Source organism: Anser brachyrhynchus, assembly GCF_964034855.1.
Source record: "Anser brachyrhynchus genome assembly, chromosome: 2".
Taxonomy (NCBI): domain Eukaryota; kingdom Metazoa; phylum Chordata; class Aves; order Anseriformes; family Anatidae; genus Anser; species Anser brachyrhynchus.
Window position 1 is genome coordinate 77,463,646 of NC_137695.1, and position 144,179 is coordinate 77,607,824.

The window sequence follows — 144,179 nt, forward strand, 5'->3', positions numbered from 1 at the left end:
CTTATTGAATCAGAAAAGTAATTGAGTTTGGAAGAATGAAGGTTTGGAGTTGAATGTTATATATTTGCTTTTAATTTTTGTCATCCAGGCCTGCAACATCTTTTGCATCTTTTGTATCTCCTTCATCCAGGGTTTCCATCTGTCCTGGTTCCAGTTAGGACAGAGTTAAGTAGCTCATAGTAGCTGGTAGGGTGCTATGTTTTGGATTAGGATGAGAAGAGCGCTGATAACATGCTGATGTTTTAATTGTTGCAGAGCAGTGTTTACACCAGGCCAAGGACTTTTCGGCTTCTTGCTCTGTCCTGCCAGCGAGCAGGCTGGGGGTGCAGCAGGAGCTGGGAGGGGACAGACCCAGGACAGCTGACCCAAACTGGCCAAAGGGGTATTCCATACCATCTGGCGTCATGCTAAACAATATATAGGGGTGGCTGGCCGGGGTGGGGGGGCCGGCTGCTCGGGGATAGGCTGGGCATCGGTCAGCGGGTGGTGAGCAATTGCATTGTGCATCACTTGTTTTCTTACACATTATTATTGTTAATACTATTACCATTATCACTATTATTATTATTATTGTTATTATTATTTTCCTGTCTTAATAAACTGTCTTTATCTCAACTCACCGGCTTCACTTTCCCGTTTCTCTCCCCCCATCCCAGAGAGGGAGGGGGGAGGGTGAGCGAACGGCTGTGTGGTGTTTAGCTGCCAGCCGGGTTAAACCACAACAGTCTTTTTGGCGCCCAACGTGGGGCCCGAAGGGTTGAGATATCGACAAATCTGACCAGAGTGTGTTAAACTAAAATTGGTATAAGTATTGGACCTGCTTAATAGTTGCTAGTCACGATGTTGATTGCCTTAATCTCCAGTCTGCTGTACCTGTATTCCAAATTGAGTTTTATGGTGCGTTACTTTCTGTATGTGCTCCCTGTTGCACTGTTTATCCTTTCCGGGCCCTGGTTTAAGATTGTTATGGTACTGTGCGGTGTAACAATGGCTTATGAAATGATGAAATATCTGGTCACGACTTTAACCTGGTATTTGTACTCAGCACTGACGTCGACTCTATACTTTGGAACCCATATCTCGGAAACTATTAGCAATTACACCTATTGCCTGTTTTCGTTAGGGAGCCAATCTGTGAAGGGGACAGGGGAAGACATGTTTCCCTACCTGTTCACTCTCCCTTTCTCCTTCACCACCACCCTCTTATCCCCCGAGTTAGTTACGGAGGTTCTCCGAGATGTTGAATATCCTTGGGATACTCAGACCAGCCTGCTCTTGTTGTTATGTCTCCTGAATGCGCTTCAGATTTTGTGGAGGGTTAAACAACTACTTAGGAATCTCATCCGGAGATCTGTCTTGAGGCGGGATAGTTGCGAGTGGCAGGGAGTGTGGGAGGATATGGGCAGGTTTCTAGAGCAGTGGTCACCTCCAGTGTTTTGGACATTCACCCCTGAACAACTGCAAAATCCTAAAAAGCTGTCAGAATGCTTGAAAAAAAGGTGTCATGACTCTGGCAGTTCCAAAGTGACACAAATCACTGTAGCGTGCTGGGGTCTGGCTTGTGCCTATCGAGCTGCAATTGATGTTACTAGCAACCTAGCTCCAGCTCCTGCAGCCGCTCCAGCTGCAGCTCCTGCAGCCGCTCCAGTTCCAGCTCCTGCAGCTACTCCAGCTCCAGCTCCTGCAGCCGCTCCAGCTCCAGCTCCAGCTCCTGCAGCCGCTCCAGTTCCAGCTCCTGCAGCCACTCCAGCTGCAGCTCCTGCAGCCGCTCCAGTTCCAGCTCCTGCAGCTACTCCAGCTCCAGCTCCTGCAGCTACTCCAGCTCCAGCTCCTGCAGCCGCTCCAGTTCCAGCTCCTGCAGCCGCTCCAGCTCCTGCAGCCGCTCCAGTTCCAGCTCCTGCAGCTACTCCAGCTCCAGCTCCTGCAGCCGTTCCAGTTCCAGCTCCTGCAGCCGCTCCAGCTCCTGCAGCCGCTCCAGTTCCAGCTCCTGCAGCTACTCCAGCTCCAGCTCCTGCAGCCGCTCCAGCTCCTGCAGCCGCTCCAGCTCCAGCTCCTGCAGCCGTTCCGGCTCCTGCAGCCGCTCCAGCTCCTGCAGCCGCTCCAGCTCCAGCCCCTGCAGCCGCTCCAGCTCCTGCAGCTGCCCCAGCTCGTGCAGCTGCCCCAGCTCGTGCAGCTGCTCCCACTCCTGTGGCTGGGTCAGAGAAACGAGCTGTAGCAGTGCAAGTTGACCCCGCAGAGGGTATCCCAACCCCTGTGGCAGACCCTGTGTCTGGGTCAGAGAAACGAGCTGTAGCAGTGCAAGTTGCCCCTGTAGACAAGGTGAAAAAATGGTATAGAGGCTCAGGTCGTTTAAAACGCAGACAGTCTTCTGCTAAGTCTGGGCGAAGTGAAGACGAGGCTGGGCCATCAAAGGTGCAGGAGACTGAAGATGAGGATGAGGATGGCGAAAAATCAACAGTAACTACCCGGACTCCATACCAGCCATCAAAGGTGCAGGAGACTGAAGATGAGGATGAGGATGTCGGAAAATCAACAGTAACTACCCGGACTCTACACCGGCCATCAAAGGTGCAGAAGACTGAAGATGAGGATGAGGATGTCGAAAAATCAACAGTAATTACCCGGACTCTATACCAGCGTGAGCTACGAGATGTGCGAAAAGATTTTGGTCGCTGTATAGGCGAGCAGCTTGTCACCTGGCTGCTCCGGTGCTGGGACACGGGAGCCAATTATGTGGAATTGGAGGGCAAGGAAGCCAGGCGGCTGGGATCCCTTGCTAGGGACGCATGCATTGACAAAGCAATTGGAGATGGAGCACAATCTCGCAGCCTCTGGAGGCGTCTCCTGTCAGCTGTGAAGGAAAGGTATCTCTTCAAGGAAGAACTTGTATGTTTACCAAGCAAATGGACCACCATGGAGAAGGGAATTCAGTACCTGAGGGAATTGGCCGTACGGGAAGTAATTTATAAGGACCTAGATGACGCACAAACATCCGCAGATCCAGATGCAGTCCAGTGTACACCACCCATGTGGCGGAAGTTTGTACGGAGTGCCCCATCATCATATGCCAACTCATTGGCAATACTAACCTGGAAAACGGAGGAGAATCCCACAGTGAATGAAGTGACTAAAATACTCCGGCAGTACGAAGGAAATCTCTCCTCTTCCCTAAAGGCCTGTGTCTCAGCTGTGGAGAAACTCTCTGAAGAGGTCCACCAACTTAAAGAGAATTTATCTTCCCCTCCACCTGAACGAACCAGTGTCCACCAGCTAAAAGAGAATGCTTTAGAGAAACTTTCTGAAAAGATCCACCAACTTGAAGAAAGATTATCTTCCCCTTCATCTGAACGAACCAGTGTCCACCAGCTAAAAGAGAATGTTTTGGAGAAACTTTCTGAAAAGATCCACCAACTTGAAGAAAGATTATCTTCCCCTTCACCTGAACGAACCAGTGTCCACCAGCTAAAAGAGAATGCTTTGGAGAAACTTTCTGAAAAGATCCACCAACTTGAAGAAAGATTATCTTCCCCTTCACCTGAACGAACTAGTGTCCACCAGCTAAAAGAGAATACCTTGGAGAAACTTTCTGAAGAGATCCACCAACTTAAAGAGAGTTTATTTTCCTCCCCACCTGTACAAACCAGTGTCTCAGCTATTAGGGGTAAACGTTCATCTATGCAAGGAAGACAATATGGTGGGCACACACACCGCGCCACCCTGTGGTTTTACCTACGTGACCATGGAGAGGACATGAGAAAATGGGATGGAAAATCTACTGCGACCCTAGAGGCACGGGTACGTGAATTGCAAAGGAAAACAATTGGGAAAAAGGAGTTCTCTGAAAGGTTTGCTGCTCCAACTTCCAGCAGGCAGTCCTTTAAACACAGAAATGAAGATTCTGACCAGGACTAGAGGGGCCCTGCCTCCAGCCAGGGGGAGGAAAGGGACAATCGAGTTTATTGGACTGTGTGGATTCGATGGCCTGGCACGTCAGACGCACAGAAGTATAAGGCTTTGGTAGACACCGGTGCACAATGTACTCTAATGCCATCAAGCTATAAAGGGCCAGAGCCCATCTGTATTTATGGTGTGACGGGGGGATCCCAGCAGTTAACTGTATTGGAGGCTGAAGTGAGTCTAACCGGTAATGAGTGGCAAAAGCACCGTATTGTGACTGGCCCAGATGCTCCGTGCATCCTTGGCATAGACTATCTTAGAAGAGGATATTTCAAGGACCCAAAAGGGTTCCGCTGGGCTTTTGGCATAGCTGCTTTGGAGACAGAGGACATTAAACAGTTGTCTACCTTGCCTGGTCTCTCAGAGGACCCTTCTGTTGTGGGGTTGCTGAGGGTTGAAGAACAGCAAGTGCCGATCGCTACCACAACTGTGCACCGGCGGCAATATCGCACCAACCGAGACTCCCTGAGTCCCATCCATAAGCTAATTCGTCAACTGGAGAGCCAAGGAGTGATCAGCAAGACTCATTCACCTTTTAATAGTCCCATATGGCCAGTGCGAAAGTCTAATGGTGAGTGGAGACTAACAGTGGACTATCGTGGCCTGAACGAAGTCACGCCACCACTGAGTGCTGCAGTGCCGGACATGCTAGAACTCCAGTATGAACTGGAATCAAAGGCAGCCAAGTGGTATGCCACAATTGATATCGCTAATGCATTTTTCTCCATCCCTCTAGCAGCACAGTGCAGGCCACAGTTTGCTTTCACTTGGAGGGGAGTCCAATATACTTGGAATCGGCTGCCCCAGGGGTGGAAACACAGCCCTACCATTTGCCATGGACTGATCCAGTCTGCGCTGGAGCAGGGGGAAGCTCCTGAACACCTGCAGTACATCGATGACATCATTGTGTGGGGTGACACTGCAGAAGAAGTTTTCGAGAAAGGGAAGAAAATAGTCCAAATCCTTCTGAAGGCCGGTTTTGCCATAAAACAGAATAAAGTTAAAGGACCTGCACGAGAGATCCAGTTTTTAGGAATAAAATGGCAAGATGGACGCCGTCAAATCCCAATGGATGTGATCAACAAAATAACAGCTATGTCTCCACCAACTAGCAAAAAAGAAACACAAACTTTCCTAGGTGTCGTGGGGTTTTGGAGAATGCATATTCCAAATTACAGTCTGATTGTAAATCCGCTCTACCAAGTAACCCGTAAGAAGAATGCTTTTGAATGGGGCCCTGAGCAACGACAAGCCTTTGAACAAATTAAGCAGGAAATAGTTCATGCAGTAGCCCTCGGGCCAGTCCGAACAGGACCAGATGTAAAGAATGTGCTCTACACCGCAGCCGGAGAGAATGGTCCCACCTGGAGCCTCTGGCAGAAAGAACCTGGGGAAACTCGAGGTCGACCCCTGGGGTTTTGGAGTCGGGGATACAGAGGATCTGAAGCCCGCTATACTCCAACTGAAAAGGAGATATTGGCAGCATATGAAGGAGTTCGATCTGCTTCGGAAGTGGTCGGTACTGAAGCGCAGCTCCTCCTGGCACCCCGACTGCCGGTACTAGGCTGGATGTTCAAAGGAAGGGTCCCCTCTACGCATCATGCAACTGATGCTACATGGAGCAAGTGGGTTGCACTGATTACTCAGCGGGCTCGAATAGGAAACCCCAGTCGCCCAGGAATCTTGGAGGTGATTATGGACTGGCCAGAAGGCAAATACTTTGGGATATCACCAGAGGAGGAGGTGGTTCGTGCTGAAGAAGCCCCCCTGTACAACAAGCTACCGGAAAATGAGAAGAAATATGCCTTGTTCACTGACGGGTCCTGTCGTATTGTGGGAAAGCATCGGAGATGGAAAGCTGCTGTATGGAGTCCTACACGACGAGTTGCAGAAGCTGCTGAGGGAGAAGGTGAATCGAGTCAGTTTGCAGAAGTAAAAGCCATTCAGCTGGCTTTAGATATTGCTGAACGAGAAAAGTGGCCAGTTCTCTATCTCTATACTGATTCATGGATGGTAGCAAATGCCCTGTGGGGGTGGTTACAGCAATGGAAGCAGAACAACTGGCAGCGCAGGGGCAAGCCCATCTGGGCTGCGGCATTGTGGCAAGATATTGCTGCCCGGGTAGAGAACCTGGTTGTAAAGGTACGCCATGTAGATGCTCATGTGCCCAAGAATCGGGCTACTGAAGAACACCAAAACAACCAGCAGGTGGATCAGGCTGCTAAGATTGAAGTGGCTCAGGTGGACCTGGACTGGCAACATAAAGGTGAATTATTTATAGCCCGATGGGCCCATGACACCTCAGGCCATCAAGGTAGAGATGCAACCTACAGATGGGCTCGTGATCGAGGGGTGGACCTGACCATGGACACTATAGCACAGGTTATTCATGACTGTGAAACATGTGCTGCAATCAAGCAAGCCAAACGGTCAAAACCTCTTTGGTATGGAGGACGATGGCTGAAATATAAATATGGAGAGGCCTGGCAGATTGATTACATCACACTCCCTCAAACCCGCAACGGCAAGCGCCACGTACTTACAATGGTGGAAGCAACCACCGGATGGCTGGAAACATATCCTGTGCCCCATGCCACCGCCCGGAACACTATCCTGGGCCTTGAAAAGCAAGTCTTATGGCGACATGGCACCCCAGAGAGAATTGAGTCAGACAACGGGACTCATTTCCGAAACAACCTTATAGACACTTGGGCCAAAGAACATGGTATTGAGTGGGTGTATCACATCCCCTATCATGCACCAGCCTCTGGAAAAGTTGAACGATACAATGGACTGTTGAAGACTACACTGAAAGCAATGGGTGCTGGGACATTCAAAAATTGGGATACACATTTGGCAAAGGCCACCTGGTTAGTCAATACCAGGGGATCTGCCAACCGAGCTGGACCTGCCCAATCAAACCTGTTACGCACTGTAGAAGGGGATAAAGTTCCTGTAGTGCACGTAAGAAACATGCTGGGTAAAACAGTCTGGGCTACTCCTGCCTCAGGAAAAGGCAAACCCATTCGTGGAATTGCTTTTGCTCAGGGACCTGGATGCACTTGGTGGGTAATGCAAAAGAATGGGGAGGTCCGGTGTGTACCTCAAGGGGATTTGATACTGGGTGAGAATAGCCCATGAGTTGAATTGTAGTATGTTAATTATTATATAATAATGTATGTCATCACTACCATGATTGCTATATATCATAGATGAAAATGGTGATTAATTAGAATGTATTGGACAGAGTGTAACCTGAGCATGACATAAATGGTATGGAATAAGGGGTGGATATCTGTCCTGGTTCCAGTTAGGACAGAGTTAAGTAGCTCATAGTAGCTGGTAGGGTGCTATGTTTTGGATTAGGATGAGAAGAGCGCTGATAACATGCTGATGTTTTAATTGTTGCAGAGCAGTGTTTACACCAGGCCAAGGACTTTTCGGCTTCTTGCTCTGTCCTGCCAGCGAGCAGGCTGGGGGTGCAGCAGGAGCTGGGAGGGGACAGACCCAGGACAGCTGACCCAAACTGGCCAAAGGGGTATTCCATACCATCTGACGTCATGCTAAACAATATATAGGGGTGGCTGGCCGGGGTGGGGGGGCCGGCTGCTCGGGAATAGGCTGGGCATCGGTCAGCGGGTGGTGAGCAATTGCATTGTGCATCACTTGTTTTCTTACACATTATTATTGTTAATACTATTACCATTATCACTATTATTATTATTATTGTTATTATTATTTTCCTGTCTTAATAAACTGTCTTTATCTCAACTCACCGGCTTCACTTTCCCGTTTCTCTCCCCCCATCCCAGAGAGGGAGGGGGGAGGGTGAGCGAACGGCTGTGTGGTGTTTAGCTGCCAGCCGGGTTAAACCACAACACCATCTTTGGCAGGATAGCCATGACATGGCAGGCATTGAGTAGTGGTCAATGGTTCTATGTCCTGCTGGAGACTGGTGATGAGTGGTGTCCCTCAGGGTTCTGTCTTGGTACTGGTGCTTTTCAATATTGTTGTGGTTTAACCCGGCTGGCAGCTAAACACCACAGCCGTTCGCTCACCCTCCCCCCTCCCTCTCTGGGATGGGGGAGAGAAACGGGAAAGTGAAGCCGGTGAGTTGAGATAAAGACAGTTTATTAAGACAGGAATATAATAATAACAATAATAATAATAATAGTGATAATGATAATAGTATTAATAATAATAATGTGTAAGAAAACAAGTGATGCACAACGCAATTGCTCACCACACGCTGACCGATGCCCAGCCTATCCCCGAGCAGCCGGCCCCCCACCCCGGCCAGCCACCCCTATATATTGTTTAGCATGACGTCAGATGGTATGGAATACCCCTTTGGCCAGTTTGGGTCAGCTGTCCTGGGTCTGTCCCCTCCCAGCTCCTGCTGCACCCCCAGCCTGCTCGCTGGCAGGACAGAGCGAGAAGCCGAAAAGTCCTTGGCCTGGTGTAAACACTGCTCTGCAACAATTAAAACATCAGCATGTTATCAGCGCTCTTCTCATCCTAATCCAAAACATAGCACCCTACCAGCTACTATGAGGGAAAATTAACTCTGTCCTAACTGGAACCAGGACATCAATGGCATAGACGATGGGATTGAGTGCACCCTCAGCAAGTTTGCAGATGACACCAAGCTGAGTGGTGTGGTTCATACCAATGAAGGAAGAGATGCCATCCAAAGGACCTGGACAGGCTGGAGAAGTGGGCCAGTGTGAACTGCATGAGGTTCAACAAGTCCAAGTTCCAGGTATTGCACCTGGCTCAGGGCAATCCCAGACAGGAGTACAGACTGGGGAAATAATTCATTGAGAGCAGCCCTGTGGAGGACTTGGGGGTTCTGGCAAGATGAAAGGCTAAACATAAGCCAGCAGTACAAGCTTGCAACCAGAAGGCTAACATTATCCTGGGCTGCATCAAAAGAGTTGTGACCAGCAGGTCGAGGGACGTGATCGTCCACCTCTACTCTGCCCTCTTGAGGTCCCACCTGGAGTACTATGTCCAGGTTTGGGGCCCCCAGCACAAGAAAGGTGTGGATCTGTTAGAGTTAGTCTAAAGGAGGGCCACAAAAATGAGTAGAGGGCTGGAGCACCTCTCCTATGAAGAAAGGCTAAGAGAGCTGGGGGTGTTCAGCCTAGAGAAGAAAAGACTCTGGGGAGACCTCACTGCAGCCTTTCAGTACTTAAATGGGTCTTATAAAAAAAAAGGAGAAGAACACTTTACTTGGGTAGATAATGATAGGACAAGGGGGGATGGTCTTAAACTAAAAGAGGATAGATTTAGATTAGACATTAGGAGGAAATTCTTCACTGTAAGGGTAGTGAGGTACTGGAACAGACTGCCCAGATATGTTGTGGATGCCCCATCCCTGGAGGTGTTTAAGGCCAGACTGGATGGGGCCTTGGCCAACCTGATCTAGTTGGTGGCATCCCTGCCTATGGCAGAGCGGTTAGAGTTACTTAATCTTTAAGGTCCCTTCCAACCCGAGCCATTCTATGTTTCTATTACTTTCCTGTAATCCAACACCTGGATGCTTCAATGGCTTGAAAAAAGTTGTATGTTATACTTTAAAGAACTGCATATTGTACAAGACCCACAGGATAAATTGCTATTTAATTATATAGTAAAATATATTTAGAATATGTATGTATTACACATGAAGTGTGTACTGTGCAACTTTGTTGCAAACTGATTTCTCTCTTAATTTCAAACCAGCTGCTTCAAAACTCCACTCTTCTGCCTCCATGTGTGTGCTAATGGTCCTGTACTACAAAATTCGGGCAGCGTGTTGCCCTACTGGGTGAAAAGTGAGGTAAGAAGATTGTTCTTGATGATCCTGGTGGGTCCCATCAAGCGTGGGACGTCATTCTACCATTCTCTCATAAACTGACTTATGGACATAAGTTAAAAGTGAGTTGAAATGAGAAAAGTGCTAACTGCCAGATCTCCCTAAATGTAGTTATAGGGCATGTCAGCACGTATACATTATGAAAAATTGCCTTACAAAGATACTCAACATTTGCAGTTTATAAGTGAGACCTTCTATTAAACAATTTAAAAATAATTTTCCATTTGGACTTAAAAAGCTTATATTATATGGTGGCATTGGAGATTTTCTAGTCTTTCATGGTCCTAATGAAGGCATCCATAAACCTAAAACACATGTAAATTGTGTCAGATTACATCAATTCTTCATACATCTGTTAGTATTAATGATGCAATGCACAACTTATTTTTATTTAATTTTTAAAGGAACTTTCAGAAAACCAAGATAAAGAAGGCCACTAATATGAGGGGTTTTTTTCCTCTAACAAATTATAGTGTTTGATTTGTCATGGTACTGTGCAATGATTTTTGTGTTGGGAAGTACACCATCAAGTCATGGACTGGAAGAAAAATGCAGTGGCTGAAATCTGGCCCTCACTGGTAGTGCTGTGCAAAAAATTGTAAAACACAGCAGGGCTGGCTATGCACCAGTGACAACAAATACTGTGGCACTATCAGACAGCATGCCTGAAATCTTTCAGCCATGGCACAGAGGAAAGGACACTGCCATTACTTTGGAAAAGATCAAACTTCCCCATTGGTCAGAAAGCTGAAGATGGCAGCATATGTGTTAGCAAGCGGGGAAGATCTTAACTCCATTTGGCTCTTGCTCCAGATTCTTTGTATAGTGCTGTGCTGCCTGGTGTCCATTCTGTATCCTAATCTGAGCATTAGCTGAAGCAGACAGAGCCCTTCACTTGCACAGGGGATTGTGTTGAAGAGCCTCTTCACGCCTTGTTTTCTCTCTGCATCACTGCTGAGTGATGGACAGGCTTTTTCTTAAAGATTTGTCATTAAATTACCAATCTGACACTTCTGAGGGAAAAGCAATCTTTTTTTTTTTTTTTTTCAGCAATCAAAATATAATATCTCGTCAAGAGATCAAATGGAAAGGCATGGAAGGAGTCCTTTATAATAAAAAAATAACTCTGAAGGAGTGGCGGCCAGCTGATGTTGGGTACTACAACCTGGTATTCTTCCACTATCTGCCCCTTCTATCCTACTGTCATCTGTTTTAAATTAAAGATTAATTTTTGGGTTAAAACTACTTCTCTGCCAAATCTGGACATGTTGCTGTAGTTTTTAGGGAATGTCTCCTTTTCACTTTGTACCTGGAATTAATGGCCTCTTTAATTCTCCTTTCTTGAAGAAGCAATCTCTGAAAAGCACCTCAACTGCTCTTACAGCTAGCTTGGACATCACTCAGAAACACATGCTTGTCCAAAGCACAACCTTAATTTGGAAAGAATGCACAACTCTAGGTATCCCATGGAACATCATCTTCTTTTAAGATGTCTGAAGTTCTTGGAGCAGTAAAAGCTCTATTAAAAACAAAATTTCTCATCAGAAGCAGTGAGAGTACATAAACTAAAGCCTCCTAAATAGCAACCTATCCTTCTCAAGGCAGTGTAGCATGTGAAGAGAAAGCAGGCTTCTGCTCCTGTCTCCACTACTGTCCTGCTGGGTGTCCTTGGGGAAACTGGTGCACAAATAAGTGCTTCTCCTACCTGTAAAATGGTGGTAATGATACTGACCTTCTTTGTAAAAAGCTTTAAAAACTAGGGATGAAAAGCATTATATAAGAAGTAAGTATTATTATCGTTGCTCCTAGCAACTAGCAGCCTGCTTCCTGACAGCCATAAGAGCAATTCTCAAGTGCCAAAAATCCCAGCCCTAATTTCCTTCTCCCCATTTTTACTCATGAAACTCTACCTTTCACCTCTTCTTCCAGTAGTAAGTGCCAGATATGTACTTATGTGGTACAGTGTCTGGGATGGTCCTTCTACCTCTTGGTGCTGGAAGGGAGGGAGGGCTGCAAGGACCCTGGACTGTATTTTTAAAATATATATATATTTTTTGATTCCGTACTGCTCCAAAGATATCCTTGCACTACTCTAAAAGATAATAAACTGTTGCTAACTGTGGTCTAAATGTCTGTCAGTAACTCCAAAAGTAAATTGAAGGACAGAACTACAAGCAGTGAATAAAGTTATACTCATTTTACTTCCACAAAAAAAATAAAAAATAAAAAAAATTCTGTTTGTGCAGGCTTCCTTTGTACAGCTTGTCATTCCCCTGTGAGAAGTGAAGGGAGAAATGCTTGGCACACTGACTCTAAAAGCAAATGCTTTTTAAAATTATAGAGTTCATTCCAAACTTGATGAAGGTATATTAATATGTGTTATGACAGAAGCTGTGTCAAATTCCATAGTAAAATGAGCAAAATCAGGAATATGCTCATATTTTAAATCATGGAACTGCAATGAAAATGTATTTCTTGCTAAACAGTGCACACTAGCAAGAGGAATAAAACCACTGAAGTTGTGACAAGACACTATCACTTCTTGGGCTTTTAGTGGTGATCTGAAATTTTTTAAAAGGTATTCTAATGAATTTTTCTGGAATGGGTGAAGGTGTTGCAGAGTGCTTTGCTTTGAATGGGGATGGCAGGGGGTGGGGAGTAAAAGCAAAGAATGTTCCTGGATGTCCTCTCTTTCAGAGTTCCCTGTGACAGCCAGTGGGCTGATTACACATTCACTTTCTCTGCAGAAATAACATCAACATGATTTCTTTGGAAAGCAAGAGGAATGATATTCACAGCCCTCTTTCTGCATTTCTCTTTATGTGAGGTCTTAACAAAAATGCAAAATCACAAATTTGGAAGTGTTTTTTTAAGTAAAATTCAGGCCAGATCCCTCCAAGTTTGAATTATGATTCATGAGCTGGAGCTGAACTGATGTGTAAAATACACCTTCTAAGAGCAGGCTACTGTAAAATCAGATTATTTTATGTATTTTGGTGTGAAAATAGTTTAACGTGTCTTGTATTCTGTCATGAGTTTATTCTCTGTGATGAGCACCACAGTTTGAGTAGAAGTGGCACTTACTGTATATTGGCTAACCCTACAAATTATAGATTCACTTTTATACATACATATATATTATACACCTACACATATAGATATACGCGGACAGTCGTGTATACGACGAAACATCCATGTTACATTCTCTGAATTTATTTCTTCCCCATACATCTTCCAACAGCAGAGGCAAAAATGTTTGACTTCCCCATTCTGCTTTTCTTTCTTTCTTTCTTTCTTTCTTTCTCTTTCTTTTTCTTTCTTTCTTTCTTTCTTTCTTTCTTTCTTTCTTTCTTTCTTTCTTTCTTTCTTTCTTTCTTTCTTTCTTTCTTTCTTTCTTTCTTTCTTTCTTTCTCTCTTTCTTTTCTTTCTTTCTTTCTTTCTTTCTTTCTTTCTTTCTTTCTTTCTTTCTTTCTTTCTTTCTTTCTTTCTTTCTTTTTCTTTCTTTCTTTCTTTCCTCTTTCTCTTTCCTTCCTTCCTTCCTTCCTTCCTTCTTTCCTTCTTTCTTTTTCTTTCTTTCTTTCTTTCTTTCTTTCTTTCTTTCTTTCTTTCTTTTCTTTCTTTCTTTCTTTCTTTCCTCTCTTTCACTCTTTCTTTCTCTCTTTCTTTCTTTCTCTCTCTCTCTTTCCTTTCCTTTCCTTTCCTTTCCTTTCCTTTCCTTTCCTTTCCTTTCCTTTCCTTTCCTCTTCCTTTCCTTTCCTTTCCTTTCCTTTCCTTTCCTTTCCTTTCCTTTCCTTTCCTTTCCTTTCCTTTCCTTTCCTTTCCTTTCCTTTCCTTTCCTTTCCTTTCCTTTCCTTTCCTTTCCTTTCCTTTCCTTTCCTTTCCTTTCCTTTCCTTTCCTTTCCTTTCCTTTCCTTTCCTTTCCTTTCCTTTCCTTTCCTTTCCTTTCCTTTCCTTTCCTTTCCTTTCCTTTCCTTTCCTTTCCTTTCCTTTCCTTTCCTTTTCCTTTCCTTTCCTTTTCCTTTCCTTTCCTTTCCTTTCCTTTCCTTTCCTTTCCTTTCCTTTCCTTTCCTTTCCTTTCCTTTCCTTTCCTTTCCTTTCCTTTCCTTTCCTTTCCTTTCCTTTCCTTTCCTTTCCTTTCCTTTCCTTTCCTTTCCTTTCCTTTCCTTTCCTTTCCTTTCCTTTCCTTTCCTTTCCTTTCCTTTCCTTTCCTTTCCTTTCCTTTCCTTTCCTTTCCTTTCCTTTCCTTTCCTTTCCTTTTTCCTGAAACTACTCGAGTTCATCAACAAATTGCGTTCTAAAGCATTAATAATGCAATAATTCTCCAATATGCAATGACCCAAATGCTTGCCTGTTCTTTCTGTCTGCTTAGCACAAGTGAGGAGTGAACTGTTAAATGTGACTTTAAAATACAAGTTTCATTGTGAATTAGACCATTAGCTGTTGAAATGACTTCAGCAGAAAAGAATATGATAATGCCTTAAGCACCAATGCATAAGAAAACTACTAAAGACTGTACTAAAGACAGGTTTTAAATATGTTTTCTATGTGACTATTCTATTCTGAAAACAGCCATATCATGTAACAATTAGAAATTTTAGGCATAGTTATGTATGGTGGTAGTTACTGTTAGGTTGCTTAACCTGACCTAATGAGGAGTTTGTTTCGATATTTTGCTGAAAGGTGTGGAAAACCTCTGTGGAAAATCATCTCCACCATTCTTTATTTATTTATTTTTTTTTAATTTATATTTTACTGGTAAGGGAGTTTATCAGGATATTTTCAGAACTTGAAGAGAATGTTACAAAATTCAAAGTGAAAAGAAAATACGTAAATATTACAAAACAAGACTTTCATTGTATGTTCATCTTTTTTCATCTTTAAAGATGAAAAAAATAGATTTTTTTTTTTCTTGGAACATTCTTTCAGTTGGACTCATACTATTGAATATGGCTGTCACTCTGGTTCTACTTTATAACATGTACTCAAAAAGGCAAATAAATAAATAAAATAAAAAATAAAATAAAATAAAATAAAATAAAATAAAATAAAATAAAATAAAATAAAATAAAATAAAATAAAATAAAATAAAATAAAATAAAATAAAATAAAATAATAAACTCAGTGGATGTAAACAGTGGTACACAGCACAATGGAAATATTACAGTACTTTCCACTGTGAATTCGAATGCCTCTTTTGTGACATGTTGAGTATTTACTATGTTGTTTCAGATGTAAGAGGAAGAGAAGATCCATTAAAAAAAAAAATTATAAAAGAAAAAAATAGTTTCTGCAGCACATTTGAATAAGCCAAGACCACAAAATAACTACCAGTTAGGCACATCAGGTGATAAACTAGCCAGTTAGTCTTAGTCATTTTAAGAATGCTTGAAATTTTTAGCAATTTTGAGAAATGGCTTGTTTTGCTACATCAACTATGTGAAATTCTGTGCGCTGTAGATGTATGTAGGTCATCCTTTAAACATATAATGCTTTAAGTGGTACAGGGTTCTTGTGCTCAATCCTGAAATAATGGGAAAGCATTGGAAAGTACAAGTATTATTCCATTGCTGAAAACAAAGGCTAAAAAAATCTCTCTCTTTGCTTTAGTGGCAGTAACTCATAGGATGGAAAATCAGGAGTGAGAAAAGGAGGTGCTAGTGCTTTTATTATTATTATTATTATTATTATTATTATTATTATTATTATTATAGAATCATAGAAACACAAGGAAACACAAGGTTGGAAAGGACCTAAAGGACCTACAAGATCATCTAGTCCAACCATCCATGATCTTAGGTAATTTGTGCTTTTCTCAAAGTACCACAGTAGAACAACAAAACAATGACATTGAGGACATGCCTCTACCAGAGACATTTTTAATTCTCAATCATAGAATTATAGAATCTTCTGAGTTGGAAGGGACCCACAGGAATCATTGAGTCCAACTCTTGGCTTCACATATCATTGCCCAAACACCAAACCATATGTCTGAGAGTGTTGTCCAAATGCTTCTTCAACTCTGGTAGGTTTGGTTCCTTGACTACTTCCCATTTCCCTAGGCAACCTGTTCCAGTGCTCAGCCACCTTCTCAGTGAAGAACGTTTTCCTAACATCCAGCCTGAACCTCCCCTGTCACAGCTCCATACCATTCCTTCAGGTCCTTTTGCTGTCATCAGAGAGCAGAGCGCAGCACCTGCCCCTCCGCCACCCTCATGAGGAAGCTGTAAGTCACCATAAGGTCTACTCTCAGCCTCCTCTTTAGGCTGAACAAACCAAGCAACTTCAGCCACTCCTCATATATCTTGCCCTCTAGACCCTTCACCATCTTAATAGCTCTCCTTTGGGCACTCTCTAATAATTTTATGTCCTTTTTATACTGTGGTGCCCAGAACTGCACACAGTACTCGAGGTGAGGTTGCACCGGCGCAGAGCTGGTGCATCTGGGGAGAGATGCATTTTTATTTTCCTCTTTCCTGACATTCTACCTCACTATGTAATATTCACATTTCTGATGACAACTTACAAAATTACTAATAGATTTCCATTTAGTCCAATCTACTGTATTTGTCACTGGAGTTGAAGTTTGAGTTTACAACTTCTTTAAATCAAGGAAGTATTTCCTAAATTCTTGTTTTGATTTGATTTTTTTTTCCCAGTCATTTCTCTTCAGGGAAATAGTTGCTTTATTATACACCACCATCCTTCAATCCTATCATAAGGCAGTGCCTTAATTTTATTAAAATAACACTGATAAACTAATGAATTTCTGTGTACTTCCTCTTTGCCAGCAACATTAAACATATATTCTGAAAGTCTTTTGTTTTCATCTCCAAAAGACACAGAAAAGAAGTATACATTATTATACCATCAAGCTTTAAACTGTCTTGTTACTACATCACATCCATGTACATGGCTGCCACACAGCTGAAGGTTATTTTGACTTTTTTTTGTCATTAATATTATGTGCATTCAACTTAGCACTGCAGACTTGACATGCCGCTCACAATGAGCTGTCCAAGTGCTAGCTTGGATTCCGCTGTTCCCGTGACCTTAACCACCCCCAAAAGGGGTTCAGTGTCAAAAAACTTGAGATGCATCATTAGAACTAGCAGAGGAATGTGTTAGAGGGATACAATAAATAACAATAAAGAGATGTTTTTGAGAAGCTGTCTGAAAGCCAACATGATAGAGAGGAAAAAATAGAGAGGGAGGAAGGTGTTCCTACATCTGGCTGAAATAACCTTGTGTGTAACCTATTAACATTTTGGTAAGAAAATAGTGCCTCAGTAGTACACACTACATTCTCTTTTGGATAAAAGTGGTAAAAATGAGTACTGTAGTATCAACTACATAGATAAAATATAAATATTAAAGAATTTTTTAAGTCCTCTGTCCCAGACTCCAGCTCATCTTGGGTGGGATTATTTCTTTTGTCAAAGTTTGAGCATTTGTGGAATGCCAAATATTATTTCATGCTTTCAAATGTAAAAGGTACATGTTTACGAAAAAAATGTAGTTTTTCAAGTATTACAAATTATCCTAATGAACAAGTGCTATGTGTTTGCAATATTTTCCAGGGACTTCTGACAGAATTAATTTGAGAAGATATCTTAAGTCCTTTTATGAATAAAAAAATCTGAAAAATAACTAAGTAATTTGGGGAAAACCTTAAAAATTATTATTTTGTACATCTATATGCATATAGGTTCCCCTAAAAATGGATGGCAGTGCTATGTACATTATGCATCCTGTCTTGTTAATTTCTTTTATTATTTTTCATATTTTTTTAAAACATAAACTTCAAAACTCTCAGTTTGATCACAGGTGATCCAGGTAAGTTCCTCCTATCCTGTGTTGGAAAGAAAAATGTTCATAACATGAAAGCTGAGACAGGGAATAGATTTGAAACGTAAATGCCTACTAGATCATTGTAATTAACATTTTAAAATATGTGCAAGTGTAGATACTTCATTGAAGGAAGAGAACATTATCAAATTTAATAAAATATTAGATAGATTTTGTTTTTATTAAATGGCTTGCTTTGATTTAGAAAGAAGCTATTAAAGACAGAAGTCTGATTTGCCTAATTGCCTCAAAACCCCCAAATAATTTTGGAATACAATAGACTTCCTCTGAATATTGATGTTTGGTTAATTATTCAAAATTTTTAAAAAGTTTCTTTTAAAATGGTTTTCATGTCTACCAGAATAAACCTTCATGGTTCCTTAAATCCTCAAGTCTATATCAGCTAAATCCAGTCACGGATCACCCATTCAAACAAGGTAGTTGTGGAGCAGTTTAACAACAAAACTATATTCTTATGCCATATAGTAATACACATTGCAAGTCAGATGGCATTTATTTATAATCACATTTTCAAAATAATTTCTCTTTTTTTTTTCTACACTGCATTCCCATTACAGAGCACTCTCTCCATATTGTTCTTGCATGGTACATTTCAAGCACTAATCCATTATAAGAAGATTCATCCAAAAATCAAGTATTGCACAAAAATTTCCTAGTGTTCAGAAAGATTGGACAACTTGTATTTAACAAAGTACATGAGTAAATAGTATTTTTATAAATACTAATTTATTTAATAAAAATACAAAAATATAAATATACATATATAAAAATATCATGATGAGTCAACACACAGACATTCTTTAACTCAATAAATATGGCAGTAATATTAATCTTTTCTGAAGTATAATTTTGAGATTATATTACAGTGTGGGTGCACAATGTCCCAGATAGTCAGAAAGGTAAAGCAAAGCACTTAAAATAATAATAATAATAAAAAAAAATCTATCTCATTATTAAAGGCACAAAAAGCCTTTTATTGTGTTTTCATTGTAAATGAAAACCTTTCCTCAGAGGTTTCTAGGCAGACAGGGTGAATTATAGGTTTAAAAAAAAAATCTAAATCACTCATATTCATTTATGTTGACTTATTACTTAAGCAAACCCTTACTAAGACAACACCTATTTTTTGGAAAAAAAAAAAAAATCCCAAGTAAGAGAGAGTAGGCCACTTTATCTAGTAACATAGACATGAATTCCACTAACACTTATCAGGTCACAGATTACTTTCTCAGTCTCAGTCACTGTCCTCTCCACCATACATGTCTGCTAGTTTTTTAAACCGAGGTCCCCAGTCACTGAGGTAATCATAGTCTTGGTTGCCATCTGTGGTAAGTGATTCCAGGCTGCTGAGTGAATTTGCTATGGAATCATTTCCTTCATAAGCATACGTTGCTAGTGAATCATAAGGAGGGGCAGCTGGATCTGAATCATTTTCCTTTAGCCTTCGATGAATAAAATCTTGCACATCAATGTTTTCCCAAAGAGGTGTAGTCCGTCTTATCTGAAATATAGTTTCTGGGATGACATCTCTTCTCATCTTACTTTCCTCCCTCGCTTCTGGATTTCTGAGTGTGCCAATGTCAAAAGCTTGGGTGTCTTCTTCCCCACCCCCTTCATCATTGTAGGTCACAATGTTGTCCCGAACATCATCCTTTGAGATGATCAAAGGTTCTTTCTTCCTCTGTCTCTTGAGGGCTGCAAACAAGACAACTAACACTAAAAAGAAACAAAGGGTGAATGAACAAATGCAGAGTTAGAAATGAAATAAATGAGCTATATTTTGCATTGTCTGTTGTTCTTGGAATGCTTCAAGACTGGTATTTTTAGTAAATAGGTACAAAAGCTATCTCTAAGTTGAAGTTAATAAGGAAAAATATTAATGTTTTATAGCAGCCAAAAATATTTTCTTACATATCTTCTAAGCAAAAGTAATTCACCCTCTTGAAAGCTGGTGATTTAGGTATTCCTAAGTGTCTAATTCACTATTGAAAATGGGATCTACAGGTTCTTCTGAAAATAAGAACCCGAAAACCTTCAGCTATCAATATTATTGACAAAACTGTTTTTGGCTTCAGTGACTGCAGGAATTGAAATCCAGTCTCTGTTACTGTTTCTTCTTAAAAGCATGATCCCCCCTAATTTAAGAAATGATAGTTGAACAACTCTTCCTTTTGGAGAGATAAGGATTGACACTAAGCTGAACCTTTACAGAGGGAGATGAAAAACTAAAGTTAAGCTTTACAAATACATTCTGCTGCTTAAATGCTATTAATTTCAGTAGGAATTCAATGCTTAAATGCATTTAAAAATTTGACCCTTGTCCCAGTATCTGGAGTAAATAGGAGAGGCCAACAAGATCATCTGTCAATGAGGCATAACATTGGATGCCAAGCCACACTTAAAGGCATTAGAGCAGTGTTGAGCACTTGTGTTGAGCCTTAGGAGCAAAGTTTTTTACTCTAAATTATTTGAGTGCTGGTGAATAAAAAGAATGGACATAGTGAGGGTAGAGAGGGGAAAAAAGATCTTCCACATGTCATGGTACAATGCTGTGAAGGTAAAGGCTGTTCTGTTTGTGATTCTGTATGTGTACAAGAGCCATTCTTTTCAAGTTTTTTAGGGTTAGACAAGTAATAGTCCACTTGTAAATTTACTAACTTCATATAAAAGAAAAGGGCAGCTGTGAGGGCAGATCACTAAAATGTTATTATGAAGAAATGTCTCACAGCTGGGTACTTAATGTCTCTCTCCTGTTCTGGACATAGTGACAGTAGTATACTCTCCTAGAATATGTCTTGCTGAACAGCAATTAAATAAAACACCGAGAGCCACACAAATTTTAAACTCAAAATTTTGTTTAGCCACATTTCATTTATGTTACTGTGGCTTCAGCTATATGTTTAAGTAGAGCAGGGTCTTTGACCCTGGGGCCATGAGACACAGAGTATTCACACTTGTTTTGCACAGCACTGCTCCGTGAGGCTGTTCTGAGTCTCATGTGGTATTCTTATGGTCCTAAGGAAAAATTATGATTTTTTTTTGTTTGCTTGTTTTTAGTTGCTTTAGTTACTTTACTAAAGCACTGCAGCCCATTAGAATGATATTTTCATAGTGAGAGAGCAAGTGTATGTGTTTCATGGTACATATTTCATACTCTGTGTTTTGGCATGGGAAGAGGCTTTGAAGATTCAGAGCCCACTGACAAGAACTGTGCAAAGTGGACAGCCAGATCTGACAGAGCTTGAATCATACTGCCTCCTGGGAGTGGTGGCCTGCAAGTTGTCCTGTTCATTCACACTATGCTTGGGCAATGTCCTGGGGAACCAAAGCTGGCTTAGGCTGAAACCAGAACAGCAGTGGTGCTCAAACCTGAGCAGTACGGACAATCAGCTTGTCAGAGCTCAGGTACTCTCCCTTCCATATAGCCACAGCCCCTGTGGCCCTCTGAATATTTGCTGGAGGTAGCCAGAATCCAGTTGATCTTGCTAGTAATCTAGCTGATAGAAAATATGTGTTCCTTAGAGTTATATAAACTGACAGCTGTACAGGTGTCACTTTCCCTTTAGCGAGCTGTGTTGGCCAAGATGGGTGGGAAGAGAAGGAGGTCTGTCACAGAGTTTGACTGGAAAGTGGAGAAGATAGCCCCTTTAAGGAGGCACTTCTCTGGTAAGCAAAACATACAAGTTGCAGTTTTTATGCTTTTAAGACCAGGTTATGAGCTAGCATTTATTCTAGTTCCTTCACATATCCCCTCATTTTTCTAATGTTTCAGCTCTACAACCACCCATCTAACTTCTGTGCTTGAACTTTATTTAATCATCTGTACTCCTTACCACTTGCAAGCAATTGAATGGTCCTCTTCTACGCTTTTGAGCTAAATATTTCCTAAGTATAAAAACTACAAATCATTCATGATTAAATAGTTGGTATGATTGATTTTTTTTTTTTTTTTAAATCATGGAGAAAAATATCACTCAGTTTCAGGAATATGATTTTAAAAGTCCGGGGTTTAAATGAAGATGTATTTATAATGTAAAATATGAGTATCTAAAATTAAACCTAAATTTTCAAGTTTATTTCACCATTTCACCTAAATAACACTGATAGCCCCCCCCCTTTTTTTTTGCACATTCCTATGAATAGAAATGACAACCGCCCACAGTAATCTCTTTCCCACTCTCCCAGTTCCTCACCCGTCTTAGAAAACAGTTCTTACAAAAGAAAAAAAGTATTGTATTAGGTATGAAATATTGCTCTACAGGGTCATGTGAATAAGGGGTGAAGAATGCCAGAGGTCTAGAATCAACAACCCCTTTGCCTCATCAGTCAAACAACTCATGACAGTTACATACCCAGCAGGATGATGATGCAGAGGAAAATGGCAACCAGTGCGCCTGTGCTGAGGCCAGCAGAGAGGAGCAGGGCCTCTGCATTACAGGACTGCATGTTTCCTCGACTGTCACAGGCACATACACGTATGGTCAGCGTGCCAGTGCTGCTCTGGATTGGGTAGTCATTGTCAAATATTATGACCGGCAGGAGATAGGTACTTGTCTTACTACGGCTATATCCATTTCTTCTAGTCATAATTCCTGCTGTGTTATCTAGAACGGAAATGCAGAATAAATGTTACAGGATGAATCTTTATGTGGTCTTGGGGTGGGGGACTGGCACTGGTCAACAGTTACCTTTGTTGTCTACAATGGAGAAGTTTGGATGAACAGCAAATTCTGGCACCAACTCGAAAAAAAATTTGTGTCCTCGAGGAGGCTCATCTTTGTCAACTGCACTCACAGTCTGTATCAGCTATAAAGAAAACAGCATTTCACGGTATGCTTTGTTGTTGTTGTTTGTTTTTTTAGAGATCTTGCTTGTTTTACATAAACTCTCTGCTTTACATGTCCAGTGAAAATCTGACAAATCTCTATAAGAAGACAAAAAGTGATGTCCTAAGCCAAACGTTCCCCACATAAACACAGGAGATTATCCAGTAAACAAATTGTTGTTTTGTTGTTTAAACACATAACAGAAAATGAAAAAAGGGCCAGTCTTCACTGTAAGACAGCCATCTGCTTTGATTTGTATGCAGTACCTTGCAGTGGTACAGAAACAATTGCCCTTCTGAATTAGCCATAAACCTCCTGTGGCCTCATATAGCAATGACACAGAGTAGTGTGTAAATCAGTTGTTAAGTGGGTCTAATTCCCAGTCCACCTCATCTGCTCCTGGCGATAAACTGGAGTACTGCACTGGCAGGATGCTCAGCTCTCCTGAGGTAATAAAGTGAGATGTTTTACTTCCTCCTAAATTGAAACCTCTGTCTGTAGAGCTTTACAGCTGTAAACAAGAGCACTCAAGCCCTGCTGGGAGGGAGTGGAAATAGCCCAAGCACAGGGTCAGAGTAAAAAGGACTGAAAAATAGGGCCTCAGCAGTGATTTCAGATTGCATAGGTTCTCCTGTTGCATAAAATTATGTATATGTATGTACATATGCATGTATATGTGTATATACACTAGCAATTTGACTTTTTTTTTTTTTTTTTCTACCTAGCTGCTGCTGGAGGCTAAGGAACACAGCTGCAGAACTGGAGAAGGAAAAGCTACGTGGGAAAGTGACTGGTTGTGAAATGACTTGCAGCATTTAGAACCATGTGGGGCTGTGTGAGCAGTAGTAATCCAGTGAGCCATAAGAGTGACTGCTGTTCCCGTGGTACTCCCCAGCGGGTACGGCATTGGTGAGTCACCCATACTCCACCTTGGCTTTTGAGGTTATGTTTCATTTCAGAAGATGTCATCAGAAGATGACAAATCTTGGTGGTGTGAGAATGAGAATAAGCTTCATCTGAGTATGTTGCAACTCAGCATGGCTGAGTTTCTACCTAAATTTAGGACCTAAATTTAGAGACAGAAAGAGCTTAGCAGTCAGACTTGTTTCTTTTAAAACTGTGAGGGAGCCAATGCCTACCTTGAGGTTTTCAAGTGTTTCCAGTGCGTAGGGTGTCTAATATCCTAGACATCAAAGCCACTTGTTATCAAAGACTTACTTCATGGCTTGTTTTTCTGATATTTCTAGGAAGAATACAGCACGAGCTCTTCAAGAAATACAGTAATTGACAAGTAACACTGATACAATTTTTAAGTCTTGTGGCAATCAAGTAAGGAATGGCTTTTTCTCATGTACAGCTCTGAACATCAGCTTGAGTGGGACTTAAGGATACAATGAAATTTTGGGGAATATTTAACATCTCTCAGGATGGAACACTATTAGACAAATAACTATAGGGCTACTAAAAATACTAATGTGACATTCAGAAACCAGAAATCTGCTGCTGTTAATGCTGTGCCATACAATGATTATTAAGCCTATTTTTCTAGATAACCCTGGGGTATTTTTTTTACATGTAATAATGTTAAGCTTTTATTTAAAATCAACAATAGTTGAGAAGGCCTGTTTGGCTCATCCTCTTCCTAGGTTGTTCTAAAACAACCACAACAGGTGGTTTGTGTTTTGTTTTGTTTTGTTTTATTTTGGAGGTGATTTTTTTTTGTTTGGTTTGGTTTGTTCATTTGAATTTTTGTTTGTTTGTTTGTTTTGTATTTATTTTTGTATTTTTTGTATTTTGTATTTTTGTATTTATTTTTATTTTTGTGGTATATTCCTGAATATCCTATCATCAGAAAAGAACTGGAAAGGGAATTTGCAAACATCAGCCTTGTATAAGAAGAGACTATGCTGAAGGCAGAATTATGCAGTTTCTCTAAGCATGATTAAAATAATTATTACATATTCAGGTCTCTTCACTTTTAAAACATTTGATGACCATTACACTTCACATTAGTTTTTTGGGTTTGTTTTTAATTTTCACTGTTTCTCATGATTAGCCAAATCCCTGTTTATGGCAATTCTCTGATTCTGTTAACTTTTCAATGTTCCATTTCTCTTCTCTTTGCCACAATCTGCTTCTGAGAGTGACCATATAGTGTAAGACCAAGATGGTGCTTAATTTTAGTTTTGCATTGCTTTAGTGTAAATGTAACAGTACAGCAAAACATCCTTCTGATAGAAGTAAAATACCAAATTGAAATGAGAATTTTTCTCTCACACATTTTTGCAAGTTTGAAAGACAGAAGAAAAGTAAAAGTGCAAGAGAGTAGAGTGAGAATTAGAATATGTGGCTATATTTGTGCAATTACTTGCTGAAAAAGTCAAGGAGAAAATATTCTGATATTACAGCAAACAGAAATTGCAGTTGAGTATTTTGGGGCTTTTTGAGATGTAATCAGTGGGATGTTTGTAGGATCTGGATTTGATTTCCTTCAAGTGAAAATGACATGGAGGAGGACAATTGTGCCAGGCATAGAGGAACCTAATTACATTGAAAACTTATTGTTGAGCATAAGGCTGAAGGAGGAAGAAAAACAAACAAACAAACAAACAAACAAAAAAAACTTATTACCTGATCAAACTACTGGCTGCATAAATTGAGAACCAGCTGTTCTTCCACCAGGAAAGACAGGAGAATAAAAGAACAATGTGAAAGGATGATTGCAGGTGAATTTTTGATTTTTTTCCAAATGATGAATAGGTGAAAGGATATTAGAAATGTTATCTAATTAAGTTTTTGCTTTTTTTTCAGCTATACAACTGTAAATAAAAGAGACTGATGTTAATGATAATCACTGCAGAAATGAAAGAGATGTGACTACTAATATTTTGCATTAAAACAGTTTTTGGGGAAAAAAAAAAGTACTGTTTTATGTGCGTTTTGTAATTTCATATTGGAAATGTATTCTTCCATTTTGAAGCATTTATGGACATTAAGCTATGACCACTCTTCTCCAAGAGCTCAGAGAAAGATCTCTGACATCGTAAGATTTATGAGGGAAGTGTTATTTCAAGAAAATCACTTTAATTCAAATATGAGTCAGGCACATCAGGCTTAGAGGAGAAAAATAGTATTCCCATTTTCTTTTTTCTTCCATAGTTTCCCACGACAATGATTACAATTTGGAAACTATAGCATTGCTGCCATTATTTAGAGGGCTGTGTGTGCATGTGCACTTTTATGCACTTAAACAAACAGTCTTATACTCTCCAGTGAATCCCTGTGGGTAAATTTAAGTTGTTAGTGGTCACTTGTCTTTGAGCGTACTGAAATTTTAAACTTAGTTATTGACCTAAAGTGTTCTCTTTTATACTCAGAACAAAGTGGTTTTGGTAGCTTGGCAACATATAATGAGTTCTGAGGTATTCCCACTGGAAGAAATTTTTGGAAATTTCTTTCATGATGAGGCCAGATATTTTTAGAGGATATGGGTCTATCTCCCATTAAAATTGTTTTTTTCAAATGTGGCAATTGTTTGGTTACACTACTGCATTTATTTATTTATTATTTTTTTCCTCCAGAATACTGTGTTTCTAAGGCCATGACTTACACAACAGTCAGAACTGTTATTGCGGTTTATGTTCAGGCTATTTTATCTCTATTCATATTAATCTCTGGGAAAAAAAATGTTCAGAAATGAATAGATTGCCTTATAACACCTACATATAGCTGCTACATCCACAGAAATAGCCTGCTGTCTAGTTTTCTTCGTGCTTTTTAAAGACAGAATGTGGGTAAAACCTAGGTGGGGACATTCTGATATAGTAAGGGTCCCTGTGCACTTCAGAGCTGTTCCTGATGCTGCATTTTTGGACACAGAGCTGCACAAGTAGGAGTTTTGGGTCATGGACTCAGCCTTGGGACTGTCTCTAAATGGAATACAGGCAAACGTTAAGCTAGCAGTGCATTTTTAATGGTATAGAGCACCAGCTAGTCACCTTTTAGGTGAGGTTCTCAGCATTTGCTGGCTTGGCATGTCATCCATATGAAACGCAGTCACATCTTGGCTCCAGGGTGCACCTTTTAACAATGCATCAACAGTCTTCAGATATTATTAAAAGGTTCATTGAAGAATGTTAAACAAGGTGAGGTGGACAGGAATATACTTTCAGGTTAAAAACTTCTACCGGTATAAGAATATTTGAAATAATTTTAATGTCTACAATACAATCTGCTACTTCTTTTCAAAACAGCAACATATTGTTGACAGCTGTTGTATTTTAAAACTTTTTTTTTTTCTAAAATTCATTTTTTTTTAAATTTAGTTTAAATAAAACAATGAAAAATAATGTCCCTTTCAGAGGATTTTAAATATGCTCTCCTTTTTAGAAAGTGCTTTTCTGAAGTTTAAAACAATCCAATTTTCATATAGCATGGAATTTGTACCTCCAGTGTCAGAGAAGCAAGACCACCGGAGATTGACAGTGAGAGAGAGACTTCACAGTAATGGCTGCAGATTTTTTTTCTATTTTTTGTATGGGATTACAGACCTGCAGAGGAACTGGCCTTGAATGTTTGGGCATTTGCACATTATATTACATTCTTAGTTAAAACTACATATTGAACAACACAGATAAATTTTTCAAGTGCCATTTCAAATGCCGTTTTTCTACTTTCTGCTGCTTCTAAAATAAGACTTGAAAATATTTCTAAAATATTTCCAGACACTTGAAGCAGGAATGTTTGAGACATTTTGCTGTTTGTTTTTGTTTGTGGCTTTTTTTTTTTTTTTTGTGAAGTGGCTTAGGAGAGAACAGAACAAATCCTGGATCTTGGAGCACTGCCTTTGTCATTTCTTGAAATGTATTAAAATTCTTTTGTGCAACAAATATTTCTCAATGTTTGATCTGACCACATTATCTGCAATAAACTGTGAAAAAAAGCATATGGTAAGAGACACTGATTTTGATAGTAATCAGAAAGTAATAGTTCACAGACACTGTGGGGAAATGAGGGTTGAACAACTCTGTGTTTCTCTTGTCCTTTCTTTCTCTTGCCCCTTTTCCTGCCTGTGCAATCTAGTAAGGCCAACCAAACTAATTTTAATTTTAATATTACTAGCACAACACAGTGATAAGTGGGTGGGATAAAGATCTTGCAGAAGATTTGGAAACAGCTACTTTTCTCTAGGAGTGAATAATAGTACTGTTCAAGTATCCCCAAGGGAAGTGTTTCAAAATCAGTGCAGTTGTAAATGGATGTCCTTATTTTCATTGTTGTGCCTGAGCAATCTCATGTGTTCAGGCAGGGTTCTAGGCTGTGCATCCATGTGGTGTTGGCTACAGAGAGAAGCCTCAGGAACATGTGGGTAAGCTTGAATAGACTTTTGATCCTGATCTTTTATGTCTTCAGAATTTTTTTAAAATACTTGCCACTTGACAAACCTTCGTGTTTGGTAATGCAAAAGATTTTGGTTTTCAGGCCTTGGCTCTGGGCCACAAATGTGTCGACAGTTTTAAAGCGGGACTGAATTCTTATCAGAAATCAGAAAATTCTCCCTTGAACTCCATTTCTTATTTTAAAGCAAGACAGACTTCTGGGTCTCACTAGATCAAGCCAATAAGTGCTTACCTGGAGAAGTCAGGTAGAATGTACAAACTAGTGACCGCTAATTAGCAGCAGCATCCACGCTAAAAATGTGATCTCTGTCTGCCCTGTCTGAAAAAGGGAGGATGGCATAGAGGGGAATGAAATGAAAAATCTGCCACCTTTCTGAAAGAGAAAACAAACTCTGTGTTCTGATGCTTGAGAGCCCCTGTATGGTAGGAAAGAATATAACATCAATGCAAAATAGCAACCCAGGTTGTTTTATTAAATATTATTATTGGTGGATGTTGAATGGTTGTTACTAAAATGTTCAGCTGAATCAGTCTCCTTTTCAAGTAAATCTTCCTGGTTTCCATGGAGAGGATTCATCCTCTAATCCAGCTAAAAAGACACAATTAATTCCTGTGACAAGGGCATGAGAGAACTTGTACCAGAGCCTTCCTCACAGCAGTCCCTGGGGCTCTAGCACACCATCAGAGGATTAGGGATTTCTAAATTTTTCAAGGGAAAACTGCATCATACTCTTCTTCAACCTGTGCATCAGCCGTTGGGACTCAGTGGTAAATCTGTTCCAGACTAATGAATGCAATTGTTTATGCATCTGTAGTGACAAAGTTTCTCCTTATTTGTTGTTTGGAGACAAAACAGTGTCAGGGAAGGAGGAAAGACTCTGTAGGGTTTTCTTTCCTCTGACCCTCCTCAGGCTATCTGAAAACACAACAAATGGAGCCTCTAATATCTGCTGATGTAGAGAATGAGTAATGCCAATAAACAGTAGCGAGCAATATTTGATCATTCTGACTGCTTTGTGATGCAAATGTGATTTAAAGACCGCTGTAATTAATAGTTGGGCTAGATTAAAAAAAAATCTTTTAAAAATTAACTAAATACATTTATCTTCTCAATCTGTCTCTTTTCTTACTGGCACCAGATGAAATACTGCTGTGATGTGTCAAGAAGCAATAATGCTTCTAATAAGACAGCTGTTTTAGATGATCTTTTAAATAAAGTGGAGTAGTACTAAATGAATACAAGCTTCAATATTTTTATTGTATTATAGAGGGGGCTGTTAAACATGAGCAATTTAGGCTACCTCGAACTTAGCATCCATAGCTAAAATGTTCAAGTTTGCATCTCTGTATTCATTGTTATTTTAGACACCAAAATAAAAGTAATTTCATTTACATTTTTTTTTTTTCTGAAACACTGTCAGCTACATCTAAATGTCCAAATATGGACTCAGATGCCTGTCTTGAGGAATCTCATTGTTGAGAAATAGAAGAAAGATCTAGGTAGAATCATAGAATATCCCAAGTTGAAAGGGACCCATAAGGATCGTGGAGTCCAACTCCTGGCTTGCTCGTTCTAGATTTCTCATTCCTCTGTGGCTACACTTCATGTCTTTCTAGTATATGCAGATTTTTCCAGTTAAGGAAAATAACTTCTGGAATTGTATTAATACACTAGATGGAAGGGAAAACTAAACAATAACATGCTTACCTAATGCTTCTTTGTCATTTACATCTTTAGAAAGGCACGGAATTCACCAGAAAGGTAAATGAAGCTTTATACATAATAGGGTATTTCATCAAGTATGCCGGCTGGGGTAAGAAAACTGACAAGAGATATGCCTGGATTGAACTTGGTTCAAATATATGACTAAATCTGTGTTTGCTGAATGAAAATATTAATTAATTATTAATTTCATTGAAATATTATTTTTTATGCTCTGGAAGATTTATTTGTATTATGCAATTAAAGAACAAGACTCACTTTTCTATTAACCATTATACAGAGATTTTAAGATTTCTTTGTCTCAATTTCATCTAGTGCAAAGAGATTTTGTTGCACAGAGAATTCAGGTCATGTGCCTGCTGTTCAAAACCAATGGCTTGAATTATCTGAGGCTTGAACTGTATTCTTATATGACAATTTATGTCATTGGTTAAGACACCGTGTTCTGATCATAAGCCTCAGTTTTTTTTGAAAGATGCACCTTGTTCGTTTTTCTGATAATTCCCTCCACTGTTTTAATTTAATTCATCACTGCCTTTGATATGGATATTTTTCTATATACATGATTTGCATCAAAAATAGTAGGACTTTCTTGAAAAAGAATTAAATAATGGTCAGTTACTTCAAAGCCTATTGATTAATGATTCTATTACACTCAAACTATCCCCTGTCTTTATAGCCCACTTACCTAACTTACAGTATTAGGTGCAATGAATGAAAAACTAGTAGACTGAATGCAAATTCCAGTAATTCACACTGTCCCCCCTCTCTCTCTCTCATTTTTTTTTTTTAATTTTCTTTTTCTTCCCCATCTGTTAAACCTGTAGTAAAACATAATTTGCATTGCAACAGGTAAACTGCATATCCTTGCCCCTCCTAGAGTTCTGCAAGACCTGAGATTCCAGACCAATGCTAGGTACCATTTATGCTACTTTCATGCAGCCACTGTGGCTATGTTAAATGCAACACTGAATAGAGACCAAAGTAAAACATCAGCATGTTTTCTGATATATATCTATATCCCTGGGCCCTATAAAGCCTTTGAGTGGTCACTGTGCTCTAAAAACACAAGTATAGACTTAGGCTGAGATTAAAGTTCTGTCCTGGCCTCTCTGATATATCAAGAACAGACTCAGGTGTGTGCTAGGGAGAGTAATGCTATCAAATGTTTTCCTCCTCTCAAAAATGAAGAAGAGTTAAACTTAGGCCCATGCTAGAAAGACAATTTTGAGGTATACAATCAGCTCTTAAATCCAGTTCCTTGGTAAGTACTTTCAGAATTAAAAATCAGCCAAAAATATGTCCTCCTTCACATTTAAAACTGAAAAGATGACAGGCATTAACATAAATATATGTTGGTTTTAGTGGCAGCAATAATAAGAGATTCCTATGTTTCATTGAGTTCTGCTAGTCAGTCTCCTTTCTCTGTTCCCAGTTATTTCATTTTTTTTTCTTAAATCTTATCATCCTTTTAGATTATTACAGGATTGCTGAGATAGTTTAGAAAATGATATACATGATTTTTGCCAAAATTCAGTTCAATTCCAAATTGAATTTAACTTACAATAGAAACAGATAAATTATCCTTTATTTTTGTGATGATCTTTTTCTTCCACATGTGCTTTACTGGAACATAATAAAATATTTTTCCTGCATTTTTTTACCTGAAGGTGTGGCTACATCAACTAAGGCTTTGAAAAAAATTCCAGAAGGAAATGGAATTATCAGACAGTATAAAGTTTTTTTGTCACATTATGCATAAGTGGGTCTGAAAAGTATTCTCTAATATTAGAGATGAAAACACACCCTAAATAAATTTATTTTATGTTATATTATATTTATTATTATATTGTTTTAGGGTAAAATTCTGCACCTTTTATCTTCTAAAACCTTTTCTGAATCAATTAGTATTTTCTCTGGAATCAGGGAATAAAGATGTTGAGTTGTTTTGCAATTATTGAAATAAAGAAACTCTGAAGTCTTCATGATGGTATTCCAGGATAGTTTGATTAAAATTCTCGGTTAACATAAATATGTGTTTACCTGTCCTGCTTTTGCATTTTCACAAACGAATGTTTCATAGTATTTGGCAAATTCTGGTGCATGATCATTTATGTCTAAAATCCGGATGAAGACAGGTATCTGGCTACTTTGTTTAGGATTATCTGAAACAAGAAAATGATTTATAGTACAATGCAAAGTTTTCCACAACACACATTTTATGAAAAGACCTGAAATTATCATATATTTTTCAAATAGTCATTAGAAACACTCATTTATCTTAATAATATTAAAACAATTACCTTTAACTTTCTAATGGTGTATATTTTGTATGTTTAAAAGCCCTATCTATATTTGAAACACTTTGTTTTAGTATAGTACATTAATTTGAGATAATACAAACTCTACTTAAATTGATTTGCATTAAAAACAGGCCACAAAGTTATTACTGATGTTTGACTTATATTCCATACATAGTAGAGTAAATGATTCATTTAAAGAGCTTTTTCCTGAGGCAGAGCTGTCAAGAACATTTACTTGTTTGAACCAGTAAAGCAGTTAAAAAAAAAAAAAAAGTGGTGGTGTCATCCCTTCTTAAAATGTAGAGACAAAATTTGGATCTATGTAGATGTTAATATCAGTTCGTATTTGCAAACTTTATCTCTGAGGTCAGTCTATAGCTGTAGATGACTCATGCATTGCATGTATTGAAAATGGAGACCATATTTGACCAAACAATGAAAGAGCACTGTACGAGCAAAAGGTAACAGTCTTTCTGATAATAGGAGTATGATTTATCTTTCTATATTACCCTACCCCCAGACTGTTAAACACATAGGCTCCTAAGGAGACTCCTGTAGGGAGACTGAAGAAGGAGAGTAGGAAATAAGTTGTCTCCTAAACTCGGTGTTTCTTCCCTGATGCACATTTTTAGTTGACTGGAAGAAGGCGGCAGATGAGAAATCCAGATCTGACAGGGCCCAAGAGAACAGTAAAGAATCCCAGTGAAAAACATCGGGCCAGGGTTTGCTTCAGACCCAGAGCAGAAAGAATTTTCCTCTAGTCATCTTCAAATCAAACCATCTCCTCTGATAAGGAAGTTGAGATAAAACATACTTTCTTCCCCTGGTTACAGTGGTCGTTCTGAAAATGTGTTTTTTGTCCACCATGGACATTTTTTTTTTTTCCAGGGATTTTTCTTGCTCTAATGACTGAGGTAAGGTCTTTGGCACATTGCTCCTGCACCAAATTATTTGTTGGGAATTCTCAGGGAACAAGGTAACTTTTCTAATATCTACTGTTCATGGTTGAGTCTGAGAATTCCAAATTATCTTTTCACAAATGAGCAAAGATAATTCTAAAGGAGTAAGCTGTACTTTTAAAAGTGCATTTAAGGATACTCTGTCTACTGAAAATATTTGATGAAGGGCAAATCTAAATCAAAGATACTGTAAAATTCCAGTCTTATCTCAGTTCTTATGTTCTACTTAGATAAATGATCTCCAACTTACTGATTTCAGTTGCTATGACAGTGATGTTGTGCCAGGGAGTTTCTTCACGGTCAAGTGGTTTTGAGATGAATAAGGATCCATTTCCTGAATAGATGTTGAATATTCTATCGAGGTCAGTGTGTCGATCCACAGAATATCTGTCAAGATACAATACAACTAAGCACCTCTATCTACTGCTACAGTCTCCAGTTTGGCTTACAGCCACCTATAAACATTTTCTAAGTCGAACTGTGGTTAATCAACAATATTTTCTTAACAAGTAAACCTAAGCTTTCCTGTAGTTGAGGAGTGCAGTATGTTACAGAGAAACTGTTTTTTAAAGCCTAGTGGGCAGGAAGAAGGGCAAACTAATTACATTGGCAGATTGTTAGGTTGGTATTCAAAATTATATTTGAGCTTAGAATGTGAATGTTGAAATAACAATTGAAAATGAACATTCATAGATATGAATTTTGCAAATTCTGCAAATTAATTCTTGGAGAACTCGGCTATCAAAGGACACACATTTCAGATATAATTATCACTTTATAATGAGATACTTTTAATATGGCACAGGGACGATCAGGATGACCAGAAAAATCTTTGGATTTTCTTGTTAAAATAGAATTTCTTTAAAATCATATTTTGTAACACTTTCTTTTGCTCAATTCTTTCCTATCAATGAAAAAGTTGTCTATAGGTGTTTTTAAATTAGACTAATAATGGTCAACCACAATCAGGTTAAAATAAGATTTTATACTTAAATAATTTATAAATATTTCCTTTTCTTTTTTCTCCTCTCACACCTCTTATCCCAAACTCTATTGCTGCAGGTAATACCAAGCTTGTTCAGAAATGCAGAAATCATGTTTACTTAACAGTTGCATGTTGAACAAACAAATTTCAGTCTTATGTTTGTAACTGCAGATAATAATATCAGATGGTTAACAGTTAAAACAATTTCATAGCACTGAACGCTTACCTCTAATTGTTACAACTTTCTCAACATTATTTCTTATTTAATATAACATGTACACTAAGTAGTAAGCTATGAAACATGGCAGAGAGTGTTATGTCTACAGGGCTAGTAGGGTACAGGAAGGGTAGAAATACACCACTCTGAGCATCTTACATAAGTTTGCCATTGGAAACATCATATAAAAGCATAGTACTGTGAATCCAGTTTGGTGAAAGTATGTGAGAGACAAATAAAGCCCTACAAATGAAGCAGAGTCAGTGGAGGTGTGCAAAAGCAATGTGCCTATGAAGCTCAGGAAATGATACAGAGAGTGACTGAGCATAGTCATTGCAAAGAAGCTGACTTTATCTCAACACAAAGGGGACTTGAGAGTTGCATCTGTTTTAGATGTCAGCTATGTCAGCTGAGTGGATCAACTGACTCTATCAAGAACTGAGTGGATCAGCTGGAGTTAGAAATGTCTCACACTGAGTTCGTTAAGAGTGCAAATGTCTCCGCAGGTTAGCCAGACCACTGGGGGTGGTGATGGTGGGAGGAATATACATCTCAGCCCAAAAATAGGAAGGAACTAGGAAAATAATTTTGAAAAAAGCATTGGTTTCAAGGTGGCTTCAGTCCACATATTCCTTTCCAGCAACAGGGGAAGCTCAGCATTGTGACAGTGAGCACATTACCAAGACCAACAGTCTTGTGTTTTCAGTATGTTTTATGGAAGTCTGATAAATCAGAAATCCTGTGTAGCATCAAATGTCTTCAAATAAGTAAAATTGATATTAAATATTACACTCTCCATTATTGGTGTGGAATACCTAACAGAACCTGTTAAGAAAATTTTGGACTCTGACAAAGTGCTGGAACATGGTGACTGACCTTTCTTTTAACATGGTGCCTATAAGCTGTAGAAGCATACCCTGCACTGTTAACTGTTTGACATCACAAGCTCCCATAGATATTTATCTGATATTTTTCAGTGGCCCCTATAAGACTAATTACACAAATGCCTCCCTACTATATTGCAGTCTCATCACAGTTTGTGTAAGATTTAACCCACATTTAAAGCATTTTATAATGTTTAATGGCTTACTTTATTGTATTCTTTGTTACATCTGGATCTTGGGCTACAACCTGCCCAATAATGCTTCCTTCCTTTGCATCTTCATCTACTTCTATTAAATATGAGGGTCTGTTGAATACTGGAGGTTCATCTATGTCTTCCACAGAAATTTTGACTAGAGCTGTATCTTTGAATGGCCCCAGCTGAAGAAAACGAGGATCCAGGTGGGTGTTGGTTGCTTCCACTCGTAAGGTGTATAACATCTTGTTTTCAAAATCCAGCTGCTGGGGAGCAAATAATAATAATAATAAAGAAAATTGTGTCACTTTACAAGAAATGTGTCAGCTTTATTATGCTAAATTAAAAGTGTAAGAATTTTTCAGAGATAAATCTCTAAAATGTAATGCATCTTGGAGAAGATGGAGTGCATCTTGGAGAAGATGGAGTACTTCATGTTTGGTACCATGTATAAGCAAAACTACGAGTTTTATAGGACAGCAAGACAACTATGATTCCTCTGCCTACCAATTCTTCAGCTTCCTAGAAAACCAGGAGGAATCTATATATAGAAAAAACAGAAAGAGAGAAAGAAACAGAGAGGATGGATTGCTTCCACGAGTAGGAGTTGCTAATGCCCTTATTTTTCTCATACTTATGGCAGGAACAAAAACAGTTATCCCAGCACTTAAAGGCTCTCTGTACTATTTCCACTTTCCTCTCTCCTCCCACCCGCCATTACCATCCATCTTTGCATATTCTGCATCGGAAGCAACCCAGATGCTTTTCCATATTCCAGAGTGAAAAGAAAAACTGTGATGTCTGATTTCCAATCTATGTGACCTTTATATTATGCAGAACCATATATGAATGCGTATATGTATAGATATATATACATTGATATATGCACAAATACACGTACACACAGAAATACACATATGCATATAGATCTATATTATATATACATATATCAATTTATTGTTACTGATAAATTCAGTAAGAACAGAACTGAAAATAGCGTTCATAGTTTAACTGTCTGAACCATAAAAGCAACTAATAAATGTCAGAGTGTATTTTTCCTCATTTCTTTGCTCTTTAGATCTCATTGACATAATATGTAACAACTTGAAGTTTCACCAAGGTTGGACTTAAACCAAGACAGATTTAAGGTACTTGATGTACTTGACTGTCAGACAGATTACAGAGTGACAGTTTGAAGGTGTAAATTCATCAAAATTCAGGTGAGCCTCCAACCCTTGTGAGCAACACTCAGCTGACAAACCCCACAGTGAACTGAACCCCTCCAGGTTCTCACAGCCCTAATTCAAAAGTACTGTGTGTGAGAGTATATATATTGAACAGACAGCCACCACTGAAATATTACTTTATGTGAAGTGACATGCCAGTAAATTTCCCTTGAGACTTGAAAATAACAGATATCTGCTGAAGAAAGAGAACAAAACTAATGGAACAACTCTTTGGCAGACTTGACCCCTTGTGGGATCTACCCTTCCATCCCCTGGAAAAAGAAAAATAACCATAACATCTGGAGAGCTAAGTATATATAACAGAAAGAGAGAAAAAACAAACCTTTTTGACAGTTATAATCCCTTCCTGAGTGTCCTTGTCAGTGATGATATCAAACATGTCTGATCCATCCCCATTAGAGATGCTATACTCAATCTCTGCATTTTCACCCAGATCGGGGTCATTGGCTTTAATTCTGCCAAGAGGAGTCCCAGGTGGTGCAGACTCAGGAGAGCTGAACTGGTAGGTGCCTGGAAGAATGAAATCAAACATTTATTATTTTGAGAAACTTTGTTCTACTGAATAATAAACATTTAAATTTCACCAGGATTTTTTTTAAAGCGACTTGAAGTTTGAAGTACTTGAAGAAAAATGCTATTAGTCATCATACTCAACTTTAAAACAGGGTTTGGAGTTGATTGACAAACTGTCAGATTCAAGTGATTCTTCAAAGCTATTTAGTACTGTATTTTAATGCTTTCAACATTTTTTTCCCAACTATAAAGAACAGAGAAGCTCAGTAATACGGCAGCAATTTGAACATTGGTTACCTAAAGTTATATATATATATTTTTTCTCTCAGTCCTCTAGAAATGTTCCCAGATATTATATTTACAAACAGTATAAGATTTTTTTTTTCCCCCCTCAGGGTATAAGAGTTGTAAAAAACATCATGGATTGTGGCAGGAGACTAAAATAGAATAGTTCTTTTTTGTTGTTTGTTTGTTTGTTTTTAAATATATTCATTTTAGGTGTACTATCTAAAAGTAATTCATTCAGCCATTATTGGTAATACATACTAAAGAGTCATGGAAAAGAGCATTTGGATACACGTTCATGTTAATTGTTATAGTTAATTGAAATACAGATACTTTCAGATTTTCTTTAATTTACTCTGCAGATAGTTTTTGTGTACTTTCTATGGTTGACTTCATTTAATGTTTTTATAATCAGGTTTTGCTAGAAAGAATTCTGATTACTTAGATATTTTAATTTCGTCTGTGTGTATGATAAGTGAATTTATATGTATTTTCTGACAATATTTGTAATAAAATCTAATTATAAAGAAAAAATATTAATCAGATGATTTGCTTGACCAGTTAGAAATAGGCAATGAAGACCTTTCACCACTGGTAAGAAACAGATGTTTCTAGATCACTATTTTCAGTAATTTGTTAGCAAGTATATTAAAAACAACAACAACAAAAAAAATCTGATATTTTCAGCATTTTACATGCAACATTCCAGAACATAATGTTGGGGGGGGGGGGGGGGGGGTTGGAGGAGGAGAAGGGGAGGGAGGAATTGAGCTATTTTCTCATGTAAATAAATAAAAAGTAGTAGCTTTCGAAAAATAACATAAAAGTCTTGATCTAACAAAATTAGCTGTGGTCAAAATACACAAATCATATTTGAAGGTTGCAGTAAGAACCTGTATAAGTTGTATTGACCTATAAAACAGTACAGGCAAGTATAATTCTTGCAGTTAGCCTATTTCCTGTATTAACATGTGCTTTAAAATTGTTCTGAAGGTTTATTTTAACCACAAAGACTACAGCAGTCATCTGAGTGTTGAATGAGTCTCTATCTTCAAATGTACAGACTAAGTACAAAAGAGTGTCACTGGAACTATCCTATATTTATATAGATGTGTAACAAAATGGAAACTAAAGCTTGATGCTAAATTATATTTGTTGTTACAAATTTGAGGCTGTAAGTGAATGATCAACAGTAGACTCTTTGGCTGCAATCCATACAAACTAAAATGCATGTTATTCCCTTAAAACAAGCAGAAAAATGGATGAAAGTTAACATTCCTGGCAGCTAACCATCAGTTTGAAGGCTAACTCAAATTCGAGGTTTGGCTGGTGAGCCAGGAATACTGTAAGAACAGATTTAATCATGTTACTTATGTCTTCTTCCAGAATAAATAACTCCCTTGAGTGTTTTTGCTTCTGAAAGCATTCCTTATTTTTGTGGTGCTGTGTGAGTGTTACACATTTTTGGCATGTGATATGGCTAGTTTAATATGGAGTACAACTGAATTCCAAATATGTAAGATTTTCATTATGGTGCCATTTAAATTCAGCTTAGGTCCATGATTTTGAAATGTGCAGGATCTGTGCACCTTTCAGGAAACTGAACAAAACAGATCAGTTCCTTCTTACTGCAGTCCAAACAACATGTATTTCACAGTGCACTCTGCCGTTTTTCATTATTCTATCTACTCTAAGAAATCAGTCTTTAGTTCTTCAGTGCTTTGTCATTATCTCCTGTTGCCATTCACCCTCTGCTTTTGGCCACATTTTTACTTATTGGTGCCTCATGTAAGAAAAAAAAAAAAAAGGAAAATAATTGGTTTTGGAAGGAGCAAATTTCCAGAACTAGAAAATCATTTGAAGGTATGACCCTGTTCATAACTATCTGAGATGATATCAAAACCTCTAGACGTTTCTATATATTGATTTCCCTGGAAATGTTGAAACCACCCTTCTGAGAAGAAAGAAAATGAACGGGAAAGGTAATCAGCAAAATGAAAATTACACCACTGAATAGATACTACAGCAAGACATCCATTGCCAACTTATGTGTTTCAGTGATATTCTATGTAGAAAATACACTGAATATTCTAGGAAGCATCAAATTGTGTGAATTTCTCTATAATTATGTACCAGAACCAAGGCTTTGAAATTATCAGGACTCCCATAGACTTCAAGCTTCAGCTAATCTTGGAAGAAGAGTATCATAAGGAATAAAAGCTAAAGAGATTGAGAACTTATTTTGTAGCTCTTTACATCATTTTATTTTTTAATTTTATTTTATTTTATTTTATTCAGCAACAAAGCTTACAATATGCTACACTGCATTCTAGTTTAGGTTCAAGAATTCCTATTTTCCAAAATATTGTGGGCTGTATCATGCTATACAGGAGTATCCTCTCCTGAAGTAAGCAGAAAGTTAAGTTAAAAATCATGGTGTGCATTTCCCATGTAAAGGTGATTTTCTGCAAGTAAACTGAATATTAATTCAAATTCTTTATGAAGCCCATACTTTCCTTCCCCTCTCTTCTTAAAAAGATGAATATGTTATGTTGAATAGAGGTTAAAAAAGTTATATGCAGCTTCAAGAATCCTCTCTAACCCATCTGTCAGAGTTTTCTAATATTTAGAAAAAATCTGTTCTAGGTTGACCTGTTTATACTATTTTGAGTGTACTTATTGCCATGGCACTGAAGTGTTTTTCAAGTTCCTGCAACTCAAGGAGAGTGTTTTTTAAATCAGTCTTGTTTGTTCAGTCTTTGGTGAATCGGTAAAGAGAGCCAGTCAGATCTCTATTCAGTGCCAACAAGCAATTCAAATTTTACAACGTGGATATTTTTCAACAGTCTCTGAACTGAGGCTGTAAATTTCTTATATCTGTAGCCTGTCAAGCAGTTATCAGACACTGATTATAACAACATGGAACTGGATTTAAACCAGTGGCCCAGGATGAAAGGATATGTAGTATATTGTGAAGCTTTCTGTATCATGCTGCTTTCTTTTGTTTGCCAAATTTATTCTAGAGATATTTTTAAAAATCTTAATTGTGTCAAATACAGGCTAGATTACCAAAAGCAGTCATCAACAAGAATCCAATGTAGATTACAAATACCTGAACCAAATGTATAGATTTCCAGCAGAGCATGACACCTGAACAACTCTGCCTGTGCAAGGTGGTACATTAGAAAATTTGGTGACATATTTGCCTAAATATGTGGGACTACAAGTGTCTCCAAAAACTGAACCCTAGATTTTGTGATTAATTTTATCTAATGGCTTTCAAAACCCTGTAGTTAGCCTAAGCTATTGTTAGAGTTAATGTTCCTGTGAACAGATTATAAAGGGGAAGAAAATTTTTCTTTGCAAGAAATACTTCAACATTAAGAAAATGTAGGCAAAGATTCCTATTTGCCTTACCAATGCTGCAGCATAAATAGACACAACAGTGGGCCAGTATTTGTACAAAAGTAAATTAAATAAATAAGGAGAGAGAGAGAGAAGAAGAAGAAGAAAAGAAAAAAGAAAAAAGAAAAAAGAAAAGAAAAAGAGAGAGAGGAAAAAGAAAGATCCCAGATGGCAACAGTGAAACAGCTGATTGTAAAGAGTTTCTTTAGAGAGCAACAGAACTCTTAGATGCTCCATACTCTGGGGGAATCGAGGTGGGTTGTCATTGACGTCAGTCAGTGTGATGTTCACGGTGGTGGTCCCTGATAGTCCTCCCATCTGGCCTCCCATGTCTTTGGCCTGGATGACCACTTGATACTGTTCCCTGTTTTCTCTGCTCATGTCTGGTAGAGCAGTCTTGATTATGCCTTGGAGAAATGAGAAAAAGGAGACAGAGGGGAAGGAGAAAAAAACATGACATGAGTTATCTCTGAGTTTTTAGATGGATTTAAGTAAGATCCTGTGCAGATGGTAATCCATAGGAAGCAAAACAAGGTATACTGCAGTAAACTTTTCGATCTCTGACTGATTTAATGTGATTTTAAGAAAAAGAGAAAGAAATATTACAGAGATATTATTCACTGGTTTTAATGTGCTAAATCAAGGTAATTAGGTCCAATGACAAAAATATTAATAAGTTTGTTGAATTAATGATTTTTTTCAACTACGTTCCCAGCTATTATTTTAATGCAATATGAAAGCTCCATCCCCAGTGAGGTTTTGATACTACAGCACAAAGTTGAACTCTGTCATGTCCTGGATTCATTATTTCAGACTGTAATAGATCCACAGATTTTAATGCCCAGTGGGGGCGATGGTAGTCATTGAGGGCTATAGCTAATAAAGAATTGGACAAGACTGTAAAACTACTGCTGGAAAGTCTTTTCTGTGTGCCTGATCTCAAGAATTTCATAAAATATATTTTAATTGTCTCAGACTCATTCAGCACACAAAAAGCATAGGAACTCCCAAGAGCATGTGTTTTAGGGATACAGAGCACAAAAGATCTTTCCATTAAAGTAGACACGTGCAAGTTTTCTTTCAGAAAATAAATGAGGATTTTCTGTATTTAAAAAGGAAGTCATTTTGCAAGGTTGAAGTGATAAGAACTTTATCTGATGAAGCAAGAGAATTTAAATACAAAGGATACTTTTACAAGCTTGGCTTGATATGAAGATTGTCCTATGTTTATGATTACATTAAAATAAATAAATAAATACATAAATAAATAAATAATCTACAAAACTCCTACTCTTAGAGAAAGAGAGAAGCAAACACACACACACAAAACAAAACAAAATGACAAAAAAAAACTTCTCTAGTCTAGTAGTTATAGTATATATCTCTGATCTAGGATTACTAGGTTGTGATTACCATAACTTGGCCTGGTAATGTAACATAAAAAAAGCAAATTGGATAAAAATGAAAGATAATCCCAGAATCAAAGATGAGCTCCCAAGTATCCCCTGCCTTGCCACCCACTGCCCTTGGTTAGTGACCTATACTTGTCCTGTTTGTGCCTGGTAAAGTTAAAAAAGGGAGGAGAAAAAGAAATAAACTTTAATCCTAGGCAAAAGAGTTATGTTCTCTTTTAAAACTCTAGCCATATGACTCTTATTATCCTGCAGGTATAATGCCCTTGCTGTATTACAAAAAGAAATCTCAATGTATCTCAAAAGAAATATCAATGTATCTCAAAAGTAAATTAACTATCATCTGAGCATGCTCATTGGATTAGGAACTTCAGGGACTCTGGACATAATTGCACTTAAATTCTGGATTCTTAAACTGAATAGCTTTATTTTATTTTTTATTTATTTATTTGTATAATATGCAGAAACATTCTAATGCAATGCCTTGTAAGTGTTATGTGCGCTAGGATTAGGTATCTGTTGTTTCTGTTTTTGTTGTTTTGTTTTGGTGGATTTTTGTTTGTTTGTTTGTTTGTTTGTTGATTTGGGGTTTTATTGGGCCATAATTTTGAATTCACAATGTTCACACAAGTTTTTCTTCTTTATGTCTGACTCTGATTTTCTGTATAACAGTAAAAAGGGATTACATCCATGCTCTAAAGCTTTAATACATTATTATTATTATTATTATTATTATTATATTTTTTTTGCTTCAATTCTAATTGTTGAGTATAGGGATCTGTCACAAACATTTACAGATAATTCATTTACATTTGGGGATTATTATTATTATTATCATTATTTTCCTTCTTGTCTGGAATTGTCAAAATATATATACATATTTTTTAACAGATGTAGCTCCCAGAAATTAGAGTAAAATAAACTTTTACTACATGACTCATTAGACCCTTTCCAATATTCTGCACACTTTCTAAACCCTTATAGTGCACATCTGTCTTCCAGAAGTCTTTTTCATACCAAGCTAAGCAGTTCTGCAATAATATTCTTTTAACAGAAAAGGTATATTTTTACTGATTACAATTTCCATTTGTAAAAAACTTTATCTGCTTCATGCCAAGTTATGCGATGCCATAAGCCTGTTGCAATATTTGAATACAAGTGAAAAGTGTCTTTGTCCTTGTATCCCCTCTTTGTCATTGCAGAAAACAGAACAGACATGTTCACCTGTTTCTGGATCCACTGAAAAATATGGCTGTCCCTGGAGGATACTGTACACCACTTTGGCACTGTTTCCATAGTTGGCATCATCAGCATCTGTGGCTGTCACTTGAATAACAGATGTACCTAAACGGGTACCAAACAAGGAATCAGAGAATTCTAAGACACAAGACACATTTCTTAGAAATCATTCACAATGGTTTCTGTACTGGATTCAATAAAGAAACAAACAGTATCCACTGGACAAATCCAGTGTTATCTTCCCCAGGCAAACAGTAAAATAAAGTCACATCTTCCTTATGACTAAAACTAAAATTGTTATCACTTAAGCTCCATGCTTCATTTAAACATCAGGAAAGGGCACATGTCTTTGAAACCCATCACAGTATTCATTTTCTTTCTGTAACCAAACAGTTTTAAAGATTGTTTTTTGGTAATAACTTGACTTCAGCTGAAACAATGTTATAAGTACTACTATGATTTTTAAATTTGGCTTAATAAATTAGCCTCCTTTTCTGACTAGAAGACAACCTCCAAATATCTGATATCAGGCTGAAACAAATATTATTTCTCATGCTATTTTTAAAGATTTTTTTTTAAATAGTTAAATTTTGCAATAACACATGCTGTTTTATTTTTTCTCCCTTGAACAAAATTATCCTATTACTTGGCAAATCATTTTCATTAAACCATAACTACATTTTTTCAGCAAACTTTTATTCTGCATGAAAAAGTCTTACCCAGATCCTGTGATTGCAATCAGGAGAACAAAAGCTATATGAGATCAAGAGTACTGTGAGCAAATACACTGTGTGTAGTTTATGGCTTAGAAAAAAAAAAAAAAACTTTTGTAAATCCCTATATAACAATAGGTAAAAAATAATAATTAAATAATTCTTGTGTTTTAACCTGGAAGGCAGCTAAGTGCTACACAGTTGCTTACTCACTCTTTCCATGTGGGATGGCGAGAGAATCAAAAAGGTAAAATTGTGAGGACTCCTGGGTTGAGATAAAGACCGTTTACTAGGTAAAGCAAAAGCCGCACAGAAACAAAGCAAAACAATTAATTCATTCGCTACTTCCCATCAACAGGCAGGTGTTCAGCCATGTCCTGTCCAGGGAAGCAGGGCTCATCATGAATAATGTTTACTTGGGAACACAAATGCCATCATCCCGAAATTCCGCTGCTCCCCGTCTCTGCTTCCCCCTTTCTTCTTTAACCCAGCTTTTATTGCTCAGCATGACATCACATGGTGTGGGACATCCCTTTGGCCAGCCTGGGCCAGCTGTCCTTTCTGTGTCCCCTCCTAGCTCCTGGTGCACCCTCAGCCTCCTTTCTGGCAGGGCAGCATGAGAAGCTAAAAAGTCCTTGGCTCTGTGCAAACACTGATCTGCAACAACTAAAGCATCAGTGTGTTATCACCATTATTTTCATCAAAAATCCAAAATGCAACATTGTGTGAGCCTATACAAAGAAAATTAACTCTGTCCCAGCCAAAATCATAACAATAATATATAAGATATACATAAAAACTGTTCTAAATATTGTAAGCAATTTTCAAGGTTTCAGGATACATTTTGCTAACACAATCTAGATCTGAAGAATGTTTGTGTAATTTCAGGCAGTCCAACAGCTAGAAGTGTTGATGGCTGACGGCTCTTTACCATATTTTCCGATGTGTATTTTTGGTGTATCTCACTTTCCTTATGAGAAAAATGTATAGTGAACAAAGTCCTATCACAGTGATATCACTTCCTTTTTTTTTTTTTTTTTTTTTTTTTTTTTTTAAATTCACCATTAGTCTCTCTAGATTGAAGTTCACCCAGTTAACTTGCAATCAAGTAGTCTTGATTAAAAACTTGGAAGATGTTCAGTCACTTATGAGTAATGGAACTGAAGTGCACCATCTCTACCGTGGCCATACCATGTATAAGAGGGATTGGGGAAAGCAGAAATACAGAGCAACCATGTCTTGTTAGATCCATGTGTTTTATTAGAGTACATAAGAGTTTATATATAATTTTACCTATATATCAGTAACAGTTCCCTCTATTTTACTTTTTCTGAACAACATGAAAAGAGGGGAGGGATACTTCTTTCTATACAACAAATCAGCAGAATAAAGTTGTAAAAAAGGCTTTGTCACAATTCATCAAACTCTGAAGTTCATTTTTGCAATCAGCAATCTAGATTATTTTTGGCTGGTTAAACAGAAGTCATCTGTGCACCAAGGTGAGCTGTAAAGATAATCCTGAAGCAGCGAATATTTAGGAACAAACTTATCATTAAGGGTCCAGCAGAACTGTTGATCTGGATGCAAAATGAAGACTATTTGAGGAACATAAAATTCCTTAAGTTCTATCTGCTTCCCTCCCCTCTTCTACCCCCTCCACCCCCCCCCCCCAAAAAAAAAGCAAAAAAAAAAAAAAAATATCTCACGCCTACTCATGTTTAACAGGGGAAGGAGAGCCACTATAATTGCTGGCTTCGTAAAAATGTACAACTTATCAGTAGGATCTTATATTGTGTGTCACTGTAGTAACTAGAAGTTAAACTTATTGTTCTCGCCTGATTTAGGCACTGTTTCAGGACGGACACAGAAATTTAGTATGGTCATAAAAACTGAGTGAACATTAACTTTCTTTTCCCAGCTTCCTGTTTTGCTGAAAGACAGAATGCTGAATCCTGTTTTGAAAGTGATGTTTTCTTTCAATGAAGGCATTCCAGAGCTCCGGGAAGTCTTTGGGAAATTTCTGTCTTTGCCTCATTGTAATATATATCTGCGTTTCCAGACGCTCAAATGCCATATAATATGGTTGCTGAAGAAAACTGATAAGCTGCAACCCTATAGAAAACTTGGAGGTCATTACAAATAGTTCAAGTGGATCTGATATAGAATGAGACCTCATTACAGTTTGCAAAATATTGATGTTTTCCTTTATTTGTCCAATTCTGTAGAGTGGTAAAAAAATAGTGTTATAACAGCTGCCGCTTCCTAGTAAACTAATAGTGCAACTGGGAGAAATGAATAACAGAAGCATATCCACAGAAAAATTAGTGTCGGAATGCAGTTTGCTCTCTTCTCTGCCAACAGTATGCTGTGTCATAAAGGAAGATCTTCATGGACTGTAGGCAATTCTTGAACAGCTAAATTTCTCTCAGATTTTGGGGTCAGAAATTCAACCAGAAAAGGCAATGAACTGAAGCAACTCTGCACTATCTATGAATTAATTGGCAATGTTGTGAAAATATTTGTATATTTTTTAACTGAAATCAGTTATGGCCTATTCTCACCCCCACCTAAATGATACCCACAGAATGTGGATTATTTTTTTATGTCTAGATTACCTCACAAGAAGTCTTTTTGCACACATTTGTCAGAGGAAGTCAGCATGATTTAAAATACAAACCAGGCTGCTATGTTAGAAATTAGAAGTTTCCTGAGATACTTCCACAGCTGAGCATGCTTCCAACCTCGACCATTCTGTGATTCTGTGAAATTGATCCTAGGTGGTGGGGGAAGGTGTTTTAACCTTTTTTTTTTTTTTTTTTTTCACCTTCCTACTGTATTTTAATTGTTAATAAATTAAATTACTCTTCCCCAAGTAGAGTCTGTTTTGCCTATGATGGTAATTGGTAAATGATTTCTTCATTTTGACCCACAAATTTTCCATTTTACTTTTTCTCCTATCCTGTTGAAGAGGAGTAAAAGAGTAGCTGGGCAGGCTTTTGGCAGACAGCCAATGTCAGACCCACCACACTAGCAAACTAGTGTGAAAGATGCTAGAGAAAATGTGAGAATGACCAGAACAGCAGTCTAAGGAATAATACAAACACTTGTCTACAAAACAAAGTGAAATTCAAACCAATCCTACCTAGCATGCCTATCCTTTCTCAGGGTGGGAGATAACTCTGAGAGTTCTCAAAAGGCATGTCTTATTTTCTTTATTTTTTCTTTTTGTTTGGTTTTGTTTAGATGGATTCTCAATATTATTTCTTTTCCCCACACAGCTTCTATATAATTTTGCTGTCCTTGTATCTCAAAGATTCTCCGTATATCTGTATGCAATGAACAAGGAATAACAGTGTGTTGAAAGTGTTGAATTTTCCAAGCTTTATGAGCAATCTAGCATCAGTATAGGTTTGTTGTTGTTGTTGTTTTTTCTTTTGTTCTTTGCTTAGATGGATGTTTGAGTCTAGAAGCTTAAGCACTCTGTGAAGAACGGAATCCTAATGTAAGGGTGGAAAAAGGCAGAAAGATAATTTTGAGGGTAACAGGAGAAAATACAAATCTAGGTTAAATCTGTGTGAGTAGTGTCTTTTTGTGATTGTGTTCTTGCGTGCATGTGCCTGGTTTTATGTATGTGCATGTAAGAATGCGGAGTCCAAAAAGGAAATCTGAATTAGACAGAGCATCACTCCATATCTAGGACTGTGTGATTCAGTGTCAGAATAGAGTTCCACTAACACAGATTTCTAGAACTCATGAGGAGTGGGATAAAATGTTGAAAAAGCAGTTGAAATTAGAATGATTTTCTGAATTGCGCTTAAAATGCTTTGTGTCTATGTGTTCTTCAGCCCTTGAAAGAGTCTTTGGTATAAGCAGGTCTCCTAACATGACACCAGAGTGCTTTGCATAGCAGATGTAAATATACTGCAGAGGATTGCTGTAGAGCAAAAGAAGTCTTCTAGTAAAATGAGATAGGTATACATTTTGCTATTTTTTTCATGTGAAGTCTTAATTTTCAGCATGTATCTCATGCATGTCCCAGCTTTCAGTTTTGAGGAAAAAAATGCAATGTTTGGTTTAGACATTGGTCTTCTAATATGAAGTTTTCAAAAAGCCATTTAAAATGAAAAAAAAAAAAAGGAAAATGTTGAAACAGAATGTTTTTGACATTATCAGACAGTTTCCTTTCTATTTTTTCTCAAGTCAACTTCTATCAAAATTAAAATTATTAAAAAGTTCTGATTTTTTACAGTGAATATGTACTTTTTTTTCCCTAGCTCTGTTTAAAAGAAAGCTCTACTCAAAGCAGAAAGGCTGCTTCATTTTCAGAAATAGAAGACCAGCTGGAGTAAGTGGAGAGGAAGGAAGGACTTTGTCTCCCTAAAGGAGAAGCTCTTGTGCTTGCTTCCTGTTTTCAAGCAAAATGACAATCTGCTGTTCATCAAGTTTATTCATGGAGAGAAGAGTTTAGAAGAGGACTATTTTCACAAGCTGAAAAGATCTGGGAGAACTCTGGGAAAATTCTGGAGGCAAAACTAGAAATTTTGTTCTGTTAAAATCTTCAAGAAAATAAGCAGATGGACAACTTACTTAGACAGCATGGATCCAGGGATTCTTTTCATCTGGACATACTGCTGAAGACGAGTGAAATTTTAAGTGAGCTACAGAAATACTGAAACATATTAAACCACTTTTATTTTGAGAGCAAGTTATTCTCTCTGAATAGATTGAGTTCGTGCTTTGGCAAGGAACTGGAGAAATTATGAAATGCAAGTAGTCACCTAGGCCTACAAATTCTATGAACCCATAAAATTCACCAACAGGATCTCCTTAGCTCTCCAGTTGGAGTACATCACATCAGACTACTTTCTATATAAAGGGAAGGGCTAAACATTGAGACCTAACCCTTATGTTTGGCTGGAAGACAGTTCCTATCTAGAAAGCTGAAGAAATAAGGAACAAGTTCGCTTTTTTGTACATGACCCCAGTTTAGGAGATATTTTGCTAGACTGCTTTTTCTTTGATGAAGAGAAGGCCAAAAGGTTGGTAGCATAAAAGGTTTGTAAGACCAAGAGAAAGAGTATAAACAGAAGAGGAGCAAGTGTCAACAAATAAATAGATAAATGATCTCAATTTAGAAGAGTAATAACTGGGCATGACTGAGAAAAACAAACAACAACAAAAACCAATTTAGAACAAAGAAGGTACCTGTGGAACAGCTCTCAAAGGAACGGTAACATTACATGGGAAAAAATAACTTAAAATGTAGTTCAGTTGTATATACTGAGCAGAAATAAAGAACAGGAATGAATAATAGAGAAGGTGGAAGGGTGGCATGAAAGAGGAGATGCAGTATTACATAGATTTCATTTTACCCAGTTGATGATTTTTAATAGTCCAACAATATATGTAAGGTGAAATTTCATTACACTTGAAAATATGCGGTCTCCTATTTTTCTGTACAGTCTCTCATAATGGTTGATCTAGAAGTCAGCTGATGTGCTAGCTCCTGCGGGTGGGTACTGTATGTTTGTTTTAGCTGCATCTTGATCTCCCATCCAGAAATCATAAATTTTGCACCGCTGTGGTGAACATAAATGGGCACTGTAATCCCTGCTAGTGAGACTAGAAGTAATTTATGAGAGATGCAGAAAAGAGCAGGCTATGCTGAGAGGTATAGCTTTATTTCTCAGAACTCTTTTCCTCTTCCTTTTACTCCATTACAGTAAAAACTCATGGGCCTTACCATGCATTCCAGAAATATGAGATTCTATTTGTATGAAGCTTTACTCTGGAAACAGTCCCTTGTATTATATAAACAGGGAAATAATTCTCATCATTTCTTGTGTGTGTTCTGTTCTGATGTTTCAGGGTTTTGTTCTTTCGTTTTTTATGATAAAATGAATTCACATTTTAGATTGTGTTATCAGGACTTGCATTAAAGAAGTACATGTTAATGATTGCCTCACTGCATAGGAAGAAGTAATGTGGCTAAACTGCTCTGGCTAATCTATTTGAAATGCTTTGTGGGGTAGATGCTTTTGACAGTGAATACAATACATACACCATTGCAAAATAATATCTGATATTGAACTGGAAAAGAATGTCTAAAGCTGAACAAAGCCTCTAGCTGTTGCCCTCCTGCTGTTCAATACCTTGATAGAGTAACTTTAGTTTCCCTTTGGTAGTAATTGTGACTGTGAAGTGCATCAGATGCCCTGCACGAGAATTTGAAAAGCATTATGGACACAATAAGAAATGGAAAACAGTAAAAAGAATGAGAAGTAATTTGTAGTATTAGTGAGTGAACAAGACTGTGTCTGTTTACTCTTTGAGGAATCTTCTTTTTTCCCCATTACCATAAAAGAAACAAGAATACTGGTGTCATCAAATGGCAGACTCTTTCAAGTGTTAATGTTGACTACCTTTCACATTGCTTTTCTTAGACTAATGAGGTATAGTATAAAGTGATCTGTCATCCATAATAAATGAACTGCAGCTTAGAAGTCTTTTCCATTTTGTTCAACATGCTGTACATACTTACAATTAGAAAAAACATTTCTTTTAGGCAGAACAAGTATTTGCAGTCTATGTTTAAATAACAAAAATGACAACAACAAAAAACCAAAGCAACAGCAACAACAACAAAATATAAACTCAGTGTTATTGTTAAAATTTCTATTCAAAATAATGACGAAACTCACCAGTTGCATTCTTCTGGGTTCGGAGCTGCTATGCATATGGCAAGGTTTACAACTAGAATTAATTGCTAATGAAAGAAATATATTTAAAGTGTAACAAGTGATGCTGCCAGTCATAGTAATTCAAGCACAGGAACTCTACCACTTAAACATTTCTTGAAAGTCTGGTTCCTCTTTACGGTTAAGAACTGGAGATCTTGGCCCTTTTCTCCCACCTTAATTTTATTTATTTTTTCAGCTGTTCTTATGAGAAATTCAGGAAAAGTTTGCTTCCCCTTGATCCTGCTAGGAGAAGTAGTACCTCCTAAAGGCTAAAACATGTTATTTATTGATTAAAAATCCTGATTCATACACAGAAGCTCCAAGCAAGTTTTCAGGTATATTTATAATTTTTAATTTATAAAATAATGAAGTAATCGGAAAGATTCTGATTCTGAAGTAATCAGAAGAAAGTCAAAAAGTAAATTTAAAAGAAAAAAAACTCAATAATTGGCATTTTTTGGACTAAACTTTGAGTTTCCATTATATATTCCTGTACAGTTCTGTATTTTACCCTGTAGTATAGACAGGTTTGTGATGCTTTGGGAAGGAACAATTAAGCTTCCTGTACCTATGTTTCATTTGCTCCTTTATATTGAGCTTGGCTTTTGTATCTCTTTATTAGACTTTACAGAGTGTCTTCACTATGGATTTCTAAGTAGGGGACTAGAACCCTCCTCTCATGTGCAAACTCAAAATTCTTCTGTAATAGAAGTAAATAGCAATCTTAACAGAGTTTCTAGCTTTTGCCAGCTGCACAGACAAGTGTGATCAGAAACTGAGTGTTAATCTCTCTTATGACCATGAGAATGTAGTACATTATTATTCAGACAGCAGGCTGGCCTCAGATTTATTTGATTTTGGGTGTTTCTATCACCTGCGGGAACTTCTGGTTGGGTGGTGGTAAAGTCTGCCTCTTTAGTCATTAAGAAAGCTGTGGAAAATAACAATTTCCTGTGAAAATGTAGTAAATGAATAAGTTATTAAGAAACACAAATTTACATCAGTTTAATATGTGCTTCATGAAAGCATTTTGCTTCTATACTTTTTAGATACTGTGAATGTTGTCTGTAGAAATAATAAAAAAGAATAATTTGAAAAAGAAATAGAGGCTAAAGCAGAGATTTTAACTCTCAAGACTGTTATTATTTCTATATATTTTGTTTATCTTCAAAAGAGCTCAGTTGTCTGCCAAGCAACTGACATGCACAACTGTTCTGCTAAAGACTGCTGAGTTGTCAATTGATCATAAGTACATTGGTCAATGGTTGCAGGGATATGATCACAGTGAGTGATTTAAAACCTCATTGATTTGAAAAAAATCTTGTTGGAAAAGTTTAAAGGTACCGATTCTGAACTACTCGTTTTGGAAAGACTCATAGCCTGAGCTGGGCCTGAGCCTGAACTCTCCAAACTTTAAGATTCCAGAGTGTCTAGGTCTCAGTGAAAATTAGTTGGATATATGCTCTTAAATAGATGATTTATCTTCCTCAGCTACACGTGTTCCAGACACATGGTATCTTTTAAAATTGTATTCATGAACTCAGTTTTCATGTATTCATGAACTCAGTAATTCATGAATTAGTTTTCTGGACCATGAAATATAAGACTTTTTTTACCAGACCTCTCTCTTACTACCTTACTGCACTAAAGAGGTGGTTAATATTTAGATGTCTTTTTACACAATTGTCATTTATTTTGACTTTATGATGAAATAAGCCTATTTAATTAATTAATTAATTTATTTATTTATTTTACACCTCCAATATACTGTGTACATAGCCTTATTTATCATTTATCAATCATTTATCGTTTATTATTTGCCTTGGGGTAGAATGAAGCAACTGTTACTGCTACTGAGTTATCTTGCTGACAGGAATCTGATAGGAAACATTCTGCTACATGCAGGATATTCACACACATCTGTACATACTTTTGTGGACAGCACATTAGATTTGTTGTGTTTAAAAAATAATAATAATAATTAAAAAAACAGTTGTGAGCAATATCTGTTTTAAATATGCAAACATAACCTTTGTAACAAGTAAAATTGATACTTTCAGACAGCTTACTAACGCTCAATCTCAATTTCACAGTGTCAAATATATATGAGATTGTGGAAAAAAAAAAAGCAATTCTGGAAAGTATTTTGAGGCATCTGTTAAGATAGCAGATAATTAAGTTTGAGCAGCAGGATTACTGCCATTGTGAAACTTGTAGATGTGTTTTTCTAGATATTCAGAAAAATAAAGTAATTGAATGAGAAATGCTACGAGCTATCTTGTTCTATGTACTTAATAAATGACGAGCATCAGTGGGAACAATACAGAGTAATTTTCAGATAAGACTGTCCAGAATAAGCTTTTTCTTACCTTCAGTGTCTTAATTCTGTGAAGATTGACAGAAAATTTCCAAACTAACTATGTGATTGACAAGAAGGGAAAATGATGACTTATAGAATTCACGCTGAATCGTTAACTGAAGGAAGAAAAAAACTCACATAGTATCTGCCATTTTTATGATTTATCTTGTGTCACTAGAACCTTCTTTTCATCAACTTTCATGCCTATTTTCACAATTTAATTGAAAAAAAATCATATTTTATTTCTGCAATTAATATAAGCACATACATTATATATGTATGTATATATATATACATGGGCATGTTTTAAGTGAGAAATTACTGATTTAACAATATTTTAACTACCATGGGCAGACATTCTGAGTCCTTACATCTCTGTAGGAAACCATTTTCTAGCCTCTTTTAAGGAGAACAGTGGACTTCTTGAGGAGTCGTATTTCATTCTTGAGATTAGTACACTTAGGCTGATGTAATGCTGTAGCAAAATGATTTGTAGTAAAACTAGTCCTAATAATTCTGATTCATATGAGATAAAATCTTCAATTCCCAGTTGCTCTTCTAAAATTGAGGGTCAGTGGTGGAGAGGGATATATTATGAAATGAGGTACACAAGATAAATAAAGGGAATCTGGACCTTTGCTTTGTGACGGACTGATCTGTTTGATAAGACTGTTACATCTTTGGAAGACTGAACATCATGTTAAAACATCTTTATGTATATTGAGGTTTCGGCGATGCTTTGTTACTTGGATTAATATAATAATACAAACTATTGTTGTAATTTATTTTACAACCAAATACAATCCCTTGCATCTTATTTATACATTCTGGAAACACTTAATTGTTATAGAGAAATCTGGTGGGGAAAAAAAAAGCCCCCTGTCATTGTGTTTTACTTTCAAAATAAACATTTTACACTCAACTGCATAACATTAACAACTAAAAATGTATATTCAAGCATCCAGAAAGCTGCCTTTGCTTTTAAAAAGGACTGAAAGCTTCTATGTTCAGGAGATTAGATTAAGTGAGCATCCTAGATGTTTGCCCTTATGCTTTAACAAGACAGAAAATAATTAGTTACTTCTAAATACATTTTGTAAATTTGTTTTATTGCTACATATAACTAATTCTCAGGCAGATTTAACTTAGATCTAGTCATCTTCAATTAATGACTTAGATTTGTGTCCAGCCTGCTATAGATCTAACATCTGAGAAATCCCACTCTCAAAAATTTAAATGAAGATTTTTATTTTTTTTTCAGACAGATTTCATAAGTAGCTTAATTATACGGTATTAGGAAATAAGAAAGAACCCTGTGCATTAGCATGATATAAATGGAGACTTTAATGTTTTCACTTTAAACAGGAAGAAACCTACAGTTAGACAACAGATTACCTCCTCCATACTATAATAATAACAACTTGCTTATTTTAATGTTTGCCATGTTTTCATTTCAATAAATGATATAGCACACCTGTGTCTCTATTTGACATATTCCTTCTGATAGAAGCACAGGTGTTCCTGACATTAGTAATGTCAATTAGTCCCAGCAATTCCTGTCCTTAGCACCAGCAGTTCAGTTGCTGCAGGTTCCAATATGGTCATATAAATGTGAGAAAGGGCTCACTGCACCTGTTATACTGAAGCCTGTCTTGAAAGAAGCAAAATTATCTATACTTTCAACAGCCTGTATGGGAGTAGATTAGGTGCATGAAAGCTGACTTTATGCATAGGAACTCAGTATTTACTGTCACTCTGTAAACAGGTTGTGCATGCTTGTGAAGAGTAATCCATGTTTTTATCAAAGGATGTAAAAAGGGTGCATGGTTGTATCAAAAGGTATGTATACTGTCTGAAGAAACATTGCTGTTCCTTAATATTTTCAGAATATCATTGAGATTTCTACTTTTTAGATGTGAAGCCATGAAAGATGAAAGGGCCTTGGTTTAACATCCTATCTGAAGGACAGCATCTCTAGCAATGCAGAACATATCCCATTGTACTGCGCTGCAGTGTGAGCAAAAGTGCTGATGTAAAGAATTCAGACCCATTATGCTTTTCTTCAGAGATTAATGTGTTATAGCTGAAAAACTACTGAAATAAAAGGAAGTAAAATGGGCATATCAAATAACTTTTAGTTTAAGTATGATATGAGTTCTTTTAGTGCTAATTTCAAGCTCTAATCTAGAGAGGTCCAGACCCTTTTTTAAAATTATTTTTTAGGTACACAGATAATGGGAAATAATACAATGGTTTCAATAAAGTAGCCTGCTGAACAGTATTGCACTGAATCCTTTTGGAGAGAATTAAAGGGGAGCCACGTTTAACCTATCCCAGGCATGAAAATTCCTTGGCAAGAAGGCTGTCACTCCAAGAGTGCTGCAATGTAGTGTAATGGGCCTGGCTGGGATGGAGTTAACTTTCCCTGCAGCAGCCCATACAGTGCTGTGCTCTGCACTTGTAGCTAGAACAGCACTGGTATCACACCAGCATCGTGTCTACTGCTATAATGGCACTGCATCAGGACTCCATCTAACCCCCCCAGAGCCAGCAGGCTGAGGGTGGGCAAGAGGTGAGGAAGGAACATCACCAGGGCAGCTGACCTAAACCAACCAAAGGGGTATTCCATACCATATGATGTCACACTCAGCCATAAAAGGTGGAAAAAGGAAGAAGAATGGAGGGCTGGGCTTTCATGAAAATGTCTGTCCTCCTGAACAACAGCTACGTGTGTTGAGGCCCTGATTCAAGGATGTGGCCAAGCATTGCTTGTTGGTGGGAAGTATGGGAAGTAGAGAGTAATTTCTTTCCTCTGTACTTCCACACATCCTTTGCTTGTTTTTCTTTTTTTTTCTTTTTTCTTTTTTTTTCCCTTTTCCCCTTTCCATTTTCCCTTTAGATAAATTATTTAATTAATAATAATTTTCCCTTAATAATTATTTTTCCTTTAATTAAATTATCCTTATCTCAACCCATGAATTGTTTCTTTCCTTTTCTTCTTCCCCTCTTCTTCTGAGGAGAGGGAGTAAGAGAGCGGTTGTGGTGGAGTTCAGCTGCCTAGCAAGGTAAAATCACAGCAAGTAGATGAACATATAATCTTTCTCTGATTGATGGGAAACTGAGACATACAGAAATTAAAGTTTGTGATCACTTCAAAACTACATCTTCTAAGTTTAGGCCAGACAGTTTACAAAGCCTGAAACCCTATACAGTGCTTTAAAATCCATCTATCCAGCTAATTGCTGTATCTGATCTGCTGTCATATTATCTCTTCCTATGAGAAACAGAGTAGGCCAGAATGTCATGAAGGGCTAGCAGCTGCATGTTTATGGGAGCTCAGAGGAGGTCACAAAATTGGCAATGAGTTGGCAGTGGCTCAGTTCCCACAGGACAGAACTATGAAAAGTATTTACACCTTACTGTGTTTACAGCAACCACTAGGTACCTTTCTTTGCTGACAACAGTTCTACAAAAGCCCCACTTCTTCTAGCACCAAGAGTGAGTGATTACTCACACGGAGTTAACAGATGGCTCTGGTTTTCCAATTGAATTTGCTCAGAGTTGTGGTATCATAAGGAACAAAATTAAAAAAAAAAAAAAAAAAAAAAAAGCCTGTACAGAAGATCTAAGGATTTTTTAACTGAAGAAAAATGAATAGATCAAGTTAATTTTATCTACAGCTACCTATGAAAGAGTCTCTCCTGCCTTTTCCAGCTGTACTTTTCTTGCATGCTCCTGTCACTTTCTGAGCACCAGTTCTGGTACTCATCTGACCTCATGCGATCTGATCCAGGGAAAAAAACGAGCAAAACTCGTATTGAAATTGAATAATCCTTCTTTTTTTTTCCTGATGATTTAGCTCTTTACGTTTTTTTTTGGTTGTTGTTGTTTGTTTTGTTTTGTTTTTTGACAGTGGGTAAGGCATAAGACAACACAACTAGGAGCAGAGATACAGTAAAAGAGCTGCTCCTTTAGATTGTAGCTCAAGATCTGTTTATCTGTAATATGAAAATGTACATCTTAAGACTAAAATATTTGAATTCTTCAGGGGCAATAATTTGAATTTTATTTACGCTGATTTTTGTTCCTCATTTTTCTGAATGTGCAGTACTTCTCAGTTCTGCTTCTCAGTTCTTTCAAATGCAATATTAATATATTCTGTATAGACTTTAAAGGAACTATGACATTTCTGACAACTTATGAGGAATATCCTGAATTGTATAGACATAATTTATTTCAATATTCTCTTTACCTTTGTATATTTTTGCATATGTACATAATATATTGTCCTTTTCATCCTGATAGTTTATTGTAAGAAACTCTTATTTCATATTTTCACACTTATTTTGTTGAAAGGGATCATTTTTTTTCTTATAAAGACATGTATAAAAAATAATAAAGAAGATAAATTTTAAAGGGTTAAAAATAGTGCCTTTAAATAAAAGAACCCTGGATAGATTCTGACGATTACAGAGGTTTTGAAATTCTTTAGTTTTAGTGTTAAATGCGAACAGACATATAGAAGGTACACTAGCTGCAAGATTTCTACCATTGTGCTTAGTTTGTCTAAAGGAATTCTAATGCTGTATTTTAACTACAGAATGTAAAATGTGGACTTGTGGATAAAACATTTATTTGAAATATATCTTGCTTCTGAAGCTAACACAATAATTCATTTTCTAAACAGAGTATATGTTAAAAATTGCCATTCTGAAATCTTGCAGATTAGCAAAATATTATTAGTATGCTTGTGACAAAGTCAAGACAGTCATTCATAAACTTGTTTATACGCATCTGAAACTAGGGAAAATATGCAGACGAGAAAATATAATTATATCCTGCTGAAAAATGAAAGATGAGAACTGCCTCCATTTAGTCATCTATATACATCTGTAGATTAATACGTACTGATATAAGCAAATTCTAAAATAGAAAATTTGATGGCTAGTGTATTTCATTCAATTGGTTTTTTTTGTTGTTATTGTTTTTTTTTTAATATACCATAAAGTCTGCTTGATCTTGTAAGAGCTTCCAATATGAAATGAAAAACGTTTCTTTAGAAATGCATGTTTATGATTATGTGATACTGAAAAAATAATTTAACTAAAGTATATATCAGATTGTAGTCCTTTTGAAACCCATTAGTAGTTCTGGTATGTAATATTCTCAAGAGATACTACAGAAATAGAGAACAACAATACTGGAACTTCTAACACATCATTGTATAACTGATGTTGTACCATACATAGCACTATAATAAAAATGGCAGTAGGAATGCATATTACCCTCCGTGTTTTACTTCAATTTTATCTCTCCTTGTTTCTCTTTGCATGTATATATTATACATACATCTTTTATTTAGTATTGCTGTTAAATACATGGTATGTGTAACTTATATGTATGTGGTAATCCTGTGAGCTTGAGTCTAAAAAGGCCATATCTATATTTCATATATAATGTCCCTCTGTCAAACTTAGCTATCCAGCAATATACCAAAAGTTGTTTCATGGGAAAATTATCAATTTTAATTTTAATAATTTAAAACCATAGAATCATAGAATGGTTTGGTTTGGAATGGACCTTTAGAGAGAGATCATCTCATTCCATGGGCAGGGAGACCTCCCAGTAGACCAAGTTGCCCAAAGCTGCATCCAATCTGTCCTTGAATACTTCCAGGGATGGGGCATCCATAGATTCTCCATGCAACCTGTTCCAATGCCTCACCACTCTCATTGTGAAAAATTTCTTCCTAATATCTAATCTAAATCTACCTTCTTTTAGCTCAAAACCATTATTCCTTGCCCTATCAATACACTCCCTGATAAAGAGTCATTGTCTACCTATACATTATACAAACCTTATCATGTAGAAATTCTGAATGATGAGGTGCCTTATTTTTGGATTCATAATACTCAGAAAACAGCAGTGGAGTTAAGTATGAAGAAGTGAATATTAATCAAAATTAGGTATTATCCCTTGTCTTAATAGGATCAATTCAGAGATTAAAAATGTGTTATGAAATACTTATCAGGCAAGTTAAGGATGTTTAATGAGAAAAAAATAGTAAGCCTTACCTATTAAAATTAGCAAGGCATGTACAGGAGGGTGTAATAATATTGACCCAGGAGCCAAAAGAGATTGAACTCCATAGGACATCACATTGCTATCTTACCTCTTTAAAATTTCTTAAGAACTTCTTTATATCCTGAGAAAAGTGTTTTTCACAGTGAGGTGTGGAGTTCTTGTTTTATTTATTTGTTTGTTTCTCTCTCTTTTGTTAGTGTTTGGATGGTTGGTTTTTTAAGTAATCTCACTTCACTTTGACAAATACTTGGATCAAAGCTTGTACTGTTGTAACATATATTTAACCCTATATATATTGCCCCTGAAGAAAGCCTCAAAGTTAAAATCAGTATATTTTAAGCATGATTAGAGTACTTTTCCTTTTGCATAATAAGGGAATTAAAAGAGTATTCTCACGGCACAAAACATGTATTTAGCTATTTAGTATTTAGTATGTATGTAGTAGTGTATTTAGTATTTATGTATTTTGGTATTGCATTAATTTAAAATGCTGAACATCTTGTGATCCCTTACTTTCATTATTTTGTTTTTATTACCTTTTATTGTTCTAAAATATTTATTCTCATTTTTGGGACTACTTTTTCATTAAACCAGTTTGCCTCATTTGACACAAACCTCAGCACTCTGTAATTCTTCCAGTCAACTCTAGCACTCTTTACAAATATAGTTACAGCAGTTATTGTTTATCAGTTCTTCAGCATAGTAGCCAATTTTAATGAGAAATTCCATGTTATTGAGTTTTAGAGTCTACTAAACTTTCTCATTTAATTTTTTAAGTTAATATCTCTGTGAACATTTAGTGTGATCATTTCCATAAAAGCCATTGCAGTCAGCTCACTTCACTATTTTTGATTGCTTCTAGAATTAAGTTTGCTACACAGCATTTTAGGTATACCCATAATGCTGCTGGGGATATGATTGGATCGCATTTAGGTATAGCCAGGCTAATTTACATACAGCTTGATGGCTGCAGTGTAGATGCTGCAGCACAGTGTTAACACAAACTAATGCACAAATATGAATTCATGTTCCCTTCTGGGCTTGGATAGGCCATGATGAAAATCCGTGTTACACTTTCACTATTCTTACTGTCAAATGAGAAAAATATGAGTGAGTTTTGCTTATTGGTACTGAAAATCACACATTTTGTCAGAGGTGTTGACTTATCTTTTTCCCTTGTGTGCTCTAGATCTAGTTATTCGAAGAAACAGTCACACAGCAAGAAATATATAGTATGACATAGCATTTGAATAACAGATACACAAGAAGCTGGAAACACTGTTAGCGATGATTTCATTTCAATTTCTCGATCATAATGAATTTTTCCTTAGCTTTCATAAATATCCTCAGTCATATTTGTTAACTTCAGTAATAAAGATAATAAATATAATATATATATCTTTAGATTTAAGACACTAAATTGGAATTGGAAGAAAGAAGTCAACAACAGGAAGAAACTAATTTTTCCAGAAATTTTTGACTTGATCATTGTGAATGTATTTGTTAAATGCATTTAAAATCATTATAGTGTACTTGTATGGTTCTTTCCAGTCAAAAAAGTTATTTGGTTAAGCATGCAAGGATCTGTGTACATAGTCATGACAAATCACTTTCATTATCCTAAGTGTTTGTAGCATGTAATGTAGTACTACGCTGACTTTTTTCATTCTATATAGACATAGTAAAGATGATTGCCCTGTGCTAGGGGTTCTTCCTTTTATTTTGCAATTCTTATTCCCTTCCATTTGTTATAGAGGGACTTATAGGATCAAGATGCAGTTTATTCTTTTTCTAAACTCTTCTGTTCTTCTGGACTGTATTTTTGTCACCCAGTCTCTCTCTCTCTCTCTCTTTTTTTTTTTTCCTTCCATTTTCACCATATTTTTTGTCCTTTTCCTTTCAGTCATACTTACCTTCTCAACAGCAATAACCCTACCAAATATTGATCTCTCAATAATTTCTCTGGATAGGTTTTTCTTCCCTCACCACTTATTTTTCACAACCCTCCAACATCAAGAACCATTTTAAGTTCTACAGTCCAGAATATACTTCCTTACCAAACTCAGCTATCTGACATCCATCTAATCTACTAACAGCCGTATATGCCAAAAAGCACTGAAAAGACTAAGTGCTGAATTTTAAAGAACCTTCCTGCATAACTGACAATTGACAATTTTGTAAATTTGTGATGTTCTGCAACACTACAGAAAAAAATAATTTGGGTTGCATATCTAGACAAAAAAAAAAAAAAAGTAGTTGTTAATTAATATATATCAAATGAATTATAATTGCTTAAATATCATTTCCATAATGTGTTGGAGAATTTCTTAAGGAATATCTTACAGTCTGTGGAAACTTTGATCCAGGAGCCATTTATGTAGCCACTGCTACGCTATTTCAATTTTGAGTCTAATTTTTGCCTCTTTCTCTTTTTCCTTCTTTTCCTTGTGTTCTGTTCCATATACCACTTAGTTCTAATTTGCTGACCTACAGTAATCTACCATTCTTTTATGTAGGTATTTCAAGAACTACGCTATCTGTATTCTGTATTTTATGTGTTCTGTTTTGTACTTCATGGGATGGTTTACTTGAGCACCATTTGTATACAATTTGTAAATTGTATTACATTTAGGGGATGAATCTCACCTTTTTATTCCCAAGTCATTTTTCTACAGTCGTGGCATCTGCTTCCTCATCTGGAGGAATGGGGCAAAGGGATTCCAAGGGGGAATACCTTATTGTATTTTTTATCTACTTATATGTACATCCAGACTGTTTAATTAGCATACTTATGACTGACTGGAGAAATACAGAATTTCTGCTCCTTAAATGGACTGATCGGAACTTGGCTTCTTCTTCGCTGCTACTTTGAGAAATTAAAAAAATACTTTCACTCACACATATTCAAATGCTAAAAAATTATATTCCAGTGTAATTTTTATAGTCACTAATGCAAATGTATACAAAGCATAGCAAAAAGTAACTCACGTCTGTTTTTTTGCCTCCACATTGGAAGCTAAGAGCCTTTTTTTTTTTTTTTTTTTCTGTATAAATCCTTTATCTTTGATGTTATCTTCCCAGCAAAACTCCTCTTTACTGGGGTCTTTTATGGATGTTTTCTCAGCTTAAAATACATAATATATTTTATACATTTGTGTATACATGTGCAAAATACATTTGCACTCATTTTCATTATCATTTGTAGACATTTCATAGACTTTAAATTTCACAGACAATGCCAAGGCACTAGGTCTTATTCTATTCTCTTTTATTCATGCTTCTCCATTGATTCTAAGGAGACTGGACTAAGCAATAAGGTTAAATATGAACATCATGCTTTTTACCTTATCTATTCCAACACAGTTCCTTTCTTACAAAAAAAATATAAATACATAAATAAATTTCAAAAAATCAGACTAAATATGACCAGTACAATGACAATATTTTTCCTTCATAGATCATCAGGAAAGTAAATTCTGAATTCTGAAAAGATTTCTCTATTTCCATGTACCTTTAAAAGAACCATTCTTTGACTTTTCACATCATACATAGTATTGTAGGAATTCCATTTTCATGATTAAAAAATAGAGTCAGGTTCTATTATGCTTCTACTACTCTCAGTGGTAATTATTAGCTTATTTAAAATATTTTGCATGTATATTGGCCATAAATGTTGATTGTTATTTTCTTGTCTCTCTCAGCAATGTCATCATCCAGGGCTGATTTTGGAAACCATTGCACTAATTCATGATAAGTAAATAACTTGAGAATTTCTCTCTCATTTTTTCCCCATAGCCCAATGTATTTTATGTTTACTCATCAGAGAGACTGGCTGTACTATAAACAAGTAAAGAACTTAGGTAGGTGATCGTGATTACTTCTAGTGAATGAATGCTGGTGAATATTATCTATCCCATTACATTATCTGAACAAAACTCAAAGAATTATTTTACTATGGAGCTATATTTCTCACCCAAATTCTAATGGCATTCCACATTTTTACTTTTCAATCCAGCAGTTGTGAATAGTTTTAAGCTTGTTATTTATTATGAAAAAAAAAATCATCTTAAAACAGTTCTTCAGGAAAGAGGTTCATAAGTTTGGTATCTTAAAAATAATAACAATAATGTTGATAACAAAGTAAAAAAACCAACAACCACGTAAAAACTAATTCCTTGGTACTTGTAGGAAGATATTTTGCATCATGTTGATATATGAATTGATTTGGATACTTACATGCTTAAAGTAGTTTATATCTAAAGGTACAAAAAGGTTTGGTAAATTATACTTTGTAAATACAAAGAAGATATATTTTATGGAAGTGACATTCTCAGCTGTGGCAAAACTAACTTTTAAGACAACTGTATGTTACATTTCATGCTGGTACCTGTGGGCTTAAAAGAGTGAAGAGTAGCCTATAGTATGGAAAAAGGATTGAATGGTGGATGAAGATGAAACAAATAAATAAAAGTAGAAAACAATCATTTATGATACGTTACTGGCAACCAACAGAAATTATTCATTGAATATTCTCAGAAGCTTGTACCAAGTGCCTCAAACAAGAAGTTACTTAAAAGTTCCAAATCAACCCAAACTTTTTTGGATTTTACATAAGGATAAGTTTTTACCTACCAACTCCAGACATCTCCGGAATGCTGGCAGTGTACATGTCCTTGGTGAATTTTGGTTCATTGTCATTAATATCGTGGATTTTAATGATAAATTCAGACTCTGGCTCCACTTGTCTTCCAGTCTTTCTGTCTATAGCCTTGGCACGTAGCACATACAGGGACTTTTCTTCTCTGTCCAATTTCTTTGCAGCATGAATATCTCCTGTATTTTCATCTATAATGAACAGACTGCCAGCCCCATCTCCTGTTAATATGTATTTTAAATTTCCATCTCCTTTATCTTGGTCAGTGTGTAGCTTCAGGGAGGTAGAAAAGAAGAATTCTATAAATATATGTATTATTATTACAGACCAAATCATTCAGCATATATGAATAAGTCTGTACAATCTTGACTGTAATTGGGGTCAGCAGTGGTTATCTTCTGTTTCACTGTTGAAAAAATTACAAAATTGAGACTCAGTCATACACAAAAAATAGCTGTAAACAAATTTGTAAAGACATGAGGGGACGTAGAAGATATAGAGTAGAAGTTATGGAGTAATATTCAAAATTACTGTAAAACAAAAAATATTTCTTTCAATAACCTGTCCAGAAACTGATAGAAGTCTCATTTTTGAAGATGACATGGGGTGTAAAAAACTCCCAAGTTTCTATTTGGAGAACATAGCCTGTTTTCCCTTTTATTGACTATTGATAATGCACCCAGTTGTCCTGTAACAAGGGACAAGGATTTGGGTCTTAAGGATAACAGCTTTTGAACTTATGTCACTTATAAAATCACTTATAAATCACTTATAAATATTCTGATTTAAACATCTTGTGTTTTAACCCTTCCCCCCACCTTTTTTTTTTTTTTTGAAACATCTCACCTCAGTTAATTACTTCCTTCCTTCTAGTCCTCTCCACATGGGAGGAATAATTCTCAAGAACACTAGGAGGTAAATTTTCAAAGCATTGAGTGGGGTTTAACAGCCTTTTTCCTAATACACTTCTCCATAAGAGTTCAAAACTGTATCTCTGTGAACTTACAGGCACTGATTCATTGCCATATAATGCCATTATGAAAAAGTGCTTAAAAACAGCCAAAGCAAGGCACTGAAGCTGACCCAGGCAGTAGAAGTTCTTATGGAATGCTCTTTTCTTGAATTCTACTTCTATAATTTCATTTACAGGGGCACAATTCCATTTTATCTGTGGTATGTTTTCCTCAGATATATGTTTACTGTCACATTTGGCCACAGCTCAGTGACCTGAGTGTTTTTCAAACATGGATAGAAAGAATCTCAACTCAGTACTTCTTTGTTTTCTCTGAATAGAACAGTATGGTGTATCAACGACCTGGAAAAATATTGTTGAGTATCAGTGAAGGTTTTAATCTAGTTTGTCACGAAAGCCAGAATAGTTACTTTATGCCACTCTTTTCCTTGTTTCTCTATTTCTGTCAGTGCTTATCCCCATGTTTCATAATTAAGCCATTGCATCTTTCTATTACTCCACCTATATGAAAGGTGATTGTGGTGGATTTTGTTAAATTCTTTCACTTTTATTTTTTTCCTCTGATTTTACACTGTAGCCTAAAACTATTCACCATATGTGATCTGATTATTCTTATGTTAGAAATAAGACTATCAGATGACTATCAGATGACAGTTTTAGCACTTGTATTCAGTGTACATCTGTATTAAACCTCTGAAGATTCTTAAGGATTAAATACAGAGTGTTGAAAGAATTTAATAAGACGTGCATACAGCACTCAAAAAACAAAAACAAACAAACACAAAAAAACAACACCTCACTGGCAACTTGCCAGCTCTACAGGTAATACAGAGAAAGCAAATTTAACAAATGTACCTTGACACAGAATGTGGAGCATTATGTAATTAATTTGCAGAGTTCAATAAAAGTATTTGATTATGATACATACTTGCATTTTCAGGAAAAAAAAAAAGATTTATTTGCGTATCAGGTATACACAGTATAAATATATATAGTGTATTTCTTTGGGTCAGATGATTTTGTCTTGTGCCACACAGCACACTTTTCTGTTCACTAGGAAAGAGTGTACTTTCATTCTTGTTGAGATATTCTTCATCATGTGGCATAAATATAGCTTTCACCTTGAGGTACAATCTTCTTGAGGTAGAATCTTCTCAAAATATGCCAACTAAGTAACAGATCTTAGGACTGAAAAGCAACACCTGAATGTAGTTTTCTCATGAAGACAGGTCACCTTCCTTCTGAGTCTTAAAAACATTCAAGTGCATGCTACAAAGTCCTGTGTTGTTATGTGGCTCCTTAACACACTCAGCCATCCAGGGGAGCAGCCAGAAGAGCTGGGGTTGGGGTCTCAGAGAGAAATCCTATAGATCAGGAGAAGGAAAATCTCCTAGCAGTAGCATTGGATGGAGAAGGCAGCATGAGGGAGTGAGAGGAAGGATGGGGGTTGCATTAATGATGCTGAGGCCTCAGTAAAGCTAATACCCTTACTTAATGCTACTTAAACATTGTTAGTTCCTAGTGCTAACATCAGTCAGACATGTAAGTTCTTAAAAGTTGAGTACACATTCCATGTTTATTTTTTATTTCCCCTACACATGTATATATTCCAACATACAGTTATTAATTTACATTTCTATGACTAGTCTATTGTTATGTGGCTTAAACTAGACTCTGATCCACAAGTATTATCTCCATGGTAGCCTGTGTGGCAGACAGAGAGGGAAGAGACTTAACTGTCAGGAGCCCTGGTCTTTAATTGCAAGTAGTGCTGTGCAGGGGAGGAATGTAATTTTTTCAGAGAACTAGAAGTTTCCCACATTTAAAGATAAGCAACCATTACTGAAACAAAATATCACATGGTTTTGAGCTAAGAAATTAAAGGAAAAAGGGGACAGGGAGTGGAATTAAATTTTTGTATTGTTTGTTTTGATTTAGAACAGAAAAAAAAATTATCCATTTAAACAGGAATGTTTTGTATGTGTGGAATTATATCATAAATAATAAGTACATAATATACATTTTATTTTTACTAGAAATTATATCTGGAATATTACTTTAATATAATTTTATTTGAAATTGTAGTAATAACATAGTTCGTATTTGAAGACCTGTTAAATGCTTCCCCCAGGCAGCTCTGGTACATAAAGAATCTTTCAGGGAGTATAAAGTGTCCTTAAAGTCAGCATTTTCCTTAGCAAGATTCCAAATTTTGCTATTTGCATTTTTTTTTTTTATTCCTACAGACTCTTTCTAGACTTGGACAGCTGGTCATCTGCTGAAAACAGATCATGTATACTAAAAGACACATGCAGATGGGTAACAGAGATCCAGGCTGTGAATGTAAATAGTATTAGCTTGCCAATCTCATTTTGATTGCTCATATGAACAGCTCTGCTGGTGATCTAAGGTAAATGACCTCTTGCAATGGGGCAATGATGAGCAAGTAGTGAGTTCACTGATCTTTTCTATACTAACAAGTGGTTCTGGAAAAATATTACATCTGTCCACTGCCATTCCCTTATCCTGCCTCTCAATTATGCATAGGTCCTCAGAGAATAGGTTACTTTATTTTATCTGTCTTTTCAGACTACCCACAAAGATGGCAGGTAGCTCAAACTGTGACAGCTATTTTAACCTTCCTCTTTATCTCATGTTTCTACCAAATGATAAATAGGATTTTCAGACATGAAAAATTTGGGAATAGAATGTGATTTCCTCACAACAGAGAATTCTATATCCTACTGCCCACTTCCTGTTAGTAAGATCACTTTAAGTGCAGTTGCAAACTATGACTTATTCCACATGTAAAGATTTCTAATTCCTATGAATGTTATGGTTTGTATTTAGCATTTGAGAACCTTTATTTGTCTGTGATTTAAGTTTGCAACATTACAGTTTGTGGAAAAAAATATGGATTATTTCTATATTGAAAAAAAAAAAAAAAGAAGACGACATTATCCAGCATCTTATAGGAATAAAATACTAGTTGTGTAAAACATAATAATCACACTATTCTCTCACTATAATAAATTTTTTTGAGTACAAAATACTACTTTTCAATTTATGAAAAAAAAAGTAGCTTCACATAAGATTGTAGAAGTTCATGCAAAATAAGAGTAGCAAGGGATACAGTTATAAAAAGATGCTGCAACTTAATTTTGACCAGTTTATATTGTGTTTCTTTGCGACTGTGAATTTTTTAAATTTTACATATTTGTAATATAAAATAAGTTCTCATCTTTTAAAAGTTTATTTGTCCTACAGAAAGCCTACAGAAAATCGCCTACAGAAAATCAAAATCAAAAATGTTTTAATGTTTACAAAGTATTGTGCCTTTTATTCACTAAAATGAAGGAACAAGAACAGGATACTTTTCTAAATCCTTTTGCCAGATTTAGTAAATAGCATTAAATGCAAAATACTTCTTCTTCCTATTGTTATTATTATTATTAAACCATTTATGTGTGTAAGGGAGGATCATTTGTCCAAACTAGGTAAACGGTCTGCATGCTTTTAATTTGAAGTAATTTTTTACTGCCATGGTTTCCCTATGTTTTCCAGAGCCAGCAGGTCTGGGGAGGTCCATCAGTTACTAGGAGCAGAAAGTCATACCTGTTGAAATATTTATTGTTGTTGTTGTTGTTTTTGTTGTTGTTTTATTCTACAAGTTCCTATTTCTCTATTTGGGGTGGGGTAGGTTAACAAGCAAGTTCTATGTAGGTAGAAAATAAAGCTGCCAAATGTGTCCTTTCTCATATCATAAACTGTTCATTCTATAATCTCTGCAAGGAGCTAGCAGGTCAGAGGAGAACCATGAAATACTTTGATAAAGGAAAAATAAAAAAATAATAATAACAATAACAATAAAATCCAGCAGCAACAACAACAAAACAGATATTAGATTACTTGGTATATAGTGACCACACTGATAACAATAAGATATCCATTCCATTCAATATACAGCATGGAGTCACCTGAAATATTTTGGAATGAAGATGTAACTTAGAAGATGCACTGATGAGTATCTTTATTTCTTGTTATCCTTTTGCACATATTTCTTTTTCTGTAGTGTGGCTGGCTAAATACATTTTCAACACAACTTCTCCTGAGAATCATCAGAGAAAAAACATAGGTAATTGTTATGACAACTACCTATTTCTGTAACAATGTATGTATTATAAATATGAGTATATTTATAAATGTTCTCTTAATCTTTTTTTTTTTTTTTCCCATAGGAAAAGTTGGCATCTCAACTGTCTATCCAGTTCTGCAAAACTGATATTTTGTGTGATGTGATGATTAAGATCATGATTTTCCCAAAAAATAAATCTTGACATAAATTTATATGGGACCATGTTACTGGGATTTGCAATAAGTAAATGAGTAGAAGAACAAAAAATTATCTTTAAAGGTGTGTAGCATAATTTTATTTCCCTGAAATCAAGTACTTTTCTCCTTTGGCTTACATTTCACCTTCATGCAGCACTCGGCATATGGTAGTTTTATGCATATCGGCAGATGGTAGTTTTAACACATACCTTCCTGCTTTCAGGAAGTATTTTGTTTGATTATGCCAAACTGAAACTTCTTTCAAACCAATGTCATTACACACGGTACAAAAGATACTGGTATGCTTTGGAGGGAAAAGCAATTTCTTAACTGATCAAGTTCAAGAATTGGTATGGAATGGTAAAAGGGAAAGTACAGAGGAAAAAAAAGATTGTTGTCTTAGGAAAGAGACCAACATTTAAAAGCTCTTGACTATTTCTTGTTAATTCAATTTTATTTCACTAAATTTTGTGTAAACTGTGTAGCTGATGCTTCTTATTTCCTTGTAATAGAAAGTAACTCTTTTCAAGTTAGGCAGACATAATCGATGTAAGACAATGGAAGAGGGGAGAATCAATGGGTTCAGTTAACAAACCATACAGTGTTATGAATGAATTTACCCCAGGGAAAAAAAAATAATGTTTCTAACTGCTGTTGTAGATGAAAAGGAGAAAAAAAGAGCAAGACGAGCTACTTATGACTAACAAGATTGTTATGAATAGAGTGCAGACATTTATTTAGAGAGGAATGAGGGGAAAGTAAGGACAAAGACACCTCCAGGAGAGGGTAGATCCATGCTTACATTGTGGCAGGACTGTACTAATGTTTACAATGTAGATGGTCTGCAGTTTGCCTCTGTATCCTAGAATCTTAGAATCCTAGAATGTTTTGGACTGGAAGGGGTCTTAAAGTTGGACCATGCAGTTCCAATCCCCCTGCCATGGGTGGGGACAACTTCCACCAGACGAGGCTGCTCAAAGCCCCATCCAACCTGACCTTGAACACTTCCAGGGATGGGGCATCCACAGCTTCTCTGGGCAACCTGAGGCCTCACTACCTTCACAGTAAAGAACTTATTCTATCTAATCTAAATAGATATATTTAGTTTAGTTTAGCCTTCCAACCTCTTTTATTTTAAAGCCATTACTCCTTGTCCTATCATTACACTCCCTGACAAAGTGTCCCTCTTCTTTCTTATAGGCTCCCTTTAGGGGGGAACTGGAAGGCTGCAATGAGGTCTCCCTGGAACCTTCTCTTCTCCAGACTGAACAACCCCAACTTCCTCATCCTGTCTTCATAGGAGAAGTGCTCCAGCCCTTTGATCATCCTTGTGGCCATGCTCTGAACTCACTCTATCAGGTCCATATCCTATTCTTGTGCTGTGTGACCCAGAGCTGAATGCAGTACTCCAGGTAGCATCTCAGGAGAGCAAAGCAGAGAGGGAGAATCACATCCCTCGACCTGCTGGCCATGCTTCTTTTGATGCAGCCCAGGATACAGTTGGCTTTCTAGGCTGAAAGCACACACTGCCAGCTCATGCTGAGCTTTTCATCAACCAGCATCCCCAGATCCTTCCCCTCAGAGCTGCTCTCAATAAATGGTATAGGAAACCAAAAATGGTATACTGCAGTTCTTTTCTCGACTGTCTTCATCTATGCAGTTTTCTCCAGTAGAGGAACCTGATATTCCACAATATCACTATTTCTTTAGTAGAAAGTATGTTAATATATGTTACTTCCATTCTTAAGCGAAGATACCTATTGGGTGATTACTGTCATCAAATTGACACTTTTTTTTATCACTACTTTGGTAAATTTTGTATTAGTGGGAGAAGAAGGCCCCAGTGATTTCCACATTGTTGTGGAAAAACTATTACCTGAACACAAGCAAGCCTCTTCAAGGATATGTCCAAGATGCTGGACTGTATGGGGATGCAGTCACAAACAGAATGCAGGGTGAAAATACAGAATTTATAAGTCAGAAATCTCAAATGTGTGATAAGCTGAATGCATAGATAGGAAGGTGATTGATATCTGACCTGGAAGACAACTGAATTCCTGGACATGCCTGGGCCCAAATGCCTGAATCTTCAAACTCTCTAACTTTCTGATTGCAGGCTAGAAAGAGCTCCAATTTATCTCAACTGTTTTTACTTGCTCTCCACAGACCAGAACAGGGAAGAATTGGAGGAATATGTAAACCCAAGCCTTTTCTTTGTGTGAGGAAGCAGTGTTGACTCCCACAGATTAGATATAGTTATGGCACATTACCTTTCTTCCTGTGTTCAGTGCCAGTATCATTGCTTTGTATTTTTTTTTCAGTATTTTGTGTATTTTGTGTTCCTTCTAATTTGCTATTCACTGTTTTATAAGTAGAAGTAAGAGGTTCTTTGTACAAAAATCCTACAAATTTCATTAGAAAATTGTAATATCCTTACAGTATTTTTAGATTCATCCTGTAGAACTGTGAAGTCATTTTTATAAATTCTGTTAAAGTGCTATGATAATCAAAAAGACTTAACTCCATTTCACATACAATAGTTGTATGAAGTCACATTTCAAAGGAGCTTACTCTACTGCAGTCTTTGTTACATCTTTGTACCTTCACTAATAAAGTTAAATTGTATTTATATCTGCACAAAGTGTTGAAATTGTTTATGGTAAGTTTGTGTATGCCCAGATATGTATTTTTGATGATTGATGCAGTAGCATACTGCATTCTCTTTGTTAATCTTGGCTGGAACTGAGTTTTGTTAAAATGTGTATTATTCAAATGTGTTTCTTAAAGGAGGACATTAGGTGTTCTTGCTGTTTTGTTTTCTTCCAACTGCTGGAGGCATAACAATAAAAATGTACAGTGTAAATGTTGCTGGTTAGTTTGGTTTGAGGCTATCACAAGTCAGCAGGGGAAACTTGGAACCTATAAAAGACAAAGATTTTTTTCCCTGTGAAACTGAAAGCTGATCCAAGATTTATACTGATATTGTCTTTTCATACCAAATAGATTTCTGTTTAAGGTTTTGCTGAACCATAGCACAGCTGTCCGAACACATCTCTGTTTGTTTTATATTTCATGTACAATTTATGCCTCAGATGGAAACATTTCTTCCCCCCAAAACACTGTATATTCAGTCTCTCAGTTCCTAGTGCAGTTCTTTCCACATGCCAGTCACAACTTTGTCTTTGCTACTGTCTTCTCCTTGAGTTTACATTTCATAACATTGTTTTCTCTATGCAAAAGACTCATTCCATGTATAATTTTAGTCTGAAATACTTTTCTATAAAATTAACATAATGTATCAGTATAACAGTTTGTCAGCTAGGAAATACTGTGTTTTGTCTGTAATATATCCAGACTGACTCTAGAAAATATATAGGGAAGCCACATTAGTCTACACATTCCATAAACAAACAAGTGGCAAAGTGTTGTATTTAATATGATTCTTTCAAATATTCTTATATCTTCTTAAATGTGAAAGCAATAACCATAAGCAATAGGAAGGGACAGGGAAGCATAAACTGTTAAGATATGTCCAAAGTGGGAAGTCACACAATGGCCCTTTCATAAAGGAAAGAAAACAAAGTTTCTGTACTTGTAAGGTTCTTCAGGCATCTTGTAAGACAATCTCTAGCCAAAGCTTCTGGGCTGAGGGAAGTAACACAGGAAAATACAGCCTCACACGTATTTTAATTTAACACAACCACGAGCCTATATTCATCAGATTTATATTCATATATGGTGATTGTATGATGCTATTTATTCTGAAGCTATGGCATAGAAAATATTGAGTTTTCCAAGGCAGCCCAATATGTATTGAAGCACATACTGGTTTGACCCCAGTAGTCTTGACTGTAATTATCACTCTAACATTACTCCAAGTCAAGAAGTTGATGTATATGGAGGTGGTAAAGAACACAGCAGTTAAGGAGGAGGATAGATGAGTATTAAAAATAAAATAGAACAAAATAAAACAAAATGAAATTCATACCAAAAGTGCAAGAAATGTACTTGAAATAAAAACTTATACCACCTCCGCCAATGCCAAAATCTTCCCTAAAATATCTTGAGTGCTAGTAACAGGTAGGATATTACCCACTACCCTAATTATATTATTTCAGATCACCTTGTGAGATATACAGCATCTGGGATATAGCACCGACAGCAATATTCTCTTTCAATCTTCCAATATTCTCCTTCATTAGCATTTTAACTAATTAAAAAATCTAAAGACATCTTAATAACTGCAGTTGTTCTTCAGTTTGGGTTGCAGTAGCAATATCTGCATCGGCTTAATTTTCTGTTCATGTGTGTTTAATCAAAAGTTTTACGTATTTGTTAAATGGCAATGTATTTACCTGACGCGAATTTGTGACATCCGCACAAACTTCTTAATTAAACAACCTAACTCTGTGTGTGGTGGTAACCTAAGTGACTGTATATTAAACAAGGCAAATGACATTTACTTTTCTTATCTTCTGTTTTCCAGCATCTGGTTCTTGTGTTCGGCTGTCTATTGTTACAAATTCTCTAGAGAATCATTTTGTGAAAAATACTGCCAACACCAGCTGCAGGTGCCGATTTTAGCTTAGTGAGTAGGGGTAAATCTGGTTTTCATTTAGTAAGGGTTGAGTAGAATTCTTAGTAGCCTTTTGGTGCTGCTGATACAAACGAAATATGGGGAAATTCATTCCCTCCACCCCCACCTCCTCCCTACACCTGGGGATTAGTGTACTGGAAATCAGAACCACTTTCTCAAGTGTCTTCTTCCCCTGCATGTCCTACATCTCCTGTACCCTACATGGTAAGCTGTTAAGTTGCAGAGAAATCTGAAAAAGTGGGCACATTCTTATTTCTGTATAATGAAATGGATTTCAGAGCATGTAGAATTTGCATTTTTTTATTTTTGTTCAATTCTCCAAATCAACAGATGACCTGTAAGTTTTCAGCCTAATTATTATTTTTTTTTTTAACAGTTTGCCACATATTGTCATTTGGCTGTTCCAAAAGATGAGATACAGGATTACAGTAAATTACTATAGTCATCAATTATGTCCACAGATCAGAAATTATCACACCACAACTCAACATCAAGCGCTGTCACTTTAATCAATCCCTGGAGCTGTTGGTAAATCCATCATTATTTTAAAGACTTCACAATAAGACAGGATATTTTTCTCATAGATTTTTTTTTGAACCAGAAACTTCTGGGTGAAATGTTTCAGTACCTGTGGTGTCTTGCAGTCCAAGAGGCAAAAAAAATGCATGCTACCTCCAAAAGATGGGCACAGAGGCACAGAGAAATAAAAGCTCTAGCACTGAAAGCAGTATGAATTTGTCATATGGATGAATTGACCTTTGCCCTTCTTTACCAAAAAGCTTCAAATTGCAATAAAAAAATGCATTTTTCCTAAGTTCCTGCTCTGCAATCCTTTGTTAATGCTCAATTGTTGGCAAAGTTAACCAAACAACAGGCTGAAATTAATTTAAGGTACTACATTTTTTCTCTATCCTGCAGGCTGCGTTGGAAATGCAAATTGTCACACTCACCAAAGGGTACTCAGTGAAAGTATATTGTACAATTATCATTCATCTTTTGCATTTCTCAGTCTGAATGTAGTTCCCCGAGCCCGTCCCTGCTCCAAGATGCACATGTGTTTGCCTAGCTATAGGTAAAATCTGAGGTACAAATTCTCAAAGGTGGGTATGTCAGGGAGTAATATCTGAAATCAGCAGGGGACATAAAAAGCACCAAGCCTTGACTCTGTTGTGCGATGTAGCTTCCTAAGTGAAGCTACTGTTTCAGGAAGAGTATCCTGAAGAAAACAGCAGTTAGGAAAGAAAAATTAGTAGTTAGGAGAGAATATAGGGTCAGTTGTTTTGCTATTCCTTAGTTGTAACTGACTTAGTATTTACTGCAATTTGCATTACCTGCTTTTACGGTTCATTTTTATCTTGTTCCAAAATACCATCTTTGGAAGGTCATTCCTATAACAATGGCAAGGACAGGGTGGTGGCTGAAATAGTTACCAAAACAACTTCATTATTTTCCTAGCATGAGTGAGCCTGGTAAGCACCATGCCTTTTAAAGAAGGCCTGAGACAGGCTTTCAGGTTCAGCCTAAACCACAGGCTAATTGTACCTGTCTGATAAAGCATGAAGACTGTGGCCTAGCGGAAAGCCGGAGTAAGGCTGCCTGGGGCTGCTAATGAAAACTCTACAAAAGACAAGCAGGGAATAGAGCAGCCAAAGCATAAGGCTGAAACCAAGCATAAAGCCCTGCAGACCAACAGTGCCACTTCACAAAGGGTATGTTTAATTTAATAGCTGAATCTGCAATGTGGAACAGATGAGATAAGATAAATATGGAGACATTAGACAATGCAGCAGCTGTTGGGCTTTTGGGGTGTTTTTTATTTTTTAATTTATTTTGGTTTTGGTTTGGTTTGGTTTGGTTTTCTTTATTTTTTTAGAGTCTCAGAGCAAATATTAACGAAAAGGAAACCCATCAGGGTGTGCACAAAACATGAGATTAATGTCAGTTTAACAGCATGGCTAATCAAAGTGTTTACATCTGGTTAAAGCAGATAAAAATCTTAAAGTAACGATGCAAATTTCATATTAATTTAATGGAAGAAAAAAAAAGGATTTTGAGGGGAAGTTGAGACTTCAATACTGACTGTATCCTTTGCTGAAATGTATTTTTGTTTTGGTAGTTACTCAGTACTTTGGAGAAGCACAGAGCACACAAAGTAAAACTGCTAGTTTTGCTAATTATCCTATCACTTTATCTGAAGTAAAATGATTTTATCTGAAAAAAAAATTTTATCTGAAAAAAAAATCATTGTCTTGTTGACCATGTCTCATGTTGGAGACAGGCTTTAAGACAGAACTTGAGATTCTGCCAGTATTCAGAAGGCGGGATCAGGGGTGCTTTTTTTTTTTTTTTTTTTTTTTTGACACTGGGTATGTGCAGTTATTTCTTCCTTGATTTTCTCTTAAATAAGTAAGCCCTGCCAATGTGCTGAATTTTTTCCTGTGCAGTGACTTTTCAGTTCTTTCTCTAACAGTTCTCATTGACTGGTTCTGTGACCTCAAATAACTGTTTCAACTCTGATGCAGTTTATTCCTCAGATAAATGTATATGATATAATTTTCTAGTTCACCATAGGTGTGTTTAATAAACATAAAATACTTTGAGATATTTTGTTGAAAGGTACTTACACAAATGTAAAACATTAACAATAATCGTTAATAATAATCATATTTTTTCTCTTTTATCCTTGTCTAAAACATCTGAATCAATACATTCTTTTTCTTGAAAACATATACATATATATAAATATTCTCAAAAAATAAAAAATAAAAAAATAAAACCAAAACATAAAATTACCTTAGAGTGTGGGGTTTTGTTTTGTTTTTCACATCAAAGTTAAACCAGATTTAGCCACCTCTACAAGGAAAGTTAGGCACAGTAGCTCTAATAGAATGAAAACAGAGCAGGTCATTTTTGTTCCTTTCCATTACCAGTATTTATGAAGGGCTTAAGAATTTCTTCTGGAATAGATTCAGACTTTGCCTTTCACTTCATGCCTTTTTGCATGTGATTCTAAATCTTCCATATGAAATGGGAATCAGACTGTGACCTCTTCTACTTCACAATTACTAGCCTGTACAGGGACAAATATATTTTCATGGTCTGTGAAACTTAGAGTGACAGTGAAAAAAATTTAGTGATTTATTCTGCTTTCTTACATCCCCACTTCCATTTACTTCAGTGACTGTATATAAACACTAGTTTGTGTGACAAACACCTTTTTATATGAATGTTATTGTCCACAACCTTTGTTTATATCTAATTAACATCTGTTTAAAATATCTAACCATGTATGTTTTTCTTTAATTTTAGATTTTTGTGTTACAGAGAACATACCCTCCAAGTTTTTTTTGTTTTTTTTTTTTTTTTTCAATTTTTGATTTAAAGGTTCTTTAGTTTCAGCATTTCAAAGTCAGATGCTGCAGTCGTAGAATGACAAGGTAATCAAATACTTTCTATATTTTACTTTTTATTTGTTAATTCAGACCTATCAGTCAAGTACCTGATCCAATTATTTTTGAAGTTTTAATGCTCTTTTACCTCTCGGTATGTGACAGTGTTTATCCATCACAAATGCTCATTAAAAAGAAAAATATGCTTACTTCCACAATCCCTTTAAGAACTATCAGAAAAGCACCATTTTTAAAGCTCGTGTCAATACAAGCAACATTTTAAACAGTTTGGTACAGTGCTAATGATACCTAAGCTGCACAGAAGTTGTAAACCAGAACTTTCTTATAAGAATTAAATTCATTCTCAGTATAAAGAAAGTATATATATTTCTGCTCTTAGTAATAAATATGTAGCAATAACTAAAAGTTCCCATAGCAAAAATGGCTACAGAAAATGCCAACAATCAGAAATCTTAAGTTAGATAAATGCATTTTATGCCTGGTTGTATAGAAATGTAACAATATCCCACTTAACACTTCCATGTTTGTCATTTTTACGAATTAGGAAAAGTAAAATCAATCATTTATATCACAAATTCGAGCACTGAATCACTGTTCACCAGGTAGGTATCTATATTTGGTTTTATTGTGTTCTGCCTTTTCATAATGTGCCTTCATATTTTATTCAACCCAATAATCCCAAGCCCTGTTTTTAATCAAATGATTTTTTGATTCATCACCTTTTCCATGCAATTCTAGAGCTTTTTTGTTATATTACATTTGACTACTTGGACATATACATGTTCTAAGAAAAAGCTTCATTAGGTAAATGTAATTGACAATTACATTTTAAAAACAGAAAATATAAATGGTACATAGGGTAAGCATTCAATCAAATTTTATTACATCACAAATTACTTTTATGGCAAGGTTTGGCTAAAATTTTATTTTTGTAACTGAACCAACCCTTCCAAAGAACTCTTTGAGAGTTCTAATAAGTTAAGTTCTAATACTTAAACAGAGGGGAATTGATGTAATTTCTCCTAAGGTTCCTTCTGTGGAAGTGGAGAATGTAGAGTAACAATTTATTTTCAATTAAAGCTAAAACTCATTTAATTATGTCAGCCCGATATTCATTTTCATTTCATTTCAAAAATGGCATCATGGTTCCATATGAAAATGACATCATAGTTCCACCTGAACATGGCATGCTTGTTCCTGAGATGTGAAGCAAGATAAGGAGGAATTTGTAACTTCTGCAAAGTTCACAGAGGTCAGAATGCTTTCTCAATCTTTTTATTACATCCTGCTCTGTTTAAAAAAAAATAAAATAAAATAAAAGGCAAACAAACAAAACAACATACGTACAACAACCAAACAGAAAAGAGAATTTAAGCTGAGTTAATTGACCACAGATTGATTGAGAGAACAGACATTACCTTAGTGTGCTTATGTTGTTTTGGTGATACATAAAGGATTTGACCACAGTTATGCATTTCTGCAACTGACAAGAAATCACAGATTCCTCTTCTGATTGATACCCAGCATAGTGTTAAATTGACTGATTACTTTAGCTACGTTAACGTATTTTTCAGTTTCTAGAAGGCTGAAATGTGTGATGATTCCTGCAATGGACAGGAGTTGATGTATCAGATGCACACAAGAAGAAAAGCCTTGCTGTTCTGACAGTTGCTTGTTGACAGCTCCTCTGTTTGTCTTCGAGGTGACTATCCATAGACCTTTTTCCGACAGACAAGATGTTGCACAATACCACCATCTGATGCAGTCAAATTGCCCTTTCTGAGTAGTCACATACTGATTTGCTCTGGTGGGTTTTACACTCTTTTTATAACTAGACTGGCAGATAGCAGTAAACCACAACTTAGACAAAATACTTCCCCTTTTCAGAATCAGTCCTGTAATGTAATCCATACAATAAATAAAGAGAATCATGAAAAGTATCTTGTGGAATACATTTTCCTCGCCCTCCCACCTTTTTTTTTTTTTTTCCCCACAGTAAATGATTGCCTGATAACAGGTAATGATAGGTCTGCAGATTACTGCTAGTCTAAACTTCTCTTCCCACTCACTTAAAGCTGCAAAGCTAGGAAATGCCAGCCTGTGAAGGTGTAATAAGATGCTAAGGCTATTCTACAAATAACAGTTACCTATTTTGGCAGGTCCATGAGCCAGCTGGAGCTTTGAAACAGACCTGTGTAGCAGGTCTTTTAACATAAGAATCTTGCCAAGACCAAGAGTCTTTTAAGTTTAGAAAAGCCAGTTTTAGGAAAATGATAAAATCACAACTGAAAGTTACTACTGGAGATGGAAGAGAACTCAATTCTCCATGTCCACAAATCTTTTAATCTTTTTTTTTTTTTTTTTTTAAATCTTTTAACTTCCAGCCTTGGTTTTTGTTAGCTTCACAACACCCTCAACCCAGAAAAGTCTATAGACGGGGGAGAATCTACACTTTGGGCACCAGTTCTCCTGTTTCTGTTGTCCTGGCCCACCTCACAAGTGCTCTGAGTGCACCAGGAGGATGGATGTTGTGGTTGAGCAAAGAGCACTGTACAATGAGACTCCACAGAGTAGTCTTTGTTACTATACTGAGCACCAGGTGAGTGCAATTTTTAAGGGAGAAATTTTACACATCAGAAGGAGCATAGAGGGAGGAAGAAAGGGAAAAGAGGAATTATTATTGTTTTGCCTTTATTGTACCATCTTGTTTTGGTTTTGGCTTTAAAAGTAACTGGGTAGTTTGTTGGATAATTGTGTTTATGCTAGGGGTGAAGCGTTAATTAGCCTTGTTAAATTTGAGGGAAAAGGAGAAGATGGGAGAGGAGAGAAGAGGAGTGGAGGAAAACAGGGATTTCCTCATTTTTTTATGTCTTTGAGCTTTTTTTTTTTTTTTTTTTTTAACGAGACTTTTAGCTGGTTTAGCATTTAAGCTTGGAAAACACACCGAGTCCTTGAAAACAGAAAAGATAGGGACCTAAAGAGGTAATCCATAGCATCTTCCTTCCTCCAGGCAGGATCAGAGTGGAGTTTCTGGCATTCTGGCATGAGTTTATTAATCTGTTCTGAAAACCTCCAGTATAGAGATACTTCCATCCCTTTGGCTGATATTTCCCCAATGTTTCACTATATTTACTGTATTTACCATCAAAAAAACTTTCCTGATGTTGAATATAATACCTTCATAACATGAACCCATTTTCTTTCCTTGAACACAACAAGAACAAGAAAATTTTTTTTTCAGCAGTCCTTTATGCGTTTGAAAAAATGGAGGTGAGATTTCATGAAAGTTGCTCTATCTGTGCAAACAATGCAAGCTCACTATTATTATTCATGTGTTTGAAGACTTTGATCATTCCATTTGGTTTCAGAAATGAATCTTCATTTTGTGGAATATAATGTCCAAATTTGATTGAAAAATTCTAGTTTAGGCCTATCATTGTAATGTAACGTTGCTGATATTTCTACTTCAATTGTCTATGCTTGGACTGTGCATTATGGGATTAGATCTCTTCAAGTGTTTTTGAAACTTCAATTAAAAATGTATTTAGGTTGTCAGAAATGATCAGCTATCATTTATCCAGAATAAAACAGTCTTATTGTTTTTCAAAAATGTGTAATCTGTCTTTTACCACTTTCTTCCCTGCCATTCCAGCCTTCTTTTTAAAAGCAGCCATGAGATTTATTGAAAATTTAAGTACTTTTTGACAAAAATAATTTTTTCTCATACCAGTTTTATGTTGGAAGCCTCTGGAAATTTTGATATTTTTAAATGAGGAAAACTATGACTTTTCATTTGTATTTGTAGTTAAGTTGTGTATGTATCTGGAGACAGGGATTTCTTGCATGTTTGTGGTTTTTTTTTTGTTTGTTTCTTTTGACTTTTTCTTTCTTGGTTTTTCTATTTCTGTTTTACCCTTATTTTGGGGATTCAGCTGACTAGAGATATGACTGCTTGTATCTAGATCGAATGTTTGTTGAAAAAAGAGGAGATAAGATAATACCAATGTCATTTTTTTTTTACTTTTTTTTTATTGCTCAGACTTTTTTTTTTTTCCTGCACCTACCACTTTTTTCCTTCCTGTTTTGTTACATTGTTATTTCTTCAGTATTCATTCGAAGATCAGGAGAAAACTGGGATCTGAGAGAGGTAAGTGAATTCAAGAGGAAAAGATTCCACTAAATCTGCTTCTTTTATTTAATATTAAAATATATATATATATTTTACTTTAAAAGCAGAGATTTTAATTATTTATTAAATGTCTCTAATTAAATGTTCTTCAAATATCTATTTTAAATGATGACTTTGTGACTGACCACATCTATTGCAAAGAAGCTGAATTTTGTTAACAAAAAGGGAACTGTAGGGTGACATTTGTTTTAGATGAACAGATATCAACAGCTGAATGGATCAGCTGGTGGTATAAATGTTTCTGAGTTCATTAAAAGAGTGTGAATGTTTCCCTGAGTTAGCCAGACCAGCATGAGGGTGTGAATATGTAGCTCAGGCCAACACAGAGTATAATAACTAAATAACCGGCAAGAGTTTTGAAGAGAGCAATGGGCTTGTCCTGGCTTCATCGTACCTATTCCTTTCTGGAGACTGGGCATGCCAGTATTATGATGGTAAACATTACTAGAGACTGCTAATGGGAATCACATTTGTACTGTGACCCAACTGTATATTGCAATCACTACATTGTGCTTGTATGCTGATTTCAGTACACTTCTGTATCACTTCTGTAAAAAAAATACCGTGTATCATCAAATACTTTCCAATAAATCTGATTTTGATCTTTAACATTGCACCTTCTGCCTGGAATATCTGAAAGAACCTGGCCAGACAGTATTGAACACTTACAGGGTTATAGCACATGCTAGATCAAGCATTTTAAGAATGTTCATGATGAAGTCTTCTCTCATTTGAATTATACTTCCGAAAGTTTATATGTCACCAATATGTGATTATTTATGATTCTGTTGTTTTCTTTGAAACTTATCATACTGCTAAATCAAAGGATGGGAAAGAAACATGTTGGTTTTAGCATCTTTTAGGTGCTGTACCGAATACAACATTTTCTCAAAGACTTAGGATCCATCTATAATGAGCTGGAGGACACACTTGAAACACTGAGAGGATAGTTCACCTATATGTTTTCTCATCTAACAATAGGTGATTTATCAAAGTGATTCTGTTGAAGGATAATAACAAATACTGTGAAGGAATTTTTATGGATTTATTGTATGAGTTGATTAAAGGCACAAATGAAATTGCAAGTTCTCTCATGCACTAAAAGCAGCATTAAGGTAAAATTCAATATTTAGAGAAAACAATATTTATATATTAAATCAAAAATATTTTTGAGAAAGATGAGAATATTATACTTCATGATGAGGAAATTATGATTACTGTGACCCCTTCAGGCACAAGCTCCTCCCTCCCGAACTTCCCAGGGCAGAGGCTGAGCGTGGCCTTGGCAACATGGTTGAGAGGACATGGATGAACTGGGGTAAAACTGATAGAGACTTCACTAATCCCATTTTCTGTCTACCCAATTCCATGAAATAAGAAAAACAAACAAGAAAAACAAAACAAAACAAACAAAACTAAATAAAACCACAACTAACTAACCAACCAACCACCACCAACAACAACAAAAAATCAAAAAAAAACCACAACAGTATAATGGGTCAACTGAGCAAAATTTTAAATTCTGGTAAATGTGGTAACTCAGCAAGATGTCCTATATTGTTACACGAAGTTCTTTCAGTCTTGTCTCTCACTTTTCCTGTAAGGCAGACAATCCCACTTGTCAATGTCTGAAAACTTGTACTTGAAGTTTACACGAAATAATTGGTTACATTTGAATATATGTTGCAATCTGCCCACCAAAAAACCACCTTCTTTATATTTTTCTTTATACTTTTTTATAAGACATGGGCAGATGTTGTGAATCAAGCTCACTGGTTAACTGAAGGTAGAATTGAGATTTTTCATCAGTTTGTATCCAGTTTAAATGGTGCCCATGACATGCAAACACTAGTTCATTTATTTTTACAAAATTATTAAATAGGAGATTATTCATGGAACAGTTAATTTTGAGCACTGCGAGTTCTTTTGGATTTGTATTTCCTCCCCTAGTATGAAAAATTCTGTTTCTTCTGGGTGATATACAATAATTTTATTTGTTATTGTTTGTTTGTTTTCAGGTACTTGGATATGATAGATATTTGAGGCGTTTTATATTGTACAGTTCATTGTTTATCTACCAGACATTGCATGAAACTTCACACATTATTTGCCTATCAAATGTCTTTGATTAGCAAAATGCATTTTTTGATACAAGAAAATACTAGTTTTTATATAAAAGGATATTGGAGTGACTTAATAAAAGGAAGAAAAATCTCACCTCTTGAAATCATTTGCATATACTATGGTTCTAAAGAACTGTATTTTTCAAAACGGTTGATGAATTTGGTTAGGGCTATTTCTTCCTAGGGACTGCAGTAAAGAGGTGGGATATCTGGCATTTTGCACAACTGATGCACATTCAGTGGGTATCAGGTAAGCTAATTAGAAATAGAGGCTAATAAATTCAGTGCCAGCTTTGGAAAATAAAACTAATTATCCCTGAAGGGCTATCTGCTTTGAGCCTCCTGTGCATTTTATTAGCTTTTTCTTTAATTAATGAACATGATCCTCATCAACACTAATATTTCTAAATTGAGAGTCCTTTCCTTTTCTAAGTTATCTTCTTGATATGTTTGTTTAGAAAGTGAGCAAATTTTGATAGACTTTTCTCTCACAGAAAACCAGTGTTTGAGATTCCATTCCTTGGGTTCTGAGTCTGGCTTCAGCTTGTGCTTTTTTGCTTCTTTAAAGTTAGTAGCAGCTGAAAAATTGGATCTATGACCTCCGTAGTGAAATCAAAGAATATCATATTAGTCTTTTATTTTTTTTCCCCACAACCCCTTTAATCTTCATAAAATAATGTCACCTATTCCTTTTCTGTTTAAAAATAAACTTTTCTCAGACATTTAAATCTGAATGTTATATTGTAACCCACTTTTTTTTTTTTTTCCCTTTTTGTGAATTCTCAGTAGGCAGAATGGGTTTTATAGTTCATCTTACTACATTCTGTGAAAATTCCTCATATTGATGATTCCACTAAGATATTTAACCTTCACATTCAGCAACAGACACCTTGAAATAACATGATAATTTTTGTGTTTTAATAAAAAAAAAATTCTTGGACAAATTTTTAATCAATACTCTGATACTGCTTAACCCTACCTCTCTCTGTTAATTTTAAACAGGGAGAAATTGATAGCTTTTGTATTGTCGCAGATATGAGTAACAGGACCTACAAAATTTAAGGGATTCTTAAGTATTTATTTTTTATGCTGGGAAGCAGTCTTCAGGACGGATGTAACCTCTGACTTGGGAGAAGGAAACAAAGATGCATGATAGATATACTGCAGGTTCTCTGGATTTAACTTACCTTCCATGACACTCACAAGGTAATTGTTCTGCATATATATGTGGTAAAACCACCACAGCATTGCCTCTGAAATGTGTTTAATGATTTAGGTTTGTTCTTTGAGAAATTTCTTTACTGCAATTGTTCTGGCCATCCAGCCTTGTGACAGCTGTTGAATGCTAACTTCCTTTGTTCGCCAAGCAATATTTTCTATTTCTGCTAAGTGCATTGGATGCACTTATTGGTGTCCATTTTATGCCATTACCACTGCCTTTGTCCAAAAGCTGTCTAGCAATAATTGGGAACATAAGCACTCTTCTGTCTTTTCAGAGTTCAATAACACCATGTTACCCACTTTAACAGCCTGGGAGCCATGCTCCAGCTTTGCATGGAGCTGGGCTTGTCATCTATCTTCTTAGTACACCCAACTACACCCAACTTCCATTCAAGTTAATTACAAACTCTAACTGTTTAGACTACCCCACAGGAAAGTGAAAAAATAAAATAAAATAAAATAAAATAAAATAAAATAAAATAAAATAAAATAAAATAAAATAAAATAAAATAAAACAAAACATAAAATAAAATAAAATAAAATAAAATAAAATAAAATAAAATAAAATAAAATAAAATAAAATAAAATAAAATAAAATAAAATAAAATAAAAATAAAAAGTGATGAGGTGATGGAGGCTTAGATATAAGGAAAGATTGTCCTGGGCCTACTTCTCTGGTGAGGCCATTGGCTGCAGACAATCTAATTTTAAAAAGCAGTACTTAAGACAATAACCCCTCAGATTTACAGGAGGGACTCCCTCCCTCCAGCAACCTCTGAAAGCAAGTCAGGGATGACCCCAAGGCAGAAGTCCGCACATAGAGACCAGAACACAATTAGGATATGGACAGTGCAGTGGCTGGAGAGAGTGTGCATTTCCCTTGGGTCTCTGGTACTGGTCTAAACTGGGCTGAGGGGCTGAGCATTGGGAGTGAGAGGTACAGACATCACAGAATAGCTCTCCATCACATGTACCCATGCTGCTTTGTAAATAAATTGTATAATAACATGTTGTACTGAGGGATGCACTATCTCACCCCACTGCCAATAACAGAACACACAAGAGAATAAAACAAAGTAACCTCACTAACAAAACACGAATTACTTAATTGAGTAAAATTGTTTGAAAATCAAACTCTGGAAGGAAAACTAATTTATTATTTCAATAGCTACGATCCTTTCAAAGTTTATTTCCTGATAAATTTTCTTAATTCACTTAATTTTTATTTCTAGTATAGCATTTATTATTCTACCCCAGTACTCTACCTGTCTGTGCATATCTGTGTTAAAGAGGGACTGGATAAGAACTCTTTCTACTAGATAGTCCCCAAGGTTGGGAATAAAAATGATTTTTCTTAGCACTTTTTTTTTTTTGCTAATTTCCGTCACTTTGAGCAGAATACTAAACTTGAGATTTAAGTCTTTCTCAAAGGTAATATTCTTCAAAAAACTTTTGCTTTTTATTAAAAAAAAAATAGTTTCTTGTTTTAGCAGCTGTCTTTTGGAGCTGTTCTGTAACCACATGTACTATGGATAATATGAACTAACTGAATTGGAATTACTGTTCTTTTATGCCACTGAGGACAGAGCCACATTCATTTTGTCATGTCATGAACCTTACTAAAGTTAATGTGACCATATGGAGTGCTTCACTTCAGTCCAATGCCATATTTTTGGAACACAGAGTAATATTTGTGCTGATTTCTATCTGTTTAGACAATCACTAATACTGCCCCCTCACTCAGCACCTCTGTACAAGATTTGGCAGAGAAATGTGGTAAAAAATTAATGTTTTCATTCTCTGAATCGTAAGAAATATATCATCTCAGATTCAACTGTCATATGGGTATTTGTTTTCCTTCTTGGACTCAGCTCTATACTAATAAGGTCCAATGGCTCTTAGTTGTTTAAGAATAAATGCAGAGTAAACTTTCACCTGCTACAAAATACCATTTAGACCTTCTCAGTGATTAATTTTCCTTGTGTGAAACAGAGATGCTGATAAGCATATTGATGTAAGGTTAATTTATTTGAGATTTAGGATGGCATAGATGAATCCAACCATCTGTAATAATGTGATTGAAACTGCAATCGACTCTTATGTTTGCTACTTACTTACCTTTTATGACAAGCTTTCTATTTTAACAAAAAATATTTCTATGACTCTAGGTAGAACTCCTGTGGAGGTCTGTATTATGTACCTTGTTGTATGTTTTCTTTGCAAATTTACTTAGTATTGAAAGGTACTTCCAACCAAATTTTGTTTAGAAATTTCTGTATGCAATTAGTTTACTCTTTATTGAAGATCCCTTCACTAACCACAAACCGTCCTATTTTATACACAAATAAATAATCTAGCAATAGGATTATTTGATCTCATCTTATTTCTGCCACTACAAGTAGAAATTAATTTAACTGAAAACAGAATTCTATGAGTGTAGTGTTGTTATAAATGAGGTCAGAATCACGTTCATAGTTATCATAGTTATAGTTGGCTTATCTGGCATTTCTTATTAACAAAGCATGTTTTCCAGTTGAACATGCCTTCCATGACCAGAGAGATTAACAAAAGTTCAAAAACATTTTGCAGTCTTTTAATTAAAAATGCCTCAATCCATTTGGTAGTTAGGCACTAGAAAATGTGACAGCTAATGTGACAGATAATACTTATTACTGACAATGCTGTGGATGAATGACAGAAATTGGAATGAACATTTATTAACAACATTTTAAAATAAACATTTCCTTATTTTGCAAGTCATTCTGGATGGTGGTGTATGTATTCTTATTTTGCAAGTCATTTGCAAGTGTATGTATTCTAGGTTTCTACCAGGATTGTACAGTTATACCACAATGCAAAGCAGATCTGTGCATGTTGAAGCACAACAGAGGGTGAGAAATGAGGAAACCCTTGAACTGTGTGTTATCAATAAAAGTAGAACTGTGGAGATTGTGAAATTCAGAAGTGGTTTTGTTGGCAATAGCTGATGTAGGCAGGTCACGAAGAATGGAAAGTCTTTCAACGTGTTAAGCAAAGATCCCAGTTAGTTTATTGGAGAAATGATGAAAAACATGGTGTTTTTTTTGTTTGTTTGTTTGTTTTTGTTTTTGTATTCTTCTTCTATTCATGCTTAGAATTGTGCACAGGCAGCAATTTTATTGTTGATAAATAGAATTTTGTATTTCGTTTGAGGAAACATACATCCTAGTTTACTGGCAAATGCCACAAGGTAGATGAATGAAGGCATAACTTCTCTATTCCCTTATCTAATATTTATGCTTAACAGTTGAAAACAAAATGATTCAGTGTTAAAACTAGCATGGGCATATGTAATAAGAAATTGTAACATTTTAGTCCGAACAGTTTCTTTTTTTATTCACTAAACTACTTCATTGCTCCCACAACTTTGAAAAATTAAGGAAGCTTCAGGTGTTCCATGACGTGGTTTTTTTGACTTAAATGAGAAATTGGGACCATTACAACACAGAAGGCAAAACTACCGTGGACAGGGAGGGAAAATACCAAGGTTGTCAGATGCATCACCTCTGAAGAATCCTTTAAATACCAGCCTTACCTTGCCCACATATTGAGTATCTGGACCTGTGTATTCCTCCAGCAAGAAGAATTGATTCCACATCCAACCACGCTTGGTGCGGTGCAGTGTTTCTCCATCATTCCCTGACAATCCGGTTATCCTTTCACTTTGTGAGTGCTTGTTAGTCCTTTTTTGTGATGGCATCATATGAACAGCATGAAGCATACAGCTCCAAAGCAAAACTGTCAAGAAGGAGTAAGTCCTCATCATTTACAGAGATGCTGTTAGACTCCACTTCTCTAATAATTCAGCAGAACAAAATTTTCAAAAATTCTATTCCTCGTGTAAATAGGACCTACAGGATGGAAAAAAAAATATATATATGAGTAAATTGCAGTAATCTTGTTTCCGTAAGGCTGTAGCCTTAAGGAAACAAATAAATCGACAGCCTAATGATCATGACAATGATCCATACAAATTTCATAAAACCATATGAATGAAGACCAGTTCTAGGTTCGAACATTTCTTGAGACAATTATATGCAAGAATCAATTACACATTTTAAAGCCAAGTCCTTTAAGGTCTCCTTTATCTTTCATTATTATTATTATTATTTCACCCTCTCACACTGTATATGGACATTAATTTAAAACAGAAGTTGAAAAAAATACTTCTTGATCAGAAACCTTTAGCTATCAGCTACATCCTGAGATAATGAAACAGTCAGAAATCTTCCAACCTAATCTCTGCCAGCTCAGTCTGATGCCATCCTCTCTTGCTATCTGTTCAGAAGTTTCTGCAAATATGTATTTTATGTTATTTCATGATTAATAAGAAATATGAATGCATATCGTTTTCTGCACAAAGGAGTTCATGATAGAAAATGAAATTTAAAGCTTTATTGATGTCTTCAACAGATACATTTTACAAGAAAAAAAAAAAAAAAGGAAGTACTATTTAGATAAGTTTCTTTTCATAGGAATACTGCTGGGGTTTACCAAATTCTGCTCTGGGGACACAATAGTGCATTTGAAGTGTATTTCATTTTTTCCTCTCTGGAATGAATGAGGAATTTAATGACATGCGTTATTATTATTATTAATTCTGAAACTGACACTGATTTTTTTTTCCTATAGAAGTTTGTAATTAATAAAATTTAAACAAAAACAAAGTGTGTTTTCTTATTTGTTTGTTTGGTTTGTTTTTTGGAAAGCCCATACTCTTGATTTGGCAGTTCAAGTGAGATGCCTGATGTCTCAGTCTCTTCCATAACCTAGGTTACGTGTCAAGCCTGCTTTTGTTTTAGGATATTAGCTGAGCTGCTGTGTATTACAAAAAAACTAGGAAAACAGTTCAGCAGCAAAAGTATAGCTTACTTTTGAGTAAACAGAAGCTTACTTTTGAGTGAACAGAAAAAGGAGAACCAAAGAAAACATAGGTCCGCTACTAGATGGGGAGGGTCTCCTCACAGACAATGACACAGGCAAAGCAGAGACGTTTAATGCCTTCTTTGCCTCTGTCTTCAACACTGACGATGGGCTTCGGGACCCAGGGTACCCTGAGCTGGAGGACCATGACAGTGGGAAGGACAAACTCCCAACCAACCCTGAACATGTGTGGGATTTGCTGCTCCACCTGGATCCATACAAGTCCATGGGTCCGGATGGAATTCATCCCAGAGTGCTTAAAGAGCTGGCTGATGTCATCGCGTGACCTCTCTCAATTATTTTTCAATGATTCTGGGAATCTGGAGAGGTCCCATTGGACTGGAAACTGGCAAATGTTGTGCCAATTTTCAAGAAGGGTAAGAAAGAAGACCCTAGCAATTACAGGCCTGTCCGTCTCACGTCAGTGCCTGGTAAAATTATGGAGAGGATGATCCTTGAAGTTATTGAAGCGCACCTGGGGGACAATGCAGCCATTGGTCCCAGCCAACATGGGTTCATGAGGGGAAGGTCCTTCCTAACAAATTTGATTTCTTTTTATGGTAAGATCACCCATCTAGTTGACTAAGGGAAACCAGCTGATGTGATCTTTTTGGACTTCAGCAAGGCTTTTGACACAGTTTCCCATAGGATCCTACTGGACAAAATGTCCAGCATACAGCTAAACAAAAACATACTATGGGTGAGCAATTGGCTGACGGGCAGGGATCAAAGGGTTGTGGTAAATGGGGCCACATCTGAATGGTGGATGGTCACTAGTGGGGTCCCTCAAGGCTCCATTTTAGGGCCAGTCCTCTTCAATGTTTTTATAAATGATTTGGATGTAGGACTAGAAGGTGTTTTGAGCAAATTTGCCGACGACATCAAACTTGGAGGAGTTGTAGACTCTACTGAGGGTGGAAAGGCCTTGCAGAGAGATCTGGAGAGATTGGAGAGCTGGTCGATCACCAACCACATGAAGTTTAACAAAAGCAAGTGCCGGGGCCTGCACCTGGTACGGGTCAGGAGGGCCAACCGTATCCTGGAGTGCATCAAGCACAGCATTGCTAGTCGGTCGAGGGAAGCGATTGTCTCACTCTACTCTTCGCTGGTGCGGCCTCACCTCGAGTACTGTGTGCATTTCTGGGCACCACAGTACAAAAAGGACATTAAACTGTTGGAGAGTGTCCAGAGGAGGGCGACGAAGATGGTGAAGGGCCTAGAGGGGAAGATAATATGAGGAGCAGCTGAGTTCACTTGGCCTGTTCAGCCTGGAGAAGAGGAGGCTGAGGGGGGAATCTCATCGCAGTCTACAACTTCCTCGCGAGGGGGAGTGGAGAGGCAGGTGACCTATTCTCCGTAATCACCAGTGACAGGACCCACAGGAATGGTGTTAAGCTGAGGCAGGGGAAGTTTAGGCTGGACATCAGGAAGAGGTTTTTCTCCGAAAAGGTGATTGCACCCTGGAACAGGCTCCCCAGTGTCAGGTCACTGCATCAAGCCTGTCTGAATATAAGAAGAGATTGGACTGTGCACTTAGTCACATGGTCTAAACTTTTGGGCAGACCTGTGCGGTGCCAGGAGTTGGACTTGATGATCCTTATGGGTCCCTTCCAACTCGGCATATTCTATGATTCTGTGATTCTGCTTTGGGAAGCTGGTCCATGAAAAGTGATAGTAACAAGGGAGCATAACACCAAGAAATTTTAGCATATTGAATATATGAAATTAAAAACAAAACAAAACAAAACAAAAACAAACAAAAAAAAAACCATACATCCCTATCCTGCTTTCTCCCAAAACCCAACCTTACCAGAAGCTACTTTTACTTTGTGTGTGTGTGTGTGTTTCTATATAAAAAGGTGGAAATTTATGGAAATAAGATGCTATTGGTGAAAATCATTTTTCAGCTGAGAAAGTAAAGTGTCTAATGGAAAACATTTAGTGAATTGTACTCTAAATACCTTAATGATTACATAGATTGAATTGGGCCTTTGTGTGGAGTTCTCCTTAAAATTATGATAATCTGTATGGTCTCAGGATCTTAACTAGCAGTCCTAAAGAAGGATCAAAGTCTTAGCATTTTAGCAACTTCAAACGGAGTTTCATCTAAGCAAGAAGTGGGGGCTTGGAATATTTATCACTTTCTAACATCGTGTTCAAAAACAATAAATCTACAATTTAGTAGGTGACAAATTTATGTAGAAGATCATAGATATAATGCAGAAAAAATGTCTATTACTTCACTTTAATTGAAGAATCAAAGCACAAAGTAAATTAATTCTATTTGCATAAAGTAATGCATTATGTAGATCTTGACATACATTATGGGATGTGTTTTCTTTGAATTCTCTAGGTATAATAAAAATCTTGTTCTTTCCTTTGTAAAGCTCAATATGTTCCTGTTGTGTACATGGGACCAAAGGAGAACCCTTCCGTGGCTAATTCAATGTCAGTAATGTTTGTTGTTGTTCAGTGCTAAACATGTCATATACATGATGACATTACCTTGTGTTTCAAGCTTACTAGATAAAAATCAAGAGATTTATATATATACACATAAAAGCTAAAAACCAAAACCACCACGACGAGTCCAATCTTTTATCCTGATTTTAACATAAATTTGATTATTATAATATCCTGAATAATTGAGTATAGGCTGAAGTAGCATTTATCACTTAATAAAACTATTTATCACTTAATAAAACTATTTATCAAAAATATTTATCAATCAATCACATAAAACATGGTAATCTCATCAGAGGCAGATTCCTGGGCCTCTTCTGACTTTGTAAATACCTGGTTGAGATACAGAATGGAAGTAAAGTAAATAGAAATAGGAGCTACATTTGAAAATACTGCACTCAAAAGGCAGATCTTCTATTTCGCAAAATGGCTCTAGTCTCCTGTCTTCTCCTGAGAAATCTTGCTTGATGTGTACTCAAGCTGTGCTTGCTCTATAAGGGTTGCATTATATTACTTACTTGTTGGGCTGTAGTCCAAGAATTCATCTTGTATACATTCTGAAGTATAAAATGTGCAAATATTCATATTGATACAATTTTTAATTTGATTGCTTTCGCTTTAGATATGAGTGATGTGTTGCAACTTAGCTAAACTTTATGGTTTTATGTATTTAAATCACTACTGATTAATTTCTCTAATTTCTTGGAATTTATCAGCTCTTCTGCATAGAAAAAAATCTCTGACAACTACACGTGTATAATTTTACTACATAGTGAATCTACGTAACTACTGAAAAACCTAAAATATATATTTTATAAAACCAGTAAGGCTTGGAAGACTACTAAGTTATTAAAAAAAAACAACAAACGGTTTTCTCTACCAAAGCCATTATTTTAAAAAATTAGAAAAATCTAACACTCAGATGATTTAGTTTGTTTTATTTTTATTCTTTTTTGATACAGTACTAGTGGAAGAGAACATCAATATAATTTCATGGGGTCATTTAGAGGTGTGTGATTGCATATTTGGTTTTGTGATAGTTTCAGATGGAAATAGAAATGAAAATTTCAAATGTTTCATTTTCACTATTTCAAAATTAAACATTTTTAATCTCCCCAAATTCTCCCCATTCCTTTCTTTCTAAAACCTATTTGCTGTACTTATTCAAATGCATGAGATGCTTATACTACTCTTTTCTTTGTACTCAAAGAAATACTTCAAAGTAGTCGTTGGCTTACATATCTCACCTGGTAGTCAGCTGTTCAAGTGGGTCAAGAGTTGTATTCAGAAGACTCAGCAGGTGTAGTTTAATGCTGAAACTAAGGATTCTGGCGTTGTCTGGAAAAGTAAGAGCACCTGTCCAAAGGACCACAATGTGCTGTGTACAGATGCTTTGAGCCCACTATAAGCAATTATGTCTTTGCAAATAACAATCTTTTAACAGAGTTTTCTCCTAGGATGTATCTAGGTTCCTGTATTTTGTCCCAGCCTGTTGAGACTGTTCAAAATGTATGTCTTTCTGTGTAGTGCTGCCCTCTACTGATTGCCTTGCTAAGTAGCAGAAGGACTTCATGTCAAGGACAAAAGCCTGCTTTTGGAATGACTGAATAAATAAATAAATAAATAAAAGATTTGATATTTCTCATTATTTCCTGCTTTTGATTTTTACAGTAGTAGGATGTTCTAGCTGTAAAGAGAGATTTATTAGGCTGGACGAGTCTGGACCTGCTAAACATTATGGTAAAATTTTTATTTGAATTCTTCTAAGAGGAGCAAAGATGTTAGGTCTGAAAATAGAGAGCAGAATTTTAATGTTTTTTGTTCTTGGTAACTGATTTAAATTATATATGCTATATCTCTTAATTCACCTCTGCTTCCACTATTTACACTGTTCAACAGTTAATTTATTGTTCTTGTTAAACAATGGAAAAATGTTTTTCTTCATAGGTGCATTGTAAACTTCTTTAAGATGGCCTAATCTTATATTAAACGTTTTAATGCTCCAGATTGTGGAGAACTTTCATTCTTTCCCCACTTTAAAAATCAGAGAATCTGAGTGGATTTGATTTTTATATTTTGAGAGATCCATGGTGGCTGCCTAAAATCATTACAGTCTATCCTTGCAGTAAGGACTCTGATATCAGAATCCCACAAGTGTTCCAGGTAAATGAATTATGTCTGTATGAAAGACATGATTTTCCTGAGCACATTAGCAACTGAAAAAAAAAAATATATCTTTTCGAAGTCCTAAAGTAAAATATTCTATTTAGATTCTTCAGGTGTAGTGTGAAATAAGCCCTGCTGGGATCAATAGCAAGGATTTGTTAGCAATGATGCCAATTTAAATGTTTCTATAGCAATTGCCATGGCAATGTTTTCAATTAGCGCAGCACAGTCACTTACAAGCATGACATGAAGAAATGCTAACCTTCAGCAACTTGATGATGTATCCCACATTAGTTTGTATCATTTGTTAATAGTGAAGTAAAATTCTGTTTTTAAAGACAGAGGCTGCAGTGCTCATTTATGTCTAAAAATAGCAGAGTTAACTGCGGCAGCAGTATTGCATATTGCTCTCTCTAGTCTTTAAATAGAAAGGATGCAACTGATGTTCACGGTGAGCCATACAATTTGTAAAACTAAAATATGTATTTAAACAGGATATAGGAAGTGTAAATCTTATGTAATCTACATGCATGGGAGTGGTTTCATTGACTTTGGCTGTGTTTCTTCTGCAAACAAAATATCTGAATATAGCTTTAATCTACTGAGCCTGAATACTAAGAGCAGTGAAGCTGTAGTAATGCAGAGTATACAAGAAACTGCAAATGGACACCAATAATACTTTCACTGGAACAGGCTACCCAGGGAGGTTATGGAGTCTCCTTCTCTGGAGATATTCAAGGCATGTCTGGACGCCTACCTGGGCAGCCTGCTCTAAGGAACCTGCTTTGGCAGAGGGGTTGGACCCAATGATCTTTCGAGGTCCCTTCCAATCCCTTCAGTTCTGTGATTCTGTGAATATAAAGACTTAGCTAGAGGCTAGATCTGTATCACTTTAGGTTCACTTCTATTGCTCCTCTGACTAATTAAAAAAAGCACAGATACGTGTATACATGCTCTCCCTCCAACTGCAGCGCTCAAATGTTCTCTGAGTACACTGAACCTACAGAAATGAATAGACTGTAGATGTATCATTGACAGATGACTTTTAAAAAGAAAGCTCTTTCTGTTTTAATCTTCCTAATTTTTCCTTTCCTCTTCCCTCTTCATAAGATGGGTTTTCTTCATAGGTAAAGATGGGGTTGAGGGCAACATTGGAAGGATGAAAAGAAAACAGCCAATGTACATCTTGACTACGAACTCCTGGCACTCAACCCATGAGAATCAAGTGTTTTCATTTATTTCTCAGAGAACTGAAGTATCTTACGAGGGATCCCAAGCACATAAGGGACAGATCCTCAACTGGTGAACACCCATTCCTTGAATACTCAGACCACATGCAGATGCAGAAATGAGAGTCTTACTAAAAAAAGAAAAAATCCCCACACAGCAACTGCCACTGCAAACATTTTGGAGCTGAGTTTTGGAATCACATTTTGCCCAAATTTTTTTTTTTTTTTTTGGTTGTTGATCCATTTAGCTGTTTACATGATGGAGACAAACTCAGCTGAAAATTTCACAAGGAAACAGCTGAAGACACTTTTTTTGTGCCTGGGACACCAGTGTGGGTTCCCTTAGCTACACGAATCAAGGACTCACACAAATATAAATAAAGTTGTGGGGAACGTGAACTAATAGTAATTTATATTGGAATGGCTGTTGAATTAATGTCTTTAGGCAAATGAATCTATGGATTGTAGGTGCATTATAATAAACATTTATCTTCCTGTGACAAGAGAGAGAGAGAGCATTTATTTTAAAGTTTTGCCAACCTCTTGGGCACATACATTGAAGACTCTGGTCCAAATTCAACCCAGGCTTGAGCCACCCTCTCTACAACACTCACAGTGAGTAATGCCAGTCCTACAGGTGGGTGGATCTGGCAGGAGAACATGTTGATTCATGTCTGGACAATTCCCGCTGGCAAAGATTCATGCAGAGAGACAGCTGCGAGTTAAAGCAACTCTCGCTGGGTGGTGAAAATACCATCTGCCCTTCTCTGGAGTAAGTCCCTTCTGAGGTACATATGAAACAGTTTCTGGCCTATTTCTCCCCACCCATCCTCCTGTCAGTTAGTGAATGAAGCCTGCAGCATTTCTGACCCATCCTGTATAATGGTCTCTTACTTCTGAGCAATGGTATTCAATCAGTCTGAAAAAAGACTTAAAAAATATCTTCTCCTGAGGCAGCAGCTCACTGGATTACAAAAGCAAAATGTGTATTTTCACATTAAAAAAAAAAAAAAAAGAGAGAGAGAGAGAGAGAGAAAGAGAGAGATAGAGAAGAAGACCCTTTTTCTCCAATAATGATCCTTTTTACAGGATCTGCTTTTCATTAACATGAGGGGAACTAAGAAATACAACACTTGTAAACCCTTTATGCTAGGCCTTTTGAAGATCTTTCTTTGATCTTTAGTATCGATTTTTCTCCACAGGGAACACATTTCACTCTTATCATATAATGAAGCTGCATTATATGTTTTTATACCACACCTTATTTACAAGTGCAACATATTCATGATTTTTAAAGAGTAGCCTTCAGAGACAGAAGGAAAAATAAATACTGTCATCAAAGCAAAATTCTTATCTCTGCTTCCCTTTTGGAATTGTCTATTTATTCAACACAAGTCCTGTCATTCATAAACCTTTTGTCTTCACTTTGATATTGACATCCTGCACTATTTAAGGCATTTTTTTTCCATAAGCAACATAACCTTCTATCTGCCAGACACAAAACAAAGCAGTATCTGGAGGTTTGGGCCCCTATTATCCAGACACATCAATTCTAATCAGTCTCCCTGCATGAAGCAGATGAGATTCACCTATGGCAGCACTGTTAATGATGGGACGTACTTACCAGTTCTCCAGATAACTGGGACTGCATGCTTTTGCCAAATGCCTCTTTCTTGATGCTTATTACTCAGCAGTCTACTCCAGTCACACAGTTAGGTCCTAATGAAGCAGTCTGAGATTCCACGTCAGATACCTCCTACCTCTGCATATCTCCACAGCATAGCACATAGCTGCATTGTCTGAATCTACAGCCTGTATAAAGGCCCAAGAGGCTGTAACGAGTTAGAATTTCTTGGAATAAAGACTAAATACCTTCAAGATAGCATTTCCCAGATTTTTTTTTTTAAACACTAATCTCTCCCATTCTCCTTTTTGACTCATGTATATTTGAGTCATTAGAAACCTTGTTCCTATACAGAAGGATAGTGAAGATCAGATATAATTACTTCTTGCAAGGGAATATATGTTCACTTCTCTGAACTAGAAAAAGTTAAGTTGCTGACCAATTAGAGGTAGTTAGCAGATTTGGACTGGTAATCACAGCCTGTTGTTTCTTTCTGAGCACACTGAGCAGCTGCTGAATGCTGTCATTTATCAGAGCTCAACCCCCTTTATACCCTTCTGCTGTCTCCAAGGAGAGTATGAAATCAAGAAAAATCTCATCCTCATAGCAATCACAGGAATCTGTGCACAGAAATAATGCATAGGTTTAACACCACTTTCTCCATTTGTTATCTCAATTCATCTGAAAGGAGTCTGACACAGCTGAGGCTTCAGCCTGGATTTCCATAATAAACATACTCCAGTACCTTTGAGTGTAATTCCACAACTTGCAGGAGTAATAGAGATCTCAGAAATGTTACATATGCTGACTTTTTCTTTTTTCTAGGTCTGAATCTCATTCTTAAAAAATAAACAACACCTTTTCTTTAAAAAAAAAAAAAGGCAACAGAACCCTTTTCATTTGCTTCCCATTCAACTTTGTTAATGAAAGACAAATGCAAAACATGAGCAAATTCTCAGCAACAGTTAAAAAAAAAAAAAAAAGAAAAAAAAAGTATTGCTTATTTCCTTAGCACCCTGGTAGTCCAAGATTTCTTCTTCAACAACCACGATGAACATCCATGGTAGTATAAAAGCATGGAGAAGCATATGAAGCACATAAAGATTTTTCTCTGGGTGTTTTCCTATTCTCTAAATATTAGGTATTTAGTAATCCTCAATAAATTCTTTTTTGTCATAGATTTCTCCACCTCTGCTTTGAAACCACTTAGATTCTAGGAGACACAACATCCCACAGAAAACAGACTCACAGTTTAACAATCTGTTGTGAGAACTAACAGACTAACTAACTCCTTATCATACCTGACAGCTTCATTAGAGAACTAGTCCTGTCATTAGAAGCCACAGTAAATAATCATTTTCTCCTCGCTCTCTTTGCCATTGATGAATGCATTGACCTGTATCAAATTATTCTTCAGTTGTCTCTTTTCAAAGATGAACAGTTCTGGGACTGCCAGCTTAGTCATTCCTTGTTTGGAAGCCAAGCCATACTTTTGATTGCACCTGTAGCCCTCCTCTGAATCTCTTTCAGTTTTATGATGCATCTTTTGAGGTCAGAGGGTACCTTTTGTTACAGTATTCAAGATGCAGGAGGTTCATGCATGTATAGAAAATCACTCAGTCACATTCTTTACTTAGTTTCATCATGACACATAACATTGTTTGCTTCTTTTGGTTGCTGCAGAGCTAATATCATGGTACTATCTATTGTTACATTCAGGTGTTATTCTCAGATAGCAGTAGCCAGACAGTTATTTTAAGAGCAAGTTCTGGGTTTTACCATTTATTTTTTATTTTACCATTTATTTGGCTTTACATAACTTTGTAATTTCATCATAAATTCATCATCCATCATTTTGATGTCCAGTCATTGTATTGCATAGGCTAACAATTTTACCAGCAAACTACTACAGTTATTAAACCACTGCAAGGTAGAGACTGGTTGGCATGGCAAGGCTGGAATGTCTACTTTGTCCTTATCATCTATGAGAAATAAGACTTGCTCCTCAAACACAGCTAAGAATTTTCTGGGAGACTACCAGCTGATACAGGCTAAAGTGATGTTAGGGACTGTGCTAACAATGAGAAGGTATGGATAATTACATGATAAAAGACAATTTCCTTGCCATGTGAATTATGTTAGTATAGTCCTATAAGATCCTATAAGATCCTATAAGATCCTTTCGCAAGCCTTTGCAAAGGTCCTTCAGATTTATTATGCTGAATGTCTCTTGCAAATTTTTTCACCTTGACATTCAGAACTGTTTTATTTACATGTTCAACAGTGCTGGCCCCGCTACAGATCCCTGTGTAACACTGCAACAGACCTGATTTCAGTGTTAAAATCTATAATTTACTTCTTCCTGCTGATTCCTGTCATTTAATCAATTACTGATATATGACCTTCACTTCCAGTTCATGGCTGCTTAAGAGCCTTTGGTGACTGACCATGTCAAAAACCTTCTAGAAGCACTAGATAATTTCAAAGAGGTCACAGTTATTCATATGTTTGTAAACTCTTTCAGAGAACTCCAATGAATCTGTGAAGCTGGACTTCCCTTTCCAAAAAATCTATACTGGCTTTCCAGCACTATGTCATGTATCCACCAATCATATCCTTTATAAGAGTTGTTAATAATCAACTGATACTGGCATCAGTCTTTGTCCCAATTAGAACTGAAATATATATATATATATATTTTTTTTTAAGTTGGCATTATATTTGACACTTTCAAACCCTCAAGTATCAAGGAAGTTGAGGTACAAGGTTACAAATAGTAATGAATATTTCTGTAGTCTCAACACAGATCTTTTAAAATTCTTGATGGTAGCCATGAAGTTACTGCCATTTAATACCATTTGAAATCCCACTGTACTGAAATTAGATCTTCTGATGAGTCCCTAGTTAAATAAAAAAACAAGAAAGAGGGAAGGAGGGAAGGAGGGAAGGAGGGAAGGAGGGAGGGAGGGAGGGAGGGAGGGAGGGAAGGAAGGAAGGAAGGAAGGAAGGAAGGAAGGGAAAGAAAGAAAGAAAGAAAGAAAGAAAGAAAGAAAGAAAGAAAGAAAGAAAGAAAGAAAGAAAGAAAGAAAGAAAGAAAGAAAGAAAGAAAAAGAAAGAAAGAAAGAAAGAAAGAAAGAAAGAAAGAAAGAAAGAAAGAAAAAGAAGGAAAGAAAGAAAAAGAAAGAGAGAAAGAAAAGGAAAAAGAAAAGGAAAAAGAAAGAAAAAGAAAAAGAAAGAAAAAGAAAAAGAAAAAGAAAAAGAAAAAGAAAAAGAAAAAGAAAAAGAAAAAGAAAAAGAAAAAGAAAAAGAAAAAGAAAAAGAAAAAGAAAAAGAAAAAGAAAAAGAAAAAGAAAAAGAAAAAGAAAAAGAAAAAGAAAGCAATCTGATATTTCCTTCTTAAGACATTATAACACTTTCAGTTTTCTCCTGAGAGAGTGGGTAACTGTAAAAAATGAACCACAGAACTGTTGATAGTCACAAGTATGGGACTCTTGATAAAGTTTTTCAGGGAACTTTCCAAACACACATTTTTCAGCTTTTAATTAGAGCAGTTTTTAAACAATATTATCTGATGAAACAATAGAAAGGGCATCCCACAGATACATGGCAGTGGATGCTGGGTGTCTATTTTATTAATGTAGTGGAGACCCCTTCTGCTATTTGTTTCCTAAGGGGTTGTACGCTTTCCAAAGAGATAGCAGTCTAGATGTGGTCAGTCAAGCTCATTCTGATGCCTGAGAGTTCTACAGAGAAGACCTGACAGCCCACCAAGAACTTTGATCAGTAAATCAGATTTTGGCTTTCATTCACAAGTTCATATGGAAATTTACGTTACTTCAAGTTTTAAAGCCCTTTGGGGAAAGAAATCCTCTAAAAAAAATAATTTATTGGTCCTTTTTTCCTATCATTTTTTTTTCTGTTAAGTTTGTTGCTAGTTTTATTAATTTTCCCTTTAGAAAATGTTTCTAAAGTAGTCTTTACTTTTCATTCCAAAATAAAACATTTTTTTTTCAGAATTTTAAGACTTTCTATAGTATTTTTTGAATTCGACCTCTTCAAATTTGTACCATTAGTGCAAAGTTTGTATATGGTTTATTGTTACTATTGTGATACGCGATTTCAAAAGACTACAGATCCATCTGGAATTGAGTCTAAAGATGGGGAAATATGTCATATGCATACGCATTTAATCATTTAATTGTGCTCTGATCAGACGGCAGTTGTTATTGCTGATACCAACTGTTTGACTGTTTGGTTCCTTTGTTTCTGGCAGCCAGAGACAGAAACTAGTTTATACCAGCTATCTTTCAAATTATGTGATATGTTTCCTGGTAAATCTTGAACCATACTTGAGCATTAAACATATCTTATTATTAATTCCCAGAACTTGCAGATTTTCATGTGATTTATTTGAATTAATTGAAAACATATATAGTACCTTTTAGATAACATTCTAGAATTACTCCCTCTTTTTGCCCTTTCACACTGAAACTCAATATTATATGAAAGATATGACTGCATGAAACCATGTATATGATTCTAGTTTCAGAGTGAAAAACAAAACAAAACAAAACAAAAACCACAACGGTTGAAATATGTCTGAAAACAGTTGATATACCAAAGCACTTGGAAAGCATAAGGTAATGTTATCTGCTCTAGTACAGATGCTTTGCCTCAAATGGCAGGGTATAATTAATCTTTAAATCTTCTTTTTCTCATAAACTTCAATACCCATGACTTTCTCTCTTCCTTCTCACATTTCTAAAAGAAAAGGGAAGAAATATATGAGGGACCCAATATGCTGTGGTTGAGTCCCATACTGGTAAGACAGTTCTGGTTTCACAGAAAACAAATTATCACAATTACATATTAGGAAAAAAGAAAGTACACAGGTGACCTTCAGAGATGCATATGTCAGGCAATTTTTTTTCCATATTTTTCTTTATCTGCGAGTAGATACAGTAGAAACAAAGTTATGCTGCCTACAAATGCATTTCTACCCATTGTTTTTACATTTGTGACTCTGCAATCATTATTATAGCGGCAAATTTTGATGTCACTTTGTAGTAGCATGGCTATTGGTTTCATTGCTACTCTCAATAAAGAAAGCTAAGTTGCCTTTTTTTTTTTTTTTTTCATGGAGTGTTCTTTATGACCAGTCTTTATGATCTAAATCTGGTTACTACAGTGTTGATTTTATAATAAACAGTAAACGCTACTAATATATACAATGAACAATAATGATCCTGCATAGTCAAATGTAATTGCTGTATTGGTTAGCACAGCTCTTTCGTCAGGTTGATTCTGGATACTGTGAAGGGAAAATAAGCTGCAATGGTATAATTAAGAGGGACAACATAATGTAACAATTTGAAATTACTAACTCATTATTTAATTGTCTAGCCCAACATCTTAATGAATGTTGAGGAATGACTAATTTTAGTAATAGAAAAAGCAAAACAAAATCTGTAGAATAATTCATTGACATACCCCTGACTTCATGTCCGTATTTTTATATAAGGGTAATAAGAAAGCAATAGGAAGGAGTATGAGTGAAATAAAGTCTGTCTTCTAGCTGACACAGAAGAAGTCATTGAATAACGCCACTGAATTTTTCATGAACTCTTTTTGCCAAAAATCCTGTTTCTAGATGACTCAGTGCAGCATGCATGAAGACATGGAGAAAATTGAATCAGTTGCACAACGTGGAATTATGCCCAGATATTAAAGTAGAAGAGTAGCACCAGTACTTTGACAAGTAAAATCCAAATTCAGAATGAAATATAACTATGCCTATAAAGCCAACATTGCTAGATTACTAGTCTTACAGCAGGAAAAATTCTTAAATCATGAGAGTTTAAGCTCTGTGAGGATTTATTATATTGCATTGATTGATACCTTTTAACAGCTTTACTTTTTCCCCACCTTTCCCCTCTAATAAATCACCCCTTATTTTACAAGAACTGTTATTATTTATTTATTTATTTATTTATTTATTCTTCTGGAACTGTTACATGTCTTTTAATTTTTCAAGTGTATGTTTCAAAATTTCCTGAAGCCAAAGCATATAATCCAGTGGATTTTCAACTAAGTCACAGTATTGATGAAATTTTAAAAAAAGCAAATCAATGACAGTTTATTTTATTTTTGACTCAAGGTTCTTAATGAAGTAATAATAACATAGGAACAATTTTTTTTCCCTTCTGATCACTTGTGTAGAGTGTTAGCTATCTGAAGTGTTTTCCCAGCAATCTTTTTTTTACTGTTCTCCCTCATTTTGTATTAATAACACCACTAAAATAAGGAATAAACCATGAGAGAATTTTATGTTTCAATTTTATAGGTACTTGATGGACTAACGTTTAACATATTTCAAAAATATTTTAGTTACAGTTTTCCCCAGCTGGGAAATACATATCTATTTTTATAGAATGTATAGATTCCATATATGTAATATAATTGCATTTTACAATAAACTTATAAAAATTTGTTTTATTGTGTGCATTTGCCACTGTTAAGAAGGATTGGGGTGGGCTAAAGGGGGAGAGAAAGGCTTGGTTTTATTTTTTTTTTATTTTTTTTTTTTATTTTTGGACATGCTGAGTTTTCTTATAAATAAAGATATGTGCTATCCAAAAGAGGGAGCCATAGCATTGTACTATATCTTTTCACTTTATGAGATAATGAAACTGCTTACGTTCTTTTATTTCTTTTTCTTAATTGCTCTTGAAGACGATGCTAGCTCTGAGGTTTTCATTATTGTTATTGTTTTAAAATGAATAAGCAATATTCAGGAGTAGATAATGCATCCTAATAATTTTCTTTGAGCTGATTGAAAAGGTTATAATATGTTAAACATGTTTAAACAAGAGAAAAACTTCTTGTCATAAAGTTGGAGTCATGCCTCTTGTTCTTGATTCCACCAGGTGCTTATGTTTAAATTTAGAGACAAGTTTAATCTCTCTGTACTCATTTCCCACCTTATGAAACAGAATAAATAAATAAATAAATAGGTAAATAAAAGGTAGATAAAACTATCAAAGAACAGAGATTGACGTAAGTATTTGCAAAACACACTTCATTTCTTTGTCTATAAAGTAAGTGGGATGAACATAAAATATTACTCTTAAGAACTGATGAGGCACCTACTTCTGTGAAATCTTTGTTTGGAGGAACACTGCTTATAAAGGAATGACATTGCTTTGGAAAGCATGGACTAGGTTGCCTGCATACCTGAAGAGCCAGTGGATGGGGACGTATCTGAAGGAGTGGAATATAAAAGCAAATATAGAGCATTAAATAAAACCTGCTTTACTTTCGAAATCTCTTTAGGGTTCTCCTTGCCTCTTCCCCATAGTTGTGTGTACTGCATGTGAACCTACAATACACCCCTATAAACCAATGCAAGGAGGGCCTTCCTGCTATTTTTGGCAACAATGAGCACTGATAGTTTAATTCCCTTCTAATATTTTTGTACAAAAATACAGGTTTGATTTGCCTGTTTTTTTACGAAAGTTCCTCATGCTGGTTTGGATATGACCATATTTCATTATTAGGCAACAATTTAGATGACAGAAAATAACGTTGGTACTATGGACCTATTTAGTAAATGAGAAATGAAGGGGCAAGTTAAAACCCTAAAGATACAAGTTCAAATACAAATGCTTCATTTAATGCCACATATGTTCAAATGTTTTCACAGTGAAGGTGGTAAGGCACCAGAACATGTTGCCCAGAGAGGTTGTGGATGCCCCATCCCTGGAGTTGTTCAAGGCCAGGTTGGTTGGGGCTCTGAGCAATGTTATCTGGTGGTAGATTTCCCTGTCAATGGCAGGGGGGTTGGAACTGGATGATTTTTAAGGTCCCTTCCAACCAAAACCATTCTATGATTCTGGGATTCTATATATGAAGATATATACTCAACTCACGTTGCAACTTTTATGAAATGTTTATTTTTTTCTTTAAATTCTCCTGTTATCTTCTTTCTTACTTCTAAGTAATATTAAATATAATAGCCTCCATATAGGATGCAATCTAACCTATGATCATTTTCTATTTTCAGTTAAATGAATGTTGAGTAAATAAGGTAGAGGCAAGTGTAGATAGGAAGAGAGGAAAGAGGACAAGAGAGGATACAAACACTTGAGAATAAAAAGCTGCAGGAAAGCAGGATAAGTGTTCTTCAGAGGAGAAGTGCTTAAAGTTAAATGTGAATGTCCCATTCATAGCATGTATTTGTTAGATAAAGTTTGGCTCCCGTCTAGAATCACTGTTTTCTGTTATTCAGTTCAAGAACTATATAGGATTTCTTTTTTTCAGAGCTGATTAATGCCATCAGGTTCAAGTATTAAATTAGATTTATAAATGCTCATCAACTTTGAAAACTGTATATTTTCCCCTGGTTCTATTGTTTCTTTTTTTTTTTTTTTGAGATCCACTTACATTTTTTTGTCCCTAAGTGTTTCTTCACTGTAGACATATATAATTGTAGCACTTTCTTTATGTCTTTCTGTTTAAGTAACCTCTGCTACTTTTTGTGGAACTTCAGATACACAAGTCTGGGAATAAGTATTATTCACAGAAATCAGAATTTGCCACGGTGGTATTTGAAGCCACTAATTGTTTCTACTGCAATATAGATAAGTTTCAGGAAAAATCCTATGTTACTGGTATTATGATAAATTTTAAGAGTGGTTCCAGTGCAAAGTAGAGAAGGCCTGCAGATTTTTTTGAGAAAAGCAATCAACTAAATAAAGCATAACAGAATAAACATTCCACCCTTTTTCCATCTCAGCCCTTAAAATAGTTAAGCTGCACAATGCATCTAAGCAGTTGCTTCTTCCCTCTAAAATTCTTTAGAGAGTTTTTGGAGTTTTTGCTTATTTCCTTTACCACATAAGGTCAGTTCATCCTGCGATGCGCCTTGTAGGAACAGCTTCTGATTTGCCTTCCCCAAAATGTGTTTTAACAAAGCATTTGAACTTACAACTTGAACCCTCCCAAGAATTTGCTCCAACAAAGCGTTTGGACTCAAAACTTGAAAACAAGATAGGATTACTTGTAACTGTTTATGTTCACCAAATTATTATTTGCCAAGTGTTATTTACCATCCATAATTTGCTCTCATTACAAGTATTATTCAAAATTCCTTGTAAAAGATAACTTCTTTTGTTGGAATATTTAAAAAATTACTTTCTTCAGTTTTGGCATCATTTTTTCATGAGCGTCTATTATATAGCCTCACAATATGTAAACCGCTTTCCACTTCACTTCTGTTCTGACATTCTGTGCTCTAGTAGTCATGAAACAAATAAAAACAGTTTGATTTATTCCTTAAATTACTGGAGGCTAAAAACACTTTTTCTTAACTTCCAAATTGAGCCCCCCCTCCCATTTATATTATAATGAAAGTTTTTAATTTTCACAGAAGATAATTTCATTACATTAAAAATTGTTATCAACTGCCATTAAGTCATTGTAAAAGAAATGATGAACTAGAGGTTAAACCTATTTCTTGAACTTTAACTTTCCCTTTTAGTTTTGATGAATAAATAGTAAAACACAATTATTAAAACCAGCTTGTAAGTGTTGAAATGATACTATGTTGAAATATAATATGTGTAAATCTTAGCTTTGATGTGACTCCCTTGAATGTAATTAAAAATACAAATGTTTACTCCAACCCTATTTTTATTTTCTGTTTTCCCTATTTGGTATTTGAAAATACATTCTTTTTTTTTTTTTTCCATTTATGTTCACCAAAGTTCTCTTATATGCCATCAGGCTTATTCTGAATATTCTATTGCCAAGTCAAAAACATCGGTAATATTTTCAATGCATTGTTTTATTATACTCATGTAAGTCCTCTGCTATTCACTAAATGGCTATTCATACTTAATTGCTGTTTGTTTTAAAGACAGGTTGTATCTACGCCTATACTAAAAAAAAAAAAAAAACAAGTCAATAAGAATTTATTTAGTTACTCAGTAGTCAGAATTCCCATTTTCTGGTGATTTCTCTATGAACCATACTACTATAATTTTGTTTTTTCTTTCTGAAAGCCAATGTATTCCAGATTTTTTGATGTGTTTATTTCAGTAGCAGCATTATTTTTTCATGTATTCAGAATTTTATTTACATTCCCTCCATCCATTTATTCCCTCCATCACTTACACAGAACATTCTTTCAATAAGCAATTAAACTTTGCAGGGGTAGAGTTTTGTTTTGTTTTTTTCTCTTTCTTGAATGCTCTATATTTGCTCTAGTATACATAATGTTTGTTTGTTTGTTTATCTTTTTTGCTTTTCTAGTCTTCATAGGAAATTTTAGAACTTTGAATTTTTAGGACTCATTCTATATCAATCTAAAGATTCTGCTAAGCTCTGTCACATTTCTGTATTTTTCCAGAATTTTTGTTAGGCTCTAGCCACTTAGAGTCTCTGTTCTTTTAATGAAATTTTCTTTAATGATACACACATTATAATGCCTAGAGAAGCAATAGCTTCTCTAGCAGGTGTATACATCTGTTTTTGATTTATTTTGTTTTGTTTTAAAGTAAACAATTGTTAGCCCTGTGTGTAGTTTTAAAATCTGTATTGCATGTTTACTTATTGTTCTTTTTTTGGTGCTCAGATAAAACTGTTTAGTTTATCTAATAAAGACATTTATACCCAATATTTCACAATCTAGTATTTGTACCATTTTAAGCCATACTGAAATTATATTTCAATCTCATTTTGAAGGTTGAACAAGCTGTAATTTCACTTTCTTTCCCATTCTGTGCAGAAAGAACCATTTTTAAACTGTCTGGATTTTCCTCTGACTTTGTACTCTGATGTATCAGAAATCAGTACTTGGTGGCATTTTGCAAAACAATTTCCTCTGACATTTACTTTGAAAGGAGTGTGGAGTTATTCCACTTATTTGCTTGAGTCCTGACGACTTAAATGCCAGAGATAATACATTTTTAAAAAATAATTGTCCAAGTCAGATTTTTATTTTTACGTATCTTATATACATTGTACATGTACTTTGTCATATATTATGTATCTACACCCATTATGTCCACATGCACATTATACACATTAATGTAATTCAGTGCACATACCAACTGTAGAGAAAGAGTGTGAAGGGACTGGAAATAAAAACTGTTATCACTTAACATTATTCCTGATTACAGAATGGTTGACCATTTTTCCCGTAGCTCATTTGCTGTATATAATCCAGCTTGCAAACTGTGGTGTGGATCAGGTACTTCAGGTGTTCATACACGGGTGTGCAACTTTGTGGCAAATTCTGCTCTTTCTGGCCTTCTGCAACTATCAGGTCCTCTGCTCTGCTCAGTAATGGCCATGACACTGTTTTGTCCCTTTATAAAGACTGGATCTAAATATTACTCATATTCATGGTAACACTAATCTAAACTGAGTTGAGCCTTCTGTGAAGATTATGTGCACTTCTGTTGTTTACCTGTAGCTTACACTTAACAGCTTTCACAAAACACTTTGAAATGCTTTGTTGTAATTGCTGACTGTTAATTGGCAATTTCCAAAGGGCACCACATGAATACCAATTTACTTGGTCACTAATATAACATTGACCTTCCAGTTCACAGTAAGATGGAACCATATCATTATAAAGATATTACATATGAGGCAGTAAAATTACTTATTTATATATCTAATTTTCTCTATTCCTAGTATTTCTTCAAGATTTAATTTCAATATTGATTCTGCATCCAATGAGAAAACCTGTTATTTGAGTTAGAAAAGTGCCTTTTTTCATGGACAGTAAGCTATAACTGTTATACTCTTTTGTACCAGTAATTTAACAGGTCTTCAAATTTAATAGTAAAAGTGTTTATTCTCAGCTCAGCTGAAGTCAAAATTTAAATTTATGCAATGCAAAATTATATCCATGCAAGTTTCTGAATTTGTTCATATCTTCAAATTAAAACTAGAACATTTAAAACTCATTTCTAACACTGTGCTATCCATACCTTTCTGTTTATTCTTCTGTTCTTCAGTGATATCAAAATCATAACCAAGTCTGAATTCTTCATTCTTAATCTCTTTCACAACCATTTCTGTGCATTCAGTATATGAAGTATACAAACACAAAATGACTTAGGCCATGTGCCATTTTTATAAACTTCAAATCTGTTGAAAATGAAGTAGGTTCTAAGTTGTTTTCTTTTTAATTATTATTTTTTACAGGCCCTATATACATTTTCCATCAGGAAAGTGGGATTCCAGCTGACAAATATAAACCTACTTCTACTAGTCATTTTTATATATATATATATATATACATATTTGTTTTTATGGGTTTCTGCAGAGAGAGTCTGTAGACACATGGGATAAAAACCACTGACTTAAAACATTGCATATCCAGTCAGTTGTTTAGTGTTGGGTTCTGTGAGAACTGGGTTCAGTGTCTTTAATTTACAAATGATAAATTGACTTTCACTTAAAGAATAGGCAATATTTTCCATGTTGGAAGAATTTTAAAATATTATTAACAATTCTATTAAATGATCATTATAATTTTTGCCAGCCAGTCACTGTTAGTGGCCCTAAATGTGATAGAAAAGTATGCAGATGGGCTGATAAATGACTGTCTTAATAGGATGACAATCTATGGATTCTGGGTGGTGCTGTGGGTACATGAACTTAGGCCAGGTTGGATACTAGGTTTCAGTTCCTTTCCTGGCCTTTCTTGGAGGTCTCTTAATGATGGAGTACAGACGTAAGTGATTCTTAAGACCTTAATTTTTCATTGTTTAAATATCAATAAAGTGTTAAGGCAAATGTTAAGACATCAATTTTTTGGACAAGGGCTCAACGTGATTTGGAATGAGGGGAAGGGTCTTTACCTACTCTTGCTAAAACACTTTGGTCTCCAGAGCAAAGGGAACAGACTTTTTCACTGACACATCACCCCATGGTGTAGAGTACCACCTTTTTTTCCACAGTTCCCTCAGAATGGAGCACCATTCAGAAGCCCCTGCCCCCTCCACTGTCCATTTCTTTCTTCAAATTTCCAAGTCTCTTTGACCCCATGAAAATCAATAGCTAGCCAGCCCAAATCACAGCAAGGACACAGCAAAGCCAGGTGCTACAGAAGGCAGTGAGAGAAGGCCCTAGAGAGGGGCACAGAGTAAGAGAAGAGATAAATGTTGGAAATGTTAAAATACCGCAGTAATTTTGCAGGTAGTTTTGGTAATTAGCATAATGCAGATTAAGATTCTACTGGGATCCTGAGGTACTCCTGATCACTAGTAGAAGAAATCATAATGCACCTCTCACTAGTAAGTCAACTTCAACTTTTTAATTACACTTGTCTCCATAAATGGATACATATATATACGTGAGTAGAGCACATGTATGTTCTTGCATCTAAATACTGATTTTTACACTGATTATGTTTGAATTTTGAATTTCTTTCACATGTAATTTCATAAAACTGCAAAAAATAAACCAAATGAACACTGACAAATACTTCTTATTAAAATCTGAGTGAGATAAACTCCCAAGTATTAACACCTATTCCTAACATTAATTAATATGGCTGGCAAAGTATTAACATTTATCAATTCTCAGACACAACAGTTTCACATACCATATGGTAATATTCCATTTCTTGTGGGAAAAAAAAAAAGCAATCTATGCTACCTCTAAAGATGAACTCCACTATAGTTACAGGACAAATAACTCTTCCTCATTTAAGGGTAAGTACTGGGATAGGTACTGTTTGTCACCCACGCCTGAGAAAACAATTGCTTGTAAATGGAGATGGTAGTTACATACTATGGTAATCTTTTTTATTTAAAGCTTAACACCCACAGTTTTGTATTTTATCAATAGGATAAGAAATACTGGAATATTTCACTTAGTGTGCCTTAGAATTAACCAGTGTAGACAACATGGAGGGGTAATAGAGCATGTCTATATCTTCCCTGTTCCCTTCAGATACTCAACAGTGGCCACTGTTGCAGAAATTTCTGCTTAAAAGGATCATCACTTGACCTGTGAATTAGCAGGATAAAGTTAAACTTCAAGAGCAAAAAAGTAAAGTAGTAATAAGAAGTCAACTTTGCATTTGCATTATAGACGGGCATTTAAATGAAAGCAGAAATACTGTTTTGTTTACCTTGGGTCTGATCATTTAGATAAACATGAAGTAAGGCTGAAAACTGCATTGTAGCAACAAGATTCCCAGTTTCCCAGATGACTATCCCTTGAGGTAAGAAACAGCGAGACAAGCTGAAAATCCCATTTTGAAATAGTCACTTAAATTTTCTGTAGATAGGAATTTCAGAGTAAAAATAGATACCTCACTGAAGGTAACCAGTTATGCTACATCAATGTAGGTGGTTTATTTAACACTTCCTTTTCCAGGGAATTATGGCCTCAATATAAAGTTATTGACTGAAGTAGAAATTCTTCATCCTTTCAAGATTTTCCTTCTGGACTGATTGTGCAGGTAGAGCAGCTGTTTCACTGTGATTTCCTCTGATATTTACCAGTCTAGATCTGTTGTTAAAGTACACAAACATGAAATGACCTGCTAAGCTCTCACTCTGTTGGGTTTACATTGCAAGGTTTTGGTAGTCCAGGCACTGCAGCAGTGGCTTCTGTGAGCAGAGTCCAGCAGCTGCCCCACGTGAGATCAGAGACAGCTCCAGCCGGCTCCAAAAGCAACCCGCTGATGGCCAGAGCTGAGCCAGTGAGCAACGCTGGGCAGGCATCTGGGAGAGAATATTTAAGGAAGAGAAAAAACTTCTGGGCAAAAGCAGCTGGGAGAGAGGAGTGAGAAATAGCCCTGCAGACCCGAAGGTGAGTGTGAAAGGAGGTCAGAAGCAGAAGTTCCTCTGTGGCCTGTGGAGAGGCCCATGGTGGAGCAGGCTGAGCCCCTGCAGCCCATGGTGGAGCAGATCTCTACACTGCAGCCAGCAGAGGAGCCCCTTGTGGAGTAAGGAAAGAAGAGTGACCATGAAGGAGCAGCAGATAACGAAGTGCAAAATGCAGCTCCTATCCCTCATTCCCCTGTGCTGCTCAGGGGAGGGCATAGAAGAGAGTGGATGAGGGGGAGAAGGTGTTCTTAATTTGCGTTTAGTTTCTCAGTGCTCCAGTCTGTTATTAATAGGCAATAAATTATAGTAATTGCCCTAATTTGAGTCTGTTTTGCCCGTGACAGTAATTGGTGAGCAATCTCCCTATCCTTATCTCAACCCTTGAGCCCTTTTAATCATATTTTCTCCTCCTCTTCCTGTGGGGAGAGGGACTGAGAGTGTGATTGTGGTGGAGTTTTGTTGCCCACCAGGCTACTACCACCACGCTCGCCAACCCAGAGCATATAAGTATTTTATTTCACCTGCTATTGGGTAGAATCTATTCCACCTTACAATGGAAGTACATGTGGGTTTCATGACACTGATGCTGTGCATGTAAACAATATATCTAACTCTATATGGATGCTAATATCATCACAGACAGATAGAGACATACCTATGTAGATCTTGATATCAATAGAGATATATAGATATACATGCATACGCATGTCTATGTGCGTATGTGTTCACAAGCAAATTTCATTATTTCTTTATTGCCTCCTAAATTCAGTCTGACTAGCATGAAATTTAATTTATGCTAATCAGCTTGAGGTGAAGGAAGCAGAAAATTAATATGAATCATTTATTTTTCTTTCTACTCCAATGTTCCCCTAGTTATGTTCCTTAAAAGCATGTATTAGCAGATTTCAGCTCTCCTTGTGTACAAATTAATTATTTGGATCCTGTTGGCACAGAAAGCATAGACAAGCTACAGTATTCAACAACAGTTCATTTTGGTCTCGTCTCTGGTGTAGCAGCCCACGGTGTGGCATTTAAAAAGATCTCGAATGAAGTAATCCAGAACCTTATGCTGATTTATACAAATCTTTATACAACTCCAGATTCATGAAATCTCTCATGTAACTTTGAAGTGGGAGCCTTTCTTCTTTCCTTCTCCAGAGAATTGATGAATCCTTATGTCGATAGCAAGTTTCCTTTTAGTGACTTTGGGCATGTTCCTTAACACTCACATGTGGTTGCTACAATTACTGTCATGGTTTTTAATGTCTGAGACTCCCATCTGTAGATCCTAGGAAAGTGCCCAGTGACATAAACAAGGCATAGCTGCTGTTTCAAACTACCTGTGCTTTCATAAAAATATTGCTTAGCTTGTTGTCCTGAGTTTATATCATTTTCTGACTCTCAAAAGCAGTGACACTCTTTTTGAACAGAAGATCCTCTTTATATTATGAGACCTGGAACATTAACCCTTTGCTGGTTAGTGCTTAAGTTTCAATTTAGCCCTGCTCAAGGCTCCAAATGTGAGCATCTGCTACTCCTAGTGTGCTGTACATACAGATATGTGCAGAAGCTACACAAGAGATTTCTGGTTTTATCTGCAATTTCTAGAAAATATTTAGACGTATGTTTTCTTTGAAATCATCATTCATATATTACTTGCCATTAATGAATACATCTCTTGAATAGTCAAATGGTCTTGTGTCTGTGTATACCAGTGCAGTTCAATATTTAAATGATTAGTAAATATAATCCTTACAAGTAGTTTTTAAAAATCTATCTATCAGACATGTAGTTTTTTAGTTTTGGGAAAGCATTATGAACTAAAATCTGAACATGCTGCAGACAGAAAAAACATGGAGGACTTTATATTTTTGAGACATTTATTATCTGTGGAGCAATATTATAGGGGACAGTTAAACAAATTTGGTCTAAAATGTAAATGAGAATTGGATGAATGTAAATTCAAATGGCAAATAAATAATTGGAGAGAATACCTGTGGCAGGAGTGCTAAATCTTTTCTTCTAGCAGTGCTAATAGGTATGCATCTAGATGAGCAACAACATTAAGCACACTCCTTATCCATTACCTGTTAGATTCAACCTTTTCAGGTCTATGTCAAACAGCATGAATAAGCATCTTTTATTTTACTTTTTTTTTTTTTTCCAAAAAAATTAATTCCATTGTGCAGTCTAGCCACTTCCTAACTTATTCCCTTTTTGATTTCCAGATGGCTTTTTTTTTTTTTCACTTTTCTGAATGCAAACTTTAAGTAAAAGTTCTCAGACAGTAATTTTTTGATGACTTGTAACTTAAAGCAGCTGTAGGGGGTTTCTGGAGAGCTTCTTCTCTTTAATTGCCTAAAAAAAAAAAAAAGAAAAAAAAAAAGTATCCTGAAGTACATTAAATACATGACTAATACTTCTGTTTTAAAAGTTCTGTTGTTTGCTGCAGGTTTGCCTTCATGAGTAGGGAAGATTTATCACTAGGATTATGAATGGAAGAGCAGGCAGCATCAGAATGTTGGATTATATTTAAATGTTCTCAGCCTTGATACAATTGCTACTAATTCTGCTGCTATTAGTATTACTATTGCTACTACTACTACTACTACTAGAACAATATTGTCAGTATCATATGTAAAGAAGTTCCATCTCTTTGAAGGAAAATGAAAAGAGAAATTTATTTTCTTTAGAACACAAAGGGTTTTTACTTAGTGTTTACCTCTTGGAAAGATACAAATGCAATCCAAAAATATGTCTTGGTTAGGAAATAAAGCATATATCACACAAATTTAAAACCACTAGGTTTTAAAGATCTAACTCATCTTCTCATAATCCATGGGATGCAGATAACAGCAAAGAAAGAAGAATCTATATTAATTTTAAGATATATTTCCATTTTTCAACAAGTCTATATTCTCATTAGAGGTAAAATTTCCTTTTACGTTTGGGAAGCAAAAGTAAGGATTACTGCAAATCTTGCAGGAAATAAGAAAATATTTCCTGTAATGTAATATTCTTATTTTTACTCTGAGGAAAATATAAATTTTTATCAGATAGAATCATTATGAAAACACAGATTCAGCACCCTGAGTAAGGGAAATACACAAAAGCAATTTTGAATAAGGACTCCAGAACCTGGCACAAGCACAAACAGTTCTCCTGACAAATAATTTAAGCAACTACAAGAATTATTTTTAAAATGCCTGTTTGCCTCTGTTTTTGTTTTCTGTTCCTACAAAGACAATCATTTCCATGAGATTTCCCACAATCTGCACCCATGCTTTAAAATTCAGGATAAAAGAAAGAATGTGTTTCCAATAGTTTCCTATTGCAAACCTTGGTATCTGGTTACATTATTATAAAGAATTATGATAAAGAATAATGTAAATAACATGAAAGTATTCTGATAAAGGATAATGCAAGCAGGCAACAAATTTCAACCAGAAACTTGCACTGCAAACTTAAGTAAACCCATTTTAATCTACTGGTTTCTTTAATCTGTTATCATTCTTCTTATAATTTGCCTGAATTATGTTTGGGTTTATGTATATAAATGTGTCTTCAGGTACATGTATATATATGAAAAAATCTGTTCTTGAGCTGGGGTTATTCTGATTTGTTAAATTTGGATATGAGCAGTTTACTGATATCCTCAAATCACATAAAACCTAAAACTTTTGGATTTAAACATGTTAATTTTAAATTTTACTGTGCCTATTTTTTTTTTTTTCAAAATAGAAGTGGTGAGATTAACTTTCCCCTTCTCCTGAGCTCACACTGTTTTTACTTTACATCTTTGTCATCCCTTCAGGAGCAAATACTGAACGACGGAATACAGATGAAACAAAGAACAACTATGTCAGTAAGATCTTGATCTGAAGATGTTAGATCATTTTACTTTTTAAATTTCCTTTACTGAACAATCTTATCCAATGTGATGTTTTATTGAATTATTTTTTGAGAGGTGTCAAAACATAAATGCCAAATTCTGCATTTATGCTTATCACTGTAATGGATTTCTGAAAAACTATTTTCTGAAATTAATGGATAAATCTATATGTTGCTAGATATAATGTGTGCATGAATTATTAATTGCCTCCAATGGAACAATTCAAGATCGAGATCATCTCCTTATGAAAATCGGTGTGTAGTTCATTTGATAATGATGAAAAGGCCTGCTGTTTCCATCCCCAAACAAACAAACAAAAAAAAAGCATTATCCACAATTTTCTCTATTTCACTGAATCTTTTGTTAGGTATCATTAGGCATCATTTATAAAGAACATGTTTTGATTTTGGAAAAGCAATTTAGGAGCTCATTCTCAAAATATTATATACAGTGGGAAAACAATTACAGTATTTCTTGGAAAATTGGGGTCTCTGTACAATGACAAACATGGCCCAACACTCTAATATTATTTCATGCAAAATTTTCATAAAGCTGGTGGTTATTTCCCTTGACTAGGGTTTGTGAGGTCAGAGAAGCCTGAATAACATTTAATGCCTAGAAAATTTATACTTACATAAACCTCCCTGACATTTGCATTTTCATGTCAGGAGATTCTAATATCAGAGCTACATTTGTGAGACAGGGAAAACTGAATCTAATATGATGCTGTCTTCGTGTTGGTTTTGCTCTTACTACTAAAAGGTAGGAAATTTAAATATAGAAATTTGCTTTTAACAGGAAAAGAAATACACTGGCCATTACTTGAGGCATTCCATTTTGCAGTTGCAGAAATATATTTCCAAAGAAAAATTAAAGGCTGTTTGTAGTATTATTTAAGTACTCCAGGTACATTTATTTTCATGTATATTGGTGCACTCATGTATGACTGGGAAAGCAGAGGCCCACTTCCAGCCCTGGCTCTGCCATGGAGCTGCTGAGAGTGAGTCACCTGAACCCTCTGTGCAGCAGTCTCTGTTTACGAGATGAAGACAATACCACCCCATCTCCCTTTCTGAGATTGCAGAATGAAGGTTAGAAATATCACTCTTCGCATTTTTTCTTTTTTTTATAATTACACTATATACTATGCATTCAAAAAATATTTCTTTCTGAAACATTGTCATTTTAGAGCTTTCTTATAAGCTGCAGTATATATGCAGTATTAGTCTTTTTGTCCCTGAACTTAGAAAAAAACATTTTCCTTCAAGTAAAGCATGCCCAGTTTTGCTAGAATTTTCTGCTGTAAACTCATACTGCAATCTGGTCAAGAGTGGTCCATCATGTTCAGTCATGGCAGGCAAGTAGGCCTCAGTGCCACTGGATGTTTTTTCACAATCGGTTGCTGAAAAACAGCAGAGTTACTTGCCTCTTGCCACTCAGCGATTTACCATTTGTTTAAAACACAAAAGGAGAAAGTTATTAAAATGGTGCTTGAGTGCTTTTATGAGAATTCTTTTTTTCATAGCTGAGAATCATTTCCTCTTTCTTTATTTTCCTTTTCCTCCCAAGCCCTTTTAGCAAAATTTGGGATTTAGTCCCACAAATGACTTTTCATAAACTCTCTCACTTGAATACAGAATGCAGTTAGCTTTCACTCAGACATCCCTATTCATGTTCAAATATTTGCGCTTCTTCGGATAACATTTGCATGTAACACCTGCTGCAAGCCTTAGAAATTCAGAAGGCTTTCTGATATGAGTGGGAGAGGCATTTTTGTCTAGGCTTTTGCTCCAGTTGCCTTCTACAGTTAAATATCACTGACTGCATGAAGGGAAACTATAAAATTATATGTGTGGTATTTTCTTATATCCAGGTCTGTGTAGTCCAGTTTTGTTGCAAACATAAGATTTGTGCAGGAATCAGGAGATGTTTTAAACAGTGTTCATTACTGAGTTTTGATTTCCAGTAAGGTCTTGCTGCATTTCCAGAAGAGTTCACAAAATTAGGAGAAGATGGGGGGAAAGGATAATAGTTCAATATTTTGGTTCATCTGTAAAAATAGATAAAAGATTATGTGTGTGATTTACTCTATAATACATCCAAACTCGTAAGTAATAATTGTTCCTTCATGCATCCTATTATCATCAATCTTTTGATAGCTTCAGGAGACATCCATCTACCTTGCTTTATCTCCTGAACAAACTTGTCCTTGAAAGAATTTGTGAGTCCTGTTAATTTTGACCTCTACCTCTCAACGCTTTTGCCAGTAGATTCTCTGCAAACCATCTTGTAAGGTTTCAGAAACCATTTCCTGGTGCCAGGACATAAACGACTGTCAGAATTCAGTTGTGTAGTTCCTTCTACAACATTGTGGGTAATAACATTTAAACTGGTGTATTTAAACTACTGTATTTTGTTTGATGGATAAGCTGGGTAATGAAATCATCCTCATTGGCTGATTCAATGATCAGAGTGCTTCCCTGCCAACCCAAACACCTTTCTGGGTGCAACATCCTTGCAGAGCAGCAGCCAGCTGAGATCCCCCAAATGAGCTAAGTGAGCTGCTGTCTGGAGGGGAGGACAGCTTTTTGGAATGGTCACTTCTGGAAACAAGTGTGAAAATGGTGAAAACCTGAAGCACTCTGAACATGGATCTGCACAAAACATATGGCAGGGCTGTTTCAATCCACAGTTTCTCTCCAAACTTCTTTTTGTGTTTAGGTGATACACACTAGATACTTACACAAGATTTTTCTGTAATAATTATTGTAGCAAAGAATCTGAAATGAAATATTCTACTTTGCTCACACAAACATATGAAAAACTTTGATTGTTGAAATCAAGATTGTTGAAATCAAGATTAAAAAGACTTGACAACTTTTTTGGGTAAAACTTTAGTGTCTACTAACAAACTAAAGTATTTCTGGATTTAAAATTAATCTTATTTATCTAATTTAAAATAATAATAATAATAATAAAAAGATTTATTTGTTCCATAGGCATTTGATTATATAATATGATCTTGTAAAAGTTTTATATCTTTGTTAACAGAAAATTTCATTATCTGTCAGCATATTTAATGTTATCTGGAATTCATATTATTACATACTGAAGGTAAAACTACAGGACAATATATTTTATCTGTAAAACTGACATAGCAGTAAGACTGTATTACAACCTAACGTAATTCTAAAGAGTTAACAATAATCATAGAAAAAAATATAACACGAGACACCTAATTATTTAATTAGTCCATTCTCACCTTTTGGAACACACTTTAACATTTAAACGTGCAAAATGACTTGGAAACTGATTTTTGAAGAGCTGTCATTAGCAAATATTATCGTTACCATCAATATTATTTATTAAACAACACATTTGATCCCATTAGCAAAATTATTGCAAGTATTGCACTTGTCTTTTTATCCATATTTGTCCCTATCATGAGAAACTAGTGCAATACTCAACAATGGAGCACAAACCTGTTGTGATTTAAGCAAAATATTAGTTTTGTCACTGACTGTAATCAGAACAAGACTGATACACTGATTGTAAATTTGTCTCCTGCAAATGGAAAGTATCCTAACCAACCTACCATTCTATTATTCTGACCTGCTACTTAAATCTGTTTGTGAGAAGGCAAGTGGCTACTGTATGCACTTTGCTGTACAACTGCAAGGGATATCGATTTCTTTATAGTTCATATGCATCATTCTTTGTTTGAAGCACCTCCGCTCAGTGAAATCGAATGGATGTGACTGCCTGTTTCTTGCATGTGGAAAGAAAAAGCAAAACGGCATTCACTGGGCAATTGCTTTTTGCTGGTTACTTCAAAATCAAGTGGTCAGTTTGGCCTTTATGCTTTCTGCCTTGCTTTCTGTGCTACTCTCTGTAGGCTGGTAAGGCACTTCTGGAAAACACCCTTATACTTTTAGCCTGTTGACTTTGACTTACTGTGCTGAATATCCAAAGGAGCACCTGCCTCAGCTCTCAATCTTTCTGAACCTTGAGCTTTCCGCTTGACCTGACACATAGAAAAATACTAATTTCTCTACCACTATAGGAAAAAAAAAAAAAAAGGCAAAAAAAAAAGCACTAGTACTTCATTCTTATTAATAGTAAAAACCTCTTCATCCTTCTTAACTGGGTTTGCTTTGAGTAGATGTTTTCAATAAAAACAGAGGTGAAAGACAGAAAAGGATTATAGTTTCCATCTGGACAGGTGAACACCCCCCCCCCCCCCAAAAAAAAAAAAAGTTAGACTATATTGTTACAGTTGTATTGCAGTAAAAAACTAGATGAAAGTAATACTCTGTCTGACAGTATTGACAGATATCATGCATATTGATAGATTTCTAATATGTACAAGCACTTGTAATATATACAGCAACAGAAGTTTAGATTTCGGTAATCCAGTATGATTATTTTAATTCCTTTCTCAAAAGAGCTCTTCTGACCCTCCCCCCCCACCTCCTCCCTGAAAAAGTATCTGTAAAGGGTTATTAATCTGTTGGCCATTTTGAAGAAAATTCTGCTTTTTTTTGCTGCCAGCAATTTCTCTGCTAGGGAAACTTAATCTACTCACCGTGTCTGCCAGCATGAGCCTGTCTCTGTCCGTCCAGTGCTGCTTCTCTACCTGCTTCCTCCCTTCTGCCTCGTACTGTATCTCCAGCGTTATGTATGCTTGCATCTAACTAGGGCTGCCTCTCTCCCAGCATCACTTTTAACTCAGGCAGGCAGGGAGCTGAAGCCAAAGGGACTCTCTATCTGATTGGTTTCCATTCAGTGCCCCTGATTAATAAGAAACGTCCCTCACTGAGAGAGATGTTGCTGCTGATAGAGCCACAGTGCTCAAGACAAGGAGGTTTGGGGCTGGGGGGGAGGACGGGGGGGGGACCAGCTTTGCCAGCCGTACAGTGATTTGCAAGTGAATGCAGTGGGAGGGTTCAGAGAGGAGGGCTTTGTTAAGGACCCTCTTATTAACTGAGACTTAAATACAGAGACTCAAGCTACTAGCTCAGTTTGATCTGTTTTCTGTTTTAATAAGAAGGAGAAAGTCATGCCCATAACCTGTGAATAAACTGGAGAAAAGATTTACCCTAATTATCTACACCAGCAGTTTAGTGCCATTTTTGTGCACATATTCATTGAAGAATGCAAAATTATCTCATACCATTATAGTGAAAAATGATTTGAAGTTGAAAGAAAGCACAGTGGAGGAGATTTCCCCTTGTACTAAATAGGTTTACTGCACCAGTGTCACTTACAGCTGTTGATAATGATAGGCTTGTCACTGTATCTGAAAGTGAACATAATGCAAAGTTGCAAAGGATGTTTCAGGAATTATGGTTAATAATGTTCAGGTCGTTCACAGAAATATATGGTTTTTCCAGTCACACAAATGAAATTTCCTATTTCCTGGTACAGTCTGTTTGGATATGAGTAACCGCTGCTCCCCACAATGTTACCACTGTGCAATATTGCAGAATATTGTAATTTTCTTGAACCACTTCAAGCATTGTCAACCAAAATGTTACCTAGCAAAATGAGAAAAAAAAAAAAAAAAAGTATTGTAAGTCCTGTGCATTTCTGTGGGCTTCTGGGTACTAATAATTAGTTCAGCCACGGATATAAGTTAAACATTTACAATTGGACTTCTAGGAACTGATACTTTGCCACCACTTTCTGTACCAACAAATCCTGAAGATAACCTTTAGTAGATGTCTGTTGTGGGCGCCAATAGAATAGCAAGAAACGCTGCAAAATTTCATTTTCTGGGATTGTAGCACAATTAATTTAGTACCAACATTTCATTCTAAGAAAGATGGACCATGATGTGAGTTTCTAATTATGAAATATCATTAGGTTTAAGGGTTCAGTAATTGGGGTGATAGGAGGAATCTGTTTATTTTGTTGGAGAAACCTTACTATAACAAAAGGAATGTTTACATCAAATAGCCAATTGAAAAAAAAAAAAAAGTAAATTATTCCTTTTTCTTTATGCCCTTATTATTGCTTTAATACTACCATTGATGAGCTCAGCACGGTCATATTCACAGCACACTGTTTCTAATGAGAACCATTTCACTATTAGATCCCATTTGAAATGATTAGGGGATTGATACAATTCATATAGACATCAGTCAGAGTCTTTCCATTGATTTCAGTGGCAATTAAATTGGTCCCTGAATGAACTAAGTCTTCTCTGAGAATGCTGCACATCCATTAAAACAATATTTGCATATGTGTAACTGAGTGCAGAATTCAGCCTAATACTCTGAAAATCAAAAATAAAAATCCAGAGACAGAATAAAATCAGGGAGTTTACCTCAGCTAAAATATATATTAAAACAGTTTAAATAAGCATGTTCATTTCACGGTCAGTCCACTTTAGCAGAGATACTGGATAAAAATATTTAGTAAAATTTTTGTTTCAGTAAATACATGAGAAAGTTAAAAAAAAAAGAAAGGCAGACAACTGTATATCTCTGATGCCCTGTGGTCCCAGCACAACCTTAAATCTTGGGGATCCCAGAAGATATTTACTTAACAGGAAAATAGCTGGATGGTAATTATGCATGAGTAATGGCTCTACTTTTTTTTTCAATCTATTGGTGTTTTTTCACTATTTTGGATGTTTGGGAACACTGTTTTTACTCTAATCAGTATTAGGAGATCATACAGGTACAGAGGAATCCCACAAACTGGAGAGGTATACAAGGCATCTTTGCACAACCCCTCCTTGAGCTTTAGAAGGCATTATTCCCTGGCAGCTGTAGGTCTGGCTTCTTCTTTAAAGGCAGCCATAGATCAGTTCAATACTAGGCAGTGAGAACACATAAATGAGAAAGGCTCTGTTGCTGTTGATGGCATCTAGAAGTTTGTAGTAAAACAAGCATTATTTATATTAGACAGCATAATGCCTGCTCTCTCAGATATGTATTTCATGGTGTTGTAAATACAGCACAGTGACTACTACAGGGGAAAAAGCTGAAATAAAGTGCTATACATTCACAAACTAGTGGTACTTCTAATGCAAGCAGTATTGCATAATGAGGGTAAAAAGTTTTGCAATATACACTGTAAATGGAATATGCATAAAAGTAGGCCAAAAAGCAAAAAGTGTAGGTGTGACAGTAACTAGGCAGAGATGGGTGGAAATCTGAGGCTGTGCACTAACTCACAGAAGGCTACTCCATATAGAGAAGGAAAAATTAAATGGTCCTTCTGAAAATGAGTGGACGGAAGGAAAGAGATACAGAAAAGCAGAAAGTGCACCAAAAGGGTAAGGCAGGATTGCTTTTATTGCAAGACAGGCTGTACTTCAGTTTTACATTTTATGAAGTCTTTCTGGAATTGGGTCTCTTCTCTTTTGACCCTTCTTCATCTTCCTTTCTTTTCCTTCCTAAAGATATTTCTGCTGGCATCCATGGGAGGCAGTGATTACACACCCAATCTTCGTTGAAATTCTGAACATTTCCATATTTCACAGAGGCTAAAATCACTCAGCATTGCATGGTGTTGGGCTTGTTGCCATGTTAAATCATTCTGAGTTCAATCACAGTTTGCCATCATTTTTTTCTTTTCCTGACAAGTTTACTCTTAACTTGGTTAGGCAAAACTAAATGCAAATAAAACTTCAGAAGAGGAAAGGAGTCATCTGTCTCTATCCACGTTTCTCCACCTATATCCAGTCACTGGACAATATCTAGAAATCTGCTGGTGGCACTTTGAAATCTTACATAATATATTCCCAGGTTTGATAAGCTGAGACAGGCCTGAATTGTCACAAATCTGCATTCCTGATGAAGTGTTAGGGTCTGTAAGGAAAAACTGGCACAGGGTTTGGTAGTAACACTTTCCCTTCAGTCTGGTACTTACATGACATTTTCTATTGTCAGAATTGTTGAATAGGTATTTAATCTTTCTCAGATAAGAGACTTTATGTGATGCCAAAAAAGAACAGAGATGAACAGAATGGTAAGAAAAAAACAAACAAACAAACAAAAAACAACACAACAACAACAAAAAAAACACATTATGTAAGGAAAGCTCTGTGAGATTCAAAAGAACAAAGCCAACAGCTGTGCAATGTGAGTTCTGGTTATGTTCATGATCATGTTCACCTGAATCTTTAAGAGTCTGAAACATAAAGAAAATGATGAAATAATTATCAGCTAGTTCTAATCACAACTGTATTTTCACTTAGTCAATCATTGAAAAAAAATAAAAAATAAAAACAAAACACCATTACCACCTTCTCTAGTTTTTCTCCAAGATTTCTGCTCTCTTTCTGTGAAAGACTTTAAATTATTCATTTGTTAAAGAATATGAGAAAGTGTATGACTTTGAAAGATTGACAGAACATTACTAAATCAGACCTGACAAGCACTAGGTTTTGTCTGGTCCCCTTTGATATACATAATATAGGGCATAAGAGAGAGAATAAGAAATCTTCAGCTCCTTTCCCCCTTTCGAACCTCTTCTTTTAGTACTGTTACTCAGGAAGCTGCCACTCTTCCTTGTCTGAGGGAGAATTACAATACTTTATCTGGATCTAAGTTCCCAAAAAAGACATGAGAGGAGGGAAGATTCGTGTGTGGGAGGGAGAAGAACGTAGCAAGGCCAAAACATGCTAAGAACAATTAGATATTGCTAAACTTTGAGCTGTTTTTAAATAAGGCAAAGCTAAAATAAATGCATAAGGCAGCCCTATGCCAGACTTAATTGTATATGTGCTTTGAGAAAGACAACAGTAAAAGCTTTAGTTAAGAATATATTCAACAGTCAGTTCTACAGCTTAATCTGTGTGCTCTTTCCAAAGTATTTTAAAGTCAATTAAATCCCTAAATTTGAATTTTTGGCAGCTTGGTAAAACCAAATGATTTTTCTTTTTAGGTAGATGACACAAGATGGTTGGAGCTATTTGCATGCACATACAGACACACATGCATATGTATATTTACATACACCATATTTTATTCTTTATTTATATGAGAAAGGTTTCTTACAAAAAAAAAAAAAGATTAAAAAGTAGCATAAAATTAATTTGATTTTGTGGGTTAAATAGATTTAAAAATAAGTAAATAAGTAAGTAAATAAATAAAAGTCCTTAACATCTTCAAATTTCTGAATTTGTTTTTAATTACTTTTTTGTCATGCATAAATCTATGGAATCGATCAATTCTATCTTGCTTTCTTCTTCAATCTCCAGATACAATAGTTTGAAATTTTAAAACAAGATAAATACAGGTTAGATTTTGCCAAGAGGGAATTGAAGCTTTAAAATATTAGGACAGATTTTGCAGCAGCAAGGCCTTTATGTTTTCTCAACATTTAATCAGTTCAAAACTGGTGAAACTTTTAAAGGTGCATTACAAATGTAACTACATATAATAAAATTGAAATGTTATAATTTTAATCAATTAAAAAAAACTGTAGAAGCATGCTTTATTGCATACACATACAGTTAAGTGACTAAGTATACACAACAAATATTAAATGGAAGATATTAATACATGGATAGACGATAAAGTATTTTAAAATATACTGTGGGTGCCAGGCTGACATTCAAGTCATAACTCTTTTGTAGACGGACTTATTGAACACTTTATTTCTCAATCTAATATAAGTATATTTTTTACATGTATAATTAAAGCTTGTCAAGACCTTTAACAGAGATTTTTGCTTGGATATACTGGCTTACTGAAACTATTAACAGATACCACTTGCTTCTTGTTTATTTCCTTCATGAATTTTTTGTAGAGAAAATTGTGAGCACACGATTCCTGCATGAAAAGAAACTTTTCAAAATGATTTAAATTCAGAGTTTTTCTTGACCTAGTCTAATTTGATTTGGGACTTTGTTTTAATTATTATTATTTTTGTATCATAGTACAAAATATTTTGAAATTCATCTATTTAGGGACAAGATTTTTTCCCCACAAACATGAAAAATCACAATGAATGAGGAATTTCTTGACCTCCCTACAGTAATTATCAATTTAATTGCAATATTCCTTGTTCTAATACACTCCCAAAAGATGTAGTTGAGAAAATATTTGCTTCAGGTTCACAGGTGAAACAATCAAGTCAAATGTTCTTTTGGTACAGGAAATAAAGTTAGCAATTTGATATGGGTATCCTGAATCCACTCTCTACTAAACACAGCATAATATGTACCTCCAAATATTAAGAAAATGGTGCTTTTTAAATGTTAATAAAAATATTCCAAATTGCTGGCGAGCCCAATAGACTATGCATTCCAGCACAGCCTGGACCATGTATACTACTTACAGTACAGATTTACGATGGTATTTAAGTACCTTTTAGAGCAAATAAGGAAGTACACAAGCAAAATATTGAACTCATTTTAGAAACCGTGCCACTCACATGGACATAACCCACCCTCAGTTTCATGTTATAGAAACATCACTGTGATAGGCCACGGCAAAGCCTTCACCTTGGGTTAAACACAATGACGTGGATCTGCTCCCACTTACATGCATGCATGTACATATATATGCTATATGCTAATGAACTGTTTCAATGTAACAAGGTGCAGCCCTTTGGGCTCAGAAAAAGGCATTATGAAGTGTGAAAGAATGACCCCCTAAACAGTGCAAGTGCAATGCTGGTCTATATTTTTTTCTTTTTTCTTTTTTTTTTTTTTTTGTAATTGGCATTTATTTGTACATGTTTATCTCAAGTTAGTGAAATTAATCTACACTTCTGTCTCACAGAAACTGTAATATTGAGAAAACAAAAATTAAAAATTAAAAAAAAAGAGTAGCATTTTATATCAGTAAAATCACTGAATTTTCAATAAATATTTATTTTCTTCAAAAACAAATAAATTATTGCAGTATTTCTGACTTGTTGAGGTGCAGCCAGACAGTACATGGAAGTCTTTAGCTTCACATGAGATGTCCAACCTTAATTCCATAGCTAGAGTCTATATGACGTTTGTATATGTAGTCACATATTTATCAAGATGTGCTGCTAACCCTTCAGATGCCATTGCTGCTTCATAAGCTAGATCCTTAATTTTTTTTTTTATAGTATATAACCTATGACAATTGAGAAAGGTTACTGAAAGAAATGTGGGAGGAAAGTTGTTTTCCTCTAGCATAGAAAAAGAATCTGATTTAGAATATAGAAAATAGCAGATTTTTTTTTTTTTTTAAGAAACAAAGTTCTTCCAGGTGATGTTTGGCCTCTTGACATAACAAAGGTAAAGAATGATCCAAAAACTGAATTAATCATTTTTCATCCTTTCTACACTGGGATAAATATACATGCATAAACATGTGTTAGCAGGCATTTTTGCTGTTAAAACATTCTCACGTCTCTCCCATGTTGCCCTCTACTTATGTGTGTAAGAAAACCATGAATATTTCAGTCTTTGGCATATGCCAAAAGAGTCCTCCACCTGTTTGGCAAATATCAGTTCTATTTACATCAAGCGATTTAGATGAACTTCTTCATCTTCTCGGTGGTAATATTCAAGTTCCCTGCCACTATAGTCCTTGGAGCATCACCAGAATCTGTAATTGGATTGTAATTGGATCTTGAGATGGAATTCATTTCACTTATGTTACTGGTCCAGAAGTTAGGCAGCCACTTAAATCTATTTCATCTATAATCTTTGAAAGGAGAAAAAGGTCTCCAGATGAAGATTCATCCCATTTTAACATAGATGTCTAAGATATTTGAAATAAATAAATAAATAAATAAAAATGGAGTTGCTAAGCAACTCCATCTGGATTTTTATTTCTTTCTTTCAGATGACTATGGAGAGAATCCTGCTGAGATGCTCAACTGTTTGACTAACTTTCAACCTCTGTCAATAGGTGAGATGAATTGTCTCCTCAACTTTCAGCTCCTGGAGTTCTGAAATGTCTATGATTCATGATGCCAATTATTCAAGAATCATCTTTTCTCCTTAACTTTTTGTTAAAGTATGTTTCTATGTAAAGTATGTCTCATACTGAGAGAAGAAAAATGAAAGTGCAACCAAAAAAGAGGGCAAGAAAGAAGATTTTAGCAAGTTATTTGTTCAAAAATAAAATGTCCTCTTAACTGTTTTTTCAGAGCTTGGTTTTGCCATACTGTTCACTTACAAAAGGGCAGCTATAAAGATCATAAAAATGTCACAATACAAGGAGAATAAATAGTGATAATGATCAGTTTGACCTGGTCAAACCAATTTAATTTAACATATCCATAGATAGATTATAATAGTCAAGTGTGCGTAGAAAGTATATACATGTTCACTTTCTTTATACAAAGATGCTTAAGATATTTCTTATAAAAAATATTTTAGAATAGAAAAACAAGCAAACAAAAATATTGATTCAGATTCAGGGCAATAGTTTTGGAAACAGCAAAGCCTCAGAGACCAAGACTCTGTAAGACATTTTAAAGTGTGTGGACAAACTGCTTGGCTCATGTCATTTGAAAAAAAAATCAGGCCATTTTGATTATCTGAAGATTTTTGTTTTGTTTTGCTTTTTCCTTTTAGAGCATATTTCATCCACTTAATTACATTTTTTTTCAGTTATTATTATTATTATTTCTGCCTTTAGTTTTGATTTGGAAAAAAACAAAGCACCACCCTAAAGTACTCAAAAATACTGTTACAGTCAACTCTAACAGCATGGCTCTCTAATTGAGGAGAGGAAGAGAGTGAACTAATACTATGCTCATAATTCTCTGTGCCTTTTCTTTTATCATGAGAAACACTATGTCCTGTTTTATAGGGCTGCGAGACACAGTTTTCTGGCCTTTATTTTCATAAAGCCGTGATTGATTTAAAGTGAATTTATCTTAAGTAAATATATATCTATATACTGGATCTGCTCCCACATCTGCTCCCATATATATATAGGTTCAAGTTCCAAGTAATTTTTTTTCCCCAAAACATGCATTTTTTTGGTAAATGCTACTCTAAGCGCAGCAAGATAATATAATAGGAGAGTCCCTTATGGGGGTCTCTGTGTAATATCTTCCATTCTTTAAATATATCAGAGGCAGCATTGTCTAGATTTTATTGAATTCCTAGATATTACCAGGAGGTTAATGGAAAACCCAGAACCATATTCTGTAAGTGTGCACACTGGAACACTTGAACTTATAGAGGTTAAAAAAAAAATAAATCTGTACTTTTTATTAATTTATTGTTTTTACATGACCTGAAATCAGTGACTGTTTTCTGCTGTTTTCTAGGGACCTTAAGCTAGGTATGGAGATGGGGGAAAAATAGCGGGATGGAGGGTTGCTCACAATAACAATAAAAATAAAAGGAACCAGACGAGAGAAAAATATATTAGATAAATGCATCCAAATGTGAGGGCTGATCATCTGGTTATTTTGCTGTCTAGCACAGCATCCAAAAGTTATTCAGAATCTGAATTTGTTTGAAGTCCAAAATATATTTGCATGTTAGTGAAAAACAATATACAGTGTTCCAAAAAAGCATTATCCTATGAGGTACAGAACAGCTCAAGCTTCTAAATATTATCCTGGAGTGAATAGGTCTCCTCTTAGGATAAGGGCCAGATGGAGCAGTGTAGTACTTTGCTACCGAGTTCCTCCAAACAGCAAAATAATCAGGTTACTTTATCAGACAGACAACACAGTGGTTTAGATGTTGCCAGCTTTATACACAGACTCATGTTTGAATGAGTCTCCAACATTATGTTGTAACAGTTTGTCTTTATTATTATCAAGTATTTCTATTTCTGTAATGAATAGAGGGCTTTTTTTGGAACTCAAGATCATACTATACAAGGTGTTTTAAAAGCGTGCTGAACAATGGTGTTTTCATATTAATGAATGTACAGTTTAAACATCCAAAGACCTCTTAATGTGCATGGAAAAGCTGCAAAGTAGCAGCACATACAAAATTATTCTGAAATGACTCCTCCTAGTCATGTAGCAGCCTGGGGAAGGGAGGGAAGGCAGGCTCTCCATGTTCTCCATGTTCCTATTCAAGTGCTGTCTCCACCCTAGACAATAATGCTAATCTCAGACTACTTCACAGAAACTTGTTCAGAGCTTAGTTGTAATCATATTGCCTTGGTTAGGGGAAATGGACTACACTTTCTGCTCTCTTAAACATCTGCCAACACTTCAGCAGTGTGCTGCCTATCAGATGAGCAGCAACACTTTCTACAATGAACAGCTTTTGGATTTTTCTGACTTTTCGTCCTGTGTCCACCCTCCCTCCTCCCCGCCTCCCCCATACAATCCAATGGACCACCTGCACCTAGACGAAGGGGTTGTCCTCAAACTATCATAGATTATTGGATCACCATCTGTTGTAATGTAGCATACCTTTTACAATGTTGAGCTATCTTCCATCTTGTCAGGAGATACGCACTATTTTTCAGCTCTAGCCATTGCATTCAGTGGCCAAATCACTATGACATACGTTATCCAGGAAACTAAAGTAGTGATAACACAGCTCCATCTGCTTGCACATTTTGGCCAGTTGAAAATCACAAGAGCACCCATAGAAATATATTCAGATCCTGTCAGTTTCCCATTTCTTTCCCTTCATAGCCCTTTTCCCTTAGACACAATTATTTATTATTAAAATGCAAGACTGTTCAGAAATATTCCAATGCCCCAAGATCAAAACCCATGAAGCCAGATACTGGAATTAGAATAAACCACTTCCAAAGACATCACTCAGGAAAGATGAGCCAGACAAACTGAGGGGTGTTATTGCTAATCTTAGGTGTTGTGCACTTGACTTGTAAAAGTCCTTTGGAACAAATAAAGAAGAAAACATTATAGCTGTGTCAGCTGTAAGAGTAGGGTAAATTAAAACAAAAAAACACCTTTCTCAAGAGCCTGGGGTAAAGTATGAGAATAAGCAATGCAAATCCAAAATGATGTGTTGCAATAATGAAGCTGTCAGCAACAATTTTTCCTCAATTTTTCCACATTTTGCTGGCAATTAAGTTACATATCCTACAAGTAGCAAGACATTATTTTCCAATATCCTTAGTTATTTCTGATAACTGAGTTTGTAATTTTGATTGTAGAAATATATTGTGGTCAATTCAAATATTAAGACTAAGGGTTACTATTGTTAAAAGTGATTTTTGTTACAAAGCTTTCATGACAATGTTGTCCAGTTGCTACCAGGAAATTGTCTTTATTATATGCATAAAACTTATTGTATTGCCTTAGGCATAAACTTAGCCATTTACTGTGCATTGTTAATACAGTGAATTCTCTTCTAGTCTCCCAAGCCAAGTCAAACAGAGAGTTTAGGCTACTGTGGTAAAGAAGACTTCAGGTTAGAGGCCCTTGTAGCTGATCAGTTAGATAACGAAGAATAAGTATCTTTACTATAGTGGTGTCATTTTACTGTTTTAGCTTAGGATTTGCTGACTTTTTGATTGCAAAAAGTAATTTTGTGAGTTCAGTTTATTTTTCTGTTGCTTAGAAAAATTACTCTGAGTAATGATTAGTTTCATTGCAAGAACTCAGCAGAATACAATAAATGCCTGTATTTCAGTCTCGGTACAACCAGGTTCAGCCACAGCGTCCTGTTAACTACTGTCTTGGTATGGAATACGCAGATTCAGTCACTGACCTGCTCTTGCCATATTGCCTGCTGTAATCCTTCTCTTCAGGGACTGATATAGACCCCGCTGGGAAGACCAAAAAAGAGCAGCCACTTTTTTGTTGGCCCCTTCAAACCAGAGTCCTGGGTACTATCCTGCCTCTACACTTGCTTTCCATTTACCATTCTGCTCTGTCTCTTCTTCATGTGAGAAATAATGACAGGACTTCCATGTTTCTCCCCAGTGTCCGAGGCCCAAGGACCAATTTGCCACCCTTTATCTGGAAACTGGATGTTTTACAGCACACAGCAACAAACAGTTGGACGGCTTTAAAAAGGGGTCTCTGAATTAAAAGAATTTCCTCTGCAATATGACTCTGAAGAGCTTGTATTGTAAAATAAATTCTCTCCTGCTAAGCTAAAGAACAAGTACAGGCAAAGGGTCCTTTATGTCAGGGAGGATGCACTGATCCTTTATCCCTGAGACCTGTGGTCACAATCAATGCACTGATGGGGACAAGCTTACCGGTGGCTGCTGGATTTCCTCGAGTGTAGACTGCATTCTCTTAAGACTGCCCTCCAGGATTTTTTCAAGACTCCCTTCTCTTTTATGGGTTCTAAATTGTTTTTCTTGCTGCCTATCAGTTTATATACCTTCTGCCAAGCCTCTTATGAGATTAAACTGAATTTGCTTCCCTTTCAAGTGAGGGATATAGCAAGAGTGAGAAAAGAATTTGATGATGTGTCACTGATTGGCTTCAAACTATGGATTTTCATTGTCTCTATGTACAGTGCCATTCCTAATCCTAATGAAAACAAAAATCCATCTATGTGTAACTTTTCCCAAGGACGAACACTACTGTTTGTATTAAGTGGAATGAAAATCCCAGAGAAATTAGAACGCTGCTGAAATTCAGCCTGTGTCAAGTCATCTAAAACTGTTGTGGTGTCGTAGTCCAAATCAAGGTCTCCAGGGTCTCCACTTATGTGTCAGAAGAGCATGTGGTCTGTGCACACTACTGTTCCAGAGACATTAAAGACCTCCGTGATAGATTAATTCAGCCCAGACACTAAGGCAGCCTGTCTGTGATAATTCTGACACATTTCCCTTTATCCCAAAGGAGAGCCATATTCATTTACTTAAATGTAATTTCTCCTCTGACTGACAGTTGTAGCATTTAGAGATTAAAAATATCCCAAACCTACAGCACTTTAGTTGTTGACATCTTAGCACAAGCAGCAGGCAATCATAAAGCCTGGATTAATAGGGCTTCAGGGCAAATTTGCTTTATTCTGACAGTCTCTCTTTCATTTTGATGTGTTCTTCTGTTGCCAGAAGGCTTACTTTCATTAATTCATTTTTAATAAACAATTAAATTTTTAATGTACAAAATGTAAATAATAAACATGGAGTCATCATACAAATAACTATCAACAGATGTCCACTTAAAAAACAATAAAAAATCGTGGTTTTATTTGTGTAAAATGCCCATAAGCAATTGTTTGTTTAGGATTTATTATTAAGGTGATTAGTGCTTGCTAGTCATGTGCAGAATATATAGTATTCCTTCTTCTGTCTTAGAATCTACTTATTTTTTAGAATTAGAAACACAAGGATGCAAACATGAGTTGTGCTCCAAATAAATGCAGAATCAAACCAGATTATTAATAATTGGGCAATAATTCACTAATCTTCTGATTTTCTTTTTTATTCAGTTATATGTGAAAGCCTTGTATGTTTATTTGTGTAGGATTTTTCTGAATTTCAAAAATTACCTTCAAGAACATTAACAGATGCAGGCTTCTCATCTTTTTGCTGAAATCCGTTTACCATGGCTGTCCTCTGTGTGATTTCGAGACCTAGTAAATAAGAGCTGACTAATACTTTTTATCTTTCTTTTTTACAGGAAATATTGTAATTAAAAAAAAAAAATAGTTTAAAAGACAATTACTGAGGTAAAACACCTGTTTTTCTTTCTTTCTGTCTTTCTCTCTCTCTCTCTTTTTTTTTTTTTTAAATGCTGTACAAAACATTGAATGTTTGAAAATAAGCTGGATACGAACTGAAGAACTAATTAGCTCTCACTATTTTATTTTGGGGTTTTTGACTTTTTGACTTCAGTTTAGATAGGAAAATTTTTGATATGTCAAAAATTCTCAGAAGGACATGGAATTTGTTTCCTGACAGTTGTACTGATAAGATCAATTTTTTTTATAGCTTCAGGCTATAAATAAGGATATCTTTCCCACACTTTGAAACTCATGCGTGACTGAATAATGTACAATATTTTATGAAGTAAGATGGAAATACAGTAAGTAGATTCTAACTATGATATTTTAAATAAAATGCATATTTAAAATTGAGCATGTGATAGTGTTATTACTTAAGCATACTGTATAAGGCAATATAATACATTTTTTGTGCTACTGAAAAATTAGCTCATTCTCCATTTTATACATAACAGTGTTATGTATATATGTATATATCATTACTTTCCATACAATTACTTGTTCAAGACAATAATAAAACTGTTCTTCTCACATAGGAATACGTTATGAATTATTGCTTTTTAACACACAAAGCAGCCTACACAAGCTTGAAAAGAGGAAATAATGCATACTAGTGAAGATAGACTGAACAATGCTCAGTGTGGTGAGAGAGCACTTCATGCTTCAGATCTCTTAGTGACAAAATTTGGAGGCTTGAGAATATGTGTGTACTTTATCAACCTTCCAGTAGTTCGGCAAATCAGGGGGCATGCTTCAATCAGCATCTGGGGAGGAGTCTGAAGATAATGTTGTGCTTCATGATTTGGCTTTCAGGATCTACAACTACCTGAAAGGAAGTTGTGGGGAGCTGGGGGCCGGCCTCTTCTCACAGGTAACTAGCGATAGGACAAGAGGGAACAGCCTCAGGTTGCACCAGGGGAGATTCAGGTTGGAAATTAGGAGAAACTTCTTTTCAGAAAGAGTAGTCAGACATTGGAACGGGTTGCTCAGGGAGGTGATGGTATCACTGTCCCTGGGGGTGTTTAAGGAAAGGTTGGATGTGGTGCTTAGGGACATAGTTTAGTGGGTGATATTGGTGGTCGGGGGACGGTTAGAACAGATGATCTTGGAGGTCTTTTCCAACCTTAATGATTCTATGATTCTGTGATTCTATGATTGGAGCACCCCTCAAGGATGACAAACCTGTGATTAAAAAAAAAAAAAAAAAAAAAGGAAACAACTCAGCAAGATCCCACTGCAAGTATATAAAACAGAATGAGCAGAGAGGCGCAAGAAACAGAGATCTTTCATACTGGAAAAAGGGAATAGTCTCTGGACTTCAAGAACCATTAATTTATTTATGAATTAAGGAAAACTCAATGTTTATTCACTAAACTTAAGAGGCAACTTGACAGCCAATTCTTTCTTGAATACTCAATGGTTAATGCTTTATCACATAAGCAAGTTTGCACATTGTAGATTTACAGAGGATAGGGTGATACAAGAAGTACATTCCCCCCCCCCAAAAAAAAAAGTTCATAATTTTCTCAAACTCTTTGATGTGTGCTCTGACTGCAAAGTGCAGATCAGTTCCAGATTCCTGGAAATGCCAGTCTTTCAGCCTGCTCCTTTCCATCATTGTAATCACATTCCTGTACTAAATCTTTATCCAAACCACCCCTTCTTTTTACCAAACACTGGAACAACTCAGCTATAATACTCCTAATGTTAGGAATTTATAGCCTAATAAACCATGATGATAGCGGTTAAAGTGTCAATGAGTGAACTGGAGTGCATGATATTTGTGGTAATGGGAAACTGCATATCTCTTTGTGGAAAGAGCAAGATATCTATGTTTCTTTTGTTTAACACTGCATTTTCTCACTTCTGCTTTCTGAAACAAACTATGCATATAACACCTTTAACAGCTCCAGAACAAAATATATGCACATGATCCCTTGTAAATGATTAGATTTCACATCTTACAATTCTTTTTTGAAATAAAATGATTCATATTTCCCCTTAGTTTAAGAATACATTGGAACAATTGCATACAGGCCAACTGTGTCTCAGGATATGTCAATGTTTGCCTTTAGCAGATTTTGTGGGTTTAGTCACTAGCTCATGCTTTCTTGATGTCCTGAAGACAGTTGGGGTAGGCATGCCTGCTGTAGCTTTGTTAGACATTTCAGTCTTATTCCACAAATAGATCAGTATGTGTACACTGGTTCCAAGGCTCTCCAGATGCATTCAACCTGCTGAGGTATGGTGAATTGCATGTGTAAATATGGACAGTATAATGTCTCATGGATCAGTTACGTTACTTGTTCAAGAGCTGGATGTACAGCACATGCATTAGCAGGATTTCCTAATCACAAACAGAAATACAGGAATCTTGATCATGCAGGTGGGAGAACTCATGCTACTCCTTTCTGCAAAGAAAAAGGGTAGATAAGTGAGTCCTTTTTGAGCATCTGAAAAAAAGCATCCTCAAAAAGAAGTCTGAAAATGGCTTATTTTGATGGAAGATTTAAGTGACAAGCCAAAACAGAACATGTATTTATTTATTTATTTATTTAAAACTTGAAATCAATTTAACAAAGTAACTGTTATTTTTCTGAAAACTCTTTTCATTTCCTAAGTTTTTAATTTCTTTAAATTAAAACTAAAATACGATTTCAGAAGGACAAAACTCTCCATGGAAACTACTTCTGATTCAAAACAAAGTTTTTATGCCAATTAAAACTGATAGAAAATTTCAGTTGTCCATTACAAGAAGATACCAGGATCTCAGAATGTTTTCATGATTCTATGAACCATTTAACTTCACAAATTTGAAAGTTTTGGTTAGACTAGACAAACAAATCATCAGTTAATCTCTTAATAAAATGCAAATATCTTGTTTACAGGGATGTCAAAGGGGGGGTTATGTTGACCCAAACATGCTATCAATGATGCCTGTGTGCTGATGCTGCCCTGCCTGCTAGTGTGACATCGCCATGGGCCATTATTTACCAGTGTCTTTGACAGATGAGTCAAGAGACAGGGATATAAGGTTTTCTTGGCAAGGGAGCTCTGATTAAACCAATCATCTGTGATATAAGAGGCATGTACATTTCCATCTCACTAGAAAAATGTTTTTTCTACTCTTCTCCTCTCACAGCATCTGTGACACCCCCTTCAGCAACCATTTCATTAGCCCAGCTTTCCTATAATCAGTCTGGAAATCAACTGATGCGCTCTCTATGGAAAACTATTCCATCTATTTCACTATACAATTGTTTGTAATTTGGAAGGCATTGCTGAAGTCACCGAACTGAATGTCTCTGTAGAAGAGACCATGTCTGGCTAAATTACATCTAATATCCCAGATTTTAGACAGCGTGACGTGTTCCCTGCTACCTATGGTTACAGGGTTGTAATCTTATAAAGGATATATAGTGTAATCTCCATTATTTGAATAAGTACAACTTTGTGAGTTTTTCTTGTGCAGTATATTAAATTCTTCAGCCTTGATCTGACATTTGGAAATCTAAACCAGCTGTAAATGCATTTTAATTTGGTTAGCATTCTTTAATTGTTTTCCATTATTCTGAGTTAAAAAAGGTGTTCAGATAACACAGGCAAAACAGAAGCCAAAAACAGTATGGTTTTGTTGTTGTTGTTGTTGTTCAGTTTAGCTTAAAGTTTTATAATACAAAACATCAAACTATCATAAATATTGCATGGTAACATTTTGTTCTAGAAAGGCTTTAGTCTGTGTTTGTCCGTGATTAATATATTTTCACAGAAGGCTGTCAGAGAAAAGTAAGAAAAGTTAAAGATGGATAGAATAGAATAGAATAGAATAGAATAGAATAGAATAGAATAGAATAGAATAGAATAGAATAGAATAGAATAGAATAGAATAGAATAGAATAGAATAGAATAGAATAGAATAGAATAGAATAGAATAGAATAGAATAGAATAGAATAGAATAGAATAGAATAGAATAGAATAGAATAGAATAGAATAGTTCAATTAGAATCATAGAATCATAGAATATCCCGAGCTGGAAGGGATCTACAAGTATCATCGAGTCCAACTCCGGGCACCACACAGGTCTACCCAAAAATTCAGAGCATGTGACTAAGAACATAGTCCAAACACTTCTTAAACTCCGACAGGCTTGGTGCCTTGACTACATCCCTGGGGAGCCTGTTACAGTGCACGACCACCCTCTCAGTGAAGAACCTCTTCCTGATGTCCAGCCTGAACCTCCCCTGTCACATCTTGACTCCATTCCCTCAGGTCTTATCACTGGTCACTGAAAAGTGCTAAATCAGCACCTGCCCCTCCGCTCCCCCTCATGAGGAAGCTGTAGACCACGATGAGGTTTCCCCTCAGCCTTCTCTTTTCCAGGCAAAACAGGCCAAGTGACCTCAGCTGCTCCTTGTACGTCTTCCCCTCTAGGCCCTTCACCATCTTGTAGCCCTTAGTAGCCCTTAATAGCCTAGTTGGAAGGAGCCTTCAAAGATCATCTAGTCCAACTGCATTAAAATAGTATTTCCAAAGCAGAAAGTATTATAATGATATAATTATCATAAAATCAAGCACTACACATTCATAATATCTAGTGTTAAGATTTACTTTAAAGAAATAAAAACTGGTATTAAAATATGCAAGCCAAGACTCTAAAACTGTCAAAATTCTTTTTCATAATGATTCTAGATGGGGAAAATGCAGTAAATATCATACATGAAAAGCAACCAACAATTTTATTCATTACGCCTAGTTACATATAATAATAATAATAAAAAAGTTTATGTTGGTTAGTGGCCTTGACTGTACATTTATACATAATAACATTTCAGGGTTTTTAAGGTCATGCTTAAGTCTGAAAATCTTCTGAGAGGCATTCAAACACCTTGACTGAAATCCTGCATCCATTGGAGCTAGTGACAATATATTGACTACTGTAGATCTAAGCTGTGACCTCTTTCTGCTGTATTAACCCACAATTACTTTTTTTTTTGTTTTGTCTTCATTTAAATCCAGATGACTTTTCAACTCCTTTTAACACAGTTGAAACACATCTATTGTATGCCACCACAGGATATGTTCTCTGGGCTTGGAAATAGTTTATACATAGCCACCTGATGAGAACTTCTGTTTAGTTTTGTTTGTTTGTTTAAGTGTTTGTTTGTTTGTTTTGTTGTTGGTTTTGTTCCAAATAATTTTTTTTTTTTTCCCTCTGGAGTTGATCTTGTGTAGCCAGTGTATTTCACTTGAAGAAGCTGGATTTTATAGTAAAGCTCCACCAAAAAAGGATTCTGAAATAAATATTAAGATGAAGAACTATAAGCTGGCTAAATTGCATGTGGCTATTTTTTTTTTTAAATCTCAAACTTTAGACTACTAAGAGTAGTTGTTCCTTTCATTCTGTTAGATGACTCAGCTGTATAAAGTTACTTGTGTACTCCTGACAAACTGATATCCTTGTAGGTTTTTACTCTACCTCATTCTTCTATAAGAATTTGGTGGGAGAAGTCATTATCTTTACATATTTAAGTAACCAGACCAAACTCAAACCATTCAAGGACATTTTCTATTATTGTAATTGAGGTGCATTGTCTATAAATATGCGAGTTTTGCATATTTCTCACCTATATCATAACTGGCTGTAAAGAACTGTTGCATATTAACCTATTATGGTACTTGTGTTTTCTGCTGACTTTAACTATTACTACTCCGGTAACATTAGGATTTATGACTGAGCATGTTATTTGGCTGGAACATCTCTCATATGAAGAAAGACTGAGAAACTTGGGACTGTTCGGCCTGGAGAAGAGACTCAGGCAGGATCTTATCAATACAGATGAATGCTTAAAAGAAGGGTGCAAAGGAGATGGAGCCAGGCTCTTCTCATTGGTGCCAGTGACAGGACAAGAGGCAATGGACACAAACTGAAAGACAAGGGGTTCTGTCTGAACATCAAGAAACACTTTTCTACTGTGAGGGTGACTAAGCACTGGAATAGGTTGTCCAGAGAGGTCGCCGAGTCTCCCTTGGAGATCTTCAAAAGCTGCCTGGACATAGTTCGGGGCAAATGGCTCCAGGTGGCCCTGCTTGATCAGGAGGCTTGGACAAGATGACTTCCAGAAGTCCCTTCCAGCTTCATCCAAGCTGTGATTCTGCTGTGTGATTGAGCTGAGCCAATCCCTGCAGTTTCTTTTTGATTTTTCACATAAAATTTGACTCTAAAGACATAAAATTACTTTGAGACAAGGTTTTCATGTCAGATAGACGAATTTGGTGCAATTCTTAATAGCATCTGCATTTTTTTGTTTCTTAAAAATTGCAAAAGTTAACATGTTTTTTTGCCTTACCTTCCTCATTGAAAGTTAAATGCTGGATTTTGTTGTGTTTTCTTTGGGGCTTGGGATATCTATTTAAACACCTGCCTTAGTGTTTTGAATGAAATTCACAATATGCTTCTGCCAGACACTGGGACATTAGAAATGCAGCATTGAACATAACGCATCGTGTTATACTGTAAAAAGGAATTTAAAATGTCAGTTTACTCAGTCAGGTGAAAGTAATCCTATTCTAGGAAGTAATTAAAAAGGTTTACAGCTATTAGTTGTCTCAGGTCAGGATGATTAGAGAAAGAATCCTATTTATTTAAATAAGTATGGGGCATTATTATTATCTGTATTGCCAGGGTTTAAGACTTTACTGTCACTTGACAAAAGGGTTTAAAAAAAACTGCTCTCCTACAGTAAATTATTTTTTATATATTAGGAAAAAAATCTTTACGTGTACAGAAATTGCTTGGTCATATATAAGGCTAGCTCACATTCTCGCTCTCCCTCTCTTTTTTTCTTTTTTTTTTCCCCTTATCTTAACCTAGTTTTCCCTTGTCTTTCTTATTTCTTTTTCTGCTTTTGTTCTCTTCAAATTCAAATCTGGCTAAGAGGCATAGCTGAAGACTGGCCAGTTGTAAAGCACCATCTCATGACTGAATATGTTTTATGGTAATATTTTCTGCTTGTTTCAGCTATTATTTGAGCAAAGGTATAGTGCTTAACCTAGAGTTATGGCTGTTTGGGTGGCAGTAACTGACGCTATTTTTTTGGTTTAGAAAGTTTGATGCAGCCAAAAACAGCCTGCTGGAGGAAAGTGATGGATTTTTTAGGTTGTCGGTGTTTCACAATTCGAGGTACTTATTTTTCCTTAATTATACTCAGTTTATCCTACATATCCTGAGTGTCACCAGATTTAATATCTTTGGTTTTGTTTGTGGTTTTTTTGTTTGTTTGTTTTTCCATTCTTGTTCTAGAAGAAGTTACTTTAGCAAAATGACTGCTTGGTCTTCCAACTAACTTTCCGTATAATGTTTGAATGTCTTTCAATGAGAATCCAACATTAGGCCCTTATGAATACGCAAGAAACTTTAGTTTAAATAGACTGTTTTGACAATTTTAAGTGTTAATTATCCATGTTAATTGTTTTTGACCACAGGCATCTTCAGTATGGACATCTAAGTATTTTTTTTTCTTTTAAATAAAATTCCCTGAAGTCTGAACGATTTCGTTGCCCTTGTACAGATGTCATGCAAAGCAAACATATGTATATGCAAATTATATAAGAATGTAGATACATTGTTATGATAAAATGCAATAGCAAGTGTTATATTTGTTAGTTTCTTTGTTGGCTTGTTATTCCTTTATATGTATATTTCTGCACCATATTTCAGTCAGATTAATTCTAGCTTCCAAAAGATTGAGATTTTGCCTATATGCATGGAAAATATGGATTTTGTTTTTTCTTTAGCCTGTTACTTAATTTTTTTCTGTTTTTTGACTTTGTGGTGGTTGCTGTTTAATCCATGAAGCTGCATATTTTCATGATAGATGATACAACTTAAATGTTTCATACCTGAAGATAAATGATGAGGTATGACTTTGGAGAAAATTTTTCTTTGTATGGAACATCTTCTTCTTATGGAATAATATAGGGTGGGGCCAGGAACAGGTTTCCACCTCCATACATACAAAGGCAGCCCCTGAGGAGCACAATGAACAGGGCAGGCAAACAGAGCATGGTGCAGCAGTTTGCATGGGAGGGCGCAGGGAGGACACTGTCACTATTTCCAACACTGGTTGTAACCTGCTCACAAGGAGTTCCACCATGGTATCCAGCAGAAAGCAAAGTCCTCTGCAACCCCTGTGAACTCTCCAGCCACAGGAAGCAAAGTGTCTACCCAGACAGAGCTCCAAAGGGAACAGGCAGCCATTCAGGTCTCAGGCTGCAGGGTGTGCCTGACTGACAGAAGCAGTGAGTGCTTCTCACTCACTCACTCCTCACACACTGTGGGAGGTGCACCCAGGCTGAAGAACTGCTCAGCCTGGTGGTAGAGTTTTGGGAGGAGGTGGGCATGCTGAGGAGCATCAGGGAGTCACAGAAGGAGATTGACAGGCAGAATCATACCCTACCATCCATGAAACAGGTGCATTGGTCAGCCACAACACAAGAAATGAAGGATATGCTACCTCCTCACCACCAAGCTGTAGGAGGGGACCTAAAAGACAGGGGAATGGAAGCAGGTTTCTGTTTGGGGCAGCAGGTGAACCCCTTCCCCACCTACTTCACCTTCCCGGGTGCCCATATACAACAGGTATGAGGCTCTGAAACACAATGAACAGGCAAACGACAATTTTGATGAAGGCCCATCCAAGTTGGAGGGGATGCCTGGGACAGGTCAGCCTACCACCCATACCACAACAACCTCCATCACCAAAAAAAAAAAAAAAAAAAAAAAAAAAAAGGTGACTCCCTCCTGAGGGGAATAGAGGGACCAATATGCCATCCAGACCTAACCCATAGGGAAGTCTGTTGCTTCTTTGTGGCACAGGTAAGAGACATCACTAGAAAAGTCACTCACTTGGTACACCCTCTGGTTATTACACATTACACTTTTTCATGTTGATAGTGATGAAGTAACAAAGAGAAGTCCAAGGGCAATCAAAAAGGATTTTAAAGGATTTTAGGGATTTAAGGTGATTGGTCAAAGGATCAGGTGCACAGGTAGTGTTTTCCTCTATCCTTCCTGTAGCAGGGAACAATACTGAAAGGAACAGGCAGACCCAGCTGATCAACACATGGATCCCACACTGGTGCCTCTGGCAGAATTTTTTTTTTTTTTTTTTTTTTTTTGTTGGGAAGGTCTACATGACAGCAGGCCTACAGACACCTGATCAGATGCACCTTTCTCAGAGGGGGGAAAGGATTTTTGTGCAGGAGTTAGCAGGACTGATTGATAGGGCTTTAAACCAGATTTGAAGGGGGAAAGGGATAAAAACAGGTCTGCCAGTGATAAGCTATGGGATGGCATGCTAAAAGCTGGGGGACTGTGTGCTAGTGAGATCCTGAAGTCTGCTGCACAAGCTGCTGAGTACAATGAAGCACATTAAAAATGTTTCTACACCAATGCACACAGCATGAGGAACAAGCAAGAGGAGCTAGAAGCGTTGGCTCAGTCCCAGAGCTATGCCATTATTGGCATAAATGAAACCTGGTAGGAAGAGTCCTTTTACTGGTGTGTTACAATGGATGGTTATAGGCCCTTCACAAGGGATAGGCAAGGCGGAAAAGTTGTGGGGGGGTTGTTGCTGGATGTAATGGGGGGGATGGGCTGTATGCAGGTTGCAGTTGGGGATCACAAGGTTGAGAGCCTCTGGGTAAGGATTAAGGGACAAGAAAATAAAGCAGATGTGGGAGTCTACTATAGGTCACTCAGATGGGATGATGACACTGATGAATTACTCTTTAAGGAGCTAAGAGATACTTCTAGAAGCCCTTGTCCTTATGGGGACTTCAACTTGCTGGACATTAATTGGGAATCTCACGGCTGATACAAACAGGTCCAGCAGATTCCTAAAACAAACACCTTGATGATAAATTCTTGGTAGAGGTACTAAGGGGCCCGACTAGGAAAGGCGCACTCCTAGATCTGTTGCTTGTGAACAGAGATGGTCTTGTGGGTGGAGTGGCAATTGGTGGCTATCTTGGCCATAGTAACCAAGAAGTAGTTGAGTTTAAAATCTTTGGTGATAGGAAGAAAACTGCCACCAAAACTTCAACCTTGGATATGGGAAGAGCAGACTTCAGGCTGCTCAGGGAACTAGTTAGTAAAGCCCCTGGGAAACTGCTTTTGAAGGCATTGGGGTCCATCAATGCTGGTCACTTTTCAAGTACCACCTTCTAAAAGCACAGGAACAGACAATTCCAAAATGTCAGAAGTGAAGCATGTGGGTCAGACAGTCAGCTTGCTGAGCAGAGATCTTCTAGACCTTAGAAAAAGTGTAAGGCTGCTGGAAGCAAGGTTGGATGACATGGGAGGGCTACAGGGAAGCTTTGCCTTTGTAGGGAGAAAATTAATACAGCCAAAGCTCAATTAGTGTTGAAGCTGGCCAGAACTGTGGGGGACAATAAAAAGAGGTTTGTTTGTTTTTCTTCTTCTTCTTCTTCTTCTTGGTTGGTTGGTTGGTTTTGTTTTGATATGTCAACAGCAAAAGGACTAAAGAAAATATTGGTCCATTATTTGATGAGGATGGTCACCTCACAAACAGGGACAAAGACAAAACAGAGATGTTTAGTGCCTTCTTTGCCTCTCTTCAACACTGATGACAGGCCCTCGGACCCTAGGTGTCCTTAGCTGGAGAACTGTTACTGCAGGAACAATAAACTCCCAGCCAACCCTGAAGC

General features: G+C 36.2%; 1 protein-coding gene across 6 annotated transcripts; it reads right to left on the bottom strand.

Moving 5' to 3' along the window:
• Positions 1-18,103: 18,103 nt before the first annotated feature.
• On the bottom strand, positions 18,104-120,744 carry CDH9 (cadherin 9). 6 transcript variants are annotated; one of them, XM_080582243.1, is made up of 12 exons: positions 120,446-120,744; positions 88,244-88,559; positions 63,803-64,097; positions 43,260-43,379; positions 40,863-41,030; positions 36,743-36,930; positions 35,186-35,436; positions 33,144-33,280; positions 31,675-31,796; positions 22,372-22,489; positions 22,036-22,287; positions 18,104-19,399 (listed from the first exon to the last, which is right to left on the bottom strand). In XM_080582243.1, the coding sequence occupies exons 2-12, from the start codon at positions 88,472-88,474 to the stop codon at positions 18,918-18,920; spliced, it is 2,364 nt and encodes a 787-aa protein (XP_080438369.1). In that variant the 5' UTR covers positions 88,475-88,559; positions 120,446-120,744; the 3' UTR covers positions 18,104-18,917. The 6 variants fall into 6 exon arrangements, with proteins under 6 accessions (XP_080438369.1, XP_080438368.1, XP_080438370.1 ...); XM_080582242.1 differs by having other exon boundaries at positions 35,186-35,439; XM_080582244.1 differs by lacking the exon at positions 120,446-120,744 and having other exon boundaries at positions 35,186-35,439; positions 63,803-64,230; positions 88,244-88,379.
• Positions 120,745-144,179: the final 23,435 nt, after the last annotated feature.

Coding starts and splice junctions, on each gene's coding strand:
- CDH9 (XM_080582242.1), bottom strand. CDS start 88,474: ATGATGAGGACTTACTCCTTCTTGACAGTTTTGCTTTGGAGCTGTATG. Junction 36,931..40,862: donor CCCACCTCGATTCCCCCAGA/GTATGGAGCATC, acceptor TCATTCTTCCAG/GCACCTACCAGTTCAGCTCT. Junction 22,288..22,371: donor CTCCATTGTAGACAACAAAG/GTAACTGTTGAC, acceptor TTTCCGTTCTAG/ATAACACAGCAGGAATTATG.